Genomic DNA, 144,179 nt, shown 5'->3' on the forward strand with positions numbered 1-144,179 from the left:
CCATCCATTGGCTGCCTCCTGCACGCCCCCACTGGGGATCGAGCCCACAACCTGGGCATGAGTCCTGACCAGGAATCTAACCTTGATCTCCTGGATCATAGGTTGCTGCTTAACTGCTGAGCCATGGCGGCCAGGCTGCCCCCTTCTTTTAAACAGAGAAGCTGCTGCTTTTGCACCTCTACTCCTCTTCCCTCTCACTGGGAAAGGATGGCCACTGGAGCCAACACCTGACCTAGAAATGGGAGCATGGAGTGTTCCACCAGCGGGATCCTTGGCTGACTACAAAGTGCAGAGCCACCTACTCACTTCTATCTTATTTTGGAGAAACTGATTTTCTGCCACTTTTTCATATTCCAATTGCTGAGTTGTCCTCTCAACTGGACTCCAAATAAGAAATCTGCACTCTGCTGGTGTCATTCGGTTGGTTGAGCATTTGTCCTGTGCACTAAGAGGTTGCTGGTTTGATTCCCAGTCAGGGCACATGCTCAGGTTTTGGGCTTGATCCCCAGTAAAGGGCCTGTAGGAAGCAGCCGATCAATGTTTCTTTTACTGATGTTTCTCTCTTCCTCTCCCTTCCTCTCTCTCTAAAATCAATAAAACATATTTTAAAAATTGTTAAAAAGTGAAATGTGGTCTCAGTAAAAGAACAGTAGTGAGAGAAACTTGAATGTAGCAGAACTCCTTTTTAGGTATATTTGGGTCACGTACATATGTACACCCCACAAAAACAACAACTTGTATCTCCAAACTCAATACATTACAAATAGGCACAGTTCAGAGTAGTTAAAAAAGGGTGGGCGCAGGGGAGCTTTATTATAGCTATACAGTTAATATCAGCATGAGCAAGGTCAGCTCTATATTTTCATCTGTTTTTTCTTCTTCTGCAGATTGTACACAAGGGAAGGAAGCCTCTTGGTTTTATAGGTCACACTTCCCTTGATGCGTTTTCCTTTGATGTTAACGATATGCGGCAAGAGAGGGGGCCGGACCGTCAGCACTGTTCCTTGAGGTGTATAGCCTCGCAGATGCAGTCTGTCTGTAAACTGAGGAGTTACTGCAACCCAACCTATGCAGGCATGCAGCAGAACACAAAATGGTGTTAGCAACCATCTTTCCCTCCACCCCCCACTATCACAATTATTCATCCAGCTTCGCACATTTGGGGAAATCCCAGGGGTGAGTACACCCGAGTGCAACGGATAAGCCTCACCCTGGGAAGACCACCTTTGTGGTCATGGATCTCCCCTGCCAGGTAAGTATGCTAGCAACCATCTCATTGGAAACACTAAACCAAAGCTTAAGATGGAGCATAGAGGAGGCTACTGTTGTTCACTCTATTTCTTAAAAAAGTGTACCATGTATTTGTGAAAAGGTACACATTTATTTTCAGAGAAGTTTGCATTTTATGAATAAGCTAGTACGTATACCTTAAAATCCTCACCATATGTTAGTTAAGGTACACGTCTATGAAAATATAAGGCTACTTTATTCACCTTTAAAAAGGTGCCTGGTGTAAAATTACCTGCAGAGGAAAACTTGATGTCAGCTACTGCTTCAGGTTCCCCAAGTCCTTCTAACGTAATGTCTTCAGCAACAAGAGGAGGAAATCCTGCCATTCGCTCTTTTCCACCCATTGGAACCTTCCATTGAGATAAAATGAAAATGTTTGTAAATTCAAATTAAATTCTCCATAACTCCAGTATTAAGTAAAGCCCTGATAAGGTAATTCTGTACAGGGACCAAGAATAAAATCCTTTTAACCGTTAACGGTCGAAAAACACCCAAATCACTTCTAGTCAAATGAAAAGCACAGGAAGCCTACAGTTCCCAGTGCCAAGGCCCACATGTGGGTGGTAACCTCCTGATAGCAGAATCTTGCTTTATTAGTTTACACTCTTTTTACAGCCCTCCGTAAACCTTTACAAAGAGTAATGTTGGGCAGTTAGGGCAACATCTTTCCAAATACTTGAGCTCTTAGAGGCGTGGCTGCCCACAAAAATTAATCCCTGCCTCATGACAAGTCAAGGGTCCATATATAAGATTCAGCTTCTATGTTTACAGACATTTCCATAAATTGGAAGTGACTGGATAATAATTTATTCATCAGTAGATGTCTCTGTGTTTAGCACTAGGGGCAAAAAGAGATGTTACAGCATGATCCTGTCCCCCAAGGAGATCAGAAGGTGCAAATAACATGTAAACCGATTACAAGGTAAGAAATGTGATGAGAGGCATATATTAAGTACCATTGTCAGGGAGGAAGAAGTAAAGAATGGGTTTTGGTCAAGGAAAACCTTATTGAAGCAGTATCTGAGCAGTATCTTGAGAAATAGGTCAAAGTTACCCAGTGGAAAGTTATTCTGGGTTAGCATCAGGTATAGACATAAAAACTGGAAAAAGGGTGAGTTCAGGAGCTGTAGTGGAACAGTCCAGAGTATGTTGTGTGTGTATTAGTGATGAGGTCATCAGTTCAGACTTCCCAGTAATGTGGAACGACCAAGGGGTTATAAAGAGGAAAGAGAACACACAGATAAAGAATTATACTTCCCCCTGAACTACGCCAACACTATGACCTGATTTGTATTTGGGGGAGCTCTCTCTAGTGCAGGAGTCCTCAACCTCAGCACTACTGACTTTCTGGACTGAATAATTCTTTGTACAGTATAGGGCTTTTAAGCAGCATCCTTGATCTCTACTCGGGACCTACCAAGTTGTGAAAACCAAAAATGTCTCCAGGCATTGCCAAATGTCCTCTGGGGGCCAAAAGTCAATGCTGGTTAAGAACCACTGCTCTCGTGGCTAGAAAATATATTTGGGGTGGGTGGTGGGAGGAGGGCAATAAAAACTGGAAGCTGAGAAAATATTTAAGGATCTCAAAAACAGCCTAATGAAAGCAGATGGCAGCTTGAACTCCAAGGCTGGATTCAGAGAGAAACTGCTTGTGTCACACAGGGAGAGCACACTGGGATCACTGCTTTGGAAAGTATCAGTGATGTCCATTCTGAAAACACAGATGCATGGGAGTAGAGCAACACAGAGTTCATGTTTCTGAGAACCATGTCATACAAACCAAGAAAGTTTTCTTTCCTCCAAGTCTCAAGCTGTACTTAAACTCATTTCACCTAAAAAGTGAACAAATAGAACTAAAGCCTTCTGTTGCAGAAAAAGCAACAGATCCTATACTGCTAATTGCCTTATGTGCTCACCCACTCAGCATATCCTACAAAAGTCTCTGGAATATTAACTTTAGGGTAGTTATTTCAGTGGATTTTTTTTTTTAAACTGGCTTGAGAGGAAGGGGAAGAGAGATGGAAAATCCGTTTGTTTTTCCACTTATTTATGCATTCACTGGTTGTCTTGTATGTGCCCTAACTGGGGATCAAACCCACAACCTTGGCATACTGGAAGGCTGCTCAAACTTACTGAGATAGCCTGCCAGGGTTCAAAAGAGTTTTAATTTCAGTGTAGCTTTCTTAGGAAATCCAGAGAGAAGTATTTATATGTCAAGCCAGGTTTGTTTTTATCATCTTTGAAAGGCAGATGTATATTTTGTTTTGACTTATTTTTGGTTGTGTGAGCATTACTAAATGTTAAATTACCTTTGCATTGGATGCATCTGGTATTTTTGCAACAGTTAAGTTCTACCAATCACCACTACAAACACTTACATAGCACTTAGAATAGGGTCCTGGAACTTAATTCTCCCCAGACCTCGACGTCATAATGGAGGCTCAACACAGACAGGAAAGGAAACTTGCCTGAAGTCCCACAGCTTTGTTGAGCGGCGGAGAGGAGTGGAATCTGATTCCAGTCTGGCTTCAGTAATCTTAATCATTACACATTACTCGCTAGCTAACAGCATCTACAGCTTATCTTGTTAAGGGGCTGAAAACAGTCTTTGGAGAATTTGGCAAGAACAATTTCAGTGGCACAGTAAGGGCCGAGAACAGGGACTTCAGAGGGTGGGACATGAGGAGTAGGAGCAAACTTGATTATAAAGGGGAGGAATAAAGAGGAAACCGAGTGTTTTTATTTTTTAAAATCCTTACCAGAGGACATTTTTTCCATTGCTTTTCAGAGACAGTGGAAGGGAGAGAGACAGAGAGACACTGATGTGAGAGACACGTCAATTGGCTGTCTCCTGCACACGCCATGACTGGGGCTGGGGATCGAGCATGCAACTAGGTACCTGCCCTTCACCAGAATCGAACCACAGACAATTCAGTCCATGGGCTGACGTTCCAACCACTGAGCCAAACCAGCTAGGGTCTGAGTTTTGGTTTTTAAAGATGAGAGAAATCTTAACATATTTATAGGTTGAAGCAAGGAGTGAGTTAAGCAGGAGAAGAGGTGAGATACTCTATAAGTGTCTGGGATTAAGAAGCTGGGAGAATTCTGCCACCCAGACCAGGACTTCTCCACCTTGGCAGTACTAACATTTTGGACCAGATAATTCTGTGTTGTGAGGGGTTGTCTGTCCTGTGCACTGCAGAATGTTTAGCATCATCCTTGGCCTCCACCCACTAGATGCCAGTAGCATCCCCCAGTTGTGAGATAATCTGTAACTTCTCTTCACTCAGCATTATCCAGTACAACTTTCTGCAATGATGTGACTTCTGAGCAGTTGGAAAGTGGCTAGTACAACTGAAGAACTAAATTTTAAATTTTAATTAATTTAAATTTAAATAGCCACACATGGCTACCATTTTGGACAGTATATTCTAGAGAAAATACAGCTCTGTAGCTATCCTAGGATCAGTACAACATCCCTTTTCTTATAGGGCCCACTTTACTTCATAGCCCAAATCCTCAAGGAGAACGCGTGAGGGGAGAGCTAGCTGATGGTATAACAGAGATGATACTGCCTAACAAAGGCTTTCTTAGCAGGGCTGTGGGACTGTCATGGAGTAGCTAACCTGACTAGGCAATCATCAAAGGGTGTCACCTCACCTTGAGTAACGTATGACCTGCATGCTTCTCATATATAGCATCTGCCTTGTCCAAGGAGGTAATGTGCACAGGAAGGAAGTTGGAAGCCACAACTGTAAACCAAGCTGATTGACTTCCCTTAAAAAAGAAATAAGTTATTTTACACAATGAAAAACTTGCAAAATCAGCACAAGGCACAATTTTAAAAAAAATCAAGCTCCCTTATAAGTACTGGTATGGCAGCTGTAATCAAACTATATTAATGCCTAAAAATAAGGGCACAATATGGCAGAAACAGTGCATTTCAAAAATTTATGTAAAACTATGATTCCTTCCATAGGCTTGTTGATATCATTTAAAGAAATGACCCTTTTATTACTGACTGCTTCAACTGTCCCTGTGTAAAGTTAGGTTTAAAAATTAACTTTCTGTGAGCTTTAAAGAAATATATAAGGGTTTTAAGTATGTGATGCTAAATTTCCAACAAATTATGAACAAACACCAAACCCAAGAAATGTACTAAAGCAATGGGCCTTCAAGTTGCAAAAAGTGCTGTTGGACTTTCCTTTTTCTCCTCACTTTGGCAAGACGGGGCAATTCTATAGATACCCTAAAATCCCCAGAGTGATGCTATGTAAATGAACACCAACCAAAAACCACACATATAAAAGCATACATAATATGCGATATAAAGTGTGGAGTTTATTTAATGCATATTAACCCTGTACTTAAAAGGTTTGACCAATGATTTCCCTGTGAAACAATACCACAGGATAGGGGCAGTATCTTTTCTTAGTGCCAAGCTGTATGGGGCACTGAACATCTTAGTGAAGATATAGTTTTAAGCACTACTATTGTATTTCCTTCTCATTAATTTTTCCCAAGTTTTTATAATGGGCATTAGAATAGTATATCAATGCCCCACATAGTCATGACCTAGCTATCAGCATTTTGTCAGTCTTGTTTATAAATCTTCTTCCTTGAAATAAATCCAAAAACTATGTCATTTTTAAGTGGTACAGAGTTCCCTTACCTGCAGAAAATCTATTCGGCCTATGGCACCCAAAAATAGAACCATTCCAGGTTTAAGCACAAAAGTTCTTGGGACAATGGAGTGTGCTGGCAAGACAATATTGACTTCTTTTTCTGTTAGAAGATTTAAAATCTGTGAAGCAAAGGGCAGATTTTTGGGGAAAATTACTTTTACAGAAGATATGATTTTTACCTCTAAGATAAAAAGTGATGAAAAAATATTCCAGACGTCACAATAAACCAAAGTATGTCAGAATTTGCTGCACATAAAATTTATTCTGCCTGGCTAACATGGCTCAGCAGTTGAGCACTGACCTATGATCCAGGAGATAGCATTTTGATTCCTGGTCAGGGTACATGCCCCGGGGTTTCGGGCTCCATCCCCAGCAGGGGGCATGCAGGAGGCAGCCGATCAATGACTCTTATTACTGATGTTTCTATCTCTCTCCCTCTCCCTTCCTCTCTCTGAAATCAATAAAAATATATTTAAAAAAATTTACTCATCCTTTCTGTCTAAATGGAACAATTTATGAATGGCTCTACTCGTTTCACAACTTAATCTTGAGTAATATCAAAATAAATTTACGAGTAGATATTTTCTTTCTTATGTCAGTAGCATCCCTCTGTCAAAATTGGCATGAACTGAAAACACTGATGATTCAATTCCAAGAGAGAAAATAAGTTTTCACCATCAAGACTTCTGGGGAGCAGCAGTTTTCAGCTAAACGTAAGGCAATAAGCTATCTTATGTCCTAGTGGCAAGTACACATGCAATGAATGCAAAATGGTCACAGCATTCTAGGAGCAGGTAAAGAGCTTGAAGAACCCCTTTCTAAATTCTGGACTTTAGATTCCTTATTTCCCCCAAATACTCAGCAAAAAGTGAGAGGAAGTTATGAATCCTCTAGTTTCTAAGGATGAAGAGTTCCTTAATAGACTAGAGAAAATAGAAAAGGAAAACCAGGAAGTACAAGATTCTGGTAAGACTTAAGGAACGAAATCTGATTTTAAAAGAAAAAGAACAGCCCGGCCGGGCGTGGCACAGCGGTTGAGCCTTGACCTGGGATCCAGGCCATCAGGGTTCGATTCCTGGTCAGGGCACATGCCCGGGTTGCGGGCTTGATCAATGAATCTCTCATCATTGATGTTTCTATCTCTCTCTCTCCCTCTCCTTTCCTCTCTCTGAAATCAATAAATATTAAAAAAGAAAAAAAAAAGAAAAAAAAGAACAGAGGTTTAAAAAAAAAGGTGGGGGGGGAACCCTTTTGTGATCTTGGTTCTTAAGAAAAATAATAAGGAAATAGAAAATACTACCCTGGCCAGGTGGTTCAGTTGGTTGGAGTGTCATCCTACATACTAAAAGGTGGTGGGTTCAATCTCTGGTTGGGTGAGTGTGGGAGGCAACCGATGGATGTTTCTCCCTCTCGCCCTTCCTCTCTCCAAAATTAATTAAAGAAAAAAAGGGATACCTAGAGAGGCTCACAAGAAAATACATAAGGGGGCTGCAAGTAGTTTCCCCTATCATATGTGTTTGAAAAAGCATATTAAAAGCCACCTGCAGTAAAGAAACCTTTTAACACTTTTTAGACACTAATACTTCCATTTCACAACAGAATTTCTTGGTTTGGGAAACACTGATTTAAGGCATCAAGTAAATATATCAATAAACTGACACTAGATGCAAATTACCTTAAAGACCCTTTATATCTCAACACTCAAGGGTCTGATTCTGCTGGCTAGAATATTTAGCAAATTCTTGCCTGACTATTTGACAAGAGGTATATATAACTAAAGTAACTGCTATCCCTGACCTGAGACTAAAAGGGGAAAATGAGTTGAAGTTAAAGTGACAGAACATTATTAGAAAGCAGTCCAGTTACTCTGAAGTTTTTGATTGCTAAGAAAAGATTGGACACAAGCAATTATTCTAGAAGGGAAAAGAAAAGTTAAAAGACCCATATGATTCTATGATGTGGGTCACCAAATAGAATACAGTTTTGAGAATAAAATGCTAAGTAATCCTGATGAGGCCAAGAAAGGAAAAGTACCTAAGAAACCCATGTTTCACAGGGAGATACTGAGATAATTAGGCGAATTAGATACTGGTCAGTAACCAGATTCAAAGGAAGCTGATTAATAGATCTGCCATAAGGCTGTATCCTGGATGCACACCTGAGTCAATAAATGACTTGGATGATCAAAACTGCAAATAAATAAAAAGTTGTGAGATTTAAAAAGTATGTAGGATATAGGCTTAATTTAATAAGCTAGAATCAAAGCTTTCCAGGAGATACTGCAATTGAATTAAAAAGATGTAGAGGCAAGAGAGGTAGAGTTAATCCTGTTCTAAATTATGCTGAAATGAGGGCACTTTTACAAGAAATTCCATTCTTTTTTTTAAATCCTCACTGGAGGATAGGTTTATTGATTTTAGAGAGAAAGGAAGGGAGAGAGAGAGAACCATCGATGTGAGAAACATTGATCAGTTGCCTCCCATACACACCCTGACCAGGAATCAAACCTGCAACCTAGGTATGTGCCTTGACCTGGAATCAAACCCGCAGCCGTTTTGGTGTGTGGGACGATGCTCCAACCAACTGAGCCACCTGGCCAGGCGAGAGAAGTTCCTTTCTTACTGTCATACTCTGAGAACAAAAACAAATTAGAAAACATTCTGAAAGGGGCCTGGGTTGATGATAACCTATCTCTTGCAAAGATGATATATAGAAAACAAGGACAAACCATCTGGATTATGTCAGCATAGGAAATGCTAAATGTTTGTTGGATGAACTAATGAAAGAAAAGGGTAGAGTGAGGGAGAGGACATTATACTCTAAAATATTTCAAAGCTTTGAGAATAATGGGTACAAGTTATAGAGAGACTGTTCAATAGAAAGAACAGGTCAAAACCAAGCAGGTCACCGTGGGAGGCAAGGTGACCCTGCTGTACCTGATGAGGAGTCAGCCCTTACTTCAGTTCAAGCTGGATGCCCTTTGATGAATATGTTAAAGAGGGACTTCAAACGTGGGATAGGTGGCTGGACTGCAGTGATATTTATGATTTCTTCCAACCTCAAAATCTATGATTCTCCCTAACTAAGGTAAATGTCTCCGTAACTAAGGTAACAAGCACAATAATACAAGTAGGGTGTCAGCAATGAAGCCCAACAATGAAATATAAAACTTGATGGTATATAGATTTATCCCTGAACCACTTCTAATAGAGTCAGAACTGAGTCTATAATGAAAGTATACCTCCTTTCTTGTGTTCTACCAATTAAGACAGTACTCATGCAATTGAAAATTAATGTTTCTATAGCCCAAGTGCCCATAAGAAGGTGAGTGAAGAAAAAAGCTGTGGCACATTTTACACCATGGAGTACCATGTGGCTGTAAAAAAGGATCTTTTACCCTTTGGAACAGTATGGATGGACCTGGAGAGCATTATGCTAAGTGAAATAAGCCAGTCAGAGAAAGACAAGTACCATATGATCTCACCCATATGTGGAATCTAATGAACAAAATAGAACCAGAGACATAAATAAATGGAACAATGACAGATCTCAGAGGGGAGGATGGGAAGAGATCAACCAAAGAATATATATGCATATATGCATAACCCATGGACACATAATAGTGTGAAGGCCTGGGGTGGGGTGGGGTGGTGCAAGGGGCAGGGTGGAGGGAGACAAAGGGAGCAAAGGGGGCAAATGGGGGACATCTGTAATAGTCAACATTAAGAAAAAGGAAGTTAATGTTTTTAAAATACATACACAATTTTCCTTTGTAATTCCAGGGGTGTCATAAAACCAGTGGGCATCTTTCACGTCTTGTGGGGTCAGTTCTATTCGTTTGATGGGTTTATCTGCAACCTTAACAGGCTCATTTCCCATTTCAAAGGCAAGTGAATCGGCATCAAACGCAAAGGCAGCTTCATCCTTCTGCTCTGAATACAGGAATGTTCTTCCAACTCTTCCTAGAGCCAGTTATATTGAAATTGTTAGATACTGCTTTACAGCCTTTGACTCCAGACAGGTAATTCTTTTTCTCTTTTTAAATATATCTCTATTGATTTTGGAGAGAGGAAGGGAGAGGGAGATAGAAACATCAATGATGAGAGTCACTGATCGGCTGCCTCCTACACGCACCCTACTGGGGATGGAGCCCGCAATCGGGTGTGTGCCCTGACCTGGATTTGAACCGCAGTCTCCTGGATCCTAGGTCGATGCTCAACCGCTGAGCCACACCCAACCAGGCCAGACAGATCATTCTTATACTGGCATCAAAGAAGTTACTAAAACTATGAGCTATGAAAGTGAGACTACAATGATATATTGCTCTGATTTTTAAAAAAAGGCAGGAGTCAGACTCTTGCAATAATCAAATGTGTGGCTGGCTGTGTACACCAGGCATGGGGGAACAGTTGGAAATCAAACTTATTAGTAAAAGAAGGTTGAGAAGAGATACCAAGCAAAGGGGACCTTCTAACTTACAGCTGCTGCATGGAGTCAACAACTGTACTGGTCTGCAAGGAGGAGGGCTGTATCTAAGTGGAAATGCTTTTACTGCTGACAATGGCTGGGCGGACCATTACTATGATTCCTTGCCTGGATTTCTTCAAGCACCTCTGTCACAATGTTCTCAGCACAGTGAACTCTTGGTTTCCAAACAGTAGCCTTGCCTCTAAAGGGCCTTGATGTTCCAGAATGAGGAAAATCATCTCTTCCCACAAAAACTGGCTAGCCCCAGACAGCTTATTTCAGGTCGCTCAACAAAGAGTTTGAGCACAGACCCCCCCCCAAGAGTTTTCCTATAGAAGAGGCTTACCTACTACATAACCATGCTTTTTTAAAAGGTTAAGTTGATTTTGTTCTAGCTGACTAAGATCTTCTTCAGCTTCGGTTGCATATTTTTTCAGCCTTTTTTGCCTTTCAAACATTCTGTAAGGAGTTGGGTTGCAAATAGGAAACTTCAGAAGGTTTAATGTAGTACCTGAAATACCAAGGAATATATTTTAATAAAATTGCACAAGGGAATAAGGGGAGGAAAAGTAACATTTTTGAGGAGATACACAGTCTTGGGTACTGTGATTTATTTCATTTAACCCCCATGACAACCCTCTACAAAATTATTCTTACTTTACAAATGAGGAAATAGGTTCAGAGACTGGCTCACAGGCTCAATCAGAATGTGAATCCCAAATCTGCAGATCTGATTTCTTTTCATTTTCACCACACTACCATCCTATATCAAAGCACCTCTGTGTATAATTCAACCAAAGTTCAGGAGAGGGAAGAACAGTTTATGAAACAAAGTTAAACCCTGGTTTCAAAGGAACAAATGAGGGAGTTAGTTTTGTCAAACGTTAAATACAAACAGGGTGACGGACCCATTCTGCAATTACAAAATTTTTTTAAAGCCACAAAATTGACATTTCTTCTCAACAAAGCCACACATCATACTGTGTTAGTGAATTATTCAAAGGTTAAATGTGTACAGTATATTGATCACAGGAATAAACTCAAAATAGTGGAAGTAGGTTTAGAAAGTCAAAGGACTTTCCAGGGAAACATACAAAGTAAAGCTACAAGGGAAACCTCAAAGACAGCAGGAACTGTATTTTGCTGCCTGGTTTATCTCCAGTGCCTAGAACAGTGACTGGAACATAGAAATGCTCCATAAATATTTGAATTAGAAAATTACTACAACTACTAAATTTCCAAGCACTAAGCTGACACACAAGAGAGGTGTGACTATAAAATGGGGAGAGGATTGTTAAAGGGAAGGCTCCAGACAGTTCCTGGTGGACAATTAAGCACCTCGGAAAACGAAGGGGGCGGACCTACTAAGGCTCACCAGGCCAAGAAGAGATGGTGGCTCGGTCAATGGCCTCAGCGCCCTTCGCAATGCAGTAATCCGACTCCAGTAGCGTGTTGAAGAGAGTGGACTTGCCAGCGTTGGTGGCACCCACCAGGTAGACGTCGCCGCGGTACCGCCAGGAGCGCTGAAGCGCGGAGATCAACTCTTCCACTCCATAGCCAGTCTTGGCGCTAATGAGCCGCACGTCCCTGAGTACCGTGGACCTGGCCGAAGGTTTCGAATTCTCTTCCCCATCAGGTGACCCTTCTCCGCCGCGGTGCAGTGGCCCTCGGTGGCCAGGGGCCCGCAGGAGCCCGGCGCGGACACAGTCATCCCACAGACGCTCCCGGAGGCGCTGCAGGTAGCCGGGAGCGTCCTGGGGCAGCAGGTCCACCTTGTTCCCCAGCACGATCAGCTGCTTGGGGCCTACCAACGCGGGCAGGTCGGGCAGCAGGGCGTCGGGCAGATCGAGCAAGTCCACCATGTAGAGCACCAGGGCGGGCCCGGGCTGCCGCAGCGCGGCGCTCACCAGCTCCAGGTACTGCCCGCGGCTCACCTGCAGGCGCAGGGCGCGCCGGTGGTGCACCAGGAGCCAGCAGCGCTGGCACACGGTCCGCGCCAGCCGGCCGTCGCCCTGCGCCGCTGCGCTCAGGAACTTCTCGCTGGGCAGGTAGCCAGGCGCGCCAGGGTCCTGGCAGTGCAGCTCTGCCCCGCAGCCCGAGCAGCTCAGGCCGCTGGAAGGCACGGTGGGGTCCGGGTGCCCCACGGCCGGGTGCACCCGGAGGCGGGCCCGTAGCTTCTGCTGCCGCCGCTCCTCCCGCCGCTGTAGCTCCAGTCGTTCCTCCTCTTCCTGATGCTGCTGCAGCTCCCGCAGCTGCTTTTCGAGGGTCGGTGCGGGCTCCGGCTCCAGGACGTATTCGGGGAACAGAAAACGCTCCTCCATGTCATCCCTTCCTTCGTAACCCGCAGTCGCCGTCCGGCCCCGAGGAAGCCCACGTCCCAGGCCCGATGGGTCCCGGGAGGAGGTGGCGGCCGCGCATCTCCCCCCGAGGAGCGGCTCCTGGAGGCCATGGCGCGCAACCGTGGGAGGTGGTACCCGAAGTAAAGGCCAGAGGAGTCTACGGGTCAGGCGTGCAGGCAACATGGGGAACCTGTCCCCGGAACAAAGGGGGCGGAGCCGCGCGCGCGCGCGCGCGCGCGCACCGCGACCGGAGATGCGCGTCATTCTGACTGAGTCGCGGGACTACCTAACAGCTGTTATTTCTGAGCCGCCGCATTTCGGCTCCTCCTCCCCCGTGTAATCCCGCAAATTCTCGCGATGAGGGTACGGAGGCTCGAGAGCCCGCTTAAAGCCGCGGCCGAGGTACCAGAGACCTAGACTGTGCTGCTTGGGCCGAAGAGACTAGCGAGGGCATTGTCACTTTCAGGCTTCTTTAACGCGCCACTGCTGGCACACCAGCCCTTTGTCACGTTTTAAAAAGCATTGTTTTTTGGCTTTAAAACTGCAAAAACTAGAGCATTAACTGTAGCGGACTTGCAGCCGCAATTAAAACTTGTAAGTACTGGCTTTCTTTTTTTCAGATGTCATTATTTGTGTAACAACATTGAAAAACAAAAAAATATTTTCGTTGGCTGGATCCGATCCTCGGACTGCAGTAGGTCCTCACAGTCAGCCACCGAAAGTGTCGGCCCACAGTTTGCCCCTCGCAATTCTAACCGTTATCCCGCCCCCCCCCCCCCCGCGGCTACCATTTGCGCAGGCGCAAATCTTACCTTGGCTTCTTCGTGGGTGGTCTTAGGCGGAAGACGCAGAGTATTCTGGGAACACCGGAGGCGGAAATCACTTTGTCTCACGCTCTGGGTTCTGGTGGATGCGGTTTGCCTTTCTGCCTGTGATTTCAAGAGTTCGGAGCTCGGAAACCATTTGCCACCATGTATGACGCAGACGAGGGTAGGTGACCGCTCAGAAAACTCCGCGGAGACCCACCTGTGGAGGGAAACGTGGGGAGCTGGACGGATTGAGGGTTTGCGGCCTTCCTCCAAGCCGGTTACAAGTGTCCCCAGCCGTGCCCCCCACGTACCCCAGGCCGGGAACGAGGCCGGGATTGCAAGAGGTGGAGGGTGCAGGGAATGTAGCGTTAACGTCCCCGGCCAGGGTGACACTGGTTTTCTCCACGTCTTGCTCCTTGATGAATCATAACTACCTTCCAGTACTGAAATAAAGGGCTCTTTTAAAATATTTCCCTTAAGGCCAGAGTTAGTGGATTTATTGAATAGTATGATTTTTGAGCGTCACCCTGTGACAGGCATTGTGCTAGGCTCCGGAAATACACCGGGGACAAAGAACATTGTGTGTGTGTGTGTGTGTGGGTGTGTGTGTGTGTGTGTCTAATTTGGCATTCCTTCATGCTGTCATATGTCTAAATAAGTTTTAATCTTCTTCCCAAAAAATGACATAGTTAACTGGGGCAATGTCTTTGTTTTTTCTTTCCATGTATGTAATTAGTCATGTCTAGTGTATTTTCATTGTGTATTTTTAAAGCTCTCTCTTCCATTCTCCACAGCTACTATTTCAAACTTTATTTTCTTCTCCCTTCCAATCCCGTGGCCACCCCTCACATTTCTTCTTATTCCCTCAGCTACTTCATGGAGAAAACAGAAAAACAAAAGCTTAAACTCTGCTGCTTAAACTTCTCTGTCTCATTTATATCTGAGTCAAGAAATTTATTAGCATCATTACATTCTCCTTTCTTAACTCCTATCTCAATGGAAAAGAAATTCAGAGAAGTTTTTTTAGCTTTATTTTTCCAGTAGGTAACATATTCTTGTATCTCACAAGCCAGAAAATGTAAAAGTGTCAGGTCTCCAGTGGTAACTCCCTCCACAGCAGCTCCACGTTCTTCGATTTTTTTCTTTTTTACTTACTAGATCACCGGTTTATTGTGAAAAGGGGTTCCTTGATTCTTATCACTCCATAGATCTGTGTGCATATTCAAACAAACAAATGAGATTCTGTTTCCCCCCTTTACAGATAAGAAAGATTTACACTTTTCTGTATTTTTATATTTTACTTTATACATACGTAGATTTTCATATCAATAGAGAGCACCCTTTTTCTTTTTTTTTTCTTTTTCCCCACAGCTACCTAGTTTGTGTGGATATATACCGTAACTTAAGTAGTGCCTTAGGTAGTGGTTCAAACAGTGCTGGAATAAATCATCTTGTATGTGTAATTTTGTCCAGTACAAGTATGTCTGTAGGATAATTTCTAGGTGTAGAATTGTTGAGTCAAATGATATACGCATTTAACATTTTGCTAGATGATGCCAAGTGACCATGGTGATTGCTTTAATTTTCCTTCTCATTAATGATGTATAATAATACTGTGAAAAAGTAGTTATAAGTTATTCCTTTTATCAAGTCTGTTTCAGCATTGAATTTACGTTCTATTTCTGTGTCCTTTGATATCTTTGTTAGATATGCCCTCATCAGTTTTCATATACTCCTTTTCAGCTGGCCTCTATGTGAAATATTAGACTTCTCTTGTCTGCAAGAAAATAAGTTAAATTCTTTTTTTTTATTTAAAAAAACATATCTTTATTAATTTCAGAGAGAGGAAAGGAGGGGGAGAGAGAGATAGAAACATCAATGATGAGAGAGTCATTGATTGAGCCCACAACCCGGGCATGTGCCCTGACCGGGAATCGAACCCCGATTGCCTGGATCCTAGGTCGATGCTCAACCGCTGAGCCACGCCCGGCTGGGCAAGTTAAATTCTTTATTGTTTCCTCCTTCTTCCTATATTTTGCCTTTGGCCTTCCATCACAGCAAGTTTCTAAAAAAAATAGGCTGTCCTTGTTTCTAATTCCCTCTCCTTTTGCCTAGTTTACTTTTACTTATTAAAAAATGAGGTCTCTGCCTAGCTCAGCTTTTGGGAAGTCTTCCCTAACCTCCTCAGGTCCTGGTTAGGACTGTCCATATCACTTTGTTCTTATTCCCAATTGATTTCATCTTATCTATATCTCCTTGGTAGGTGATAATCTCCTTGAGGATGAAGCCATCTTTTATTGTGTAAAAGGTGGTGTCTCCAATCCCTGGGACATAGTAAACACTCACATTCAATAAATATTTGAAGAATGGATGAATGAATAAATTAGTAACCTTCATGGGTTCATTTTCTTTCACATGACTAACAGCAGTGTTCTCTAATAGTCTGCCTTCAGTCTTCCTTCTCTTTGTAAACTCTGTATTCTACCAACCCCATGTTAATGATTCTCAACTCTTTGTAATTTAGACCCCTTGTTTGAGTTCCATGTTTATGAATATTTAAAGGGATAAATGTTTTGTAAGTATACCTAAAGCTGACCTCATCATTTTTTTTCCTTTTCCCACCTTATTGCTTTTCCTATGTGGCTATGAAATTAACCTCTGATTAACCTCTAATAGCTAGAAATCTCTGAGCTATTTTAGATACCTTTTTCTTATTCCTCTCCCCATGAGTAGCGATCAGTAATTCCAGTCTATTCAAGAAGAATTTGTTAAATAATTTATTTTAGTTATGTATCCAATTTTGAATCCAGAGCTCAGAATATGAAAACAAAAATACAGCTTACTTTTTTTTTTTAAATGTTTCTATTGATTTCAGAGAGAGGAAGGGAGAGGGAGAGAGATATAGAAACATCAGTGATGAGAGAGAATCATTGATCAGCTGCCTCCTGCTCACCCCCTACTGAGGATCCAGCCTACACCCTGGGCATGTGCCCTGACCGGGAATTGAACTGTGACCTCCTGGTTCATGAGTCGATGCACAACCACTGAGCCGCACTGGCTGGGCCACACTGTTCTTTAAGAAAATGAGACTAACATTAGGGGATCAGTGCACACTGATTTTTCAAGTGCTCTATTCAAATTATTATTGCTGCATAACTCCCAGAATTTGGCGGTTGAAAAATTAATTTCATATGTTCATGGGTTTAAGTGGTCAGGAATTTGGATAGAGCATAGTGGGAATGACTTGTCTGTTCCATGTCAGTAGCTCACCTTGAAGACTTAAAGGATGGGTGTTGACAGCTAGGGGCTGGATGATCTGGAGTGTTTACTCACATGTCTGGCACCTAGCTTAGAAGGACTCAAGGACTAGGATTGCTGACCAGAGCATCTATAAGTAGCCTCTCCATATGACTTGGGCTTCTTCACAGTATACAAGTTTAGAGTACTAGGACTTCTTAATGGCAATTCAGGGCTCCAGAATTAAGTGTTTCAAGAAACAAGGTGGAACAACATTACCTTTCTTGACCTAGCTTCTAAAGTTGCATAATATCATTTTAGCTACATTGTCTTAGTTTTGGGAGAGTAAAAAACCTGCCCACATTCAAAGGAAGGAAACATAGACCCCTGTATCTTTTTAAAAAATATATGTTTTTAGTGATTTTTAGAGAGGGAGGAGAGAAACATTGATCAGCTGCCCCCTGCACGCCCCCTATTGGGGATCAAGCCCATAACTGGACATGTGCCCTGACCGGGAGTTGAACCACTGATCTCTTGGTTCCTGGGGTCCGCTGAGCCACACCAGACAGGCAGGCCGCTGTATCTTGGTGGCCATCTTTGGAAAATACAGTCTGTTAAACCTGTACATGTATGAAATGTTGCTGTAATGGACCACCTCACCTTAAGGTATTGCCCAAGTATTGGAACACTTTTCTGTCTCTACACTCTTACCTTAATTTCTGACTCCAGTCTCTGGGGAGCTTAATGACCAGAGGACTATGAGCTTGCTCCTAGTTACTTTCATAGTTAGCTATGAATGATAATTACATGGACATTCTGGAGAAGATGGAAAACTTACAGATTCACACACTTATGCTGAACTTTTGTAATGAGGCCTTTTTGTATATTGGGAGAATACCTATGTGATGTACAACTGTATATATATAGATGTATACCTATGTTCATTATTTCATTACAATTTAATTAATATAATTGACATTTTAGAAAAGAGGTAAAAGGATTGCTTTTTATTTAGCAGATACCATCTTTGGAGCAGATGTTAATTAGTAGCATTTTATTCCAAATGAGTACAATATTTTTGTTTTTTGCAGATATGCAATATGATGAGGATGATGATGAAATCACACCAGATTTGTGGCAAGAAGCATGCTGGATTGTAATCAGGTAACTTTTTAGACTAAACTGAATAAACTTTAAAAGGCACTGTAACTTATAAAGAGATTTCCTGCTTATTCTGTTCTTGAAAATTAGATGTTCTGTGTCATTGTGCTACATGAGAGCCAGTTTCTTATTTTACTGATTTATATGTATTTGACTTGAAGTATTTAGGACTTAAAGAAAGGTTACACAATGAATTCATGTATATACTTCACCTAAATGTTAGTTAACCTTATGTTTTCTGTCTTTTTTTGGTCTCCATATTTTTTTCTGAAACATTTGAGAATAAGTTGCAGACATAGGAACTTCCTTTTACATAAATCATCAAAATCAGGAAATTAATATTAATAATCTTATTTAATCTACAGACCTTACCCAAATTTTGCCAGTTTCGCACTAATGTTTACAGCAAAACAAAATTTTTTTTCTGATTCTGGATCTAACCTAGGATCACATAATACATTTGGTTTTAATGATTTATTCTTTTATCTCCTATAATCGAGAACAGTTCCTCAGTCTTCCTCTTTTTTTTTTTTTTTGACCTTGACATTTTTGAAGAATATAGGCCAGTTGCTTTTTAGAATGCCCTTAGTTTGGGATTTGTCTGATGTTTCCTTATAATTAGATTTAGATGATTACTTTTGGCAGCAGTGGTGCTCTGCTCTGGCTGCATTATATTAGGAGGCGCATGATTCCTGTTTGTTTAATTACTGGTGATATTACTTTGATTTCTCTTTTCTTTATTTTTTATTTATTTATTTTTAAAAAATAAATCTTTATTGATTTCATAGAGAGGAAAGGAGAGGGATAGAGAGAGAGAAACATCAGTGATGAGAGAGTCATTGATCGGCTGCCTCCTCCACTCCCCCGACTGGGGGTTGAGCCACAACCCGGGCATGCGCCCTGACCAGGAACTGAACCCCGATCACCTGGATCCTGGGTCGATGCTCAACCGCTGAGCCACGCCTGGCCGGGCTCTCTTTATTTTAAATGGATAAAGTTACAATAGGTTGTAGTTCAACCCAAATTCCTCTAAGTGTAATTAAAATGTAATGAAACTTAGGACGAAGCCTTACATATAGGTAAGAAAACTATTAAGTAATAAAGTAACATCCTGCTATGTTAGGATGTAAAATGCTGCAATTCTGCTCTCATCAAACTGTTAGTTGCTTTGTTTAAGTAACATGATGATGTCTCTTTGATCCCCACCTGTTCCAGATGCACATCCTCTTGGGTGACACTTTCTCCCTTTTCAGTGAACACATGCTTCTGACATTCTGCTAGTTGTATTTGTAATATAACTGAACCTTTCTTCAACATTTTTTGTTAAAAATGTATTATGTTTTTGGGATGTCAATATATATTTTTCCTATTAAACATGGGCTATAAATAATTTGTATTGAGACATTTGGATTTTCTATGATGTTTGAATATTAAACACCTAGAGGCTTTTTACTAGGAAGCAAAAACCAGGTAGATGTTCTGTGGGATATGCTAGGGCCATTTTAACTGACTATAGGTGCTGCGGTTATTGTGAGATGTTTTGTTCTTTTACTTTTTAACATCAAGTGATTTCTCCCAAGCAATGTGAATGTGATAATACTTACTATCACTAGTGACTTCAATAAGATGGCTTCTGGTAAAATAATCATAATGTTAGATATAAATATGAAGTATATAATTTAGGCATTTAAACACATTCTAATGAAGCACTCTTCTAATGATTTGGGGGAAAGTAGCTATGGCTCAACTTCCTGGGGGAATAAAAATTGTCCATAGTTTTGTAAAGATTTTTTTATCATTAATTGTCCATAAAAACCATTGCTATTTCTATTACAGACAGTGCTTTCCATGTATTTCTTACATATTAATGCTGACTCAAATGGTTGTTAGACATTTCTTTGCTGTTAGCTTAGTCTCTACTGAAGGAAATTGTCCCAGCCATTTTTTGATTTGACTTTTGTTAATCCTCACCCAAGGATATTTTTCCCATTGCTTTTTAGAGAGAGTGGGAGGGAGGGAGGCAGCAATGCGAGATGCTCTAACCAGTGAGCCACACCAGCCAGGGCTACTGCAGCTATTCTTAATGCAGTACCTTATACAAGCATTGTGTGCTGTGTTGCCTACATAGGATCAAACTTCTGAGATTGCTGGTCATAGTTGACTGAATCAGGGTGGGACCTTGGCACAAAGCAAATAAATGTTGTGGGCATGCCGGTGATCTGTGAGGCAACCTGATGATGTTAAATGGGAGACTGGTGATTAGTTGGGCTATGCACATTGTCTCAGAAAATTGATGTGAGGATGGGGAAGTCAGTAGGTACTAGGGAGAGAGGAGCAGAAGTTAAGGAGGTATCACAGATACAAGATGTAGGGGTCACAAGGTGGAAGAGTTGAGATACTGGAGCTGTGCTAGTGGAGTAGTTCTTGTGACTGAGGGCTGATGAGAGAGTCCAGTCCTTAGGATTGCATTGGATCTCAGAGCTCTTCTGTCTCACTAAAGCCCAGCTAGGCAGCTGTTTTAGGCGGTGGTGAGGAGATTCCTCTTACACTTATATCTACTTGTTTATTTTTGTATATCTCTTTCCCCATCCTTCACATGAAAAGGTGTCTATTCCTTACAACCAGTAATGTCTGTTCTTTTAGATTCTCCACCCTTCTTTAGGGCTTCACTGTGTGATTTCTGTATCTATACTAGCTCTGATCTCTTACCCATGCTCCATTTTTTAAAATCTTCATTCATTTGCTGAGTATTTTCACTTGAATGACTTACTGTCATCTCACCTTTAACATATTCAAAATAGAACTAATAATTTTAGTCTAAAATTGAAATTCTTAATATAGCCCATACTTTAGTCATTGATATCTTTTCTGTTATTCAAATTAAAGTTCTTATTTGTATCTTTGTCTGCATTATTTTAGTTTTCTCTCCTGACATTTTTTTCAGGAAATGTTTCCAAGAGTTTGGATGAAATTTATCTATAAAGGACATTTGTAAATTAGTGCTCCCTTATAGTTCTTATGTTGTACTTTAATTATTTTACCCATAAGTATGTCTCAATTCCAAAAACTTAACAGGTTTTACAAAGAAAGTTTTCATAGTGTCACCCCTTTTTTTGATATTTCATAGTATCTTCTGTAGTGATGGGTATATAGTAGTTGGTATTAAATGACTGTTTATTGAATTTAATTATAATGAAAACAGGGAAATATACTAGAAAACATCACTGAGTTGTAACTAATTATGAACTCAAATGTTTTCCCAGTTCCTATTTTGACGAGAAAGGCTTGGTCAGACAACAGCTGGATTCTTTTGATGAGTTTATTCAGATGTCTGTTCAAAGAATTGTGGAAGATGCTCCACCTATAGACCTACAAGCTGAAGCTCAGCATGCTAGTGGAGAAGTTGAAGAACCGGTAAGATGGTTATTCTAATAAAGTAACATAAGTAAAAGAAGAATATTGATTTGAAATTTCAGTTCTCTCACCTGGCTTGAAGGTTAAAAGTCATTTGGTGTTTTTAGCAGAGTACTTAAGCGTCTTCAGTCAACACCTGATTTATTCTTATAAATGGAGAGATGCATTTTTGCAAGTACAGTTGACCCTTGAACAACACGGATTTGAACTGCATGGGTCCACATATACATGGATATTTTTCATCTTGTACACAGACAGTGTAAACTTATGGTATTGCTAAATATAGTACAGTACTATAAATGTGTTTTCCTTAACATTTTCTTTTCTCTAGCTTACTTTATTGTAAGAATATTGTATATAATACATTTAACATGCAAAATGTGTTAATTGACTTTATGTTATTGGTAAGACTTCTGGTCAACAGTAGGCTATTAGTAAGTTTTGGGGGAGTCAAAAGTTACATGCAGATATTTTACTGCATGTGGTGGGGGTTGTTCTAAGTTAGGTGGGTAGGGGTTGGTATTCCAGACTCCAAGCTATTCAAGGGTCAGCTGTAATCCAAAACCCTAATCTTTATTCAGATAGTAGGTATTTGATAGTTGGGAAGAGGGAACTCAGAAATAAGATGAAGCAAGCCAGAAATAGTTATATTCCTTCAGAAAAACTCTCTTTTTTCTTTTTACAGTATAAGGAATCATAAAAGAAAAAAGTATTTGAAGGACTTTTTTCTCTTGATTATTTGTTGTATGATATATATATTATTATAGCAGTATGAGAATAAGGGAAAATCACCCAAACATAATCAACTATTTTAATTTTTCTAAGTTCTTTATAGTTTTTGTTTACACATGTGCATATTTTTAAAATCATAGAAAAGGTATAATTTTATAATCTGGTTTTACATGAATGATTGTAAAGAGGTATGTAGTCTAAAATAATGACTGTAGTTTTTCAGTGGTAGAGAGGCAGCATGATAGGCCTCGAGAGACCGGGAAAACTGAGAAACAAAGTGAGACCGGGAGAGCCTCAGATACAGAGTTAGACAAGGGGAGAGGTTATTATTTCTAGCCAGTCCCTCTTTTCTGTAGTTAGCTTCTAGGGACTGATATATTATTCTCATTCTAGTTGGAGATGCTGTACAGACTTGCTGTTAAGAACAAAAATAATTAGCCCTTCTAGCAATGTGCTGGGAATTTAGGCATAAAATGCCTTTTTATACTTAATGGCATTTTTCCTTCATTGTCTTTGCAAAACGGGAGATAACAATACAACAACATATTCAGAGTGCTACAACCATAAGTACTATTTGAGGAAGAGATCTCTGAAGCTGGGGTATCAGAGCTTAGTGCAAAAGATGGGAGGAACGTAAGCTGACCATGAAGGGCAAGGCTGAACTTATCTTAGTGGAGAAAAGGTACTTAGGCATTTCAGCAAGAAAATGTTTGATGTCTTTGGTTTGGGTATGAAATGGGGACCACAACAGTCAGTGTATGACTTTTTGGTTTGATCTGTTTTTGATAGGCGTTTGTGGAACCAGATGGTTCCAGGCTTTGGATGTTTGGATATCGTGGGGAATTGTTGAAAAATTGTCAAAAGAATTTATATTTAGCATCATTTTAGAAAGATTACTTTGGAAATGGTTGGAAGCAGATAAAAATCTTGGAATAGCCTAGGTTTAAAATAATAATGTTCTATACTAGGGTGATGGTGGAAATAAGGAGTAGATGGATGGCTTCCCTTTGGTTCATTATCATCACAGGTTCTCTTTGCCCTTTACCTACTGCATTTTGGGAAACCTGAGTGTCAATAATTTACCTTCAGTAGTCTGTGTAGTTCCATCTTCTTCTCTGAGATTTGATTTAGAGAAATTCACTATCCATTTATTTCTGGAAAGTTATCATGGATCTTGTTTTATTGGGCAGCAAATAGATACTAAATTGAAAACCTTTTTTTTCTGCTATGGGCTGAGCTATATTCAGTTAGGAGTGGTAGTTCTGTTCCTTCATATAGAATAATTAGAATTTTTGTATGTTTAAGAATTAGGTGCATTTCCCCCCCTGATGTTCTGTTGATTAGAGTACAGTTCTAATTGTATGAATTTACCTTTTCTTTGTATTCTGGTAACTCTCTACTTCTGACCCTAACTAAGGAGAGGGCACATGAAACTACATAGATCTTTAATACAAATACATTTTAGCTGTTTGATATAAACTTAGAGCACATGATATGTGCATAGTCTTTATTTACGTGTGATATATTAAGTCTCTGTTTTCTGCCTTAAGAAAGCAATTAAGTATAAAATGTGACATCTGTGGAATTTGGATGTTGACTTTGGAGAGTCCCTGTGTTAGTAAAGTGGATTAATTTCTCCAGTTTCTAGAGCTTTTTCTATTCAAAATGTTAATGTCAATTGGAATGGAATCATTAGAACTTTTATGGAAAAAATTATTTACCCTGTGTTTTTTTGGTTTTATTTCAGCCAAGATATTTGCTGAAGTTTGAACAGATTTATCTCTCCAAGCCTACCCACTGGGAAAGAGATGGTGCTCCTTCACCAATGATGCCAAATGAGGCCAGATTACGAAATCTCACGTAAGTGATTTTTTTCCAGCAGCTGGTGGTGAAATACAATTCAGAAAACGTAATTTTAACTAGTTGAGAGTTTTAGCAAATACCTACTGTTACTTAATTGTGCTCTACTTTTGTTTTCAAAGGTATTCTGCTCCACTTTATGTTGATATAACAAAAACAGTCATTAAAGAAGGTGAAGAACAACTTCAGACTCAGCATCAGAAAACTTTTATAGGAAAAATTCCAATTATGTTGCGTTCAACTTACTGCCTATTGAATGGCTTAACAGATCGTGATCTTTGTGAGTTAAATGAATGCCCCTTGGATCCTGGTGGCTATTTCATTATTAATGGATCAGAAAAGGTATAGTGGCATTAATTTTTTAAAAATTGATTTTAGAGAGAGGGAGAGAGATGCAGTGAGGGAGGGAAGGAAGAAGGGTGGGAGAGAGAAACATTGATTTGTTGTTGCACTTATTTATGCATTCACTGGTTGATTCTTGTATGTGCCCTGACCAAGGATTGAACCCGCAACCTTGGCATATTGGGATGATGCTTCAACCAACTGAGCTACCTGGCCAGGGCTAGTAGCATTATTTTAAAGTAATTTATAAAATGATTAAGATTTAAATTATGCAAATTGAAATTAAAAAGTAAGTTTTTATATAGAATGCCTAGAAGTGGAAGTTGAAATATTTAGGGGGTACAGTTGAATTGATATAAATCAGAATTTTATTTAGCTGTATTATATAATATGCACTTGAAATACAGTCTGTTGTTTGAGCTTAAATGTTTCTATGAAGCATTTATGCAGAATGGAATTTATAAGTTCAAGAATTGATGTTTCAGTGAGCCTATATGATCACATTCAATTAAGATACAAATTTCACTCTTCTCTTTTAAGGACCTTGTGGGTTTTAGGGTTGTAACTTTTTTTATTGTCCGTATAGGTTCTGATTGCTCAAGAGAAAATGGCAACAAACACAGTGTATGTGTTTGCCAAAAAGGATTCTAAATATGCCTACACAGGAGAGTGCAGATCATGTCTAGAGAATTCTTCCCGACCCACCAGTACTATTTGGGTTAGCATGCTGGCAAGAGGAGGACAGGTATGGCATGGGATATGATGCTGTTTGGGCTTATTCCTTTTTGTTATTTACCAGACTGCATTCTTGGTCAGAAAGCTTTTCTTGAATATATTATCAGTGTTATATGCTAGGCATTGTATTATTTATTGCTGTGTAACAGATTACTCCAATAGCAACATATATCATTTCACAGTGTCTTTAAGTCCAGACTCTGGGTGTGGCTTAGCTGGGTCCTCTAGCTGAACATCTCTCACAAGGCTGCAATCAACATATTTGCCTGGACTGCAGTCATCTTGAGGCTCATTCGTGTGGTTGTTGGTAGGATTCAGTTCACTGCGGGCTCTTGAACTGAGTCTCAGTTCCTTGCTGGCTTTTGGTTGGAAGCCTCAGTTCCTTTGCCACATGGGTTCCCTCTATACAGCAGCTGACAACATGGCAATTTGCTTCATCAGAGGGAGTAATGGTGAAGAGCCATAGAGTGTACAAGCAAGGTGGAAATCACAGTCTTTTATAACTTAATCTTGGAAGCAACAACCTATCATTTTTGCCATACTCTTTCTGTTAGATGCAAGTCAGTGCCCTCAGCCCCCTACTCAATATGAGGGAATTATACAGGCAATAATAGTAGTAGGCAGGGATCGTCAGGCACTGTCTTAGAAGCTGCCTACTATAGGCATGTTACTTAAAATAATGTGGTCTAATAAGAGCTAGCATTTCTTGAATATTTGCTGTGTATCAGTTATGTTATTCAGATTGCTTGATTTAATCTTTACAACTATCTTGGAAAGTAGTTGTAATTACCTCTTTTAATTTCATGTATTTTTTTATTAAAATTTTTTTTGAATAAGTCATACATGCATATTAAAATAGTTCAAAAGTACAAGAGAGGGTATACTATAAAAAGTAGTCTTTGACTCCCAGATCTCTTCTGCCTCTACCAGAGGCAACTGCTTTTGATAATTTCTTGTAAATCAGTCCAGAAAGTCTTAATGCAAAAAATACAAGTGGGAGCATACCACATACAGTTTGTTGGTATCCTTTAAAAACATGTTTTGATCAGCACTTAATTATTCTTTTTGAGCTGTGATATTCCATATACAGATGGAGCATGATTTAACTATTTCTCTTATGGTGGATATTTAGGTTCCCAGTCTTCTGCTCTTACAAATAGTTCTGCAGAGTCTAATTTCACTTTTTATAAGTCTTATAAAGATAAAAAAGATTAGAGAGTTTTGACTGCCTGAAGTTAAATAAACTAGGTATTAATTAAAAAGATTTTTACTTGTAAATGGGGGTGGAATGGGGCCCAAGTAGAGGTGTTTGGAAAAGATCGCCAGGTGGTCGTGATGTGCATTTATTTTTGAGAAACATTGGCCTGGGTTATGGAGGGCAAAGATGAACACAACATATTAGAGAGATTATCATGTCAGTTATGGGCAAATTGAGTTAGAGGCAGAGAAAGGAAAATCATCTGGATTTAGTGACAGGTTTGATATGAGGATGGATCACTTAAAATTCTGTGGTTTCTATCCTGAGGTTCTGGATAAAATAACTTTTTCAATAATTGACTTTTAGAGAGAACCTATTGAGTTCATTTTTAGACAAACTATTTTGGTGGGTGGGTGTGGGATGTAGGCATTTTTTAATATTTTTTTATTCTAAAACAGATCTATCATTAAACAAAGGACTAAATGGAATAACTGATAGAAACAAACAATGATAGTTGGCTATATGAGGGCTGAGGGCACAGGAAAAAGATCAAGATGAAGGTTTGGGTGTCACTTATGAAATGCTGTTACTGACTACTGAGGAGATGGGATACGGTTTCTAAGGAAGGAGGCCTGAAGGAGGAGGAAGGCAGTAGAGACTCTTATTAGAGGGCCATGATAGCATAGGGTTTTGAAGATAAGAGAAGGTGGAATTTTTTTTTAAAGCATTTACATGACATTTTGAGCTATTTTTTTTTCAATCCTCACCCAAGGATATATATTTTTTCCATTGCTTTTTCAGAGAGAGTGGAAGGGGGAGAGAGAGAAAGAAACATTGATGTGATAGAGAAACATCGATTGGCTTCCTCCCTTGCTTGCCTGACCAGGGCTGGGGAGCGAACCTGCAACCGATATATGTGCCCTTGGCTGGAATCGAACCTGGGACCCTTCCGTCCGCGGGCTGACACTCTGACCACTGAGCCACACTGGCTAGGGCAAGAAGGTGGAATTTGATGTAGAAGGAAAGAAATATGATTTAAAATTGAGAAGCCATATGTTTGTATGCCAGTGTAGGCTAGTAACTTGCTTTGTTACTGTATATGTGTACAAAGAGAAATGGAAAAAACGAAGCTTGTGCAAGAGGCTGTTTGTTCAAACAAGGAGGTGCCACACAGAGCAGTTATGAGCTAATACTTATTTTTTGCTCTGTGCTTAGCTGTTTTTCAGCATTCGTCTGTCCGTATTCTCTTGTTTTGACCCCTTATCTATTTCTTTCTTTCAGAGTTCTTTTTTTGTTTTTTGGGGTTTTTTTGGTTGATGGAGAAGTTGAGGGGTCAGTGTTCATATTCTTTTGCAGCCGACAGTCATTTTCAAATACAATATTGGGTAATGCTGAGAGGATTTTGGCAGGCAGATAGTAGAGAATAGAAGTTTCCTCAGGTCTAACTGACCAGCCTATCCATAAAATTAGTAAATCTGTTCCACTGGTTTTGAAAAGCAGCCATTCTGTAGAGTATGAGAGGCATGCTTCTTTTGAAATACGTATAACGATGAACATGTATATAAAATGGTTCTCATGATGTTTTCGTATGGCTGTGATTTCTGTGTACTCATATTCTAATGATATTTTATTTTCCTAGGGTGCAAAAAAGAGTGCTATTGGTCAGCGCATTGTGGCAACCCTACCTTATATCAAGCAAGAAGTTCCCATCATCATTGTGTTCAGAGCATTAGGTTTTGTGTCTGACAGAGATATTTTAGAGCATATTATTTATGATTTTGAAGATCCAGAGATGATGGAAATGGTAATGAGTAAGCAAAACATATTCATAGTGTTTTATAAGAGGTTTAAAGTTACAGACTGTTGGTAATTTTAAAACAAGTAGAAAGCCCCTCTGAAGAGCAATTTACTGGTCAAAAATCATATGCACATTTTTACTTTTTATTTTGAAGTAATTTCAAACTCATAGAAAGTTGCAAAGAACTTCTGTATACTCTTCACCCAGATTCACCAGTTGTTACTTTTGGCACGTTTGCTTTAGCGTTCTCTTTATATACACATTTTTTTCTGGAACATATGAGGGTGTTTCAGGGATCATGCCCCTTTACTCCTAAATACTTCAGTGTATATTTCCTAAGAACCAGAGTATTCACTTACATAATCACAGTACAGTTATCAAAATCAGAACATTTAACTTGGGTACAATTCTAGTAATCCACAGATTAACTTGTTCAGGTTTTTGCCAGTTGTCTTGATAATGTTCTTAATGGCATTTTTTTTTCTGGTTCAAAATCCAGTCCAGGATCATGTACTGCATGTTGTTTTTATGTTTCTTTTCCTGTTTTTTTTCCCCTCAGTGTTTCATAACATTGAAATTTTTGGAGAGGATAGGCCATTTATTTTGTAGAATTTCTCTCAATTTGGTTTTGTTTTTTGATATTTACTCATGATTCGATTCAATTTATGCATTTTTTTGGCAGGAAAAATACAGAAGTAACATTGTGCGCTTCCCAGGACATTGCATCAGAAGTCACATGATGTCATTTTGTCCCATTATTTGTAATGTTAACTGTACAGTGTGGTGTCTGTTAGGTTCCTCTACTGTAAAGTTACAATTTTTGTGGGAAGGTTCTTTGAATCTAGATAAATATTCATATCCTTATCAATCTTTTCTATTAATGATCCTTGTCTCAATAAATAGTAGTTGATAGTCTTAAAATTGTCCTGAATTGTCCAGAAATTTTAAGACTACATAGAAATAAGGTAGAATACAGGCTAAGTGTTGGTCACAAAATTAGAAAGTGGAGGAGGAATACATTTTAGTTATTAGAGTATTTATTGACACAGTTACGCAAGAAAAATAGGTTCTGGTTAGATTTTACTTTAAGCTTTCACCAGTAGTCGAATGCTTTTTTTTGTTTTTAATAAGTATTAAGAAGAAAAGACAGTACATGTTATCTTTTATTCAGAAGGCATCCAAATGATTGGAACTGGATTCAGACAGTATTCAAACTGGAGTTTTCTTAGTAAAGTCAAATACCTGACTTGCGTTACGTATATGGTCTTTTTTAAACATACTGTTCCTATAGCTCTTATGGGGCTTAAGTCAAATTTTACAAGTCTGTGAGTCAAGCATTCACTGTGCAAAAGTGCTTTAATTTCTTCTTCTGAAAATACATTATTATTTTCATTCCTTTCTCCAAATCTGTATTAATCTTAACAAAACAGTTTAATAACAACATTTTCCTTGAAAAAGATCGCTTTCGTTTACCATACTTGGCCTCACTTTGCTGGTTTACCTGACCTTTTTCTGATCTTTGGCTCTGATTGGAATTTGGATATTTAAACTTGTGAATCAGGGATAGACAGAGGGGTCAAAGGCGTGTCAGTATGTGTGATAGGATTTAAAGTGTATTTACAGGGGCCAAAGTTACTAAATGTTGTCCCTCATTTCTCATGCTCATTGGGTAAAATTGGAACTTTAGAATGTTAGAACTGGAGTGGAATTTAGAGATTATTTTATCTAGCTCCTTTGTAGACAAGGAAACTGATTACATGGCTGCTCAGATACCAATAGATAGTGGCAGGTATGTAATGCAGGTCTCCATCACAGTGTGCCTTTAAAATAGTCTCCTTTAAAAAATACTGAGTGGTTTTGTTTATAGGATGAAAACTTCTTAAACCAAGGTTTAAAACAATCTGGCGCATTTACTCATTTGTTAGTAAATTTTGATTTGACTGTAAATTGATTTTAGATGTTTGGAAGGAACTTTGTTTTGCCATATTTATTAAAATGTAAAAAAAACAAAAACTTTTTATAGTGGAATTATTTGTATTTTTATGGACAGTGCTGATCATTGGATTTTGTTTAGAAACCTCTCTAGATCTCTAAAGTATCTTCAAATTCTAAGATTTTTTTGAGTCCTTGATTTTCTAAAAATACTTGCATAATAGATTAGGTTTATCAGGATAGTTAATATGTTATAAATTAACAGTTGACTCATTTTTAAGGTGAAAATATGAATTTTAAAATAACTTGTATTTGTCTGATAGGTTAAACCTTCTCTCGATGAAGCTTTTGTCATCCAAGAACAGAATGTTGCACTAAATTTCATTGGCTCAAGAGGGGCAAAGCCTGGTGTCACTAAAGAGAAAAGAATTAAATATGCAAAAGAAGTCTTACAAAAAGAAATGCTCCCTCATGTTGGTGTCAGTGATTTTTGTGAGACCAAAAAAGCTTATTTCTTGGGGTATGCTAAATTTCATTGTTTTAAGTTCTTTGCACAATATGTATTTGAGATTAAGCTTTACTTAAAGCTCAAAATTCCAAACATATTTTTAATACATAAATTTTTAAAAAGTCAAAATGTGTCTCCCCCCCCTTTTTTTTTTTAAAGGTACATGGTTCATAGGTTACTTCTAGCAGCTTTGGGTAGAAGAGAATTAGATGACAGAGATCACTATGGAAACAAAAGATTGGATCTTGCTGGACCACTACTTGCATTCTTATTTAGAGGGTAAGGAATTATAAAATAACATCATTAAAAGTAGAGAGATTTCACTTTAGATTGGTCATCGTACATGGAGGTGCTAAACTGTCTTGGCATCCATGTTGGTGCATATGAAATTAACTACATTCTCTTTGCCACTTGCCCAGATTTAGTTCTGCTTCATGTCTAAGAATTTCAAGATTGTGAGGACAGTTCATTATAGTCCTTGCTTACATTTTGTTTGTTCCCCTGGTAGCTTTGCAAAGCATTTGGAAAACCAGAATTACTGCCTTGATTTTCTAAGAGTTGGTATTGGAATTTTTACTACTCTTGCTTTTGCATTTATAAAAACACAAAAGCTGCAGGGAACTGTAGCAAAATATTAGCCTTGGTTGTCTCATAATATTGGGATTGTATGTGATTTTTATTTTATTTTAAATATGTTTTTATATTTTCCATACTTTCTATAATTAATATACATTTATAATGAGAAAAGTTATTTTAAAAAATAAAACACAATTTAATAAAAATACGATAATATTAGCAGTGTTTTGTACATGTTTTGTTATTTAGTGTGTTGTAGATTAGTGTTTTTTCAGTTGTTTTTTGTTGTTACTCCACTAAAGAACCTCTTGACATTTCCCCCCCATAATTGCTCTCCCCATATATGTTTATGTACTGTATGCACATCTGTGCTTTATACTTAAAAAGATTAAGTATTCTCTCTCTTTCTCTATTCCAACCACTTTTTGTGGGCAGTATTTTCCCTTTGAGAATGTGTGCTGTAGACCTTTACTTGTTTAAAACAGTGTCATTTTATTTGGCAGCATGTTTAAGAATTTGCTTAAAGAAGTGCGGATCTATGCACAAAAGTTTATTGATCGAGGAAAGGATTTTAACTTGGAGTTGGCAATTAAAACAAGGATTATATCTGATGGCCTAAAATATTCTTTAGCTACTGGAAACTGGGGTGACCAAAAGAAAGCTCATCAAGCCAGAGCTGGAGTATCTCAGGTAAGGATGTCAACTATGACTACAGGCTTGATTGGAAAATGTTACGGGACTAATAGATTCTTTCATTCATTGAATGTAAATTATTTTGTGTCCCCCCCCCCTTGGTCAGCTGGAAGAGCACTGGAAACTCTTGAATTATGAAAATGATATTTTTCTTATATTAGCTACTACTATTATTAAGAGAGACTTAAGGTTTTGGCATGCATCAAGATAGTTAAATTAGAGTAGCTGCTTGGGAGGTGAGATAGTCCATGTTAGTGAAATTTTTATGTCTTAAAAGCTTCATATTAGAAGTTGAGAAAATATAGTACTTCTAACACTGATTTCTTTGTTCGCTGGTTGTATGTACAGTGACTACAACAGCTACTCTCAGATGGAATATGGGGAAATGTCTCACTAGGCATTTTAATTTTTACATTTTTTTCTATTTTTCATAGAAGATTAAAAATCTGTAATGTTTATGTCTAACTTTATGGATTTTATTTTATTTTTTTTGGATCTTGGCCTCTTTGCTTTTTTTTAAACTAGCCTGTACCAGTATCACCTAATTAATTTGGCATTCAGATACCAACTTCAAAAGCTTGATTCTTAGAAACCCAGAGGCTCTGAGAAATTATGGGAGGCGTTTTGATAGCAAAGTTAAATTTCTATTTCCTTTTAATTTAGTAAGGATTTATTGAGTATACTTCATGTTTATGATGCTGGATTCACAAACAGGAATGAGAGCTTGCCATCTATCAGAGGAAACAGATTCGTCCTTATACAGCTCACTAGGCTGTGAGCTGCATTATGATAAATGCCACATTGCCAGTTCAGTTCAGTGAATGGTTATTGGGACTTTTGATGAGCCAGGCACTGTGCCACACACTGTGGAGTTGCAAAGATGAATAAAACATGATCCCTGATCTGCAGTAATTTACCATCTGTACTCAGAGATAGATGTAAACAGATAGTTACAACACGGTACAGTATTATAATGAGATGTGCACAACTGCTCTGTGGGAGTGCTGGAGAAAAACATTTAACAGCCTAAGAGGGTGAAAAGTCTTGCTTTAGCAGGTAACACCTGAGCTGAATCTTGAAGGGTAATTGGGAAATAGTTCAAACCTGGGAGAAGTAGAGAACCAGTGGCTCACAGGAAAATTGGAGAAAATTTTTTGGTATCCTGAACAAAGGGATGGAGAGATGAAAGAGTGTGTATGTAGGAGGAGCTAGAGCAGTGCAGGATTTTCAAATCGAAGTGGGGGAGTTAGGAAGATGGGATTGGAGAGGGGAGCTGGGAATAGCTCATTGCGGGGAGTGACATGTTCATTTTTGTTTTTTTAGTTAGATTCACAGTAATTGGCAGTGTGGAGAAAAGATTTGAGAAGGGTAAAGTTGGTGGGAGGAAGATTGTTGCAACAAACTGAGTGAGCAGTAACTAGGGCCTGGACTAGAGCAGTCTTGTAGAGATGGAGAGTGGAGTCAAATGTGAGAAATATTTAGGAAGAATGTTTTGTAAGACTTGGTGATTGGTTAGTTGAGTGATGGAAAACTCCATAGAGTAAAGAAAGAGAACAGTTGTTCCTGGAGGTGGGTCAGATGGCTTTTATAGAGGTGGTAACATTTCAACAGGCAGAGCAGAATGGGGTGGTGTATTCCATTCTGTGGCAGTAGCATGGTCAAAGGTGTGGAGATGAGAGGCAGTGTTGATGGAGTTCAGGAGTTTGGGAAACTGGTAGGGGAAGGTGATTTGGAACTTCATTGAAGAGAACTTTAATGTCATGCTCCTCTGTAGTTGGTGGGGAGCTGTTTTAAATTTTTGTAAATGGGCAAGAGATGTGAACATACCTCTTTTAATCTGGTAACTGAGGAGGGTAGACTGGAGGGGACATTGCAGGGACTTATGAGGTATTGGCAGTAGTGTAGGTAAGAGGTAAGGGGCTGGTGTATTGCTGTGACATTGGGAACGGAGGGGTTGGACTTTTGAGAAAATTTGAAAGTAGAGTTGACAGGATATTTGATGTATGATAAGAGGAAGTCAGAGGCAAAATGATTTTGAGATTTCTGGATTAGAAGATTAAGGGAAAGGTGATGTCATTAACCATAAGGGGAGACTTAGGAAGAGGAAGGAAGTTTGGGTGGTTGTAGGGCTGGAGAAGATGGTGATTTGTTATTAGGTATATTGAGCTTATATTGCTTACTCTGTATGCCTCTAAATGTTACCTTACTTAAAAGTAACTCTGTTACCCTGCTTAATATCCTGTAAGTGTTGAATCTCCTTTTTGGATTCAGAGGCCTCAGTGTGAAAAAAGTACTGGGATGGATTAGTGATGTCTGCTATGGTCAAAGGAATGTGATTGGGTAGCATTTAACACTTACTGAGTGCCCGATGCGTGCCAAGTACTGTTCTAGGTACTGGGATATGACAGAGAATAAAACAAAAATCCTCACCCTTGTGGAATTCATGACCTACTGGTTGGACATGGACCATAAAGAAAACATCTGTGTGGTGTGGTGGTATGTTAGAACTGTACATTACGTATTTACCACTCCTGTTTAAAGGGTAGTTAAGTTATAGAAGTTATGCGAGTGAACAAGATCATCCAGGGAAAGATGGAGAAAGGAGGGATGGGGTCAGTTTGATGCTCAGCGGGTTATATGTAAAAATATGACTTTGCCTCATTCTAGTATTTGCCAAAAATGTGATAGTTTTACAGAAATGCCCAAACTTTACAGATTTGCCATTGTGTTGTAGGTATTAAACCGCCTGACTTTTGCATCTACTCTTTCTCACTTGCGTCGTTTAAATTCTCCAATTGGTAGAGATGGCAAGTTGGCAAAACCAAGACAGTTGCATAATACGCTGTGGGGAATGGTGTGTCCTGCTGAGACCCCAGAGGTAATGCATTAAAATTTATGTTTAGAACAAAAAGTCTGCCAGTAATTATGTAGGATATAATTACTTTCAAAGTGAGTTTTTATTTAATCATGTAATGTGGTTTAGAACTAAGATAATTTTTTTCTTAGAAAGTAAGAGTAAATCCTGAAATCAAATTGAAGGAAAAGTATTTATGGAAAAGACTTTTGATAGGTATGTTATATTAGTGTGACTAATACTTTGTTTATTATTCCAAGGGCCATGCTGTAGGACTTGTGAAGAATTTAGCACTGATGGCTTATATTTCAGTTGGATCTCAACCTTCTCCAATTCTGGAATTTTTAGAAGAATGGAGTATGGAAAATTTAGAAGAAATTTCTCCTGCAGCTATTGCTGAGTGTGTATAGATACAGTTTTTTAAAAAGCTATGTTAATCTTTGGTTATAGCTTAGTATACAATTACTAAGTGCAAAATGCTTTTGCTTTTGTATTTTAGTGCAACCAAGATTTTTGTTAATGGCTGCTGGGTTGGAATACATAAAGACCCTGAACAACTTATGAACACTCTAAGGAAATTGCGGCGTCAGATGGACATCATTGTGTCTGAAGTAAGAATCTTTAATTAGCTAAGAGGGCATGATCTGTGGGGATTTCTAAACAAGGCATAACACTAGAGAAAATTATCTTTGTATTGGCACCTCTCTTTAACTGGTTGCCTTTGAATTATAAAGTACATTGTTGAAAGTGTAGGTGATGTTTTGAGCTACATTCAGTTACTGTAAGGTATTGCTTGCTCTAATGCTTTAGATATATGCTTCTAAAAATTTGACATGTAATTTAAGTAATCAAGTTATGTTTTAGAACTCAAATTACTTTTTAAGGTAAAAGGAATTTTTTTGAGGATCTTTTTGTAAGGCTGACAACAATGCTTTTAAAAAGGAAATCGCCCTAGCCAGTTTCGCTCAGTGGTTAGAGCATCGGCCCACAGATTGAAGGGTCACCAGTTCGATTCCAGTCAAGGGAACGTACCTCGGCTGCAGGCTAGATCCCTGGCCCTGGTCAGCAGCCATTTGATGTGTCTCTCTCACACTGATGTTTTTCTCTGTGTCTCTCCCCTTCCACTCTCTAAGAAATCAATGGAAAAAATATCCTTGGTTGAGGATCAACAACAACAAAGTTAAAAACAAATTTAAAAAGGGAAAATCATCCCTGATTCTTTGTCTGAATCCAGAGAGTCATTCATGAAGAGTGATACGCCTCTAGTAGAGTCTCTTACATTTAGGTGGATATTGAAATGCTTTGGGTTTTTAAAAAAAAATCATTAAAATAGAGCATGTGCTTAATTGCTCTTCAAAATGGGACTCTTGCTTTTAGTGCGCTGTATTCAGGGATATGGCTCAAGCTTTTGACTCTCCCAGATCTAGCCTTGGGCCCTGTCTGGGTAAAAGTGCGTTTGGAGGGAAACCGTCGTACGCTTAAGCTAATAGCCGGCCTCCTCTCTACCTGGCAAAGCCGAGAAGAGTCTCGTTGCTCCAGGCCTTCCTCTAGCAGGCAGGCACCTAGGTTTTGATCCAGGAGTTTCCACAGCTTGAAGGCAGGAAGGCAGGAAGAACATGTTTCATTTGAGGGCAGGTAGGGCTAAGAGAAAGCCTAAGAACCAAAATTGGCTGTATTTATTATGATTGAGAACTTTGTTAATGCCATGTTTTCCTGCTAAGAGCCTTCTTCAGCTTTTCTGTATTCTCTGAGGTAAAATTAAATTCTTCCTGCTATTTTAGGCCTTTTAACCTTTCCATGGGCCCATTCCCTCAACCTGGAATATTTCTCTTCCCTGTCCCCCAATGCTTCCTCAAAAACAGTCAATAGGGAGAACGGTGTGTTTATTACTTTTTTCAGGTAAATCTCACTTATTCTGCAAAGGGTATATTAACACTCATCTCCTTCAGGATACCTTACCTGACCTTCCAGTTTGATTTAGGTCAGAGGTTAGCAGACATTTTCTATAAAGGGCCAGATATTAAATATTTCAGGCTTTGTTTACCATACACTGTCTGTTGCAATTCAACCCTGCTGTTGTAGTGAAAAGCAGCTACAGATAATATGTGAACCAATAAAACTTTATTTACAAAAACAGATGGCAGGTGAGGGCAGATTTGTAGGCTGTTTACCAACCCTCATATTTATATGTCTGACTCACTCCTCAGAGACAGGGAACATGTCTTACTGTTCTTACTGTGACTTTGTGTTTTCCTCCCTGAGTATGGTGCCTGACATATAGTAGACCTTGAATGTTTGTTGAACATTATAAATGGACCTGTGTCCTTGGACTAGGTACTCTAATCTCCTATTGAAGAGTAATGTTTGGAGCCTTTAAGTGGGAAAATTGTGTGTATATTTCACAAGTAGTCTAGTATTTTATCTTTTCCTTCATATTTTCTGAGAACCAGAAGTTCTTGTTTTACCCATTTCTAACTTGAGTCATCTATTGGGCTTGCTTGGCTTTCCTGTCAATAGTCCTCTAAACCTACTAAAGAACACCTGTTTCCCTTGGAACATAAGATACTGTTGGCCTTTGAGAGGACATAGCTCAATTTATGTCGAGTTGTATTCTCTTAGGAATTCTCTTAGGATTCAAGGCAGTGCATTTGAAAGCATTGTCTTTTCTGGGACTTGACAATGCCACGCATGATGTTTTTCCTCACAGACAGTGTTTCTCCTTGGATTGTTTTCTAAGGACAGGAAGTGGGCTAAGAACTTGGAACATTTTCTTTTAATTCGCTTTGCCTCTTTAGTTTTGGGGAACTTGATGTTTTTGATAAAGCTTTTGTGACTTACTATTGTTTTTAATCTGAGTATTCCAGATCTTTTCCTTTCTTAAATAGACTTAGTCTTTCCTTTAGTAAAAGTATCCAGATGTGATTTCACTTTTTGAAAGTACTTTTGTGGAGAAATAGCAATCTATTTTTCCATTTCCCAACTCATTGGCAGTTCATTTTGTAGTTGACTTCCAAGGTTATGTATTAGATCTAGACAGTTCACTTGAAATTCTTATTTGTTTCCTTTTTGATTTATTTTTTATATATATGTACTTCAAATTCTGCAGTGCTTTTAATAATTATTATGTTCTTTATTGTAAATTTTTGATATTTTTTAGGAATGTATTTTTTAGCACTATCCAGTAGAAATATAATGTGAGCTACATATTCAATTGAAATTTTCTAGTTGCCACATTATAAAAGTAAAAACCAAATGAAAATAATTTTAATAATATGTTTTATTTGACGTGATACATCTAAAATATTATAATTTCAACATACAATCAAAGTGAATATTATTAATGAAAAATTTTACATTTCTTTTTCTGGTACTTTGAAATCCAGTGTGTACTTTATACTTACAGCATATCTCAGTTTACACTGGCCACATTTCAGGTGCTCAGTAGTGACATGCGGCTAGTGACTACTGTATTGGACTGTAAGCCATTTGTCTATGATAGGTGAATGGGAAAAGTCAGTCTTATTACTGGGAAAGTATTATCAAGGCAAAGTGATATAGGGTTGGTTATTGAAGGGTACAGAGTGGAATATATGTGATTATCAAAGAGGCAAAGTAAGAAATTGTCATTTACTAGTGTTTATGATACCAGAAGTATTTTTTTATTTTATTTTATCTTGCATGACATTATTACCAGATGTTGTTTTTGAGCTCTATAATTAATTACCAAGGTTGGATATTTATCCTTTATAAAATTTTAAATTATACCTAGGTTTTTAGTATATTAAACAGTGATAAACAGTTAAGATTTGACCATTTTATTTGATAATTGGGTGCTCCAGAAATTCATTGGGAGTTTTATTGTATTTTTAGATAAGCCTTAATGATAGAAAATGAAAGTCCAATTAATTTTTTATTTTTTTATTTTATATCTAGGTTTCTATGATCAGAGATATTCGAGAGAGAGAAATTCGGATCTATACAGATGCAGGTCGTATTTGTAGACCACTTCTGATTGTGGAAAAACAAAAGCTACTGTTGAAGAAGAGACATATTGATCAATTGAAAGAGAGAGAATATAACAACTACAGGTAAGTACATACAGTGAGAAAAAAATGGAGATACAGTTCACATACCATAAAATTAATGATTTTAAAGTATACAGTTTAGTGGTTTTCAGTATATTTATAAGATTGTGCAACCATCACCACTATTTAATTCTAAAACATGTTCATCACCCTAAAATGAAACTCTGTACTCATTAGCAGTCACTTTTGTTTTTCTTAAATTTTTGTTATCAAGTAATGGACTTAGTGGGTTTTCTTGAGGTATAAAAGTCTTTGTGACATGTAAAAGTGTAGTAGTAATGATAGTAAGTAACAGATGTAATAAATAACGTATAATGAAATATAACAATATAATACATTTCATAAAAAGATGAACCTGCTTTAAAATTTATTTTTAGTAATATATGAGTGTATATATTTTTATTGTAAAAAAATGCAAACAATATGTGTAATAAAATCACCCAATTCATTCATACTCTCCTCTTCAGAAGTAAATACTGTTAATAACTGGGTAAATATTCCTCCAGATCTTAATCTGTGAATTTATATACTTACCCCCTACTCCCACAAATAGCTTCTTTAGAAAAGCAAAACAAACTAATAATAATAGTTATGTTCAGTAACTTGCTTTTTTTCACCCTTAACAATAATATGCCTGTTTTGGAACTCTTTCTATATCAGTAAATGTAGGTATAGTAATACTCTTTATTAGGTAGAACACCTAGTTAAAAGAGTTCAGGAAATAAGGAAATTAAGAAAATCCTTCTTTTTCAGTTGGCAGGATCTTGTGGCCAGTGGGGTAGTAGAATATATTGATACTCTAGAAGAAGAAACAGTGATGTTGGCAATGACTCCAGATGATTTACAGGAGAAAGAAGTAGCTTATTGTTCCACGTATACACACTGCGAGATTCACCCGTCAATGATTCTTGGTGTCTGTGCATCTATTATTCCATTTCCTGATCATAACCAGGTTGGTAGCCATTTTTAACTTCTCATTTGTGAGGAATTGGGGGAAGTAGAATAAAAGTTAGAGATTATTCTGTAGTTTTTCAAGAAGAGCCTTTTAATGAAAGGCAATAAACTCCTATAGAATCAGCATTTAACATGCTATTCTTGTGTTTCACTGGTAAGAGCAATAATTAACTATTCCAAAGGGTTATCACTTATCTTTCAGAAAAAAAAAACCACAGAAATTTTACCAATTATATTCTGGTTTATGTAGTAACCTGTAGAGTCTATTCCTTTAGAAAGAATTAAATTTTTATTGATTCTGCTTTGCATTTTTACCTTTAGTCCCCTAGAAATACATACCAGTCTGCTATGGGTAAGCAGGCTATGGGAGTTTATATCACCAACTTTCATGTGCGTATGGATACATTGGCCCATGTTCTCTATTATCCACAAAAACCGCTTGTGACTACACGGTCTATGGAATATCTACGATTTAGAGAGCTGCCAGCAGGTTTGTTCAGTTTTGTTCTATGTTTTTTAAAGATCCTGTCATGCTTAAGGCACTTTTATGGGTGCTTGGGAAGGTTAATAAAATGCATGTAACACAGTCTGTATTTTCATGGCATTTATAATGTGGTGAGAAACTTGAACATGTAAAAAGGTAGATATGTCGAAAGTGTTATGATTGAGGTGCAGGGTCCTTTGGTATATAGCACAGAGGAAGGAAATGATTGATTTCTATTGGAAGTCTAGAGCCAATTTCATGGGGGAGTAGCATTTTAGACCAAAGGTGATGAAAGGGTATTTGAATTTCAGAGGTTTCAGCAGGGCCTAGATCCAGGAACACATAAGATATGGAAAAAGCCAGTAGTCGCGTTAGTTTAATATGACTGGAGTATAAGTGCATGCGAGTAAAACTTGGTTTCACAGTGTGGAGGAGAGTGGGTTGAATTTCATTTTGACAATAAAGACCTTTTTTAAAAAAAAATATGTTTTTATTGATTTCAAAGAGAGGGAGAGGGAGAGGTAGATAGAAACATCAATGATGAGAGAGAAAGTCACCAATGGGCTGCCTCCTGCACGCCCCCCACTGGGCACGTTCCCGGTCCCAGAATCGAACCATGACCTCCTGGTTCATTGGTTAACGCTGAGCCACGCTGGCCAGGCAAGAATGAAGACCTTTTTTGAGAAAGGAAGTAATACAATTAGAAATTCATTTTAGGCCCGGCCAGGCATGGCTCAGCAGTTGAGCGTCGACCTAGGATCCAGGTGATTGGGGTTCAATTCCCGGTCAGGGCACATGCCCGGGTTGTGGGCTCAATCAGTGACTCTCTCATCATTGATGTTTCTGTCTCTCTCTCTCCCTCTCCTGTTCTCTCTCTGAAATCAATAAAGATATATTAAAAAAAGAAAAAGAAATTCATTTTAGGAATATCATTGTGGCTGTCGCCTGAGGAGTAGATTAGAGTCAGATACAGTGTTAGCACGGAGATAATTTAGAGGTTTTTGCAGTGGTCTAAATGAGAAATAGTAAGGTCCTAAAGAAATGAAAAAGAGTAAGGGGAGATATATGTTGGAATACACTTGATAGGACTTGATGACTGATTGGATGTGGAACGGTGAAGAGAGGGAAGAAAGGAATTGGAAATATTTATTGTGTTCCTGGCTTGGGTGATCAAGGAGAGAGAGGTACTATTTATAAGATGAGGAGCACATTAGAAGAAGGAAGAGGTTTTGGAGGTAAGATAAATTCAGTTTTTGACATGTTGATTTTGAGTTGCTGCCAGAACATCTAAGAAATGGTTTTCCAATAGTGAGTTGCAAATATTGTTTGAAAGAAGGTCAAATCTAGAGCTGTGAAGTTTTTGATATATTAATGGTAACTCTAGATTACTATGAAATTGCTGAGGTTAAATTCAGAGTTAGAATACAGTCAGAGACAGATAGACTTTAGGCACCAGGAAAAGAAAGAAGGAGAGGGGATTTGAGACCTAGTTGATAAGCAGGAGAATCAGGAGTTTGCAGGAGGAGAATCTCAAGGAGACTGGACAACAGGCAGAAGGGTCCAGAGAAGTCTGAGGGGTATGAGACTGTTGAATATCAAAGGAGACAGCATAGTTCTTTGGCACGATTGTCTTACTGTATTATTAACAGAATTTTGTCTTTGTGGGTAACATTATTTATTTAGTAAAGTGTGCCTTGTAAGTAGTGGCTGTAAATTATTACCTATAGTAAGGGACCTAACATTTTGATAGCAGATTCTCGTGGGTTAGAATGATTTATTTTTAAAGTCCTCCACAAGGGGTTACTCTTGTCTAGAAAAACAAAATGTTAGGTTTTCTACAGCATGCTCATATCTTTGGGCTATGCTTAATGTGCTATGTTTTTTCCAACATGTAGATACTAGTTTCTTTATAGCTAGAGAAGAAAAGAAATATAACTGACGGATTAGATTGGAAATAAAATGTTCCTTTGGTACTGATATGAAGTGGTGAGGGCATGGCTGGTAGGGACTGTAAGCCTTTCAGTTCTGTTATTATGTCATGCCTTAATCATGTTATCTCTTTTAAAAACTTTGAGATACTTTCAAACTTAAAAGTTGTAAGACTAGTACAGATGGCTCCTGTATACTCTCTATCCAGGTTCCTAGTTCATGTTTTATCATGTTTGCCTTACTCTTTCCCTCTTTCTGACCATTTGAGAGTAAGCCACAGACACGAAGCCACATCACTCTAATTCTTCCATGTATGTTTCTTAAAAACAAGGACGACTCCATGGTGCAGTCATCAAAATCAGGTGGTTAACATTGATGTCCATCTAGTGAGCAGTCCCCAATTCACATTTTCCCATTGTCCTCATATTGCCTGTTTGGGTCTAGGATTTGATTTAGGACTGACTGTGCATCGCATTTAGTTGCATGTCTCTTTAGTCACCTTAACCTGAACAGTTCCTTACTTAGTCTTTCCTTGTCTTTCATGACCTTGACGTTTTTGAAGAGTTCAGGATAATGTTTGTAGAATGGAGAATGTTGCCTCCTGGGCTGTAGTAGATGTAGCATGAGTGGGCAATCCAGGGATTGTCACGCAAGAGTAAGAAAAACCTCACAAGGGCCAAGATAGTTGAGTACCTATAGGTTGAGTACCTGGAAAAGAGTAGGGCCATAGCGGTGCTCCATGGAAACGTGAAGACATGCTGGGGAAGTCTTCTCATGCCATGTATCACAAAGGTCACCTGTCCTAGGATCACATCATGTCTCCCCAGACCCTGAGATTTGTGCAAATTCTCGATTCTTTTCAGGTCCCCCTGCCTTCTGAATCCTACGTTGTGCTGCTTAACTGTGTGAACTTAAAATTCTAGCTCTCCCAAAGAGTTCATACAAAAGGATGAAGACCAGTGTCGCTGTTACGAAAGAGTTCTTAGAGGACACCCTTTAGATTTCAAGAGGACTTTTTATTGCATACCCCAGGAGTGACTATTGGACTTTTCTCATCTCTTGACTGCCTGCTACTGGGGGCTTTGTCTCTCGTCCTTCCTAGGAAGGGCTCAGCTTCACTCACACTGACCTTCCCTTGGAGAATTTCACCCTCTCCTTCCTCCCTAAGCAGCGCATTCTACATTTTTCTGCTCCCAGTGTAAATACACCAACCCATCAAGGTGCTCAGAATGAATGCCCTCTTGTTTCTACGATTCTTCTTCCTTAGAGAGCAGTCAGGGTTATATTTAGCACAAGTATTTAGTGTTACCTGTTAAACGGGCTTGCAATTTAAAATTCATCAGTATAGGGTCAGGCTGGATTGGTGAGTAGTAGCTGGTGAGTGGAGAGATGTTTGCCTTTGTATTGGGTGTAGTACTACTCAGCGCCAGCGTGGTTTTGATGTGTATATGCAGACCAGTGATGTCAGGTTTGACTTTTTAAGAAAAGCTGGACATCTAAGCTTTTGTATGAATTTACTTTTTAAAATGTTAGGAATGAATTCAGGTTAAAAACAAGCTCTGGAATCAACTACCTTGGGCCAGTGTGTTTAAAACAGTTGGTGGGAAGCTTTCTGTGGCATAGCAGCCAGAGCTTTTAAGGAGCAAATGTAGTTTTCAGGGAGGAGGGCCTACCCTTTGCATATATCTCTTTCTCGAGTTTGTTTCTAGTTTGGGTTGGAAATCAGTGGGAGTTAGAGACTTGGAGGAGTGTGTCTAACGTGTCCCAGACCAGCAACGCTGCCACCCCTTACCTGCACTCCACTCGTTTAAACTGTTACATTCCTTCTGTACACATAAGAGTAAATGGATGGCGTGTCTTTTCATGAAGGGTGAGTTATTTTTTGAAAATTGAATTTAACTTGAAGGAAGCAAATATAAAAGATTTATTCAGAATTCAGATAACCAGAACATTCAATCATCCAGATTTTGGTTCCTTTAAATTCTGTAGTCATAGTTTTTTTCCTACATTTGAAATACAATTTTTGGAAAATCTGATGATTCCCAAAATGTGTTCATTGAAACTGCACTCACATTTAACAGTCATTTCTTATATTGTAATGTAGTGTGTTTTCAACCTTTTTTCCTTCTCGAATATTTGTTATTTTTACAGTCTCATCAAAAGTAGTTGTGGCAGTGGCAACTAAGAGTAAGATTGTGGTGGTAAATATATAATACCACTTTTTTGGTGGCATAGGGAGAGGATCTAGGAGCAAAAGCAGGGCTGGGAAGAGGTAGGGTAGTATCAGGTTCAAACCTAAAACCAGAAATCAGCCTATTGCTTTTTAACTTGAATCATACATAAATGACTTCATTAGTTCTTTCTGATAATGAGAACAATAGTAATACCTTGTATATGGCACAGGGTTACTGTGAGAATCATGAAACTTGGTTTGGGGAAGTACTTTATAAATTTGAGGCAACTTGTATGTATAATTACTAGTTATCAGAAAGGATACATTGGGAGTGACTGCTCTTAGGATTTGCTTGTATTAAGTGTTAAGCCATCAGAATGGTTGCCTCACAGACTGCTATTCTAGGAGTAGACTTTGACAATTACCATGGTGAAAACATCTGTGGCAAATATGGTGAAATAAAATTGATGTAAAAGAAAGGGGCAATTTTACTTTGTTTCCCAGATGATGCTTTAACTTATGATCTTATGTGCATCACAGGTATCAACTCAATTGTGGCCATTGCATCGTACACTGGATATAATCAAGAAGACTCTGTTATCATGAATCGTTCAGCCGTAGACCGAGGCTTTTTCAGGTCAGCTATTTATAAAAGTTGTTAAACATGGATACAGTGGAAATACTAATATTTTAATTTAAAAAGTTCTCTAAAAACAGGTTTGACTTACATGTTTGCAAACTTTTTGGTGGTTTTGGAGGTCAAGCTGGAAGAAATTTTGATCTGACAGCAGAGACATTTTTCTGTTAAGGTACTTTTGCCTCCATTCATGAAGCTTTGTGGCTATATGGCAGGCACATGCTGTTGTATGGACGCTTGTGTAGAGTTCAGTGTCGTGAAATCAGTGCCTTACTCGGCTTGGTTGATGGTCATGAACAGCTGAAGACACTGCTTCCTGTATCTCAGGATTTTCAGATGCTAATATGTTGAGGCTCCCCCCCCCCCTTTTTTTGTAAGCAAATACTTGTTTGCATTTAGATAATATAGAAACATCTAAGAAACAAAAATAAACCCGCAACCGTAGGACCGTAAAACACTGTTTTAAAATTATGTGTTTTCAGTCTTTTCTATTATGGTATTATTAACAAACAATTTCAAATCCATGGCATATGAAACTTGGTTAAAAAGCTAGGAATTTAGAAGAGGGTGGATTTTTTTTCAGTGTAGTTTTGGAGGGTAGCACTAGGACCACAGTGTGGAAATTACAGCTAAATATGTCACAAACTTCTCACTTGAACTGCTGGAACAGACCCTGGGTGACCATCTCTGAGGGTCCATATGGAAGGATTCTTATTTTGAGTAGGAGGTTGAACTCAGTGACATTAGGTCCTTCCTGTTCTCACATATAATTCCAACTCTGTTAAGGTAATGGGTCAAATGCTACGTGTATGGCCCATGTAGTAGCATTTAGGACTTAACTTTGTCTCTTAATACAGTTAACTCTTACCCTAGATTCATGATTTAAATTACTTCCCAAATATCAATTAAGTAAACATTATTGGTATGTTCTAAGCCCTGTTACTAGAAGAAAATAGAAGTTACCTTCAGAACCATGTGTTTTTTAGGTCTGTTTTCTATCGATCATACAAAGAACAGGAGTCTAAAAAAGGATTTGATCAAGAAGAAGTTTTTGAGAAGCCTACACGTGAAACATGCCAGGGTAAGTGATACATTTAAACTGTGGAATTCAAAGTTAATTTACCATGGTTTTCCTAATTAATTTTTCTGGGTTTTATCTTCCTGTTTATTTTTTTTGCCATGTGGGGAGTATGTTTTTATGTCATTCTTACAGAGTGTTTGCCAAAAATTTTGTACCTAGGAGTGGGCTTGGTATAAGTTCTTCTATCCTGATATAACCTGCTTTGAGGAGGGTATTTGGAAATCAGAGAGGTCGTATAATTTCATGGGACATACTTCAGCTTCATTTTCACTTGTACTGTGTGCGTCCTGTCCCTCAGTTTATGTATTTGCATGGGAACTCCCTCCCCTCTTCACATTGTGGTGTGACCATAATATTTGTCTAGTCGTAGTATTTGTATACATTTAACAAATAAATGAGAGGACACCTAGCATTTTTTTGTATCGTCTAAAAAACACAGACTTATTTTCTAGTTATTTTCACAGACACCTAAAAAATATGTATACAGAGTATGGATGGAATATCCCAGGGAAATGGGGTATCTCTGTTTCAATTTTGACTTCTAATAGTATTGCATGAAGTAAAATGGATTTTGTTTCCCCAGGTATCTTCCTATCACTCCATTTCCTGGGGTGGTTGGTTCTATGTAGTAGTAATTGATGTCCAGAGGAGTTAAGATTACATAAGATAAAATTCAAAATTTCTGTGGGAGGATGTGTATGTAGAGGGCATAGATATTTTCTAATGGAATATACAGATCAGAAGATGGCAACACTCTTATCCAAAATCACCCAGCAAATGGAGAATCTGATTTTCCAGTGCTCAGTGCTTTTTAGAGCTCAGAAAGTTTGTAATATTTGGAAAAAGGGCATTATATTATTACTACACACATGGTCATGGTGTGTTAGAGATTACGATCTTCTCTGACTTGGAATTGATATATGTATTTGGTTTTTAATCTTTGCAGGGGGGATTATGTGACATGTTAAATACTTTTCTATGTGGTAGTACCATTTCAGAAAATTCCATGTCATGTCTGTTTCCTTGTAGGTATGAGGCATGCCATTTATGACAAGCTGGATGATGATGGTCTGATAGCTCCTGGGGTTCGTGTATCAGGAGATGATGTTATTATAGGCAAAACAGTCACCTTGCCTGAAAATGAAGATGAACTGGAGAGCACTAATAGACGCTATACCAAGAGGGACTGTAGCACATTTCTCAGGACTAGTGAGACGGGCATTGTGGATCAGGTTATGGTAACTCTCAACCAGGAAGGATATAAATTTTGTAAAATAAGGGTGAGTATAGCTTTGTCATATCGCTATTTATAGAAAGTAAACCAGACTGACTCAACTAACCTGTTTTTATATGAATTCAGGTACGCTCTGTTAGAATTCCGCAGATTGGAGACAAATTTGCCAGTCGCCATGGTCAAAAGGGTACTTGTGGTATTCAGTATAGACAAGAGGTAGGTTTTTTAATATCCCTCATTCCTAACCCAGAGTTTTGTTGAATAGTTTATGAAATAAAAATTTGCTTTTAACTTAAGAGCCCAAAGGTGGTAAAGGCTTGCCTTTTAATTTTAGTGTTGAATAAGTGTATGAACATACTACATTGAACAGAATTTAGGATGCAGAAAAGTTCAGATGAGGGGGGAATCAGTTCTAGTTCTATAGCTAAGAGATTTAAGTTTCTTTTTAAAAACTCCTTTATAGGATATGCCTTTCACCTGTGAAGGTATCACCCCTGATATCATCATAAATCCCCATGCCATCCCCTCTCGTATGACTATTGGTCACTTGATTGAATGTCTTCAAGGGAAGGTAAGAGATTTTCTTCAATGATATGGGTTCCAACTGATGTTCCTTCCAAAATTGTGATAGGTGATTTCTTTCCTATTTGAGCCAGGGTACTTTGGGAAAAGCTAGTATGATACTTACTTTCTTGCATTTAAATTGGTTATGAGTATGCCTTTTTTAATTTTTTTGCAAAAATGTGTAGTTATGGCTAAGTCAAAATTTTTATAAAATTTACTACATCCAACCTGTACATATATATGTTGGTCATCCCTTTGACTGGTTCTTTTCTACAGATAACAGTTAATTCATTGGTCTTTAGTTCACTGAGAACTTAATTTTATAGCTGTATTATTAGCTGTGTGTGCATCTTTTAGTGGAGGTTTTCTATGTTTAAGTATCTTGTTAAGGTGGAGTGGCTGCAGCCTAACAAATGGATGACTTGGTTTTAAGGCATTAAAATGTTACTTTCCTTGAGCCATAGGAAGTATTCTGGAGTCTCTCTTTTTGAGACTGTTCCCACGAATAGCTTCCTATTTGAAGGGTTATAATTGAGTTTTTATTCTTTAGGTAAATTAGTTATAAGTAATAAAATAAACTTAGAGCATTATAGCTTTCCATAACATAGCTTTTTTAAGTTCAGTATCTTTCCTTTTCTAGAAAGGAGTTTTAAAAATTGAATATATTTTTGATAGATTTCTAAGGGGAGATAGAAGGAAGCAACCTTTTAAAGACTACTTTTTTTTTTAAAGGTTTCAGCTAACAAGGGTGAAATTGGTGATGCCACTCCATTTAATGATGCTGTTAATGTGCAGAAGATTTCTAACCTTTTGTCTGATTATGGCTACCATCTCAGAGGAAATGAGGTATGTTTGCTCTTACATTTACTAACATTGCTTACATTTCTTACATGCATTTTGTGTGTGTGTGTGTTTGTAGTTTCATTCATAGAAGTTAAACCTTTCATTGAAGTATAAATGTACTTCAAATATGTTTACAAATTATAAATATACAGCTTGGTGAATTTTCACAAAGTGAACATACCTGTGTGACTGTCCTCCAGATCCTGAAAATTAAATTACCAGAACTCTTTTATGTGAAGATTCCCCCTTTGTACCCCCTCCGGCAACTCCCTCCCTCCAGGGTAACCACTGACTTCTAACAGTGTAGATTAGTTTTGTCTGTTTTGATTTTTATATAAATGGAATCCTGTAGTATATGTACATATATTCTTTGAACTTGTTTAGTATTTTTAAGCCTGTGCTTCAAAATCTGTTTCAGGTCCTGTACAATGGGTTCACTGGTAGAAAAATCACATCACAAATTTTCATTGGTCCCACTTACTACCAGCGTTTGAAGCATATGGTGGATGACAAGATTCATTCTCGTGCTAGGGGGCCTATTCAGATCCTTAATAGACAACCCATGGAGGGTAGATCCCGGTAAGAGAGCTGTGTCATTATCATTAATTAGCCTTTTTTTTTTTTAAACGAAAAATGTCAAACACAAAAATAGAGATAATGGTATAATGAAACCCCCATGTCCTTGTCACCCCACTTCAGTAGTTATCAAGTCTTGGCACTATGACCAGCCCCTGGTTATTTTTAAGCAGAGCCCAAACATATAATTTCTTTTGTAAATATTTCATCAAATACTTATTTTTCAAAAATATATCTTTATTGATTTCAGAGAGAAGGGTGGGTAGAGAGAGAGAAACATCAGTGATGAGTAATTGATTGGCTGCCTCCTGCATGGCCCCTACTGAGGATCGGGTCCGCAGCCCAGGCATGTGCCCTGACCAGGAGTGAAACCTCAATCTCCTGGATCATAGGTCAGTGCTCAACCTCTGAGCCATGACAGCTCAGCCATTAAATATTTATACAAGAATGGTTCTCAAATTTCTTGATTCCAGGACCCAAAAGAGCTTCTGTTTATGAATTGTATTTATTGATATTTATCTTTTTAGATTTAAAACAAAGATTTAGCCTGGCCAGCGTGGCTCAGCGGTTGGGCATCGACCTATGATCCCGGAGATCAAGGTTTGATTCCCAGTCAGGGCTCTTGCCTAGGTTGTGGGTTCGATCCCCAGAATCAAGGGGTGTGCAGGCGGCGGTGGATCAATGACTTTCTCATCATTGATGTGTCTCTCTCTCTCTCTTCCTCTCCCTTTCTCTCTCTGAAATCAATAAAGACATATTTTAAAAAACCAAAAAACAAAACCAGAAAGATATTAATTTATTAAAGTAACAGTACTAAAGCTATAACACAATATAAATAACATTTTAAATGAAAAATGTTTTCCAAATAAATGTAGTGATAAGTGACTGACATTGGTTTACCTTTTTGCAAATCTTTTTTTTTCTTCTTGTTAATCCTCACCCAAGGATATTTTTTCTGTTGATCTTCGGAGAGAGTGGAAGCTGGGCTGGGGGTAGGGGGTGGGGTGTAGAGAGAAGAGGAGAGAGGAGGAGAAACATTGATTGGTTGCTTCCCAAATATGCCCAGACCGGGCGGGGGATCGAACCTGCTACCCAGGTATATGCCTAAGGGAATCAATCGATCCTGAGACCCTTCAGTGGCATGGGCTGACACTAACCACTGAGCACACCGGCCAGGGTACAAATCTTCTTAATGAGCTGATTTACTAGAAGACAACTTCTGCATTCATTCCATTGTAGTATTTTATTCTTCACATTTAAGTATATGAGGAAAATCTGACCACATGTAGATATGTGGTTGGAAAAGGGAGGAATATTTGTTTATTTAATTGTCACCCAAGGGCATGTTTTTTATTGATTTTAGAGAGGAAGGGGGGGAGAGGAGAGAAAAATTGATGTGAGAAACATCTATTTGTTGCCTTCCTGTGCACCCTGATGGGAATGAACCTGAAACCTAGGTGTGCGCCCTGACTGGGAATCAAATCCACAACCTTTTGGTGTATGGGATGACATTTCAGCCAACTAAGCCACTCGGCCAGAGCATGGAGGAATATTTTAATAAACTATTCAGGTGACTGTGGATATTTTTTTGAATGCTACACCAAAATGACAAGTTGTAGTTTCTTAGAAGTTTAGCTATAATGAAGAATCTGAAACCACCTCATCTGTGTAAATGAATTTTTATATTATGTTAAAATTCATTGGCCTATTTTGCACTTTGAGTGTATCTTTTTACACATGCGTGATTTTGTAGCATCATAATTGGTCATTTGGAAAATATTGGTTCACTGAGTTATGCAGATTTTTAAATGATGACATATTTCATTTTCCTCCCAAAAATTCACATTTGTGAATATCACCACTGATGTCATCAGAAAAGTCTAAGTATTGGGGAGCTATCAAGCCCATAGTGTTGGATAGAGGTTTTCTCAATTTCTAAGTTTTGATCAACAACTCAAATTTATAATAATTTTCAACAAATATTTAAAGTTGTTTTCTTTGAAGTGAAAGGCGCACTTTGTTCCTTTTTAGAAAAAGTCTGCCAAATATCTAAGTCTGAATTAACATAATTGGTGCTGATGTTGGTGGATTAACATGATTGAGGTCAGCTATTTGTTCAGGTAAAAAAGATATTCCATTGTCAAAGTGACTAGTTCAGAATCAGGCAAGTGCTTTTCTTCAAGCCCATCATACTCAGTATACAACAGAAGTACTTTATGAGAACTTCCCATTTTGTCATAGAATATTAAAAAGATGTGTATTCAAGGGTTAGGGTTTCATAAAATGAATCATTTTAACTGCTTCATTACCAACATTCTTTTTTTTTTTAAAGTATTACAGATGTCCCTTTTTCTCCCCAATGCCCCGTTCCCCCCCCCCCCGTTCCTTCCCCCTCCCCAGTCACTCTCCCCACCATTGTCCATGTCCTTGGGTTGTGCATATATGCACATAAATTCTTCATTACCAACATTCTTAAGTAAAACTGGCTTTTTTTCCTTCCTTCACTCATAGTAGAAATAAGACTGCTAATAAAGTTTGGTTCCACTGCCTTGATTTGTGTTCAGGTGTAAGCAGATATGTTGTATTATTATAAAAATAGTTTTTACCCTCATGGGGTCCACAGACCACACTTTGAAAACCTTTGCTTTAAAAGATTAGAACATTAAAAAACACACAACTAACCATGGTACCTCCTTAATAATATTAAATATGCGGTGTTCAAATTTCCCTATTCATTGCATAATTTTTAAAAAGGTTTGTTGGTTTTAATCAGGTCCATGCTTTGCAATTGATACGTCTCTTAAGTTTTTAAAATTTATAGGCTGCTCTCCACCTTTTTTTCCCTTGCAATTTATTTGTTGAAGAAACTGGTTTTTCCTGGAGGGTTTCTCACAGCCTGGAATTTGCTGTTTGAATTGCATTCCTTTGCAGTCAGGATCATTGCATTCCTGGGCTGTGTGTCGTGCTTTTCTTGTAATTAGCTGGTTAGATCTAGAGGCTTGATGAAGTGGTGGGGTTGTGTTCTTTCACAATAATACTTCATAGGTGATACTGTATACTTCCAATATCTGGTTGTCTCTCTTTATGTTAGCAGCTATTAATGATCATTACCTAAATGATCATTAATTAAATAGGGATTGCAAACTGATGAGATTCTAATTTTATTCCTTTTTCATTCATTAGCTGAAATACTTTTATAGAACAGAAACTTTGTTTCCTCTACTGGTTACTGCTGACATAGTTCATATAGTAAAGGCAGGATAAATGCTCGATTCTTCCCTTTATTTACCAGTTTATGAATTGGTTATCTAACATCCTTCAAAGTTGACCAGTGGTTTGTTTTTTGGTAATAACATTAGAAACTCAACTGATTTTATGTTTTTTTTTATATTAGGAATGTTAAGGAAGTCATCACCATCCACCTGTCTAGCCATCTGGACAATGCATTTTATTTTACTTCCATGCAGGGGGAACCTGTCATTCATTTGTTCCTTCCACCCCTTTTGTCAGCATGCATTTATCATTTCAGGCTTGATTGCCTGGGAGACTCACTCATGGAGAAGCTACTTTATTTAGATCAAATTTTGTTATTCATTTTTGAATATAAAGTTCAGTTCTAGTAAGTTAAATGATAGCATGATGAGACTTTACTCTGTATCTCATTGTATTTTTATGAGCAGAACTATATGTTATACATGAGAGTCTAATGTGCTTATTCTGTTTGGGGACCTTCTAATGCACGTAGACTTCTCCCCTTCCCCCATGCAGTGAGACTGCTAAGATATACAGGTTAGAGTCTAGTTCTCCTTTCTAACGTCATTCTTGACCTTTGCCATAGTCAAGGTGGTGCTGATATAGGAAATAATACAAAATAACCTGTTGACTTTGCCTTAACAGTGATGGTGGCCTGCGTTTTGGAGAAATGGAACGAGATTGTCAGATTGCCCATGGGGCAGCCCAGTTTTTAAGAGAAAGGTTGTTTGAGGCATCAGATCCCTATCAGGTTCATGTTTGCAATCTTTGTGGAATAATGGCAATTGCTAACACCAGGACCCATACGTATGAATGCAGGGGCTGTCGGAATAAAACCCAGGTGCGTATAGACCTTCTTGGCAGTTGATAGGTGTTTAGGATATAACTGTATTGGTCCAATCACCCAGGCAGATTGAGTGTGATGGAACAGATTGGCATTTTTATAATTTTGAATAGCACATCTCTATAAGATTCCTAGTTTTAAATGAGAAAAAATTTGGTTTTTCTAAAAATCACTTTAGATTTTACTGTGATAGTGTCTCTAAGCTGCTCATCTTTTCGAAAGAACCTTGTACAAGGAATTTTAAAAAGTGAGTTTTTAAAAAACCTTTTACTCAAGAAGGGTGAACATAAATTATGTCTGGCAGAAAGGGTGAAATACCAAAACCTATTAGGAGAAAGAGCCACCAAAGGCCAAGTTAGTAGGATGAGTGATATCAGCCTTCTCATATGTTCATCATTTCCAGTACCAAGTCTTTACCTTTTTCTTGGGGTAGGGAAGTAGGCTCATTTCAGTCAACTTTGCTAATTACTTTTTTTTTTTCCCTTTCAGATTTCTTTGGTGCGAATGCCTTATGCGTGCAAACTGTTGTTTCAGGAGCTTATGTCTATGAGTATTGCACCTCGAATGATGAGTGTTTAACTCTTTCAAAAGGTTCTTAAGATACTTATAAATATCTTTTGTGTATTGTTTTTATGATATGGCTTTAAAAAAAATAACAAATATGTGCCACATTGTGAGAAAAAGCATTTTATTTGTTTTGTTTGATGATATGCGTGCTTTTCTTCTGTAAATAGGTAATAAATTTTTGTAGATAGTCTTGATGTGTTATCTTTATTTTGTATTTCACTGTGTAAAATCAGTGAATATAACTAAGGTGTTAGTGGACTGGATGCAAAGAAACTGGTTATTAGACAAGAACAGGGTTGTAGTTACCCGTGACTATGTTTAGCTACACAGACTAATACATTCTTCAGGTTTATAGCTTGGCATCTTCACCTGTTTTAAAAAAAAGATTAAAAAAATTAGTTACTTTCTAATTTTAGGTAGTTTAGTGTTTCCAAATAAATGTTAAAATGTGGGGATAAAGGATTTTTAACTGTAAAAGTGACATATGGTAGAATGCTCTTTAGAATTTGAGCTATACAATTTTAGATGTGGAAGATGATTTTGTTGTATTGGTTTGTAAGAGATGAACCTCATTATAGACCTGGCAGAGCACATTTCACAAACGAGCAACTTCAGATCCAGAGGCTAAGGAACTTTCCTTTGTCATCCAGTTTTGATTGAAAATTTAAAGTGGAATAGTGAGTGGCAGAGCTGAGACTCAAATACATGACTCTTAGCTATTGCTCTGTTTGTTTCATCTCCTGGCTTTACACATCTTGGCTGGAGAATCTGCTAAAACATCTTCTCTTGATATTTCTTCCTTTCATACCACAGCTGAGTGATCCACACAGAGGAATGGTCTAACAAATGCTGATAATAAATTTTGTTCTTTTTGGCTTAAGGGAAAACCAATCCAGACATCTCTCTAATAGAACTATATAAAGGAAAGTAGCGTTATTCCGACACCACCAGGATGGGTGCTTAAGAGGAAGCTTTGACAGGGGAGTGGATAGAGGCAGAGCAGAGTTGGGTACCTGCCAATCTACTCTCCTTCCTGGCTTTTTCTTATAAAAGGTCAAAGGGAAGGACCCACAATCATTTCCTTTTAAATAGGAATTTAATTTAATAGAACACCAAGGAAAAATGCCATGTAGATAGATAGGAAGTTACGGGAAATAGAAGCCATCCCAGTCAAGTCTGAGTTTTTGTCTCTCATGTATAAGAGAAGGTGAAAGCATCTGAGTTGTAATAATAGCATCCCATCAACCATCCGAATGTACTTCTGGAGCCATGGGCTCTACATTTGATTACATACTTAATGCCCTGTGGTTTCCTAACTACAGAATTTCATTAAGAGCTGTTTGATACTTTCCTACTTGGTTCTGTTCTTTATTAAGCAGAAGCACTAGTCATTTGTAAGTGGTTGTGAGATTTAGTACCTACCTTTCTTCACTGGTATTTCATGTAAGCTTTCCACCACTGTAATTTTTGCTGATGCTGAAGCCTGTCCTTGGGAGTTGGATGCGTGGCACTCATATTCTCCAGCATCTTCCTTACTGAGAGGAGATAGCTGTGAAAGGAAAAGGGTCTTTAGTGCCCCTTTGCTGGTCCTGTCTTTGTCTAGTGGTTTCCTAAGATGACCAGGGGATTCACAGCAAAGATACTGCTAGAAATAGTGCAAGTCCTGTGCAAGGAGAATTACACAGCTCAGCGGTTGAGCATCAATGTAAGATCCAGGAGATTGAGGTTTGATTCCCGGTCAGGGCACATGCCCGGATTGCGGCTCGAGCACCAGTAGAGGACGTGCAGGAGGCAGTCGATCAGTGACTCATTGATGTTTCTATCTCTCTCTCCCTTCCTCTCTCTGAAATCAATAAAGACATATTTAAAACAAACAAACTGGAGAGGTGATATACCAGTTGGAGGAAGACCTTGATAGGATATATTATCTAAGTACTATCCATGAGTACCCACAGCTATGAAAGGTCAAGTAAAATAAAATAATCAGTAATAGACTAAAGTAATGCTTGGATCATCTCTGAGAACTTTGCTTTGAACTCTTAGAAAAAAAATTAGCTCTTGTACATTTGTTGGTCATTTCCAAGACATCCAGTCAACCTCGGCTGTTTTTCAGTTCCCTCTGAAAGAGGAGCAGCGGCTCCATGTGAGTGCCTCCAGCTTGGCAGTACCCCAGGCGTCTGCCAGGTCTGCGGTGTCTAATCCGAACAACGAAGCCTCGCCAGCTCCTGGTACTCACCAGCACCCAGCCAGTGACTTCATGCTTTTCTGGGCCACCTCGGGTCTGAATGGCCAGGTTGTCCCGATCACCAGGCAAGAGTTCTGTCCTGTGAAATCCATTATTGTCCTTTCTCACCTGCAAAAAAGAGGAAAATAGTCTCTGTTCTCCACCTGGAATCAACTTGGAAGTAGTCACATTTCTATAACTGCATAAGGGGTACACACAGACTTAACTGGATCAAACCCAGCAATTTTCACATTACCTTTTCCTGACTACTTAAGACATAAAATATAGATCCTCTTATTTCTCCCTGCCAATTTCCCTCTATATATTTTAAGTTATATAGCCTTATATTTTAAAAATTAATGTATTTTTCTAGATGCTTGGGGAATATACATCATACTATCCTGCCACTGGTTACCATCATTCACTCGGGCCTTGTAAATTCTGCTTCTCAGCGCTGGGCCTTCTCTTGCTTGCCAAGACATATTTGACTCTGACACAGTGTCACCCAGTGCTAGGTGGAGCCCAGGTCCAGTGGTTCTTCCTGCAACAGCCTCATCAATGAGAAATAGTAGGTTAAGCCCAGCCGGCATGGCTCAGGGGTTGAGCATCGAACTGATCCAAGAGACTGCAGTTCGATTCCCGGCAGGGCACATACCCGGATTTTGGGCTCGATCCCCAGCAGGGGTGTGCAGGAGGCAGTCAGTCAATGATTCTTTCATTGATGTTTCTATCTCTCCCTCTCCCTTCCTCTCTTTGAAATAGTTATTTAAAATGGTTTTCAATAATGATGTATTCATTTGATTCAACAGCTGAAGTAGTACATCTTTGGTCTTTATTTACTGAATTCAGGATTCTTTAAGGGCTCTGTGTGAACAAAGCAGAAAAACACTGCGGCACAGAAATAGTCTTAGCAACTGAGCTGTTGTTCCTCGAATCACGCAGCTCTTAGTAATGAGCATTCGGTGCCAGTTAACCGGATCCACCATGTACAGAGAAAATGTTCTCAAGTGTTTTGATTGGAAAATGAATACTTACATTTAACAGAACTCATATTTTAATATATCGTAAGAAGTTAATACAACATGTAAAAAATATAAAACTTGTCAAGAATTTTTACATGGCAAACATCCCCTTATGTAAGGAGAGGTCTTTGTTTTTTTTTAATAAATGTTTTCCAGGTGTTTTTTTTTGTTTGTTTGTTTTTTAACAAGATGAAGGCTGAGAAAAGTGGCTTCTAAGACAATTTTACATCTATGCAATGGGCTGGAAATGCCTCACAGTCTGAACTTGGGAAATCTGTAGTGCAGGAAAAAATGTGGCATAGTCACTGCTCACCATAGAGGGCCAAATAGGGAGAGAGCCAGAGGCAGACCCAGGAAGTCATTTCAGCCCCTTCTCTGTTATTTTAGCTGCAACAAAATCTCCCAGAATCTAGCTATTGCAGATAAGCAGTAAGAAAAAGAGGAGTGCCATAAACAGTGCTGGGAAAACTGGGCAGCCACATGCAAAAGAATGAAACTGGACTCCTATCTTACTATGCCAAACAGGAAACTACCTTAACACCACACACAAAAATTAACTCAATGGAATAAAGACTTGAATGTAAGACCTGAAACCAAAAGATTCCTAGAAGAAAACAGGCAGAAAGTTCCTTGACATCAGTCTTGGTGATGATTTTCTGGGTTTGAAAAACAAAAATAAACAAGTGGGACTACATCAAACTAAAAAGTTTCTACAGAGCAAAGAAAACCATCGACAAAATGAAAAGGCAATCTACTGAATGGGAGGGTTTGCAAATCCTATATCTGATGAGTTAGTATCCAAAATATATAAAGAACTCATACAACTCAATAGCCAAAAAACCCCAAAATGGATTAGAAAATGGGCAGAGGATGCACACTGTTGGTGGGAATGTAAATTGGTGCAGCCACTATGGAAAGCCCCTCAAACATGAAAGCCAATGAGCATGTAATCCAGCAGTCCCAGTTCTGCGTATGCACCTGAAGGAAAACGGCCACGATCTTGAAAAGATACCTGCATCCTTATATTCACTGCAGCATTATTTACACAGCCAAGACATGAAAGTGGCCTACATGTCAACTGGCAGACGAATGGGTGAAGAAAGCGTGGTATAAATATATGTGGGAGATTTAGCCATAGAAAGAAAGTCTTGCCATTTGCAACAGCATGGATGGACCTAGAGGGCATTACGCTAAGTGAAATAAATCAGACAGAAAGACAAATGCTGTATGATCTCAGTTATATGTAGAATCTAAAACACAAGAACAAAAACAAAAAAAGCCCCACGCTCAGATTGGTTGTTGCCAGAGGTGGGGGATAGGGGATGGAAAAGTAAATGAAGGGAGCCAAAAGGTACAAACTTCCAGTTATAAATAAGTAGTGGGGGTGTAATGTACAGCATGGTGATGGTAGTTAGTGCTGTATTGCATGTTTGAAAGTTACTAAGAAAGATCTTAAAAGTTCTCAAGAAAAAAATTTTCATAACTACATCAAGCGACAGATGTTAACTAGACTTAGTGTGGTGATTTCACAATGTGTACAAATATCAAATTGTTATGTTGTACACCTGAAACTAACAATATTGTATGTTAATTATGCCTTAAATTAAAAAAAAACTTAAAGTGCCAATAATTACAGAAGCAAGATAGATTCGTTTGATTCCTACAAGCTAATACATTTCAAGGGTTTACGAATTTCATGGAACTGTTAAAGGGCATTTATGCAGCTGGAACATGTGTTGTGCCTTTTTAATAAAGTTTCAGAAGAGTTTTATGCTGAAATAGAACATGTGTCTACTAAAACTTTCAGATCCCCAGCCACTGTAAACAAATAAAGATAAAATGATTGTCTAGGAAAAGAAATATTTATAATACAGGAGAAGGGTCCATATCTTTAATGTACAAAAAGCCACAGGCCAATAATAACAAGAAACAATCCAACAGAAAAATGGATAAAGGATATGAACAGGCAATGTATAGAAGAGAAAGTCCAAATATGAAAATATTCTCAATGTAGTCAAGGAAATAAAAGCAATAATGTGATGACACTTTCACCCATATTAACAAAATTAAAAACGGGGAATACTCAGTGCTGGAGAGGGTGCAGGGACATGACACCCATACCCTGCTGGAAAGTGTGAACTGCTACAGTCCACATGGAAAATAATCCCACAATGTCAAAACTAAAATCTTTTGACCTGTTCATGGAATTTTGGGGGAAATCTATCCTATTGCGGGGGTGGGGGGTGGGGCAGGCACACTTGTACATAAGATTTGTGTACTCGGATGTTTGGGGCAGCACTGTTTAATAATTATGGTTCACTCATATTTGGAATATTACATTATTATTGAGACCTGGAGGGACACCCATGGAGTATCAGGAAAAATAAGTTTCAGAGTTATATGGACACTATGTTGTCACCTCACTCCACATATGGGGGTTATATATTTGTATATGTTTGGGCATAAATAAGGGTATGAAAGACACAAACCAGGGTAGTTCACATGGATTATTTCAGGGAGCACAAGGAGGTAGGGGGTAGATTATGAACTCTTTCTTTACACATCTTTGGAGAGTTTCTCCTTAATATCACTACAACTTACCACTTGTAATAATAATAATAAAAAGAATATTCTTAGAAGTTGTGAAAGCCCAAATCTGAAGAAATGGTCAGGCAGAAAAAAAGAGACTAGATAGGGAGCCTCTCAGTCTCAGAAACATCCAAGTGTTTGGGAGGAAGGAATTCCGGGTGTGTTTACCTTCCCTGTAAGCATCATCTCTAACCTGCTAGAGGGAAGGTAAATATGGCAACTTCAGTTCATCCCCCATTTCAAATATTGCCTTTGGAATCTTTATAGGCTAGGAGTTTGCTGGAAAAGTGTGGGGCTTGTTAAAATCATGTGATAACTACTGGTCGGGAAAGCACAGACTGCTCAGCAGCCTGTCACCTGAGGTGTTTCGGAGAGAAGGCCTGTCCTGCTAGTTGTGTTGCTGAGACTCCTTGAGCATGACAGACATGCTACCTTCTTTGAACCTCAGTTTAACAAGTGAGGATTCTAATACTCATGTATATCCGAAAAGCAGCTCTATGCTTAAAGTGGAGTTGGACCACGTGTGAATGTATAAGTATGTCTGAATTCTTAAGTTGGGTTACAAGGACAGTGGGGGGAAAACACATATCCTGTTTAATTATTTAAGCCGGGCCTTTTAAAGTGTTTTGACATGGCCCATAGTAAGGCATACATTTTGCACTGTGATGTGTAATATACGAAAGCAAAGTTATAGGAGACGATACTCTTACTAAATGTAATGCCTTCAGATATTTTCTGTGCTATTTTTTATTTTTAAGAAAATGCTGGTTTTGATCCCTTCATTACATTCAGGACTTGCTGCTAGATCTTGATCTGCAGATGAAAAACCTGCTTTACATCTTGCATGGGGCAAATTACACTATAAAGGTAGAAGAAAATCAGTAGAGCCTAGCAGCTGGGTTTTTGCTTGTTTCTGGCAAGTCTGTAGAAAGTTATTTTCCCCCCTCTCCCCCCAACTCCTTTCCTTCACTCCCAACTTTGTTGACAAGCCCTAGGGAAGCCCATGGGATCTGGTCCATACAATCCCAGAAGCTTAAAGGAAAAGACTCCCCAGGCAGATGTTTCGCCCTGGCGTGTGTGTAGGTAGCTGGGGGGGGGGGGGGGAGTGGGGGGAGTGGGAACAGATAAAGGGCTGAAGAAGTTACTGGCTGCCAGATCTGTCAATAGGTCACATGCCCCGGACACTGGGGTCACCCTGGCTTCCACTGTGTAATCCCTAGAGCACAGCACAGAGCTTTGTAAGGATAGTCTCTGGAAATGCTGTTCCTCCGCCTCTCCCCTCCAAATAAGTAGCCCCCCCTCAACCAGCAGCCTTCAAATACGCAACAGGGGCGTCTGCATCTTTGGCTACGAAGGCCGGGAGGTACACGCCCACCGGCTGCATTTCTGCTCTTCGTTGCTCCCCGTCCCCCTTTAAAAAATAACTTACTGAGGTGAAATTTCACTGATTCCTTTAACAGAAGTTTCAGCTGTAAAGGGCAGTTGTAGTACAGCTGGTGCTCTGCCCACCTCACTCCGTTTGCATTTGCTGGAAAAACCCTGACTTCACTCCCACCAGGGGCCCCAAGGCGGCGATGCAGCCTCCGGCCACATGGGGGCGCCAGAGGATGGCCGGTGTCCCGAGGTGCAGCAAGGTGCTTCAGTGGGAATCCTAAATGCAGTAGAAGGCGGAAAGAAATTTCCTCTGGGGTCATTAAACCGTGGTAATAATGTGCACTTGGAGCTGTGAGTGACAAGTGTGGAGGAAGCTTTCTGAGGTGGAAGGAAAAAAAGACCAGGACATTGAGAGCAGTCGAGAGCAAGGAGCCTGGGCACACTGTGCCTGGATCCAGCTGCCCTTGAGGTTGGAATCACCCTCCTGGACCCCCACCCTCCAATATTTTTGACTAAACTAGTTTGAAGTGAGTTTCTACAACTTGCAACAAAATGAGTTCTGCCAAAATCCCAGAGTTCCAGCAGTTGCTCCTCTGGTTAGACACCAAGCATCAAAATAATCAAGAGACCATCATCCATCCTAGAGCTTGCGGGAGAGGTGAACCTGCTACCGAGAAGGCTCTGGTTATGCCTTTTTACTGAAATCGATTTCCTTCTTGTTAGCACGAGTCTGATGATATTTACTCAATAGGATTGTCGTGGGGGGCGCTTAAATGAGTCAAAATGTATAAACAGGGAAATAGAAAGTACTGGACAGGACAATTGGTAAGTAGTATTTGACCTGGCAAATGTTATCCCTTCTACAGACATGCTGAGAATATGTTGTCCTTCAAATCTGGAGATAGTTACACAAGATAATGCCACTTGAAGGGAAACATTTCCAGGAACAGTAGCTAACAATCTATGCTAACCACGAACCTGACAAGCCACGTGATTTTACCTGCCTTCCTTTGCGTAATCTTTGCAAGAATTATATGCCACGCCTGTCACACAGAGAAGGAAACTGAGGCTTAGAGCAGTGGTTCTCAATCTAGGTTCTTTTTCCCCCAGGGGACATTTGGCAATGTCTGCAGATACATTTGTCACAACTGAGGGGGTGGGTAGAGGCCAGGGATGCTGCTAAACATCTTACAAGGCACAGGGCAGCCCCCACAACACAGAATTGTCTGCCTCAAATTGTCAACAGTGCCGAGGCTAAGAAACCCTGGCTTAGAGTGAACTCAGCCAGCCTGGCTAAGAACTCACATTCTTCTTCCTCCAATGGGGACCCCCCCATGCACGCACATGCTCACATTCGCACTGAAGCACACGCATGCTCACACAGGCACACACGTGCACGCACTCAAGGGTGGGTATGGGTGTTCAGCATTATAGTTTCCCAGTTCCTAAGGCTCCCTGCTCCAGCACTGCTAACAAAAGCAGAGCAGGGGCTATTCTGGAGGTCAGTAAAAATGCCGGCTGGATCCCAGGGACAAATCTGGAAGACTACCATAAGGCTTCACGTTGGAGGAGCAACAGGCAGTGGAACCGGCAGAGGATTTTAGATTTGTATCATCTTTGTGCAGTGAGAGAGGAGCTTGTCAGTCTAGGATGTGTTCCTGAAATCTGTGTCACTGACCTTGTTCCAGATGAGGACAGGGGTTGGGATTCCGATGACCTCACAGCTCAGGTACACCTTGGCACCAGTGACATTCCAGATGTTCTTGGGGGGTGTCACAATAGAAGGACCTACAAGAGAGGGCACAAAATCAAACATGTTTTTTAAAACAGTCTTTAACATCAGTCAGCATGCCAGGAAATAAATACTTGATTATGTGTATGAGGCCGTCCCCTCTGTGAATTATCTGAAGCAAATTTCAAAGCCCAGACTGACATACCCCGGCCACCAGCATGATTCTAAGCTCTGCTTTGAGAATGCATAATAGACAAAACAAAAAATAATTAGGAAGAAAAATTTATTGTTTATAAGATTTTCTTCTCTCTCAAATCATGCTTAAATGAGTTTGAATTTGCCAGCTGTTTTGCATTATCTGGGCCTTTCTAATTAATATAGTGAAAATTTAGTTCCAAAATGTTTTGTGTTTTTCTTTTTTGTTTACCAGCATTTTTATTTTTGGGGAGTGGCAACATACAGCTACTCCTTGGGGAAGGAACAAAAGAAATCTAAGAAGATATCTGAAAATGTTCCGAGTACCCTGAAAAGATGGTAGTCCCTTCCTGAAGAAGCTTGGGATCTGAGGTGGACGAGTCAGTGGCGATAAGGCAGGGATGGAAACTTTCATCTAAGAGATCAACTTCAAGTGCTGTGTGACTGGAAGAGACACTGGAAGGAGACTGGAAGGAGACACTTTTGAACAGAAGTGGTCTGGGTGTCAAGGAAGAAGGCGGAAGGGTCTTTCTTCCCAGCACAGGTTGGGGGAGGCAGTGGGTAAAGAGAAGCAGTGGCAGGTCTACTGTGTGTCACCAGGGCCCCCAAGGAGAGAGCTCTTCCTAAGATTCTGTGTCTAGGTCCCTGGCACCGGCTGTTGGCAAGTGGGGACACCTGTGAAAGCACTGTCTGAATAGAGTCAGCGGTGTGGGACCACCTGGGGAAAGCCCAGAGTGACACCTCCTTACCCCCTCGATCCTGGAACACATCCCTCAGCCTTCTCTAGCATATCCCCTCCAGTAAAAAGGGCCTTAGCACCAACATCAGTGGTATACATCTTTTTTGTGAGAAAAGAGGTCCTGGAGTTGGTGAACTCTGGCCTGAGGGCCCAATCTGGCCTGCCCCTTGTTTCTGCATGGCTTGTGAATGGTTGGGGAAAAAAAGAAAAGAGTATTTCATAATGTGAACATTTTAAGAAATCCACATTTCAGTGTCCACAAAATAAAATTTTACTGGAACACAGCCATGCACAAGTGGAGCACTTGTGGCGAAGACTGTATGGCCTAAAATATTTACCATTTGGCTCTACATAGAAGAAGTACTGATCCCTGCTCTAATCAACTGAGAGGCAACTAATACCCAGGTAAGACACAATGGGAGAGTCTCAGGACTCCAGTGTGTTACACATTACCCGGAGCAGATGCAAATAAACCCCGTGGGCGATTCCTGGTCCAGCTCCGAAATGCAACACTTTGGAAGTCAACAGATACGGAAAGATCTGTGCTTGCTTACTGCTCTTTTCTGCTGGGGTGCCAGCTCCCCAACGTTGGCAGCAGAAGAGACATGCACACCTACTTTTTAACAGGTAGAAATTAGACTTTTACTTCTAATTCTGAATGTCAGGTTTCAGGCACCAGGGCCTTCAGAGAGACCAGGGACAGTCCACAGAGGAAGGAGTGGAGCTGGGAGCCTGGGCTCTCAGTGGGACAGAGCACTACTCCAGACCAAAGCCTGGCCTGTACTCAGGCTCAGTGCTGTTTCTGAATGAATGAAGAAGTCCCTCTGAATTTCAGCTCTGCTGTTCCAGTCTTCCAGCTGGATGTCTAACTGCAGGGTCAGCTTGCATCGGAGTCCTGGGAAAGGGACAACCTCCCCTTAGGCCTGGAAAGTTTTCTGGCAATAATCAGCATTCAAGGGACACAAAATCTCCCCTTTTGCAACAGGCTATTTCCAGCACACCATTAATTTCTCGAAACAGAAAGGAAATGATCCCAGCATGCAAGAACTTTTCCCACTCATCTGAAGAATTAGAAGCTGATTTTTTACAAAAACCCTGGGGCATTTTAATGTTTTTTTCCTTTGCAAAAATGTGCAGAACAATCGCAGTTTTTCATGCTTCCTTCCCTCTACACCATAGGCCTAAAGAGGAAGCCTCTATCTTGGCCAGGGGTCTTGGTTTTTCTGTTGCAAACGTGGATGCGGTGAGCATGCTCTGCTGTGTTTATGTGTTTCTGGCTCTGTCTCCGATGCTTCCTAGTCTGACTGTGCCAACCCCACCCCAGGCTTCCTCCGGGGCCCTGGGCCCACAGGGCTGGGACACCACAGGACCGGATCTGGCTGGACTTTGAACTACTTTCGCTCACCTCTCTGAGGGCCCCCATGGGGCTCGTCCTTCCCACACACGGACTTAGCAGATGACATCAAAGCTTAGGAGAGCTCAAGGGACTGTTCTGAGAAAAGTACGCCAGTGTTCAGAGGGTAGGAGGGGCTGGAACCAGCTGCCTTTCACTAGCGGAGCCAACAAGGGATGTAAGGCGATCCCACCGGGAGGCCTCCGCCCCGCACAAAGCACCCAGGCTCACCCGCACGCCTCTCCCTCTCGTCAGAGCAGGTACAGTCACCCAGCTCCGTGGGGGGCGGGTTCTGGCGCCCACGGGGTAGAATTCCTGCCCGATTTCCTGTCAGGACATGCTATGGATTCTTCCTATGACATATTTAAAAAACTAAGACACTCTTAGTTATAATGTAGTCCAATTTATCAAGTTTTTCTTGTATGATTAGTGCATTTTGTGTCCTGTAGATGAAATTGCTGCCTAGCCCAAGTCCATAAAGATCTCCTCTGTTTTCTTCTATAAGCTTTACGGTTTCACCTTTCACATTTAGGTCTGTGGTCCATCTTGAATTAATTTTTGTGTATGCTATGAAGTAGAGGTCAGAGTTCACCCACTTCCCCCAAAGGACATCCAATTGCCTTGGCATCACCTTTTGAAAAGACCATCCTTTCCCTACCTAACTGTAACAGTGCCTTTGTGGTAAATCCATTAACCATGCCTGTGGGAGTCTGCTTCTGGGTTCTGTTTTGTTCCACTGGTCTACGAGTCTATCCTTGCACCAAGAACCACAGCATAATTGAGAATTAACTGTATTAAAACTGAAGCACTGACTAGAGGGCAGAGCCATTATATCCATCTCCCTCCAATCCTCGCCTTATTTCAGGAAGCTGAACATTTAAGAACATTTAAGAATAAGAATTCTTTTAAAACATTTGAGCCCAGGAATACTTTTTTTAAAGAACAGTTTATTGATTTTTTAGAGAGAGGAAGGAAGAAGAGAGCAACATCGATCGGCTGCCTCCTGCACGCTCCCCACTGGGGACTGAGCCTGCAACCTGGGCATGGGCCCTGACTGGGAATCGAACCAGCAACGTCTCTGTGCACAGGTGGACGTTGTGGGCAGGTCCACGAGCCATCACCAGGGGTTCAAGATTAGGACAAATTATACTGTGGGTTCCTCCTTCTCTCTCCCAACCCTTGGAATACATATACTACTTTAGGTTAATGAGCTGATTCAGTATTTGGACCATTCTAAAAACAGTAAGTGATTCTGTCAATTCTGCTACCAGACTACCCTAGAATTCTACAAGATTTCCAAACAACAAAAATCTGTATTACTCACTGACTCCTGTTGAGTTGATGGGGTGGAGGGGCCATCAGACCGGTTTTCTGTACAACATTTACAAAAACCCTTGGCTATTTCCTATGTCCTTGAACAAATGCTGGCTTCAGCAACATAATGAAAAATTTAATAAACAATGTCTAAACTAGAAAGTGCTAACTTTTGGTATGTAGTCTCTTGCAAAGGAAAGTCAGATCAATGATTAGACTAATATTCAAGTGATAACCGACCTCCTGGAGTAGACAGAGGGGGGGCTGGCTTCAACCTGACATCCCGGGTTGGAAGAATCCATAGGTTTCAGATTCTTTTCACTTACTTTGTGCAGTGCTGATACCCACAGGGCCATCTACTCACTGAACTCTGCTGGTTCTTTGCCATTCACTGGTCTGAAAATTGGAAACTCCCTCAGACTGTGAAGAAGGAATGGCGAAATTCTTGATAAAGGCACGAAACAGCAGCGTTACAGAAAGACGAGTGATGATGTGTGATGGGAAAGACTAAGGAGGGAACTTAACGGCGACCCATGGAGATAGCAAGTGGGCATGACTTGTATGGAAGCTAAGGGATGGTAAAACTATGTTGGGCTAATAGGATGGCAGATCCAACAACACTTCACTCCCCTCCCCCACTCTAAAGACCCATCATCCCACGTATTCAACTGATGAGCAATTTCACTGCACTCAGTCATTACAAACTGCACATCTATCATGCAACTCAGTCCCCAAAGGTTCTGTTCTACCTCAGGAGAGTGCTCAGCAAAATGACTCTTACCAAATGATTTCTCTTTCCACTCTGCCTTCTTTCCGAGAATGCCAAAGCAGACCCAGAATTTATTTCTGTTTTTAAGAATAAAGGAACTTTTAGTTCACTCTGCACTTATTTTCAAGCAGAAAGTTCAAAATCAGTCCTGGAGGCCAGGCCAAGGAGAACAAATAAACACCACCATCTAAATGATGCTTGGTGATGAAAGCCAGTCTCAATACATGTACACGTACAGGAACAAACAGCAGAATAGGCTCAACTATTTATTTATTCTTGCCTTTGTTCCGGTAAGAACTTCGGGCTGCTCACACACATCTGTCTAGCAAACATCCTGTACATAGAATTAAACGACTGCCCACTACCTCTCTGCTCCCCTTCCCCACCCTGGGCAACTCCAGGCAGCAACCCAACTGTCCACAGTGTCGCCTGCTGGCTGGTGTGAGAATGTTTACCCCAAGGCTTTCTCCACCTCAAACCCACCCATATCTTTCTGTCTCAGATGACTGTACCCAAACCAGGCTACTCCACTTCTTACCTTTCACAACTCAGCTCTCACTCACTCTCTTTTGATTTTCTCAACTCTTTAAGTTCATTTCTTGATTCCTTAATTTTTATAATTCTTGCCTAGTAACCTTAAATGATGTCTTTTAAAAAATCATTCCTTGAGCCTGGCTGGTGTGGCTCAGTGGTTGAGCACTGACACATGAACCTGGAGCTCAAGGTTCAATTCCCTGTCAGGGCACATGCCCGAGTTTTGGGCTCGATCCCCAGTTGCGGCAGTGCAGGAGGCAGCCGATCAATGACTCATCATTGATGTTTCTACCTCTCTCTCCCCCCTCCCTTCCTCCCTCTGAAATAAAAACATATTTAAAAAAAAAAATTCCTTGAAAGGAAAGGGGAAGAAGGGAGGGAGGAGGTGGAAGAGAAAGAAGAGAAAGCCAGATCCTAAATGAAGTTGTAGCAAGGAAGAAGAAAGTTTTAAATTTGTTAAAAAAACTAAAATTTAATTTAATGAAGCAGTGTCACCTTAAAAGTACCTAGAAGGAGAGGCAGAGAAACAAGCTGGTGGCGTAGGTAACAGCTGCACCCGCCGCCTCCCGCAACCACATCAAAATCACAACTAAATACAGAACCACCGTCGCTCAGAGCCTCCTGAGATCTAGCTGAACAGAAGCCCCACAACCAGGGACCAGAAGAAGCACCGAGACCGGGAGGAGGGGCAGAGACGCGGGCGGGGCGGGGCTGGATCCGGGAGACTTGGCCGCCGGCCCACACCCGGTGCCTCGGGTTAAACCCGGGAGGGCATCTCGGTGGTGGGGGTTTCCCGGAGGAGTGAGGGGTCCCAGCCCCCCAGCAGGCCCCCAGCCCAGGGCCCCAGGGCCGGGAAGAGATGTCCCCACAATTCTGGGCTGTGAAACCGGCGGGGACTGTCCCTGAGGGTCGAGGAGGCTGCGGGAGCCCCAGCAGCTCCTCTAAAGGGCCCGGCACGGACTCACTCGGACGCTCCCTCTGAGCCCAGTGCCGGGAGCAGCCTGAAAGGACCCGGGACACTCGGGGAGGAACTAACCTGCCTGAGATCCGGGCGAGAGGCGGAGGGCGGCTTCCTCCAGGCAGAAGGGCTGGCGGAGGCCATGGCTCCTGTGGCGAGTCCTCCCCGCACAGCCGGCAGGCAGGCGCCATGTTTGAATCGCCAGCGCCTGACTCACACCTTTGGCCCCGCCCCGTGATTCCCGGAGGCCCCGCCCCTCCCCACCTGCAGCTCATCCAGGCCATTTCCAGGGGCTTTTCTGTGCAAGTGGCCTCTGCAGCCTCATGCTTAGGACTTTCCTAAAATCTCTCAAACAAGCAGCAGCGGGCCCCATACAGCTTGATAAGCGGCCCCAGGCCTGGCACTGGCGGCAGCTGCATTGGCTCATAGCTTGGCCTCCTGGACACCGCCAAGCCCAGCACAAGTAGCAGCCAACTACGGTTTGCTGTGTAGCTCATGCTGGGTGGCCCTGGGCAAGGCACTGGCACAGGCTGACTTTGCACCTCCCAGGAGGCCCCAGAGACAGTGCACCTGGTGGTCAGCTTCGACCATGCTGGATTACAACCCTACCACAGCCACGAGTGACACACTCAAGGGGCGCACTTGGTGAACACCAAAGCCCCACTGAAGTAAATCCTGCTCCATAGGGGTGTCTCCAGCACAGCAGTTCTTTGGCTGTAGTTGCATCTGGTCCTCACAGCTGAATGGCCTGGGGGTCAATTCCTCTCAGGGACGCCAACAGCAACCAAGGCTCAACTACAACAGGACAGTGCACACAGCCCACACAGGGGAGCACCTAGAAGGCCCAGCTCAGGTGCCTGGGGAGGCTGAGCCACTGGACCCTACAGGACACCTACTACACAAAGCCACTGTACAAATTCCAGGAGACATAGCAGCTCTACCTAATACATAGAAACAAACACTTGGAAGCAGCCAAAATGTGGAGGCAAAGAAACATGTCACAAAGGAAAGAACAGAGGAAATCTCTAGAAGAGGAACTAAATGAAAGAGATCCAAGCAAGCTAACAGATACAGAGTTCAGAATTTTGTTTATAAGGATGTTTAAGCAGACTATTAGGGAAATAACTGAGAAAATCGATAACATAATAAAGTACCAATTTGAAATGAAGGCTACAGGAACTGAAATGAAGAATAATTTACATGGAATCAACAGTAGAGGCCGCTGAGAATCAAATGAACCATTTGGAACATGAGGAAACAAAAAACACCCAACCAGAAGAGCAAAAAGAAAAAAGAATCCAGAAATATGAAAATAGTATAAGGAGCCTGTGGGACAACTTCAAGAGGCCCAACATTCGTATTATTGGGGTGCCAGAAGGGGAAGAAAGAGACTAAGGAATTGAAAACCTATTTGAAAAAATAACTACAGAAAACTTCCCCTACCTGGGGAAAGAAATAGACTTACAAGTCCAGGAAGCACAGAGGGTCCCAAACAAAAGGAACGCAAAGAGGCCCACAGCAAGACACATCATAATTAAAATGCCAAAGGTTAAAGACAAAGAGAGAATCTTAAAAGCAGCAAGAGAAAAGCAATTAGTTACCTACAATGGAGCACCCATACGACTGTCAGCTGATTTCTGAACACAAACTTTGCAGGCCAGAAGGGAGTGGCAAGAAATATTCAAAGTGATGAAAAACATGGAACTACAACCAAGATTGCTCTACCCAGCAAAGCTGTCATTCAGAATTGAAGGTCAAATAAAGAGCTTCACAGATAAGAAAAAGCTAAAGGAGTTCATCACCACCAGACCAGCACTACAGGAAAAGTTGAAGGGTCTTCTTTAAAAAGAAGCTAATGAACAAAAGAATCTGACTAACTAAATAGATCCAGAGACATTGATGCATGCAACAGACAATCATATTTCAGAGGAAAGAGGGAAAGGGGGTGGAGGGTGGGAAGAGATTAACCAAAGAAGTTATATGCATATATGCATAACCCATGGACACAGTTAATAATGGGGTGAAGGCCTAGGGAGGGGGTGGGAGCAAAGTGGAGGGGGTCAACTGGGGGGAGAAAATGGGACACCTGTAATACTCTCAACAATAAAGATAAATTAGAAAAAAAAAATACCTACAAGGAGTTAGAAGTCTCCTGCAGAATCTGCACTTGCCTGTAGCCTCCTTCTTTGAATTGAGTTCTAGATAAATTACCTACAGGCAACCAGGATACTTTAGGAATATTTGATTATGACCTAGAAATAACGATGTTCTGAGAAATCAGTACAGCTATAGAAAAGCCCAGTCAGAGTGGCTCAGTGGTTGAGCATCAACCTAAGATCCAGGAGATCGAGGTTCGATTTCCAGTCAGGGCACATGCCTGGGTTGTGGGCTCCATCCCCAGTGGGGGGCGTGTAGAAGGCAGCGGGTCAATGATTCTCTCATCATTGATGTTTCTGTCTCTCTCTCCCTCTCCCTTCCTCTCTCTGAAATCAATAAAGACATATTTTTTAAAAAAGTTATAGAAAAGGAAGAATTATGGATTTATTTATTTATATTTAATTTAATTTAATTTAATTTAATTTATTGGTGTAACATTGCTTAATATGGATGGGTTTAAATCTGGAACATTTTTACTTGGTTCTGAAGAAGCTAAGAAGGGCAGTTATTACAAAACACACAAATGTCATGAGGAGAAGACCTTGAAATAGAATTCATTTTCAACCTGACCAGCAATTCATGCAAGGTGATTTTACATAAAGTTCTAGTAAAGAAAACAGTTAAAACTTGTTATCATCCTATAAAAAGCATAGGGACAATGTAAAAGAAGTTTGTGAGCAATTTCCTAGTTTCCTACAGAGCACAAAATACTTCCCAGACATGACCTAAGATGTCCTTACCACGTTTCCATTAAAAAAACAAAAAACAAAGCACTCTCGGAGACAGAAAACTTGGCTCTGGAATCTTGTCTGCCGCATATAGCCCAGTGTCCTTGAACAAGCCTCTTACCTATTTTTATAGAAGAGGAAACCAGACCAGGTCTGAGAATCTTCTCTCCAAGCAAGGAAGTGAATGTCCCTATCATGTGTCTGAGAGCACAGTCACAGGGCACCTTCAACATCCATGAAGCTCTGAGGTTCTCAGATTGTACCACCTGGCTTTGGAGTGCTCATCCCCTATAAATCGATCCAATGCACTTCCTCATCTACCTAAATGTAATGCATGTGACTCATTACAAAGTTCATTCTCCCAGTGATAAAAACAAACAAACAGCTTATAATGGTATCAGCTGTTACCTAGTCAGTCAGTTATTTTTTATCTGAAAAAGCAGCATAGAAGATGTTAGGAGAGGTGATGTTTTGAAGTTGAATATACTCCAGGAAATAGTTAAAAGTTAAATTCTCTCTAACAGTCAGTTTTTGCCCAATTTTGTTATTGTAGTCAACCAAATAATGGTTTTTGCTTCATTGCCTTCTCCATTTCCCCCATCATCTCTTCCAATTTTTCCCTTACAAATCTACTTTCTTTGATTACTTCTTTCGTACTTCAACACAAACTCATGCCCTGCCCCTGGCAATCATGCTTACCCACCAGTACCTGCTCATGACCACTTCCAGAACCTTTGCTTATGTTGATGTACTTGTGTACTTGGAAAGTCCTCCTTCCTCTCATCTCTTGCCTGTGCCCTACTCTTTATTTGAAGCTGTAAGTCTTATCTCCTTTGGACGTTTTTTACAGCTCCCACTTATTTCTCCTCTGCAATCCCACTGGGCTCAGAGTTAGTGTCACACAACTTAGTGCATCATTGTTCTCTAATGTTTTCCCCAGCTGGGCTAACTGAAGATGCCAGTGTCCTGATGGAATCAGAACGGAGCCAGGAACTCTGGAATCAGATGTCCTTCATGTTCATTGGAAGGAGGGACAGCCACAATTGTATGCAGTGGGAAAGGGCAGAAGTAAATTAAGAACATAACATGATTAGCCAAACAGAAACTGAGAATATAGTCCCTGTCTTGAAAATACACCAGTGTTCACATTGCCCAGGTACCTAACCAAAGTGGTGTTATATCCACCCCCTTCATCGCTGGCAGATCATTCATTGTGATTTTCTTTAATACTCCATTTGACTTTCTCGTGCTATAAGAAATGATTCTTGGCCACTCATCAACCAATTAGTATATGATCAGGGGATGCAAATTAATTTGAATATATAGTAATCAAGCAAATCCCAATGAGAAGAGTAGATCTGCTGGGGAGAAAAGGTCATCTATCACCCTCACACATGCTGGCTTATGTTATCTGTGTTATAGCTCTCACTGAGGGTTTATTAATATGGCTAAGACACCTGAGTATAGAGACTTCTGCAAGTTATGTGGTAGGTTTGTAAACCACACTCATCTTGACTCTCAGTGATGCTGGGTCCTCGAACAGTTCATGCAGACGATGGGTATTCATAGGAAAGAATAGACACCACATATGGAGATAAAAGAGTCCACACAACTTGGCAGAAATCTGCAGATTGAGTTCCGATAACACATCGAAGGGAAAAGCACCAAACAACAGTATAAAATGGGAAAAGAATAGTAGGAAAGCACTATGGCCAAGACGGGGAAGACGATGAAACGTGTGCAAACTTCCTGATATTAAGTGAGGGGAAGCAGTCCTGGTATGGCTAATTAAGGAGCGGAGCCGCTTGACAAGGCAAGTCATTTTGGGAACTTCTGTGGGAGGGGGGGAGGTGATGTAGCAGCTGGACCTCGGTGTGGAAATCTAGCTCACGGTCTCAAGGATGTCAGCTGAGGACAGCAAGAGCAGGGGAAAAGGTACTAAACCTTAAGCAGCAGAGTTCAGATTTAATTTCAGGACAGCAGTTTAAGGAAAAGTTACCTAGTCACAGTAGCTACTGTTAGTTATTTACACTTTAGTGGGAATGAAAAACCAATAGTTTGTAACGGTGGGGCCCTGCCAAAGATTGCCAGGGAAAAGTGTGTAAGAATTGCTGCTTCTTTCCCAAATATAATCTACTGGGGTGGGATAGGGGATGTTGAACACATTTAGACTGAGAATGAAATGCTGGGGAGGTGATGGTCTGCAGTGCATTTGGAGCACAGGCTCTGGAAACTGGAAGTCTGCTCTATCACATCTGAGTTAGGTGACACTGTGCAGAACTTCTCAGTTTATTCATCTGTGGAATGGGATAGTAACACCTATGTCATTAGATCATCAGAAATTAGCACAGTCCCTGGCCTGGGGTAAATACTCAACAAGTATTAGCTATTGTTTTTATTTCAAAGTAAATTTCCTATGATTGCAGCAGATACAAATTACTTATTCAGGGAATGGAGGAAACACATCCCTTGAACCTGGGGTGGCTGGGAAAAGGAGATGGCATCTGAGCAGGCCCAGAAGTTCAGAAGCAGACCTCTGTCCAGGAAGGTTTTCACCCTCGGAGAGTGGAGGTGTGGAGGCAGGAAAACACCACCCTGCTGGAGGAACAGCGAGCGAGCCTGTCAATCTGGCTCGGGGAGAGCTCTGCGTAAAGGAGAGAAACTGAGATTCTGGGGCCTCTGAATGTTGACATGACTCAAGTGGCATTTCAGGAGACGATTTCAGAGGCCTTTGCAGCAAGATTGAGAGAGGGTGGGATTAGGGCCCTAGATCAAGTCTGTAGCAATGGAACAGAGAGGGAAGAAGCAGACATGAGGGGCTATACAGGAAGAACACCATCCAGTAACTGATTGGACGTAGGGGAGACAGGAATGAGTCAGAAGCTGTGGCCTGGGCGAGAGGAGGCTGCTACCCCTTGAACAGAAGCAGAGATGTCAGTCTGAGGAAGGCACTCGATTGCAGGAGGGGGAAAGGATGGATCTGTGCTTAGATTTGCTGCAGATGAGGTGTCACCTGGGCAACCCCATGAAGAAAGGAGAAAGGATACAGATGGGGGGGCACCAATGGTGCTAAGGAAAACACTAATTTACATTTTAGCCCTGGGTAGGTTAGGTGGGTTTCTTTGCATGGAAGGAAGACACGTCTGGCTCTCCTTCCCCAGGCAGCTTCTCTGGAAGGAATCCCATCAGCTCTCTGGTGACCCCTGGCCTGTCCTCACCCCACCTCTGATAAGGCAGAGAAGTAGACAGCTAAGGCATGCTTAGCCACCAGTCGCTTATTTACGGGGGCCCATGTGCAAGCAGACTTTCCAATACGATGCCAGCCCGGTGATGGCACACGCAGACCCTGTAAGTTACATGTCCGACTCCTAGCTGCCTCTGGGTTTTCAAGACACCCCATGTTGACTCCAATCTGACTTGGATGCTGAAACTCCTCCTGGAGTGTATCAGGCTATTTTTTTCTGTATATTAGGCACCACAGTATTTAGATGTCTTTCTATGATGACTGTGGTTCTTGCAGTGTCTCAAAATGATCACCCTAGGTTTGAACTTATAGAACATAAATAGACAATTGATTCTTAACCATTTCTTGCTTGCAGAAATCCCTTACTTGACTGTGTTTTCTTTCTCCTTTTGCCCTAACTTGAATGGGTCTAGCTCAAGAAAAGAGTAGGGTACTGACCAAGGGTCCGACTCCATGGCGTGCTCCTCCCCCCACCCTTGGGGAGCTCTGGTTGCCTGGGGCCATCCTTGGAGGAAGCCTGCATCAGGTAAGGTAAATCCATGGAGGGCACTAGGTTAAGTTCATATGTGTAAGATGGAAAGATCTCTCTGGTAGCCACGTGGGGGATGAGCGAAGCCGGCCGTGCCAGCGGCATTGCCAAGGGATGAGCTCATTTATTCAGCAGCGCTCCCGTGGAAGCCGAAACACCCAAACTGCATCATAATACCAGACAGACGGATGACCACACAGGTTAAATCTGCGCCTAGATTTTTATTTGGTTTGTGCATAATGGAAGAACTGACTTTATACGAAGTGCCTTTATGAGGGGAAACGCCCTCATTGTGCGGATGTATCTTGTTCACGTTACCATAGTCTTGGAAATGCTTTTTACCACATCTCATGGGCCTGTTCTGTCTGGACTATGACACACCTTAAATTCAATGAATTAAAACTTAGGGTCTAGCAAAGAGTCAGTACACAGTAAATCAATATTTGTTGACTATATCAGTTAATTTATAAAACAGTAAATAGGCTTGGTGAAGACTTGCTACATTTTACAATGAACGTTTTGGGGGAAAAATAGGCATAAGTAATATTTGATGGAGTAAATTCTGAGGACAAAAGTACTGTTGACTTATATTGACAATAAAATAGTGACTATACCTTAAAAATAATAGCAAGAACAACAAAAAACCTTAGGGTCATTCTTTCCTGTTCCACAAGCATTGAACTGGGTGGGACGTTTCCACAGGAGGGACTGGCTGCCACCTAGTTCTGGGATTCCTAGAAACCTGACAGTGAGTTCCCAGAACACTTAATCCTCGAGATCCTGTCCACCCTCTCCCCTAGGCCCCAGGAAGCGTTTCCTGAACTGAGCTGCAAGGGGAAGTCTTCCAGAGCCTGCAGGCTCACCTACCCTAGGGCTCAGTCTCGGCCCACAGGCCCTGTCCTGACTAGCCAGGGCTGCAGTCTGTGGGGCCCTAAAGAAACAGATATCCTTGAACCCTGCCTCTGGGGAAAGGAAGTGAGGGACTCGCGTACGGCCTTCAACTTCAGGAGGTTGGTCTTGCTAACCCCAGTGCCTGGAACATTTTGGAAAGCTGAAGAAGGCCAAGGCCTGAACTCCCAGGGGGCCTTGGGAAGATACTACTGTGGGGTCACTTCTGCTGTGCCTTGTCATGTGGCCAGTCCTGTACCAGGGAGCATCCCACCCTGGGTCTTTAGTAGATTAAAGTTCTTCAGCTCCCTAAGAACTAGGTAAGCCCATGGTTCCACGCTCTGACCAAAGTTGTAGGAGTCCCAGCAAATCCTCAGGCCAGGCCGATGGCTCCAGAAACAGCCAGTGGAAATGGGCAGTGCAGCACTGAGTACCCCTTTAGACTAGGAGTCACCAAAGAGAGCAGGTTTGTTCAGCCTCATGTTGGAAAAGACCTCGCAGAGGGGCGTCAGCAGAATTAAACAGGCTCTGGAAGCGCCGAGCCAGCAAGGCAAGCTCCCCGCCTGGAAAGCGGCTCTAAGAAGGAGTCTGTCTGGCAGCGGCTGCCAGTCCTGGCTGCACACTGGTCTCCTCCCAGAGCATTAACCGGTGCCCAGGCCAGGGCTGCACTCCCAGTTTCACATGGTCTGGGCTGGGGCCTGGCACTGGCATTGTTTAAAAATTCCCTGGGAGAAGCTGCTCAGCTGAAACACAGCTCGGGAGCAGAAGCTACTCAGATGATGAAAAAGACTGGGGTGGGGTGGGGGGTGGTGGGGTGGAGGGGGGTAAGAGGGGACAGGAAGGCAGGTTCCAAGACGCAGCGCTCCCAAGTCCTTTCAGAGGGAGGCCAAGGACACCTGGGAGATAAGAGAGAAAAGGCCCTGGAGCTGGAGCAAAGGGTGAAGGGTATAGAAACCCCAAGACAAGAACAGCTTGACCGTCATTACTATTATTGTTTTAATCCACATGGGGGAACGGTGGGCGGTCTGATTTCCCCTCCTTTGTCAGGGCTTTGAGTTGTCTGCTCTCAGAGTCGCAGTTCTCCTGTGTTATTTTTCCTTTTCCTAAAATAAAGCATTTGGTTCACATCCCCATCCCTGCCCCTGCCCCCTCCTGCCTTCCTAATTCCTACCCTTGATGGTAGTGCACAGAGATGGGCTGGGCGTCTGGGGTTTGTGGGTCTTGGTAAAAATCCCACTAAATTGGGACCCTTTCCCTTTGCTCATTTGGTGTTAGATCGCCTCTCTGTTAAGACCCACTGGACTTGGCTTTAAGAGGCCGGGAGCAGGAAGAAATACAAGGGATCTGTGTGTGAGGAAAGGGCCCCTGGAGGCTGGGAGCTGAGCGTGGAGCCACTGTGCTTGCTCCTGGCATTTCCACTTGGTGATGTTTTTGCCTTCGGCCCAGGCCTCCTTTTCACTTCTCTCTTGGTTACAGTTGCCTCCTTGGCCGACAACCCCAGACGTTAATCAGCCAGCATAACAGCTCCCCCTGTTCTTTCTCAGTGTTTTCCCCCTCTCTCACTTGTGCCCTCTGGTTATTTTCTGTACGCCTTTGTGATGTCCACAGACTGGAAAGCTCTCAGCTGTTTACCCCAAGTCTCGTCCTTTGTTTATCTGTTTTGCTGAGTTTTCTCAGATTTCCTCCCAGCTTCCTAGTAGGACTGAGCGTTTCTTTCCCCCTGTTCTGTATTTTCTAGTGCTGTCCCTCAGGCTCAAACTGGAACAGAACACTCCTCTTGCTCTGTGGGTATGTGTGTCCTGGGTAGTTATTATGCACCTGAGACTGTGGACTTGCTTTGTACACCACTGTGAACACACTGTGTGTTCCAGCACCACTACAAGACCTTTCTTCTGTGTGCTGACAGGAAACTCACATCGGACAAGACACTAGTTGTGGGTGTAGGGAAGCATCTGGGCTTGGAAGAGCTAGACGGTGCAACGCTGCTCAGAAGTGCCAAACCATACTGGGGGGCTCTGAATAAGGATTTTGTATTTTGCATTAGTGAGTCAAGTTACACTTGCTCTTATCCAGTGGGGGGAAGGCCTGGAGTCCAACCTGTTGGGTGTGAGCTCTGAAAAATGAGAAGCAGATAAGGGAACGCTATGCCCTTGTACAGGGGAGTAGCTAGCTCCCCTAGAAGAGGGACCCTGGGGCATGGGTTTGTTCTGTGCTGCTCTAGTGGTATCTATAGGACCAGAGATCTTTACTTTGGAGCTTTATTTTCAGGCAGTGATTATTTTTCTGTAATTTGTGGTGTTTTGTTTTTGTTTTCCTTGAGTTGCTAATTCCTTTTACAATGCAAGAAGAAACCAGGAAAGGGGTTTCCATGGTAGATTGGGTTTGTAAGGTGAGGATGTTGCATCTTCACTAGAACTGGGAGCAAATATATGCAAAGTATCCAACAGGTGAGGTGAGCCTCAGGGAGAAAGTCTGGGCCCTTTGGAGAACCCCCCTTTCCCTCGGCAGGTCCTCCTTCTAGAGCAGCCATCAGCTCCAGCCCTGGAGATTTTATTCTTTTGTTTAAGCCAAGGAAAATAATTTCCTCATAGAGCAGCTGGAATTTCAGATTTGGCACCTCTTCAGAGCAGCCATACATAAAAGTAGGAAACTTGTTCTTTACATACTTGGGGAGAAAAAGTCCTCGATCTTCCTGAAACTGACAGGAAAGCTGCAGTGTATGCCTCCTCAGCCCTTTTGGGGACATTTTCAGGGAATCTCTTCAGCAAATGTGTGACTCCTTTAGGAAGCTGGGGGGTGGGGGAGGTGTTTCGAAGATGGTACTTTTGAGGGAAGATGCTGTTCTGCTTGTGAACGAGGGAGGAGGGGTGAAAAGATCCAGGTTCATCTGTCCATGGGAAAGGATTATGCTTTCTAGGACGGTAATCAGTTAAACTGACACTTGAAGAGAAGAAAACTCCGAGTAGACTCAAGTAGGAAAAACAAGAACAAGACCTTTGGGGCAAGTATGACGTTGGCTAAACATGCAACCTGTCTCCAGTTCCGCCCACATATCCATGGGAGCTTGGCTTGTATGAAAGCTGAGGGGTCATGATCTCTGGAGCTGAGAGATAAATCCCAGTCACAGACAATTTTAAGAAATTATTTTATTATTTTCATTTTTAAAAACATATCTTTATTGGTTTCAGAGAGATGAAGGGAGAGGGAGAGAAACATCACTGATGAGAGAGTCACTGATCAACTGCCCCCTGCAACCCCCCCCACCAGGGATAGAGCCCAGGACCCAAGCAGGAGCCCTGACCTGACCAGGAATTGAACCTTGATCTCCTGGATCATAGGTCAATGCTCAACTGCTGAACCACGCTGGCCAGGCAAGAAAAATTTTTTTTTAAAATGAGAAAGCAGCATTTTTACCCACACAATAATAACAAGGAATAACAATTCCACAAATAGTCCATCATGTCAGTATTAGCTAGCTTTCCCAATGTCATGTAACATGCTCAGAAGATGATTAAAAAACGGTCTGGAACATATTGATCACCAGGTGTAAAACTGGGCTGGCCAGATGTTTAGTTCCTAATAATTAGGGGATATCAAAAGAAAAATGTCATCCATTCATCATTTACTTTAATATCCACCCCTTAAACAGAGCACTAACTTCCACTATTGCCCAGCTGAATTTATTCTTTAAGGAAAATCCCTATTGGAAATGGTATAAAAGTTGAGAAAGATCCACAAGGATACTAAACTTCAGCATTGCATGGCCTTACGCAGATAAAAGCATGAGCAGGTGAATTCACTCAGGTCCTCCCTGAAATAAGTGCTGTGCTGGGCGATGTAAGGGATGGAAAGCTGATGTGGTCGGATTTCTTCTTACCTGATATAGGTTTACAATCCAGGAATTGTAGACAAATATACAAGTACATAAACAATTATAATATGGATGAAGTATGATTGATATGATATAGATATAAACATAAAAATATTCTGAGTGGGTCAGAACTGAATTCATGGAAGAGAAAAAGTGTTTTCAAAGTTAAAGATGGTAAGTGAGGGGGGTAAGGACATTCCAGGCAAGGGGATCAGAATCCTTAAAGAGGTGAGATGTCACCTGGGGTGTCCTTTGCAGGAAAAATAAGAATACTTAACATTGGTATTGGGTGTTACACCCCACAAAGAGTTTCATTATACCCATTACTTCATTTTGATTTTCCCAACTATCTTGTGAGCTAAGCTAGTCATTTCACAGATAAAGAAACTGAGTGAGGTTCAGTAAGGTTAAGTGTCTTGTGCAAAGTCGCCTAGATTGGGAGTGGTGTGGTCAGGACACTGATCTAGGTTCTGAGTTCAAACTCAGAGCTTTCTCTAGGCTACCGTGGTGCCTCTCTACATAGTCAGCTGAGGTATTCTGTCTTGTTTTGTTTAGTTGGGGCATGAGGCTATTTCAAAGGAAAGAAAAGAAATCTTGAGAACAGGAGACCAGTCTAGACTGCAGAGGGTTTCAATGTCAAGCCAAGGAGATTAGTTATGTCTACAAGTTATCATGATGAAAGGAAAACCAAGAGAATGAAAACATTAGCATATTTTGGAGAACATGTCACACAGTTGCTAGAAACAAAACAGAGGTCATGGCTCACCACTCACACTCTGGCCTGAAAAGCTTCAGGGGTGTTATCTTACTGGTTCTGGGTAATTTGGACTCGTAACTCCAAATAGGTGAGAATTACCCTCCTTATGTATAATGCTGGGCGATGTCAGCCCTACTATCACCATATGGCTAGAGTCCTACCCACATCTTAGAATAAAATAATCTGGGAACTCCAGCCCCTTTCACTGGATTTGATGGTTCCAATGAATGTTTAATATGAAAATCAGTATTTGAAAACATGCTTCATGCTTTTTCTTGCAAATGACTAAGATGTTGCCATATTCTTAGAAAGTGCCTTATATAGGCAGGAATTCTGTGAGAACTTTAGAAGTCAATGTTAACATTGAGTAAACATTCCTGGGCAAAGCCAAGCACTCTTTGTATCAGTGAAAATGGTTCCTAAGATTAGACATGTTTTATATTTGTATCTTCATCTTGAGAAAAAAATTCATAATTTCCAGAAAGGAAATAAGAGTCCTGAATGAACACATTTACTAAACTAAAATCCAGAATAAATAAGATCTGGCCCTGAGCATCTTCCTAGCCTCCTTTCTTGCCCCATCCCTCCTGAACTCTGAGCTCCAGCCATAATGAGTCTTGTGTTCCTCAAATGTTCCTGCTCTTTCTAGACTCTAGCCTTTGCACGTGCCATTCTTCTTTCTGGACCATACCTCCCATTTCCCATTCCTCCCCACCTCTGCCTGGCTAACTCCTAGATATCCTTTAAGTTTGGTTGTTATCTTTTTGTTTGGCAAATCTCCTTTGACAAAACCTTCCTTCTTCATCTTTCTATTCTTCATCCCTTTGTTGTCACCCCCCCCCCCCCATTTAGAATGGGGGCCTCCTTCCTGCTTCTGTGGGTCTCTGTACTTAGCCTGATTATAGCATTTTCACAACGCATCATAATTGTGTCTGCACATCCCACTACACTGTGGGTTCGATGCTGGTAAGGACCCATCAATTTATTCTCTCTGCTTCTCTGTGTGCCAATGGCTAGCGCTGAGTGGATGGTCAGCAAACTGCTGAGCAGCTGAGAGAACCATGCCACTACCAACACTCACACCAGGTTTAGGATTTTCACATAAAGGCTCAAACAGCAAGGGTTAGGAACCATTCCAAGAAACTGTCTTTCTTTGCTATTGATTATTAAAAAAGACTTTGGGGTCTAGCTAGCTGTAACTACAGTTAATCCTTGAACAACGTAAGGCTTAGGGGCACTGACCTCTGTACAGTTGAAAATCCGCATATAACTACAGTCAGCACTTCATATATGCGGAGTTGACCCTTGAACAAAATGGGTTTGAACTGCATGGGTCAATTGAGCTACACAGGTCAACTGAAAAAAACAATAAACCACGTACAGTGGACCCACACAGTTCAAACCCATGTTGTTCAAGGTCAACTATACATTTATTCCAGAGTTTGTACAGGGCGTGTTTTAGCATTTAGGAAAGGTTGAAGTGTAGAGATTTTGATTAACTGTGGCCTATTTAAAAATTGGTCCTCAGCTGTTCCTAGGTATAAACAGGTCAATGTTTAGGCATGCCCTTCTTATGTTCCTGACTCAGCTATTTGACCAGAGCAGTAAAAGAGCCAAAGGTGCTGATTCTGTACTTTTACACTTATACTAACATAGATCATATGTTAAAAATCTATAAAGAAATACCTATCCCATTAAACAATATAGATAAGACCCAGGAGACAAAAGACAAAGATGGACTCTATAGCAAAATGCCCCTTATTGGTCAATTTATAAGATTTTAGAATTGGGGGTTAATGGTCACACTTCTGGTGGAAGAAATTACAGTGAAGTTTGGGGCAACTACTTGTGCCAAGTGCAATTCTGTGTTGCCAAGCAATAATGTTATGCTGGAAAAGATGGATTTAAAAGAACCAGCTAAGCATCAGCTTATTATACAAAGATGTTCAAAACATTTATATGAGGGTTTATGGAAAAGGGTCAACTTAAAATCTGTTTGCAGACATGAAAGAACTGCTGATTCCACACACAGAAGAAAAGCTCCTGCTAAGGGACAGGTCCTTTCTAGTGGGATGGGTGACAGAAGTAGTATGTAAATCTCTCCCTGTTAATACTTCCATACTCCTAAATTATCACATAACCAAAGAACTTTTTTATTTTTCATTTTTATTGATTTCAGAGAGAGGAAGGGAGAGAGAGAGAGACAGAAACATCGATGATGAGAGTCATTGATTGGCTGCCTCCTGCACACCCCATACTAGGGATCAAGCCTGAAACCCAGGCATGTGCCCTGACCTAGAATTGAACCGTGACCTCTTGGTTCATCCGTTGATGCTCAACCACTAAGCCAGCCGGCCGGGTGTCCAATGAACTTTTTAAAAAGAACCCGAAGATCTATCTTGTCCAAATTCTCATTTTACAGATGAGGCTTGTGGGAATTAAACATTTGCCTAAGCTCAGTCCTGGATGCTGGCAGAAAAATAACTAGAACTATATGAATTCATCTCATTGTGCTTTATAAATAACACAGAAAAAAACCATTATCTGTTCTTAATCGGCTGGCCACCATTTAAACAGTGTGCAACTGAGAGATTAGAAAGGCGCTGAGCAAAGCCATCAAGCATCCACAGCTATGCTTCCCAGGCAGAGGGGCAGCAGGCAGCTTAGTTTTGGGAGTGTTTCCAATTTGCATGAGTGGAACATGAACAAATAAGATAAAGTTGGCTCCAGGAAAGTAATTTCCCCAGTTCCCCTGAGCCTTGGATTTGGAAAACTGTAGCCTGCTCTGAAATTCGGGACCATCACTGGGTAGAACGCCCCATGTGATCTCAGCCCACGCATGGAGGCTTGTCAAGGTCCTAGGTGCTGGCTCGCCCACAGGCTGTGGCTGAGACAGAAAAACAAAGAAAAAATCCTCCCCAAATACACACATAAGCAAAAAACATCTTCCTGAGAGCTGGAGCCAAAGAAATGAGTTCAAGACTCCGATTCATCTATCAAGACAAATAAACTCGTCTATGGAGGTTAGGAGGCCAACTTAGGAAGTAAACACAAGTTCATCTTTGGGAAAAACACAGAAGCCATCCCTAGAATTTATCTCCACAGTGAGAAAAGGGCTCACTCTTAAGGAGTGGTGTTCTGAAAATGCCAACAGGTGAACTGGTTCAAAGAAGCAACTCTAGAGGCAAACAGAACCAAGATGTTAGCCTTCCTCTCACTGCACAGAAATGTAGAATCTGAGCTGAAGGAGCACCCCCAGTGGAGAAGAGAGCCCAATGGTGCCGCAACAGCAGCAAATGGAAGTCTGATGGGTGAACGGTACTTCCTCCCTCCAGGAGTGCCAAGCTCCTGCGCTGGAGCACCCACTTTTGTTCCCTGGCCAACACTGCCCTTACCTGTATCACTTCTCTGGTTTGGCTGGCTAGTGGTTCTCCTGGTCCCCGCCCCCGCTCCTACCCCAGCCCCCAACCAACCACAGGTGTGAGCCTGAGTCCACATTCCTTTCGTCTCTCTTTGTCTCCCAGCATCACTAGAGTATCTGGTCCAGGTCCTGTTCATCCCTTCTGCTGCATGGATCTCTCATCCCCTTATCAAGTCCTCCCTTTTTAGGTAGAGCTTAATTCTGCACTCCGTTGAGTGTGGGCTGGACTTAGTAACTCACTTCTAATATGACAGAGGGGACAATGTGTGACTTCTGGGACTAGGTCATGAAAGGCATTGCAGCTCCCTTCTTGCTTTTTCCTGGATCACTTGTTCTGGGAGATGGCAGCTGCCACGTTGTTAGGATGCTCCGGCAGTGCGATGCAGAGGCCCAAGTGATGAGGAACTAAATCTTCATGATTGTAGTTATATGAGTGAGCCGATGCAGAGACAGAGCCTGCAGTCCAGTGAAGCTTGCAGATGGTTGCAGTCCCCACTGACATCTTTTTTTTTAAAAAATATGTCTTTTTTTTTTTTTAATATATCTTTATTGATTTCAGAGAGGGGAAAGGAGAGGGAGGGAGAGAGATAGAAACATCAATGATGACAGAATCATTGATCAAGCCCGCAACCGGGCATGTGCTCTGACCGGGAATCGAACCCCTATCGCCTGGATCCCAGGTCGACGCTCAACCGCTGAGCCACGCCCGGCCGGGCTTAAATATGTCTTTATCGATTTCAGAGAGAAGAAAGGAGAGGGAGAGAGAGAGACAGAAACATCAATGATGAGAGTCACCGATCTGCTGCCTCTTGCACGCCCCCTGCTGGGGATCGAGTCTGCAACCCGGGCATGTGCCCTGACCAGGAATCGAACCATGATCTCCTGGATCCTAGGTCGATGCTCAACCGCTGAGCCACGCCAGCCGGGCCCCACTGACTGCAGCCTTATGCGAGACCTCAAGCCAGGACTACCTCCGTAAGTCTGTCCCAAATTTCTGATCCACAAAAACTTTGTAAGATAATAAATGTTCAGTGTTGTTTTAGGCGTCTAATTTTCAGGCTAATTTATTATGCAGCAATAAATAACTAAAACAACATCTCTGAACTTTCTCTACCATTAACTGAGTTTTCCCTTAATTAAATTATCTCTTTTTGGAGAATGTGAGTGTTTTTTTGTGTGTGTGTGTTTTGTCATAATGGTCTCTTCCCAAGGGTTAGGGTAAAAAAACCCCATATTCATAAAGAGTCCTCAAGGACGGGCATTTATTGATTTGGGGCCACTGTGGCTCAACCCCAAGGAGATGTCTGCCATGATGATAATATATATTTTCAAGGATTACTGTTAACATGCTCTTTGTGCTTCTAACCTAGAATCTTTTATGCTACTTCATCATCGCATAAAAAAGGATGGCCCTTATATTTCCCAGAATCCCCAAAACAGAAGCCTTGACTATGAGCATCTGTAACCTTAAATAGACAGAGATGGTACAAGGGATTTTTTTTTTTAGTCTTGTATTTAAGAAATAGTGACTGTGATTTACCTGCTATATAGACATAGATAAACCTTGAGGACATTATGCTAAGTGAAATAAGCCAGTCACAGAAGGGCAAATGCTCCATGATTCCACAGGTATCTAAAGCAGTCAGGCTCATAGAGCAGAAAGTAGAGTGGTGGCTCCCAGGGATTAGGGGGAGAGAGGAATGGGAGTGGCTGTTCAACGTGTAATTTCAATCACGCAAGATGACAACGTTCTAGAGATCTGCTGTACAGCAGTGTGCATATGGGTAGCAATACTGTACTTACTATACACTTACAAATCTAAGAGGAGATATTTCATGTTATGGTTTTTAACCACAATAAAAAGGAACAGTGAGATTAAAATGAACTTCCAAGAATTCCAAGGTTCACAGCAATGATTACTTTTTTTGGCAATACTCTAGAACAGAATGTAATACTGTCTCAAAAACACCTCAAAAGTAAAAAAAAAAAAAAAAATTACTTACTTTTACATTAAAACACAAATGTTGTTCCCTTCCTCCTGGAAGACTGGCAGGGTGGGAAGGGAGGTAGGATGTCATAGAAACATAGGATAGTATGTTGTAATCCCAAGAAGTCTTAGAATCACTGATGTATATTTGAGGTTTCAAAATAAATAGGCTTAAGGGAAAATACCTGGGCATTTGAAAAGATAAATTCCAATCAAAGGACTGACATCACCAGTTTACTATCTGATTGTCCCTACAGCAAAGGCCACTAGATACAATACCCACGGAAAAGGGCAGAGGGCAAAACAGAAACCCGTGAAAACGCAGATAAGCAATGAGCTCATGCACAGATAAGAGGGGTATGCATTACATCAGTAAAGGCAGAGAAAAATAAAGAATACTGAAATACTTTCTATTCAATAATCCACGACTGGATCAAAAATGAAGAACATATAGATGGTAAGTTTCTGTTATATCATTTCCCACAAAAATTAGAAAAGAAATTATCAAAAGAGGGGAAAGGGCACACAAAGGGTTGAATTTTCATGGTGCAGAGACCTAATTCTCATTGTCATATAGTAAACCAGGGGTGGAATAGTGGGAGGCATGGAGGGATGTGAAAGGAACTTTGGATATTACATGGACAAGGGGAATGGGGCAAGTTCTGATTGAATTCAGAATATACACGAATGCTCTCAAAGTTGACTGACAGTTGAAGTATGCTTTCTCTTTAGTTATTCCTCAGCTTGCTACTTTTTTTTTTAAGCTAATTCTTTGAAGCTTTTCAATGACCACTCTCAGGTGGGGGCCCCATCTGAAGGACATGAGAGAAAAGCCAAAGCTCTAAGGAAGCCTTTCTGGCCAAGACCAGAACAATGCTCCGAGCTCCTTCCTCGCCCAGACATTAGCGGGGTGGGGGTGGGGGTGGTGTCCAAGGTGTGTGACTCAATTCTGGCCTGGCTCCCACCAGGCCTACGGCTCTCAGGCCTTCCTCTAAGAGTGCTTCCAGGAATCAGGATGAAGGAAAACAATGCCCTCCCCTTGCATTGTCTCAAGAGAGAATATTGCCCGGCCAGATGTGGCTCAGTGGTTGAGCATCGACCTAGGATCCAGGAGATCGGGGTTCGATTCCCGGTCAGGGCACATGCCCGGGTTGCGGGCTAGGCGGCCGATCAATGACTCTCTCATCATTGATGTTTCTATCTCTCTCTCCCCCTCCTTTCCTCTCTCTGAGATCAATAAAGATATGTTTAAAAAAAAAAAAGAGAGAGATTACCATCAATACACACTGACTTGCCCAGTAAGGAAACAAATTGGTGTGGAAGCGGGGATGCCACCAGGTTCTCCTGAGCCATCTATGGGGCTGGAGGGGCAGAAGGGAAGGAGAGAGGCAGCAAACAAGCAGAGAAGTTGGGCAGGAACCACTGTCTTCCAATCACTGAGATTTCTCTCTCTCTGATTGCTTATGGTCCCTCACAACAAAACACAAACAGAAGCTTCTCCAGGAGGAGCAACCTTGGCACCAGAAATTCTCTTTAGATTTCCTACGGGAGCCTTCATGCGAGTGTTGCTCCTGGAAGTCCTCCCAGAGCGAGACAGTTCTCCCTGAAAAGTGTTGATCAGGCTCACTGTATAATGTTTTCTTGTTAAGAAATTAATTTTAAAAAGAGGAGGCTGGTCTAAATAAAAATGAACCAAAGAAATACCCATTTCATGTTCGACAGAGCTTTTTCTATCTTTGTTTCTTTCCTCCATCAGGCCAGGCCCGCCTCCTCCCCTAAAGTCTGATTGACTTATTATATTAACACAAGTTCTGTTTATCTATGCATTTTCATTACCAAGAACAAATTTGAAAAAAGCACACTCTCCACTGAAAAATCACATTTAACAAATCCCTTTAGGGACAGGGGAAAGTGCAAACCATTGAAAAGATCAATTTGTGGGAGGAGAAAGTCAGTCCCAAATCACTCCCCTGCACTACGCTCTAGTGCACATCTAATGTAGATGCCCCGGCCATATCTACAACCAAGGAAGGCTCTCGGTCTCTCACTGCAGCCCTGAACCGCTGAGACCTTCATCGCTCTCAAACCAAAGCATGCAAAATGTAAAACCAAAAGCGTGAATAAGAACACCTTTGTTTTCTCTTCCAGATGCCTAAGACAACTCAAGGCAGCTCCCAAATTGGGGAGAGGAGTAATGGGCAATGAACCCGGGGGGGGTGGGTGTATGCCTCGGTGCATTTTTCTATTTGATTAAGATGGATTTATCTTGAAAAACAGATACAATCAATCCTGTAGATCAGTGTTGAATGGTATAATGCACACATTTCAATGCACTAAATAATTTACTGAAATAAAATTGCCAATTAAAAAAAGGCTAATTTATCTGTATATGGGCTCTCCCCACGTGTTCATTTTACACGATGTCCTATTTCTTCTGCTCTGACACACCTGGCCCACCAGGTTAACGAAGCCCTTCTGGTCCATGTGCATATGGCGGTGGTGAAACCTGGCCGGAGGAATCGCGTACATTTGTACAAGGTGCAGCATGAGTATATTTTAGCCAAAAGTGATGCCCACCAATGCGCAACTCTAGGTCCTGCTGAAGGCACTGTTTTTGACGTATCTGGGTATGAAACACTAGCTTGGAATTTACAAAGAATCCTCCCCCTGCCCCAGCCTTTGAAATACCTCTTCTAGTCAAGCACTACATTCCACACAGTCACTGAGTACATGTCCCAACAAATCAGGGGACTTCTGTGCGCCTGAGGGGAGAGGGCCAGTCAGCGAGGCCCATGTGGGGCTTTCACATCTACCATGCCTATTTCCTTTCTCCATCTGTGCTGACAAAAAAAGGAAAAAAAGCTTGCTTTCGGTCTGGCACTGTACCCGGTTCTTGATCACTCAGTTTAGGCTAAGCAATCCCAGGTCCCCAGAACTGGCAAGTTCCAGCACACACGAGGTGAGATGGCCTCTTTGCTTTTGCCTGGATGGTCACTGAACAGACGGGGTTCTCTAATAGCATATGCTGGGCCCTCAGGCCCCACGCACAGTCCCAGGGCTCAGCCCAGCAGAGGGATCAGGCCTCCGTCAGTACCTAACACATCTAAGGGAGCCACATTGGTATTATGCCATATTTGGTGTAGAGAATATCAGGGTACTTAGGAAGGGAGGTCCACACTGGCTTTCAAAATTCTGGGTCTGCCTAGGAGGGCTTGAGCAGTTTTTCTCTGAGTACCAGGAATGTTGGCTAGAGGAAGGGAAGTGGTTATAAAGAACGTCCTAGAACTGCCTGGGGGACCAAATCTGCAACCTAGGTATGTGCCCTGACTGGGAATCAAACCCACCATCTTTTGGTGCACAGGACGATGCTGCAGCTGAGTCACGCCGGCCAGGGCCTGAACTCTCTTTTTATAGATGTCTTTTCAGACAGCTTGCTTCTTTTAAGTCCTTCAATTAAAAAAGATACAGGCCGTAAATTCAAAAAAAGTCACCAGCACCCAAGCACTGTCATGCTTTAGGGACTTAAATGTGCCTTCATCTGCTATAATTTGTGTTAAAACATACAGTATAATCTACTTTGAATGCACTAGAAGCCCACAGGGCAGCGTTTTTCATACAAGATATTAAACCTGGTTGGAACTCAGCAAGAAACAGAGCCATGTGGGGAAATCCGTCCGTGCCTATTGGACCCTTGACTGATCACGTTTCAAAGCCTAGTGCTTCGCTAAAGGATCTTTCTCATAAAATAAGCAATCCTATTACTCAGAGCATTCTGTGCACACCATAGCTTTGAAGGAATTTGAGAGTTCGCAAATTCAAAGTTGAAAATTAAAAACTGACAACTAAGACTGAAATCCATTTATTCATGGTAAAATGAATATAGCTTTGAAAAGTCTATCCTCATTAGGATCATTACAGTGTAACCTGTAAACTGGTGCAAAGCTAACTAGCCTCTTGCCCACAAAAAGGGACCTGTTTTCTAAAATGAGCAAAAGACTGAGGAGACACCACAGAATAACAGTAACTTTAATATATTTCTTTATTCAAGAATGTTTCACTAGTGTCTTAACTGGTGCTATTTTTATTTTGCCAGATTTAGAGGATCTCTTCCCCTGCTCCCAAAATGCATTCAAATAAATCCTGGCCCTTGCAGGAGTGATCAAAGCTTCCCAATTCACAGAGGAATGTCCATTCCTCCAAGCTGGGGGAGGTTTCCTGGCTAATGAACTAGAACGCTGTCAGATGTCTGGTTGCCAAGTAATACATTAAAGTGCTTCTCTAATGAGATTTCTGCAAGGTAACTATAAAACCATAAGAAGTACACAGCTTCAGTGAAGCAAAAACATTAAAAAAACCCAACTAAATGCCTTTAAGGGAAAGAAGAGTCCAACACAGCGGTTAAAAAGCTAAAGAGAATTTGACAAATGGAAAAATGAAGTCCAGTAATTTCACATCTGAGGAAAGGGGTGGACACAAGGCAGAGCCGTGGAGTAGTCAGATTCTAAAGGAGCCGCCCGAGGAGCTCAGGGTCTGACTTTAGTATCTCCCTTCCAAGCACCCTTGTCTGTCTGTAACATGGCCCTGTGGTAAACCTGGCTACGAATGCCCCCTACCATGCAAAGAAGGGACAGCTCTTCATTCTCAGAACTGGCACCCGAGAATTTAGGAACAGTCTGTAAAAACCCTGAGCACCAAGGCTCTTTGTTAGAACCAATGTAACGGAAATTCTCACCTGGAACACAAACGGCAGCAGCGCCGTGAACTCTGCTGCGGGCCACTCCGAGCAGGTTCTGGAAGCTCTTGCCTGGGCTGCACTTGTCACTCGGCCTTCAGTGTTTAACCCCAGAGCCCCCGTGACACCAGCGAGGCTGAGAGCTGGGGACAGCCCTCGGGTCTGGATTCGAGCGCGCCTACGGCTCCATGGGCGCTGTGCTGGGCCCACCAGGAGACTGAGTGCGAGCCACCCGTCAAAGGACGGGGTAGGGTCTGAAAACCAACAGAGGTGGATGCGGGTGTTTAAGCAAAGAAGAGAAGCCTGAGGTGGGGAAGGAAGTACCTGTTAAGTACCTTCTAACATCTGAAGGGGCCTGTCGGGGAATGGGAAGGCTGGGTTTCAGCTACTCCAGGGGAAGCACCAAGATCAAAGTCGCACTACCTGCTTAAGGTCAAGGGAACAAAGGGCCTGTCGGCAGATGAAGCTGTCCGGCAATAAACCAGACTTCCTGAGATGCAGTCGTGTGTCTGTGAGCAATAGCTTAGCATGGTCAGGGATGAAGTCCTCATTTTATTTAATCAAACTCACTCAGTTGATTCCAAAGAAAATTTTGTATTACTTAATATTATCAAAGCTTTTAAATAGCTAACCTCACTAGCACTGGGAAATGCTTTATTCAAGGTTAAAAGAATTCTTTTTCAAAAGATGGTGCCCTAATTTATACGCAAGAAACAAAGCATGGATATTAAATAATTGCTTCTATGAGGCCACAGAACACAATAAATCAGTCCTCCCTTCGCAGAGGGTTTTTAAGGTAAGCACATTTTAAAAAGCCAAATAATTGACAGAACAGTTACCCTAAGACTCCAAGTCCAATGCAAATGCTGGGATGTGGTAGCCTTCAGGTGAATTTTGTACCAAAGCTTTAGTATTTAGGAGTATAACAGAAAATGGGAAGCAAAGGGAAGGGAATTACGGTGTTAACATAATCTCTGGATTCAGACAGATCTAGGTTCTAATCTAGGGGACTCTGGGTAAGTTAATTAACATTTTGAACTTCAGCTTTCTGATCTATAAAATGGGGTAATAACAGTATCCAGGCCTTGTAAGACTGTTATGATATATGCACAGGACTTCCCATGCTGTCTGGCACACAGTGAGCACTCAATAAATGGTCACTGTTATTTGGGATTTCAAGTTAATTATTTTAAAATGGGATAGAATTTGCTTTCTTGGTCAAGGAGGAGGCTGAACTAAATGACTTCTGTAGCTCCTTCCAACCACTACACTCTAAGGTCCTATTCCACATTACTTCTCCCCCTCAACTCACTCCTGCCTACAACCTCCCACCCCCCTCCACCAGGGGCCATTAGCAAAAACAACAGCAACAGCTATTCATTGGTTGATAAGAACATTCAGATGTGCAGCTAATTTAACCCTCTCAATAACCTTTTGAGGTTGGGGCTATCTCCCTTTTTACAATGGTGAAAACTGAGGCACAGAAAGGTTGAATAATTTGTCTAAAGTCACAAGGCTCAAAAAATGGGAGGGCTAGGATTCAAAACTAGGCAGTCTGGTTCTAGAACCCAAGCTCCTAACCACTATCCCATTTTACCTTATCTGTAACCAAAAATCCTGCCTTGACAAATCAATTAACAAACATACAAGTAAACTCCTTGTTGCAGTTGATGGAAAAATGGTAATAGATCCAGTGTTTGCTTTCAATCTCCTCTGTCCTCAACACAGTTCTTCTAGCTCAAAATTCCAAAGCTTCGTTCCTAATTATCAATTTTTCTCTCTCTTCCCTCAAAACACCCTTACCCTTGATGGGCCAGTGATATAAATATGCATTTCCTATTACCTGTGGGTTTAGAGTTAAAAAAAAAAAGGCTCTACCATGTTCCTCTGTAATGCAGACTGGATGCATGGAGGGCTGGCTAATCCAGAGCTTACTGAACCCTGAGCAGTCAGGCATTTCAGAAATGCACTTGTATGATGACCAGGAGGTTCCCCTAACAATGGAAAGTTACCGACAGAGCAGTTAGGACTCTAGGCAACCGGCTTCACCACCACCCCCGCCATCCTGGGAGCTGCCACCTGGGCAGAGCTGCTCCTGCCCGCAGGGTCCTCGGTCCTCCTGGCTCAACTCAATGCCTCCTGCTGCAGTTGCTCATTTCTTCTTGTCCTCGACGTTGTGCTCCAGCCCCAGTGATTAATGCCTTCTATTTCAGGGGAGAAAATGACCTTGCCGTCCAGGCAAGTGGGAATCGTTCATTCCATCTATGAGAGAAGCACAGAGCTACGTGGCTCAACCAACCCAGAGTACTCCTCTTTGCTGTCTCCTTGCTGAATACATCACTTCTTCAGGCAAGCACTACACTGTCTTGTAATTTACTTTTCTTTTTAAAACAAAAACAAACTGCAGGTGATGCCCTGCATCTTGTTTCTAAAATTCACATCCCACTGTACTCCGTCAGTAAAGGCCCCTCCGCCTCCACCTTCCAACACTGCTCAATGAGATGCAAATAGAAACCATTTCAGCTTTCCAGTTGAACAGCCATGAAAAAGAAAGAAAAGAGCAGCGCCTTGCTTATCGCTGTGTTACACATTAACACGGTCCTCCTCTGCAGAGGTTCTCCATGGTAAGCACACTTTAAAAAGTCAAATAACTGACAGAATAATTACTCTGGCACTCCAAGGTCAATGCAAACGCTGGGAGGGAGCCTTCGGTTGAATGCAATACCAAAGCTGCAGTCCTCAGGAACGTAACTGAAAATGTAATGCAAAGGGAAAGAAATTTCCCAACTTCTTCACTAAGATGTGATAGAAAACATAGAGCTCAAAGGAAAGAAAGCTAGGAAGTTTTAACTGAAATCTTCCCAAGTGCCTCCTGTCCAGCAATCTCTCCCCCACTGACATTTAACAGTGCTTTAACACTATCACTCTTATGCTGTTGGTCTCAATAATGGTTGTAAATAATAAAAAGTACTATTGCCCTTACATCACCACTAACACTGCCGTTACTGAGCTTATTACATGCCCGGCACAGTGCACGCACTTCCATATGCTATTTCAGGTAATTCTTGTAAGAATCCAATGAGGTGGTTATGCTTATATTAGCCCCATTTTACAGATGAGAAGTCAGAGGTTCTGAGAGGTTTAATGACTTGCACAGAGTCACAGAGCTTATCAGTAGCAGAGCCAGGATTCTATGGTAGGTTTAACTCCAGAGCTTTCATCCTGACTATGATTCCCAGGTTTCTGAGTAATGGCTCACTGACATGGCTCTTTCCATCCCCATGAATGAATGAATGAATGAATGACTACATGAATGAACAAACGAACAAACAAGTGAATGTGTTTCTGAACACTAGCTTTTTGAAATAAAGTATTCTCTCCTGGCCGGCGTAGCTCAGCAGTTGAGCATCGACCTAGGACGCAGGAGATCGAGGTTCGATTCCCAGCCAGGGCACATGCCCGGGTGGCGGGCTCGATCCTCAGTTGGGGGCGTGCGGGAGGCAGCCCATCAATGACTCTCTCACCATTGATGTTTCTCTCTCTGTCTCTCTCTCCCTTCCTCTCTCTGAAATCAATAAAGACATATTTCAAAAATAAATAAAGTGCTCTCTCTCAGAATAGTGAGAAATATCTAAAACTGAGTATTGAAATATTTAGATTTCAAAATGCGATCATTTCTCCACCTGCTTAAAATGCAAAGGGGGAGGGGTGGCAGAACTGCGTTCTGTCTTGAGTGCTCCGGGCCACAGGGGTTAGTCATAATGGCTGAAAGAACAGATATTTAAAAGAATCTTGATTTCCGATACACGAAGGGGTTTACTAAAGTTAACATCAATGTCTTTTCTTCCAAGACATTTATTTTTCTTACCTTTTATTAGAATTGATTAGAGAGAAGGCCAGTCTTACCCACCCCCACCCCACACCCCCATTCCCCACAACACACACCCGTCCAGGAAATACGAGGAGACAAACCAAACAGCCAACAGGAAGGAAAGTGCCCCAAGACATTAGCTGGGTGAGTCCTACCCATGGAAGCCCTTTGGGTCTCAAAAAGAGCTTTCCTTTTCCCCGCCCAAGGGGACATCTACGTTGGCTCTCTGCTCTTCACTCTCTCCGCCCTGTCCTGGCCCCACGTTCCTGGAATTCCTGGGGTGCGGGTGCGAGGAGCATGCTGAGAGGTGCCATCGGCCCCACCTCCCCTCTCCTCCCCTGGGAGTCAACATCCAGCCTCTACAGAGCTCCCCCTTTTGGCAGCTCAGGAAGTGAGGACCCCAACCCGGGTTCTCCAAGGGTGCCTGCGTGGACACCTTCGGAAGCCCTCCCAGCCTTGGCGTGGGAACCAGGGGACCTGGCCCCCGCCACCAGCCTCCTTCTAAACGCACTTGGCGACCACTCTGGCATTTCCCGTCCTTCACACATCCCTCTTCTTGGCGGCTCGCACCCGGGCGGGCGGCACAAGTAGGGAAGCCTGCCTGTCAGGGGATTAAAAATGGTTGCTGCTAAAATGCTTAAGAATTATGAAAGGAGGAAGCTGATGTTTAGATTTACTCTCCTCCCCCTCACACCATAGACCATGGAGCTTCCCCTCAGAAAGGAAAACATTCTTAGCCTCTGTTTAAACATTTATCAGAAGTTGTATGGACTTGCAGATTCTCCGAAGTCACATTTTTATTAGTCACATCCTTCTTGGTGTGTGGTGTGACCTTCGTATCAGACAAGGAGGAATGCTTGGACCCCAGGCAGAAATCATTTGGTGCTGGAAGCATCCATTGCCAACAGGGGTTTTCACTCAGCTCAGACACAAGCAGAAGCTGAGCAAAGAACCTGAGCCTCTTGATGGCGGCAGGGCTTCAGGTATGAACAGGTATGAAAAAAATCCCCTTGGTTCTTGGTCTGTGAGGCCTTGATTTTAAAATGAAGCCCCAGGATGGAGCCTGGAACCAGAGAGGGGAAAGCGAGGTTCTAGGTCCTCCCAAAAGGAGGAGTTTTATCCTGGCTCTGAAACACTCCTACTTTGCCTTCTGGGGCCTTCAACACTGACAAATTAGTTTATACTTCAGATATTATGGAAGCAGTGTGCACCTAACACGCCTTGTATCAATGAAAAAAAGACACTGTATGCAGAACCAACTAGGTGCTGCTGGTGTGTACCCAAGAAAGGAAGGCTAGAGCGACAGAAAGCAACCTGCTGCGGCAGGGAGAACGTGGGTTTTGACCCCGGTTCTCACCACAGGTATGTTCCACATTCTACTTGGTTCTGTTTTTTTCCTCTCTAAAAGAAGAAGGTTGAAGCAATCACCTAGGATGTCCTTTGAGGCCATGAATAATTTCTGACTCTTTGTCTCTAATGTCTGAAGAGGAGGAAATGGGTGTAAGCTTCAGCCCAAAGGATATGTCACAATGAGAAAGACTTTCCTGAGAATAAACCTGAGTTTCCAAAGGATACTTTGGAATTTTTCATTCTAGGCCAGTGTGGGTCCCCAGTTGTGGTCTGAGAGAGCTCTTCTGGTACTAGTGTCTTTGGGGTTGTCATGTTTGAAATCTCTTAGGCTGGAATGAAATAGGAATGCGGGTAGAGGAAGGTTAATGGAAAACAGTATGGAGGTTCTTTAAAAAATTAATAATATAACCACCAAATGATCTAGCAATTCCACTTCTGTGTATTTATCTGAAGGAAATAAAAACACTAACTAGAAAAGCTATCTGCATCCCCATGTTTATTGCAACATTATTGACAATAACCAAAACATGAAAACAACCTAAGTGTCCATCGGGATGAATGAATAAAGAAAATGTGGTACATATTATTCAGCCATAAAAAAGAAGGAAACCTTGCCTTTTGCAAATGGATCGACCCTGAAGGTACTGCGTTAAGCGAAGTAAGTGAGAAAGGCAAATATTGTAGATTCCACTTACATGTGGAATCTAAAACAAACAAACAAAAAACCGAACTCATGGATCCAGAGAACAGACTGGTGGTTGCCAGAGGTGGGGGGTAGGGGTGGGGGCAAAATGGGTGAAGGGTGTCAAATGGTAAAAAATTCCAGTTATAAATAAGTAAGTCATGGGGATGTCATGTACAGCATGGTGGCTGAGTTAATAACACTGGATTGTCTATCTGAAAGTTGCGAAGAGAGTAGGTTTTAAAAGTTTTCATCACAAGAAAAAAAATTTGTAACTGTGTGGTGAAAGATGTTAAAACTTATTGTTGTGGTTATTTCGCAATATATACAAATATCAAATCATTATACTGTACATCTGAAACTAATGTAATGTTATATGCCAATTATATCTCAATAAAAGTTTAATAAAAAATGATTACCTGTCTTGCTATGTAAGATGATTAAGCTACTATAAAAACTGTTGGGGTTGGAAGGAATCTTTGAGTCATGTAGTCCAGCCTTCAAACTAGATTACAAAAGTCTTCTCCCCTGCAGATATGGGTCTCTGCCTGAATATTTCCAGAAACCCTCACCCAAGGTTCCCAAATCCATTGTTGAACCACTGTTATTGTTATAAAGTTTTTCCTTAGATGAACTAAAAATCAGCCTTCCTGAAACTTCTACCATTAATTACAGTTCCATCCTCCACAACATCATGAAATAAATTAAATTGTTTTTCCATATGATGTTAAAAAAAGTATATGCTCATTGTAATGATTCAAACAACATACAAGTGTATAAAGAGGCAGTAAATTGTCCTCTTGAATCTCACGATAATCCTAACCCCCCGAATTGCCTATATTAACAGTTTATACATACATATACTTTTTTCATTGTACTTTTAATTAAAAATTTTACATCAATTTTCCTACAAATTGCCTTTTTAGTGAACACTCAATATACCATATATTGATCTTATTAGGTCAACATACACACATCAAGTTCATTCTTTCAAAAACTGTACAGTGTTCCATAGCATGGGCATACCTCTTTAAGAACATTCAGGATGTTTTCATTTTTTCTATATACAAACTATGATATAATAAATATTCTTATACATATGTCCTTATGTATTAGTGCTTTTATTTCTGTAGGGTAGGTTCCCAGAAATGTGATATCTGGGTCAAAGGGTGTGAGGATGTTTAATTTTAATAGACACTCCTAGGATCTATTAGATACTCCAACTATCAAAAAGGTTGTTAGGAATTCTTGGACTTGCCAATAGTGTATGAGGGTGCTCATTTCCTCACACATTTCCCAGCAGCAGGATTTAGAAATTTTTAAAAAGAGGTCATGCTGAAGGAGGAAACACTGTATGTCACTGTTGTTCTAGTTGCACTTTTGGGACTACTTGTGAGGTTGAGCAACTCTTCACATGCTTACTGGCCATTTGCAGCTGCTCTTCTTTTAATTTATTATTTGTAACTTCTGCTCATTTTCTCTTGGTTTAGTTATCAATATACACAAGCTCTTGTTTTTTACAGATATTTACTCTTTATCATATATTTTGCAAATAATTCTCTAGGCATCACTATCTTTCAGCTTTGTCTATGGCATTTGTTGATGGTATTGGTTGACATATGGCATGTCAGCTCTACGAAAGCAGTGATGATGGCTATTTTGTACATTGCTGTATCGTATCCTGGGTATCAAGAATAGTGCCTGGCACATAGCAGGTTCTCAATAAAAAGAATGAATGAATGAATGAATGAATGAATGAATAAATACATATGCTTAAAATTTCCATGTAGCTAAGCGTGTCAATCTTTTCCTTTGTGGTTTCTGGGTTATCAGAACAGCTCTATTTTATTAGCTTTTCTGCAATTAGTTCTTTAATCCATCTTGAATTTATCTATTTTAATCCTCAGATGAGGATATGTTTTTTCAGGGACTCTAGAGAGAGAGGAAGGGAGCAGGGTGGGGGTGGGGGTGAGGAGAAACATTGATATGAGAGAGACACATTGATTGGTTGTCTCGCGCACATGCCCCAAAAGAGCCTGGGCATTGAACCTGCAACCCAGGCATGTGCCCTTGACCTGGAATAGAATCCACGACCCTTCAGTGTGCAGGCTGACACTCTAACCATTGAGCAACACCAACCAGGGCAGGCTTAAACTATTTTTAAGTATACAGTTCAGCAGTGTTAAGTACATTCAGTTGTTGTGCAAACCAATCTCCAGAACACTTTTCATCTTGCAAAAGTGAAACTCTATACTCATTAAACAATTCCCCATTCCTCCCTTCCCCAGCCCCTGACAACTACCCTGCCAGTGGCTGTTTTCATGAAGGGGTTGAATTCAGGTAGATTATCAACCTCTGCTGCTGCCAAGGCCCCAGAATGAAACTGTATGTCCTGGAGACGAGTCTGTGTTCCATGGCACCGGTACAGCACCTGACACACAGAAACATGCACATACTATACATAACCAATGAATGAGTCATTCTTCATTCTTGTCTCTTCTGGCAGGGTGATAGGATGCTTTCTTGTACTCATTAAAGTGATTGATGGTTAACATAAAAGTTGCCATCGTTACCTGGACTAATGCCTTTCCAGGTCAATGTGCAACATGAGCTTCTAGATGGGAGGACGTTGCCAACTCTTGATCACCCAACTAGAGGGCAGGAGAGGAACAGTCTATCTCAAATGGATGCTGATTTTAAAGTACTTTGTATTTTGCCATGTATGAATTGGTTGTGGCAGATATCCTTACTAATTCTGCTTGGGTCAGGCTCACATCATAGCATAAGTAGTCTCAGGGCACTACTTGCTGGTAGTGATTTGAAGAGAGGGAAGTGGGTGGCCAGGGCGTACATGGGGTGGCCTATTAAAAAGTAAACATCTGACACAGATTTACACAATGTAGTTAACTAACTGGGCATATTTGAGAGTTGTTATAATAATCAGTGAAATCAAAGGGGAAAAAATTTTGCATTCATATAGTGCTCACAGTTACAAAGGGCTTTCAAACCCATGACCTCATTTACTTCCCATGACCCTACGCTCACCCTTTAATGCCAGGTCCTGCCAGCTCCATTTTGCAGGTGAGGAAATGGAGGGGCCCGAGAGACAAAGTGATGTGCTCAACAACTACACATTTAGTCAGTGCACAGTCAGGACTCTGGCTCTTTTCTTCTAAGTTTAGTGTTTATTACGCTATCGTTATACCCACAGAGTGTGGTTATATAAACTACCTCATATTCCATGTTGGAAGAAGGCAGGGCATAAATTATAAATATATAAAAACAAAGAGGTTCTGGACTAGCTTGGGCAAGAACAGCCTTCATTTTTTTTCATTACAACCCCCCAAACAACTGCTACCACTCAGTTTCTGCCTCCATCCTTGCTCAGCACATCTCTAGGTATCCTTGCAGGAAAAAGACAAAAAAAGAGGGAAGAACAAAGGCCAAAGTGCCATGGTATAACAGTTCTAGAAGCATTAGAAGTACTACTTCTGATGAGGGCAGTGACCAGACTGAGCCCTTACTGTGCGACAGACAGGCACCACGCTTGAAGTCTCAGAGAGAGTCAGTACTATCACCAACCCTGCAGAGTAGGCATTACGGTACCTACTTCACAGACGACAAAACTGAGGTTCAGAGAAGTTAAGTAACTTGCCCAAGATTGTGCACTTAGTAGGTGGTAGAGTGGGGATTTGAACTCCATGCTATCCTAAACATTAATCTCTGTAATATGTGACTTAAATAAGCATAAAAACGTAACAATTAGAAATTTCTTCATACTCAGACCTGAGGATGAATTGAAGCTTATCGTTACACAAGTAATGAAAACCAAAGTATGTCTGTTTTCTAAGCATTTTTACAGCACTTATCTGCATACAAACAATTAAAAATTTTTTTCTTCTTGTTTGGGTTAATTTCAAATGATCCCTTTCACATAGTAAAGCAACTCAGGCGGGAACCCTCAAATGTGTTGGCATTGTTTCTGATAAGGAAATTGTTAAGGAGTGAAATATCATTTCTTTCTAAATGGTCTCTGTGAAGATCTTTGGTATCTTCCCACTAAATTTTGAGAATGCCATATTTTGCTAAAAAGCTTGTCTCAATTTTCCCTCCCAGCCATGATCTATTTTATCATCTGGTTTTCAAAACTGATTGATTACTATCCTGATGGGGTCTGTGGACTCTATGATACTAAACTCCCAGCCGTCCTTTAAAACAGCCTGCAGCAACGATTTCTAAAATGTAACTAAAAGCAGAGTCTGCGGCCCAGCTATGGCAGGCACTGTGGGGAGGCTGACTCTGCACTCACCTCCACCCTCCTTCTCAGTCCTCCTTGCTGCTAGGGGGAGCTATTTCTGGCCAGTGAGGTTAGACAGACATTTGCCGAGAGGAGAGCTCCTGAGAAACTTTCACCCACCTGATAAAGTGGGACATATGACCGGCACGACCCTTTTCCCTGGTCCTTCTAACTGCTTACAATTAGGACTCAATAATAGGAGGTGCAGCCCCCTTTTTTTGGCCATTAAGCTTGGGTTCCTGACGGCACTGCTGAGTGGTTAGACCCACACCAGCAGCAGTCCACACCTGGACTCCTGGTCCTGCAAATACAGCGGGCCCTCCATACCTGTGGGTTCCGCACCTGCAGATGGGAGTATTTTTTATAAAAATGTTAATGTTGTTGCTGATGTGTATCCTGTAGTTAGGCTTACGATGGTTGTGTCTGCACAGAACATGTACAGATTTCTTTTTCTTGTCATTATTCCCTGAACAATATAGTACAACAACTATTTACATAGCATTTATATGTAATAGATACTTTAAGAAATCTAGAAATGATTTAAAGTATTTGGAGGATGTGCATAAGTTATATGCAAATACTACACCATTTTATATAAGGGGGTCCTGGCCTCAACCCTCTCAGACGCCGAGGGATGACTGTTAACCTCTCTGACCTCTTTGGGTGAAGCACTGTAGCCAGGTGTCCTATTACTTGCAGCTGAACACATTCCTTATGGAGAGAACAGATGTCAACATCTGGGTAATCATTCTTGTTTTTCCCTTCCCCCAAATCGACCATCCCCTTATATGCTGAAGCAACTAGTACAGAACAGCACTTTCACATCAGGGACAACTGTATCTAAAACTCTTTACAAACTACCTACAAACTAAATTACATGACTGACTGAGAATACTGCTGAGAAAGTAAAGTTCCTTTACCTCTTTGCCCAAGAATTTCCTGAGTCTGAGACAAATGTCATACTTTCATGAGAAATTTACTATTTCCTGCTTTCTTTGGCAGTGTCCAAAGTTAGGCTTTCTAGTCCTTAACACTGACCCTGTTGGTTTCAAGGACTTTTCAGTGAGTCACATTAGCATTCCAAAGAAATGAAACACACACACACGAGTGCACGTACACACGAAAAGAAAAAATCCCCCAAACTCAATTTTATTCAAATTGATTAAAATTAATGTTTTTCATAAAGTTCTTTTTATACTCTTGTTATTTTTTACTTTTAGAAAAAATATATGAAAGCAGCAATTTATCTTATTTACCTTTTCTAACTTATTTCGCATTTTACTCAGACAATTTATGTCACATTGGTTATTTTACTGAGTAAAGCTAACAGATCCAGTCTGTGTGTGCACCTTGGGATCTGGACCACCTATAATTAACCAAGTTAATCACAGGCACTTAGAGAATAATTTTATCATGTTATATTAAACAACTGCCATTACCCAAACCTTGAAATTAAGTTATGTTAATTTACTAAAACAACATCTTTAGATTCTCTGGATACTTTTCTTCAAACACACCTACATGGTTTAACAAAACAAGCACAAGCATGTGCATGTCCATACAGTTGCTATACTCAGAGTAACTGGAGACTGTGGAAATGTAGCATATTTATAATATAGGACATCTGACGAAGGAGACACAGGTTTAGGAAAGAAGATTAAAATCCACTGACTAAGAATTGGAATGAGGCATCTCATGTTTAACCGGCTCTGAAACTCAATTTTAGCTTCCTGCGGCTTTACATGTCAGCACATGTGTGTGGGCCCCTGTACACGGCAGCTCACCCCAAATCCTTGCTCCAGCTTCCCCCGGTTCCCATAAATGAGGGCTCTGCTTGGGCACTCCGGCGCCCCGAATCCTGGTTGCTGATTGCACAAGGCAGGGATAATGCTTACGACACAGCATTCTTGCGAGGATTAGAAAGGTGACGTACATGGGAAAGTATGTGAAGGTTTCTATAAACTTTACCGAGCTGGGTTACTTTCGGCCTGCTGCATTCCTCGCTCCTGGGCAAGCACGGGAGAGACTCCGCCGGAGGAACCCGCGCGGCTTCTCCGCGCTATGCGCACATGTCCACGGCGCGTCCGGCTGCCGTGCCAGTGGGAATCCCTGCCTGACCAAGGACCGGTGCTGCTGAAGGTGCTGGAGACGGCGGGGTCTGAGGAAGAGAGAAACAGGGCGCTGCCAGTCTCCCTAAGGGCCCAAGGACACGCGGGAAAAAGCTGGAGCAGCTTCCCCCAGTTTGAATAAGTGGAGCAGGCCAGGGGCGCCCCGAGAGCTGGGGGCAACGTGCGTCTCGCACGGGGAGGTGAGCCGAGCGGTGCGGCCACGGTCTCAGTGCAACGCACGGAGATGCTGAGGACAGATGGCATGGGCATGGGGCTGGGGGCAAGTAGGGCTGGGAAAGCCATTTTTTCCCTTCTGTGAAAAAATGCTGAAGACAAACCCTCCAAATTCCACATTTTTACTGTTTACATCTCACGTAGGTGGCTGCCGTTACAACGGACGTCTGCAAGCTACTCTAGCTGGGATGCACATGCTTTTTATGAGTCCCACTGCAATGATGTACAAAGGCATATTCTTTCCATCTCCCTATTATTTTGAAATATTTTATTGGCCAAATGGACTCTAACAAAAGAAAAGCATGAGAGCAAACATACAGCCCTTTTGTTCTCGCTGGAAGAGTTGTAGCTGAGCTAGACAACTCCCGATGCCTGGCAGTCTTGGATGCAAACTAGAAGTTTGAATCCAATTGGCCGGGCTCTTTTGTTCTTGGCCAGTCAATGCAAATTTCATAAATAGGAACTGGGGTGAAAATACTACTCTCAATGGTCTCTGTGCCATTAGGGAGGGACAGCCACAAATATAATCCAAGTCTGAAGATAATTAAAAAGTAATTTCGACTACATATTGGGATGCTTTGCTTTGGCTTTTTGTTTTTTGGAGAAAATGTGTCTAAATTATTTAGAAGAGGCTAATTTTTAAAATGGAATATCTACATATGTAAAATTTTAAGAAAATGTTCATACCTTTGAATCAGTAATTCCACTTTGGGAATTACAAAGAAATAATGCAGAAGAAATAAGATCTTTATGTCTAAAGATCTGAAATCAAAGGTTATTTGCGACAGAGAAAAACTGGAGTAAATCATGGTTCATTCAGATGATTATGGAGCTTTATACATAATATTTATAAAATATTTTAAACACACAGAAAATATTTATAAATTAAAAACAAGACATCTAAAAAGATATGAATAGCACCATCAATTATATGTGCCTAGAAAAACACTAGAATAAAATACAATAAAATATGGAGGGGGGTACAATGAAAATATTAATTAATGATTGTCTTTGATTTTACTGAGTTCTACAAATTTCAATGTTTATGTTTTTCTCCAATAACAAAAAAGGTCTATTGAAAATTAAATTAGTTCACATTCCCACAACACACAGAAACTGGACAGCAGCTGAAATTAATTAGCAAGGATACGTAAGTCTAGAATTAAAAACCCATTGTGGTTTGTCCAAACAGCTAAACATCTGACAATGGATCACTAATTGCAAAATAGTATCCTCATGTTCTCAACAGGTCATTTCGACTACTTAAAATGTGCTTTTACCCATTTCCCAGGGAACTAGGAAAAACAAAGTGAATTTGAAGTGGATTTACTGCATATTTTTCCTTTAGTGTTTACCAGGTTACTTAAACACCTTTAAGATTCTTTTGGATCAATATCCTAAGCTCAATTCTGAGCAAACAAAAACAAAATTCACTCATCTCCACTCCAGAATGTCACTTTGGGCAAAGTAATAACCAATTCATCTGTATATTACATATCTAGCCATAGTTACATGATTTATAAGCTCATACAGTCTATAATTAAATTGTAATGTATTCATAGGGCACAAATGTGAATGCTTCTTTGTTTATTTTTCCCTTCCAGTAGCAACTGCACAGAAAATATATGCTTCCAATGATTAAAAATAGTTGAGGAATGTACATATGTGTGCATTCTTTGCTTGTATGCATTTGTATTCACTTGACTTTCACGGGGCTCTTTTATTTTAGTCTAATTGCCTTCCCACACTTCAGAAACCACCAGGTAGACCACAGGGTTGCAGGCTCCTTAGAGAAGGGGCTTATCTGTCTCATCACTGCAGATTTCCCTATGGCACCTAGCATAGCGTTTACAAAAAGCGAGCACTTGGCATGAGTGACAGGGAATCATTATAATTTTCCACTTCTAATGATAGTGAGAATTCAGGTAACCTTTGTTTCCTGAGCTACGTGATGGGTGAACTTGGAGGGCCTGGACAGAGCCTAATTGCTGAGCTAAACCTGGAGAGGGATGAGAGGCCTGGTAGCCGGCAGATGAAAGACAGGCTGGCTCTGTGCAAGGAGAAGGGCCATGCAGAAGACTGTAGCTGGTGGGAAGACTAGAGGGAGAAATGGGAGGGATCTTCTTGCTGCCCCTATGAAAACTTAGAAAAATCTATTCTTCTCACTAACGCCTGTGGAATGGGAGTCCTGCTAGCAGGGGGTACAGGGCAAAAACAGAGGCTCCTCATGGAGACAGTCAACACAGGGATAATACATGTGTTTATTAAATTGGATCCAGAGTCCCAAAAGTTATCTACTAAGCATCCACTCTGTGCCCAGAACTATGCTAAATGTTTTGGGGCACTGAAAGGAAGCATAACTCATACATGCTCTCCACCCTCAGAAATCCTGGTAGTTCCCTGGTGCTCGTCACTGATCTGACCATTTCCAACACAATTGATCCTTATTATTCACGGATTCCATATTTGCGAATCCACTTACTTGCTAAAATTTATTTGCAACCCCCAAATAAAACCATTCTTGGACATGCACAGAGTGGCAAAAATCTGAGGTTCCAGCTGAAGGACAAGACAACGCTCTGCCTTTTGGTTTTAGCTTTCCTACTGTAAACAATTGTCCCTTTCACAGTCTACTTACTACCACCTTACTTTTGCATTTATGTGCTTTCTGTTGGTGATCTTGCTGTTTAAAATGGTCCCCAACTGTAGTGCAGAAGTGCTGTCTAGGGTTCTTAAGCAAAAAAAAGAAAGAAAAAAAAGAAAAAAAGGTTATAATGTGTCCTAGAGAACATATGTGCATTAGATAACCTTTGTTTGGGTATGAGTTAGAGGCTGTTGGCCTGATTTTCCTCTGTATTGGCTAATTGCTCTGCATTCGCTAATCCAGTGTTTGCAAGACTATAGGACATAACTACCATAAATAATGAGAATGGACTGTGTTTGTGCCTTCCTCTATTGCTATTTAACTAAGGGGGAAAGTTGGCTAGCAGTAACCTTTATTAAAGGCCAATTGTGGGTCAAACACTGTGCTAAGTATTTAAAATACATTAACTCATTTTACAGATGGGAAAACTGATGCTCAGAGAAGTTAAGTAAATTTCTTAAGGTCACCCAGCCAGTGGTAGTATACCATTCTCATTGCCTGGGAAATGATTAAGGGGGAGGTGATAAATTTGAACTGAAGACTTTTCTCAGTCTCAGAGTTTTTATGATAGTAGAAAGTAAGTATAAGGGTCAATTTGAGAAGATGCCAAGTGACAGGAAATTCTCCTCTAGGGTGGGGGGCCTATAAGCTGGACAGAGCCACCTCTCCTTATTAGAGATCCCAGAGTGGGTGATGGAGAGCGAGAGGAGGGCTTCCACCAAGTTCCTCTTTCCAACAGGGCACAGTGTGATCCACTTTTAATTATTCATTCACTTACTCAACAAATAGGTACTGAGTTCCTACTACACCCCAAGGACTGTTTAGACACTGAGGTTGACAGTGAGCACAACAGATAAAAAGCACTGGGCTCAAGGAACTTACATTCTAGTAACATCACTGAAAGATTCGACTATTGTGGCTTTAGGTGAATACTTCCTTTAAAGTACTGTGGTAACTCCAACTTTTATTAATACCAACAATACTGATAGATGTAGAAATATCATGTCTGATTCAGATAAGAGCACTGAAATAGCCAAGACGATAAGCAGCAGCCAAACCACAAGGCTGCTTGCACTGTACCAAGTGATCATATTTTCTAAAGTTTCCACTGCCTATGGTGCACTAGATACATATTCTGAAAACTCATCTTGCTGTAAAACACTAGATACTGGATAAACTGAGCAGAAATTGGCCCATGATTATGATAATCATCCCAAGGAAGTGATGTACCCCCCAAATCACTTGAAGTCTTTTTAGAACAATGGTTCTGAACCTGGCCTGGGCATTAAATCATCTGGGAAGTTTATAAAAGTCCTGCTGCCCAGGTCATAAGCAACCCCATGAAATCAGAATCTTTGGAACTCAGAATCAATGGAACTCAGGCATCAGACCTTTGTAAAACTCCCCAGGTGATACTGATGTCTGGCCAAGGTCAAGAACTTCTGCTTTGGAAGGTGATAGAATACATAGCTCACGGAGAGTTGGTAGTCCCAGTATTCTGTCAATTTCACTCAAAATTACTGATCCTGGTGGATCTGAAAAGTTATCCAGATACTTTTTTTTTTTAAGTTATCCAGATTCTTAAATCTCCTCTGCACAGCCTCATTCTTTCTGCTCTCCACTGTATGCTCGGGGTGGATATTGTCACTTTTCTGATAGATGCTGAGAACCAACCTAAGTGGGCACCTTCCTGAGTCTAAATATGCCCACTTACAGTTAAATGTTTTGATTTTTTAAACGAGTTCCTGCTAAGCTGAGGATATATGTGAAAGCCAAAGAAGAGACACATAAATTGCAAGCAAAGGGCTTTATTATTTGCACCAGTAAGTCTTTAAAAGTCACGGATAACATCTAATATGTACCTAATGGACACTAATCATACTTTTTCTCTGCCAAACTCTGTGATTTTGGTTCAGATTCCTCTTTGAAGCCAAAAAATAAAAAATTAAAAAAAAATGAACCAATCAACAAAATCCAAAAATATTTATTATGTATGTAGGGAAGAAACAGACCAATAATTACTGAATGTGAATGTCCTTTGAATCCAAAATGTCCTATATACCTAAAAGATGCCATTAGAAAACCATGTGTATGACTTGGAACTTGAAGATGGAAATATCCATGCTGTGAAGCAAAGCGAACCCTCTGGCAGCATCCAGCATCCAGAGTGATTCCCATGTGACTGTCTGCATTTGGACTCTGGGATCTCTCAGAGATGGAACAGGACTCTTTGTCCTAGGATCCTTGAAGAGCAAGAACAAGAGCTAGATGGGAGTTTCCAGGGATTTGTTTTAAGAACATTATCCTGCCATTTTGTTTGCATAGATCTAAATAGTTTTCAGGCCTAACCTGGAGATATATAAGGCAGTATTATGTTTGGATTGGTCAAAGTAAGACATCTACATATCACAATCAAGGCTCTTATAAATGAGCTCATACCAAGGCTATAATGCTAATAACAATAAAAATTGAAATGAAACACAGCATTCATTGAGACATTACTATGTGCTAGATAACAATATTTTTCATGCTATGGGGTGTGGTTGTCTCCCCCAATCCCTGGACTGGACCTGGGAGGGGCCATAGGATTTTGGGCTGATGCACAGAGTGAATTAGGATCCTAAGAAATCTGTAAAAACTTCATCCCAAAGTAGCGTCAAGGAAAGAAGGGACAACAATCTACCAGATGACGTGGATAGTGTTGGCTATCTCTCAGGGGTGGCATGCCAAGTTTGGGGGGAATGCCAGGGGTGGCTCATGAGTGTAGGGGTGGAGTTGGGGTAGCCGACTGAGTAGAGCTCACTATTTATAAAGTTGCTGGCCTGTGACTGAGAAAGGGTTACGGGGTGGAAAAAGAAAATCACATTTGTGCTCAGTTAGAGAGGAAATAGGGGCAGCATGCAAGGAGAGGCCAGGCAGAGCCAGTGAAGAGCAAGAGGCCTCAGATGAAGCCGAAACAAGGTAGGGGGCACTAACTTTTCCACATCATGACTGGGTCCTGAACAGCCTGCTCCTGCCCTGACAGTTATCGTCTAGTGAACCAAAGGCTCCGTGACGCAGAAAGAGCCTGGCTAGGCCAGCTTCTCCCTCCTGCCCTACAGCTCTGGTCTGAAACACATCTGAGCGGAGAGGGGCCTCTGGCTCTGCAGCCCTGGCCATCAAAACACGGGAGCACCTCGATCTCCGCCCAGCCCGCCCTCCCCAGCAGGGCTGCACCGGACCCCTCAACAGCCTTCTCTAACTCCGAGCGGCCCTGTTGCCTAAGCAGTTGATTTTCTATCACAGGCTCCATGGCCTCCTGAGGTTGTGGGGGGACGGGGGGGGGGTGTTGCACCATAATTGCTGCAGCTGCTATGGAAATTCATGTTTGGATTTCTGTTCTCTGAGCAGAAAGTTCTGAGAGCTCCCATGGAAAGGGGGCAGGCTCTGCAGCCTGCAAGCTGGGACTACCCCTGACAAATTCCTAAAGCCTGGTTTCTGTGTGGTCTCTTTCAAAACCTCCTGGATGTTCCAGGAGATCTATTTCTTGATAAAATTTTCTCCCTTGCTTGGGGTCCGGCCAGAAGAGAGCAGAACAGATGTCAGATCTAAAGCTTTTCCAGTTCAACCACTTGACCGCTGGCCCACTCGTCTGCCCTGATGTAAATGAAATGCCTCTGAGCCTTTCTCACTCAGGGAAAGGGAGAAGCCTCCCTGAAAGCTGGAGACTCCGTTCTTCAAGAAAAACAACATGAAAGAACAGGATGATTGGAGTCAGCTGCATTTCTGCCTGAGATAGTAAAGTGCTCTTTTTCCCTCTCTCAGAAAGTAAAAATGGATTACACTTGAATTTGCAAACCCCTACAAGGATTTTTCTTCTTCTGGAAGTTGTCACCTGACAAAACATATGCTTCAGTCCCTAAAAATGCAAATTCCCTCAAAAGAGTAGCCCTGCAGTGACCCACAGCTTAGGTGTGGAGTAAATACTACTATCCCAGCTGGGAAAATTGATGGTGGAGTGGTGGAGGGCTCAGTGAGCAAGCAGGGCTAAAACCTCTGGTGAAAATGAACACTTGAGCCTGTTGAGGGTTATCTTAGTGATTTCTCTCCTCTACCCTGCTCGGAGTTACCAGAATGGCCTGACAAAGGATCAAACACCGCAAACAAATGCTATGCCCCAAGAAGTCCTGCTTGGGAAAATATTCAGGTCTGCTGCCCCAACGCACTGGTCCTTCAAGAGCCCGTTGGTTGCCGATGAGGAGACTGGCTCTCAGGTTTCCAATCTGGCCCTGGAGGGACTGATGCTAAATGGGCTCAGGGATCTGTACAAAGGGCCCCTCAGAGACATTCATTCATTTAAGAACTACCACCTTTCCCAGAATGTCATATGACATTTCTTATAAGGTGTACCACAAAAGCCAATTCAACTATGACATAAACTCTGTTGTCATATAGAATTTCTACTTTGTGTTCATTGAAACAGCTCTTTTAGAGCTATTTGGACAGGAATGTATCATACATCCCCCTTGTTAATTCAACAAAAAGAAAATATAAGCAGGATAAATTCATTAAGGTCTTCCTAAAACTTTTCCCATCCAAGGGTTTGACTCTTGTGAATCACTTTTGTTTTATACTGTTTATTTTGAAACAGCTTTAGGATTACAGAAGAGAAAGACAGTGCAGAGAGGGGGCTGCTGATCTAGGGGCCATACTTTGAAGAGCAAGGCTGTAGTGGAATGCCTAGGTTTACATACCAGCACTACTCTTTCCAGGGCTGGGTGATGGCTGGCCTTCAGTTTCCTTATTTGGAAGCTGGGACAGTAATTCCCCTTACTTCCCCAAAGTGTTGTAACAAACAAGGAAACATCCACAGAAGCCCCCAGCAAACTGTAAAGTACTATAACTCTCAGTTATCATGATTACCACCTATAAGGCACTACATGGAATTCTTGCCCCAAAGGAGTTTCCAGTCCAGTCAATAAGATTCTTTAGCCCAGCGAGTTGTGGGGTCAATCCCCAGTGTGGGGCGTGCAGGAGGCAGTGGACTGATGTTTCTCTCTCATCGATGTTTTCTCTCTCTCCCTCTCCCTTCCTCTCTGTCTAAAAAAATCAATAAAAACATATTTTTAAAAAATGTCTCTTTACATTTATTTGGTGCTGCACCTTTTACACCGTGATTTCATATCTGTTCTATAATGTGACTTTCACAATAATCCTGTGAAGCAGACTAAACTACCTTCACTTATAATATATATTATCCCTAAGTTTTGAGGGTGTTGCCTTTTCATTGTGGTAAACTCTACTCTGAACATGTCAGCTTGTCTTCAGCCTTGTCAACACTCTTACTGTGAGAAACCTCATACCAAATGAATGGGGCTTTGTTAAAACAGGGTTACTAGATCTGTTTGACCTGGTCTGAACCTTTCTTACTTTTCAGACACAAAACTTCTCTGCAACCCCGGCCTGCTTTTGGGCCCAGCCGATTTCACGGATGGTACCTCTCTCTGGTAACCCACTGCTTGGTAGAGTCATTGAAAGGGCGGGTTATTACTAGCTTCAGCTATTTCTAATGAACCCCACCAGATCATTTACCACTAATTCAACTATTAAACACATCAATTTTAGGTAAAAAATAACATGTTTCTCCCACATTATCAACCACAGCTTTCTTCTGACCTCCTTACTTTCTCTCCAAGGCTTCATAGGGGTGGTGGGGTAATGTTGGGGTGATGGTCTTGATTGACCTGGAAAATCCACAAAGAACAGGCTTGGGAAAGCTTTCCTTGGACATTTCTTGTCCTTCCCACCTTCCTATCCCCTCATAAAAGGATTCACTGAGAAATCTTGAAAATTGCCTAAAATGAGCAGACTCATTAATTTACATACTTCTAAGTCTTCCATCTCAAAGCTGTTTAAAGGTGCCACTCCTGGGTCTAAATTACAAAAGAGGTTATACTCATATATTCTCTGGCCTAAAAGACCCTTTGACACGAATTCAGGGTTCCCTTTTTAACTCTTGCTAAGAATAAGATGTTATTTTTCTTACAATTAAAAATCCAGATGAGGTCAGGTCATTTGTAGAGTTCTTTTGAGGTTAAAGGAAGCACCATAATCTTATCCACTGTGGGGGAGGAATGTAGCTTGAGGGAAGGCCGGCTGGCCTTGGACTCTACCCAAGAGAGTTTTGTCACTAAACTATCCAAAAAAGACTTATAAGGCAGTTTCTTCTAGAAGGCAAGTCTACAGTAAACCCTCAGGGCAGCCTCTAGGGACAGGATGCAAATCATATTTAAGGATGATAAAAAATGCCTGCTCAGCTTAATCACCCATGTCATATCTAGAATGTAAAAGATCTTAAAACTTGGAACATCCTCTCCCAGCTTCCCCTCCTTATTTAGGTTACCTCTCAGCTCTCCAACAGAGAATCTTGGGAACCGAATTCTCCTGACTCCCACGTGAGCATGTAAGACTATTCAACAGTTTTTACCTGCAAGTTCCTCCTGGTGTGTAATCTAACTGTGCTTTGTGATGTGGACCCTGAGAAAGAAGATACCTACCAAGAAGGGCTTTCAGTGGCTTCACTGGGCTCAAATTTCAAAAACCGCCTCGCAGTGGACCAGGGCTGGGGACTTCTGTCTATATAAGCCAGTTCTTCAAGCGCACTTTGCCCCTTTTCACCCAAGACTGAAGACTGCATTTCCCCAGCTGGAGCTGAAACACCAAAGACATCTCACCAGACCAAAGGAGCAGAGTGAGGCAGACTGGCACAGAGTGGACAGGACTAGGACTGGACCAGGTGGAGCAGACCAGAGCTGCCTAGCTGAAGAGGGCCTTACTCCAGGGCCACCTTGCTCCAGGGCTTCCTCCGTCCAGGCCCTTTTTACAGCTGTGCTGCTTCATAATTGAGCTATAACACTATTGAGCTGTTCCACAGCTGTGTGTATCACAATTGAGCTGTTTGCACTGAATAAAATTTCCTTTTTCACCACACCCCAAATTGAGGGTCCCTATTTTTGTTGAATTAGTGCCAATGACTATTGGTTGAGAGTGGCTATTTAATTCCAGGCCTTTTAATTCTGTCTCCTGAAGAACTGTAGAAAAGTAGGTCAGGTACCTTCCATTTAATAACTAATTCCCAAACCATGGAGAAACATTAACTTGTTCCTTGGATGACTTTCCTCAAAAAGAATCTTAAGTCCTTAGGACTCGTCTTCAAGGCTGCCTATTTTCTTTTCCAGAGAAAATATAAATATTTGACAAAAATGTTAATATCCCTAAAAATTCAAAAACTTCTACAAATAAATATGAAAAATACAAATAACACACGCACAGAAAAAAAATGGCAAGTCTTACATAGGCAATTCACAGAAGAAATACAAGCTGTTCAACCTCACTAGAGAGCAGGAAATTGCAAACTAAACAGGGAGATACTGCTTTACAGCTTGGCAAGAATTAAACAGATTGATAATACCCATGTTGGCAAGGGTGTGGGAAAAAGGATACTTACATACACAGTTGGAGGGAGTATAAACCTTTTAAGTAGGCAACTTGCCCGTAGTATTTAAAATGTGAATAATTTTATTCCATCAATTCTACTGCTAGTAAATTATCAATCAGAAATACTATTATAGATTCATAAAAATACATGTGTAGGATATAGAGTAAAAGAACTAAATTAATTATGAGTAAATGCATGCCCGTATATGAATATGTTACACTGTTGCCATATATGTTATATATACACACAAGAATATGTTTATACGTGAATAGGAAAAGGCCTGGGAGTTTACACAGCTGTTAATGGTATCAGTTGCTGGTAAGTAGGATCAGAGAACAAGGCTGCCTATTTTACTTTCTAAAGCTCCTTTCAAATCTTTCCTAAGATGCGGTGATTAAAACTGGGTAAAGTGGTAAGAAAGAACCAGCGATTCACTCAGCTTTCTAGACGTTTCTGTGTTCAAGAGGGGCACCTGAGGCCAGAAAAAAACTTTAAGGCATTTCTTGGGGATGTAACTTTTTCTGTTTCTGATCGAGAGCAGAGAGAACGAGGAATGGGGATTACAGGGGGAAAAGCCTCCTGAAATGAAATGAGAAGTGGCTGTCATTTGGGAGCAGGGTGGCTAATGAGAAAGCCATGGCAGGGCATTTTGTGAGGGGTCATTTAGTGAGGAAAAGGCACAGCACAGACTTTTCACTTCCAAGGAACAAACAGCCTGCCGTGGCAGGTTGGGACCCAGTACTCAACAATGCTTCTAAGATCTGAAAGAGAAACTGAAAGTCCTGCGTAGCGGGAGTTGGGCATCTCTTGCCGGGATTATTGTAATAGCTTCCTAATGGGAGTCCCTCACAACAGCCTTGCCCCTTCCAACCCATCCTCCTAAGGGCAGCCAACAGAGATTTTATTTAAAAGCACAAATCCAGTTATATCACTCAATGGCCCACTGCTCTCGTGATAGTGTCTAAACTCCCTAATGGGCCACGAGGCCCTGGGTCGCTGAGCTCTGCTAAGTGTCCAGCTGCCCCTTGGCTCCCCCTCTCCGGGAGGCAGCCTCATGGAACCGCGTGCTATGCCTTCTGCTTGGCACACTCCTCTCACTTCCTTCTAACCCACTGCAAGCTTCGCGCTAGCTCCCCTCCAGCCAATTCCTTCTCACCCCTGTCGCAGTAAGGACATCACTCTTCTAGGAAGTCATTCATGGCTTTTCGTAAATCTGGGTTAAGGATCCCCCTCCAGAGGGGCCTCTGTCCATCTTTGTGGTATGACAGTGGCACTTTAACAAAGTATTGCACCGACTTGCATTGTCCCACCCCCCAACCCTTTGCTACAAGGTAAGCCAGACCATTAACATTTCATTTAAAATTGGAACACTCTATATCAACGTTCAGTGATGTTCTACCATTCTGACACCAGTTGCGTGGGTGTTTTCATACCACCAAGCAATTCACCACCAGGTGGGTATCCTACAAGTCAACTCAATTCTAACACTATCTACCCTGGGATAGCATCAGGTCACACAGGTTAAGGGCTCAGTCCAACAAGACTGCCCCCCCCCCCTTCATATGTCAACCACAAGTCCAGCTTGTCACCTGTGCTTCTGACTGACTGCCTATCGATTGGAGGCTCCAACAACCCCCTCCCTGGGTTCCATTAATTTGCTCGAGTGGCTCACAGGACTCAGAAATGTTTTACATACTTACTAGATTACCAGCTTATTATAAAAGGTTATAGCTCAGGAAGAGCCAGATGGAAGAGATGCATAGGGCAAGGTATGAAGGAAGGACACAGAGCTTCTGTGTTCACTCTGAGCCACTCTCCCAGCACCTCCATGTGTTCACCAACCCAGAAGCTCTCCAAACCCATCCTTTTGGGTTTTTATGGAAAGTTCATTACACAGACATGATTGATTAAATCATCCAATCATTCAATCATTGGTGACAGAACTCAATCTCCAGCCCCTCTTCCTCCCAGGAAGTTGGAGGGGTGAGACTGAAAGTTCCAGCCCACTAATCACATGGTTGGCTCCACTGGCAATCAGTCCCTATCCTTAGGTGATTGAGGGACTTTCTGAAAGTCAACTCGCTGATTTAACAAAAGACACCTTGTTGCTCTCAACACTTGGAAAATTCCAAAGGTATGAAGAGCTATATGGTTGAAGATCAAACATATGTATTTCTTATAAATCACAATATCATAAGTTCATACATTCATTGAAAAATAGTAATAGAACACGGGCATTTAAATACTATGTCATCAACATAAAAATGAGCATAAAATGAGCTTCTCAAAGAACAAATGTTTAAAATCCATGAAATGAGCCTGGCTGGTGTGGCTCAGCGGTTGACCCAGGAGATCACAGTTTGATTCCCAGTCAGGGCACATGCCCACATGTCTGGGCTGTAGGCTTGATCCCCGGGGGGGGGGGGTTCAGGAGGCAGCTGATCAATGACTCTCTTATCATTGATGGTTCTCTCTCTCTCCCCCTCACACCCCCTCTGAAATCAATAAAGACATATATTTAAAAAAAAAAAATCCATCAAATGAATTTCTGAAAATAAAAATCTTCACTGAAGCTTTTTCCATTTATAGAACAGTCTATGTTGTTCTGAACCTAATTCTAACCAGCAAGGAGATGGGGAAATGTTGAGATTTGGGGCGAGGGGTGGCCACCTAATGCTAGAGTTTATGATAGCAGAGGGTGGGAAGGCGAGTCAGTGTTAAGTGTATTCCCTGACCTGGGTTCAAGAAGGAAGACAATACAAGGAGAGAGCAGACAGGCAGGAGAGTCCACTGCCTGCATTTTCCAAAAGGAAGGCACTTTCTTAAGGGATTCCTTTGTTTAATCAACAAATATTTACGAAGTGTCCAACTATTAACTGGCACTATTTACAAAGAATTAGAAGATGGAGCGCCTCTTTCAGGATGCTCCGAGTCCAGGGGGGAAGACAGACATGCACAGAGTGCTTTGGAGGCTGTGGGGAGCTGGATGCTAACCAGCAGAGCTTGTTTTACCACTGGGAGCTCTGCTCCCCTTGCTGAGATCCTCACATGCGTTGTCTGCATGGCTCAGCCCACCCCTCTTAATACCGCTCACCCATCTCTAGTTTCTATGCCATCTCCCTGCTGTACATCCTTCACAGCACACAGGACTACAGGAAAATATCTGTTTACTTATTTCTGTGTAAAGCCTACAGTAAATGCCATCAGAGAGGGATCTATCTTGCCTATCTTATTTTAAGCTGAGACTAGAATGGTACCTGGAAAATTCATATATTCATTCAGTCATTCAACATATGTTTAAAGCATCTGTTAGTACCAGGTGCTGATGGAGCCCTTGGGGATAGATCAGGGAGTAAAAATTCCCTCCCCTCATGGAGTTTACTTGAAGGTTGAATGATGACAACAATGAATATTCATTGAGTGCTTTCTATGAATAATCTTCACAACATTGACTCTTCACAACTCTATGAGCTAGGTATGATTTTAGTGCTTACATTATAGGAGAGGAAACCCAGGCCCAGAGAGGTAAAAAAAACTTGCTCAAGGCTAAGGAAGTGACAGAGGTAAGATTCATTCTCCAGGAATCTGGTTCTAGAGCTAAGCACCTTGACTATTCTGCTAGAACACCTCTTGCTTACATGTATACAAATATGTGTGCAATAAATATTGTTTAGAAAATGGCTGGAAGAGCCAAAGACAAGGATATCATCGGAGGGTCGTGGGGGTGGGAGAGTCAAGGAGCTCCACAGACAAAGTGATACCTGCTGATCCTTGCAAGCTAAGAGGTCAAAGCGTGGAAAGCCAGCTGAGGGTGAGAGTGCAGATGACTGCAAACAGCAGCAAAGAGCAAACACTGTGGCTGGGCTATAAAGGAGTTGGAGAGAGGAGGCCAGAGTCAATGTGAAGAGCCTCTTACGCCCTGCTAGGTAATTTGAACCTGGTCCTAAAGGTAAAGACCCTTAAGAATGAATTCTGATTCCACATGTAAAAATTAATTCTGAGGGGGTAAAAAAGAGAAGATGGGACCCAAAGGGACCGGGGTGGCAGAAATGGGATTACCAAGGAGCTCAGATTTAAAGGACCATGAAAACCAAGAACTGGAATAAAGGAGCGCCATTGTTCTGTTCCAACTGAGATTTTATTATCTGTCTCAACTTCTCTACATTAACTTTTTATTAAACTGAATTGTCAAATCCCCGCTTCCAGTTACTCAATTTCAGGGACCTCAATAAGATCTAATGGCAGTAAATTCTTGATGACAGTTCTAAGATGTAAGATTATTAGCTCACTACCTTTCAAACAAATTTTCAAGAAGATGGCTTTGCCTCTTATTACAGAGGAACAGAAAACAAGCAGACCAAGATCTCTCCCCAGGAGGTGGGTAAGTGGTGATCTCATAAAATAAGGGGAAGATTTGGGAGTGTCTCCAGGGCTCCAGTGAAAGCACTCAGGGAGGTGAATTTGAAACTTGTAAGGATACTTCCTTTTTTTGAAAAAATATGTTTTTATTGATTTTTAGAGAAAGAGGAAGGGAGAAAGGGGGAAAGAGAGAGAGAAACATCTGTCAGTTGCCTCCTGTACCCATGCTCACCCGACCAGGGATCGAGCCCGCAACCTGGGCATGTGCTCTGACCAGGAAGCGAACCGGCAACCTTTCGGTGCATGGAATGATGCTAAACCAACTGGGCCACACGGGCCAGGGCTGTGTGCATACCTTCTTAATCAGCAAGACCAGTTCTGTTTTGTGCATCCCTTGCCCCTCAGAAACTTAGTGCATTGCTGACATACTTTAGATGATCAGTAAGTGTAGGTTATATGAGATTAACACAAAAGAACACAGAATGAACCACATCCTTGTGGCTGAGTCCTACAATGTCTCCTCCCTTTCAACACTTGAGGAAGCATAACTCCAGTTCCTCCTGAGGGTATAAATGGCTGTAGGAACCTAGAAAATACATTTCTTATTCTTTGCAAAACCCCAATACTAAACGGCACAGAAGTAAATGGCACTATATTGGCTTTACTTCTGTAATTATCAAAACACATTCAGGAGTCAGAGCAATATATTAGAAAACCTGGTTTAGGCCTAATTGTCTCTGCTGTGGAAAAGTACTCTGGTGGACCTCACATTCTTTTCTGAGCTCTCTGGAATTCTCCTATCAATGGTCCCAGGCAGTAGACTCCATCTTTAAATTTAGGTTGGGAAGAAAAGGCTAATTTATGTCTAGGTTTCCAGTTTTAGATGCTATTTCTCTTTTTTATATATATACATATACATATATATATATATTTAATATATCTTTATTGATTTCAAAGAGAGGAGAGGAGAGGGAGAGAGAAAGATAGAAACATCAATGATGAGAGTCATTGATAGGGTGCAGCCCACAACCGGGGCATGTGCCCTGATGGGGAATCAAACCCTGATCGCCTGGATCCTAGGTCGATGCTTAACCACTGAGCCACGCCCGGCCAGGCTAGATGCTATTTCTCTTAACATTTTCCCAAACATAAAGAAAAACCAGGTCTGTACCCTCATGGGGTTTGTAGTCTGGAGAGATGCTGGGGAGCTGGGCGTACATGGTAATGAGGTTATATGACCACAGGTATACCTCAGTTTATTGCACTGCTCTTTATTGCATTTCATAGATGTTGCTTTTTTTTTTTTTTTTTTTTTAACAAATGGAAGCAAGGCCCTTCACCTAAGAAAAGATCATGACATTCTGTTTTGGTGATCTGGAACCTAACTGCATTATCTCTGAGATATGCCTATAGTCTATATGACTATTAGTCTCAGCTACAGGCTAGAGTGGATACTACTTAAACAATCATGAAGCTAACCTCTTCCGATAAGGCAAGTACCTTTGGATAGACTGTGGGGGAAAATTCCCCTTGAAATGTTTAAGAAAACCTCAATATTTGGAATGAATTTTAAGGTATGCATATTTCTCTTTCATGATATGACTTAGATCCAAAGGAACAAATGACTGTTTCTGTTGGAAAAGTATGTGGATTACTTTGGGTTGGGACTTTCTAAGTTTCAGGTGATAATAATATAGTTACCAGTAAGTTACACAATTTAAGTCTTTCAATAGTGAACTCTGAAATTAGTGACATATAACCTGTTAGCATATGGACTTCTGGAAGAAGCTCTAAAAGTGAATTATTTGGAAAGTTTGGTGAAAGTCTGAGCGGAGAAGCAGCTGCTTCTGTCCCTTCAGGAGAACTGCCTTGCTACCTTTTCTGCTTTGGCTGGGACCAGGGAAGGGCTGCCAAGCTTGGATTTCTAACCTTCCAGCCAACCTACTGCCTATGGAAAATGTTATTTCAGGCATTAAAGTCTGTTTTTTTTTTTTCCAAGTTTGGACTCTACTCATTTTCCATTTTCATTGATGGCAAGATTGGACTTGTTTGGAATAAAATAAACCATTAAACATAACCTCAAAGCCATTCCTGTGGAACAGTGGATACTGGGGACAAATGACACAAAAGAGGAACAAGAAAGAAAAACAAAATGGTCATAAGGTTCACAACATAAACTACATCATAAAGACATTCTGCAAAGAGGCTGTTTTTCGTGTTTGTTTTTTTTTGCCCACAAGTAATACGGTAGATTACTGTTTAAGAACCTGTAATTTCCAGTAAGTGAATTATTTTTCTCAGTATTAAGAAACCATGAAATCCGGGTTTTAGAATCCTGACCATCTAGCCAATTAAAGCCAACAACCTCTCTCTGAAAGTCCTTCCTTCGCATTTCACCGTCAAACTCCTTTCCCCTATTTCTTGACTTCACCTGGATCAAGCCAAGAAAAAATGATGATAACATGACATCTCTGGTTTCCCAGAAGAGCGGGGGCCGCTTCTGCGAATGGACTTGCCAGCTGTTAGCATCAGGTGGGTGAGCTTTGGGGATGCGGGAGCCTGAGATACCGCAACATCTTTTCCACAGACGCGCACTGGCCCCGCAAGTCCTCACTTTCTCGGTGCACGCAGCAAACCCTACAACTAAACCCACCAAAAAAAGAGCAGGGGCGGCTTGGCCCGTCTCCGCCCGCACTCCAGTTCCCGCGAGGCCCAGATCCTGCCCCCGCCCGCTCCCCGCGAGGCCCGAGGGCGGAGTCGCGGGAAGCCGCGCGGGGCGCGCGGGCCGCCGTCGCCCCGCCAGGCCTGCCCCGCAGGGGGCGGGTCGCCGAGGAAAGCGCTCGTGCCCACCTTGCTCGCAGGTGCCCTTGCTGACCTGGGTGATGGCCTTCTCCCCGCGGCTCTCGGCCCGCAGGCTGGCGGCGCGCAGCTGGCAGGCGCTGGGGTAGGTGCTGCCGTCGCTGCCGCACACCGGGTAGCGGTTCTTGCACATGCACACGCCGCTCACCGCGGGGCCGCCGGCTGCTGCCCCGGCTTTACCCTTCCGCCTCTTGCGGCTCTTCACGCACTCCATGCCCGGCGCGCAGTACCCCCTGCCGACGCCGCCGCCCCCGCAGGGCTCGCCCTCGCCGCGGGCGCACATCGGGCAGCAGCCGCACGCGTCGCGGGTCTCGCCCAGGCGACAGCCCCGCGGGGGCAGGGGCGGGCAGGAGGCCGGCTCGCAGGGGCCGCAGGCGTCCGAAGAGGAGGAAGAGGAGAGGGGCAGGAGCAGGAGCAGCAGCCCGGCGGCGCCAAAGAGCAGAGCGCGCAGCGGCGGCCGCTCCATGGTGGGGCGCGGTGGCGGCGGCGGGAGCGCGAGTGAGACGGGCCCGCTGGCTGGCGCCTTAAACGGGGCGCCCCACCCGGCGGGGCCGCGGGAACCACACCCCGGGGCGGCGAGAGCGCGGCCCCCCCGCCCGGGACTAAGGGGCTCCAGCGCGCTCCTGCAGGCGGGGCGGGGCGGGGCGAGGCGTCCGCGCGGGCCCAGCGCGCTCGGCCCGGCCCCGGCCCGCGGCTCCTGCTCGGTGGCCGGCCCCTGGCCCCGCGGGCTGCGCCCCAGTTCCTCGTAGGTCGCCTCCCTCACCCTCTGGCCCCTCGCTTTCCCAGGCCAGAGATTTGTGCTTCTTAACAAGGGCTTTGAACGGACCCGGTGTTGAATGTATTAGCTCCTAAGGGGGCCCGGGAGACCTGAGGACTGACTACCCTGCGCTTCGGAATGCGTTTCACAACTCCACTTGGGGATTTGCGCCCCCGTGGGCCACAGGCTCCACGTGGTCTTGGGTGCCAGGTTAAAAGGGACAAGTCGTTGCCAACTACTCCTCTGGAACCTCACACTGCCTCCCCCCTTCTGCTGGCTTGTGCCAGGTCAAGTGTGGAGTGTGAGTGCTGGAATCCATCCGCGTGCGAGCTGTGCCATGGTTTTAAGTTCGCACTAAATTGCATTGGACCTCATCAGACCTCTTCAGAAAACTGAGCTGGGGCGGGGGCTGCCACTGAGGACCTAAAGCACCCCCAGTTTTCACCAGCAAGCCTGAGAGGTTTTTGATGTAAACGACAGACAATTCCTCCTTAACCTTTCTGTAAAGAACCCTACAAACTCAGCTTCAAAGCCTCTTTTCCCCCAAGATTATTGTGTGGTTCACAATGTCATCAGCAATATACACATGCCACTCTCACCAGAGTCTTCCTAGAATTATTATTGTAAACTTTTTTGAAAATTAATCACAATATTGAGGGAATAAAACCAAGCACCCTCCTGTTCAGAAGACCTGGTACTGCATTTTTGCCCCCCCCTTAACATGTTCTAGGAAAGTGGTACTTTAATTTTTTTAAAGGTCATATGTTGACATGACAGTTCCTTAAAAAACAATGAAAAGTCTTTGGAGCAGAATTTTTCTAAATATTTTTACACTTTTCCCACAGTAAGAGATACAGTTTGCAGTATCAACTTGAAACAATTGCAGAGTGTACTCTGGTATTTCCTATTCTATTTTATTTCATTTTTATTAATTTGCTGGTCAAAGTCCACTGGGTTGATTTCAGGACCTACTATGACTGTCATAGTTTTAGGTTCCCCAGAAGCCAACTGTTAGACAAAGATCCAAGTGCAAGTAGTTTACCTGAGATGCCAGGTCCGGACACACCACTGGGGGGGGGGGTTGGGGCGGGGAGTGAACAGGAAGGGAAGACAGCAATAAAGATGCTTATCAGTGGGCTCTGCTGCCAGATATGACCGCAAGCCCTGCAAATTGTGTGTGTGTGTGTGGGGGGGGGCATTGGGACACTGACAGCAGCTGCTCCACTAATAGCTGCTCTCCACAGTGTTTTTATATTTATTTATTTATTTATTTATTTATTTATTTATTTATTTATTTATTTATTTTTGCTGTATGATAACTTCCTTTTCCTTTTTTTTTTTTAAATTTTCCACAGTGGTTTTAAATGCTGCATGTGAGCCAGCAGGAAGGACACAAGCAGGTACAACAGTAGAGTCCCTTTGGGGGCCCCTCACTGCCCAGCGAGCCGAAGGGGCGCCTAGGGTGTGATACTGGAGGACCTGAGAGTAGGGAGAGAACTCCTTCCTTCCAAGAAAGAGGACATTGTCACCCATTCAGCTTCAGGTTAGTGAGATGAAGAGCCTGGATGTGGAGACAGGATTATGTCATCTACGGATTGAATTTTACTTTTTCCTACTCAATCTGGATGGCATTTATTTCATTTTCTTGTCTAATTGCAAGAAAAAGGTTAGAACCTCCAGTATAATGTGGAATAGAAGTGGCAGGAGTGCACACCCTTATCTTGTCCCTGACCTTAGAGGGAGAGCTGCTAGTTTTGCACCGTTAGGTATGATGTTACCTGTGGGTTCTTTATAGACGGTTTTACGAGGTTGAGGAAATGCCTTTCTATCCCCAGTTAAGTGCTCTTATCATGAAGAGGTGTTGAATTTTGTCAAATGCCTTTTTTGCATCTACTGAGATGATGCACTTTATTCTATTGATACGCCGTATAACATTGATTGACTTTTGAATGTTAAGCTAAACTTGTATTCCTGGGATAAACCACACTTGATCATGATGTATAATCTTTTTAAAATATGTTTCTGGATTTGATTTGCTAATATTTTGTTGAAGACTTTTGCACCTATATCCAAAGGAGATATTGGGCTGTAGTTTTCCTGTGATGTCTTTGGTTTTGATACCAGCGTAATAGTGGCCTGATAGAATGAGTCAGGAAATTTCCCTTATTTTCTGTGTTGGTTTTTTTCTCCGAGTTTGTGAAGAATTGGTATTAATTCTTCTTTAAATGTTTAGTAGACTTAACTGGTGAAGCCATCTGGGCCTGAGCTTTTCTTCATGGGAAGTGTTTTGGTTACTATTTCAATCTTTTTATTTGTTATAGGTCTGTATTAGTTTGCTAGGAGTGCAAAAAATACCAAAAACCAAAATATCCAAATAGCAAAATACCACATACTGCGCATCCTACATTCTAGCAAACAGAAAAGGTCCAGCACAGGTGAAGAAGGGCATGTATGGGGAGAAATGAGTCTGGAGAGAGGGAAGATGCCGGATGATCAAGGACTTTGCACACCGTGCCCAGGACTTTGGACTGGAGATTATATGTAACAGTGAGCTAGTGAAGGGTGCAGGAGAGAGGCAATACCAGGCTTGCAATGTAGGAAGGTCATACAGAAGAGGGGAATGACCCTGGCCAGAGTGGCTCAGTGGTTAGAGTGTCAGCCTGTGCACCCCAGGGTCTCAAGTTCAATTCCTGGTCAAGGGCATGTACCTGGGTTTGCAGGTTCAGTCCCCACCCCTGGTTGGCGCTCGTGTGGGAGGCAACCAACAGATGTGTATCTCTCACATCGATGTTTCTCTCTGTGTGTGTGTCTCTCTCCTTTCCTCACTCCCTTCCACTCTCTCTGGAACTCAATGGAAAAAATATCCTCACTCTTTGGGTCAGGATTAAAAAAAACAAAAAAAAAAAGAAGAAGAGGGTATGGATTCCAGTAGGGACAGACTTGACAAAGGAATGTAATTCCCACAATGCAGGGGCTACCCTTAGCCTATGTAGTGTCTTTACGTGAGTTAGAAAAAGGCACACCCACTGGGAAGATTCAGCGGAGAGCGCAACACTCAGCAAGCAGATGGTGTTCAGCCGCACTCGCTCCCTGGACTGGGTGCTCTGGTGCAGTGTGCAAATGGCACAGGCTTACGGGGAAGCCCAATCTGGTGCCAGCATTGTGTCTGGTACAGAATTAGCACTCAATTAAAATTTTGAAAAACTAAATAGATGAAAGGGAAGATCAGTTGGGTAGCTACTTCCACCCATTATTGACAACTATTGCTACCATCCAGGTGGAAATCAATGAGTTTGACGTAAGTTGTGGCGATGGGAATGGAGGAAATGGACCATATTATTTCTTGTCCGTTGTAGATACTTTTGTTCATAATTATGCTGGGACAGCAGGCAGGAATCAAGATTGTCCTGGACAACAGGGACGTATGATTACACTAAATAGAAGGGGAGGGATGGATGAGAGATCTTTAAGAAATAAAATATACGGGCCTTGGAAAGTATCTGGGAGGAAGTCAAGAGAAACCTTGACAGTTTTTGCATGGGAGACTGGGGAAAAGCTGCAGTTAATGCAGGTTTGTGTTGGGAGAAGGTAACAAGCTGGATTTTGGACTTGCTAATTTCTTTTACAAAATCAGGTCTGTCCCTTTTGGACACTTCTAGAAAGGGAAGAGGGCTCTTTAGTGATCATAGCATATTGTTGTAGAGACATTGCTGGCCATTCGACTTAGAGTAAGCCCTTGATGTTTGTTCTGTCTGTACATGTAAAGTCCCTCAATGATAAAACGTCACTGTCTAATATAGGACAGAAACTGATTTCTTATCAGCATTCTGTATCTGATCTTTTAAAAGAGTTACAGCCGTGCAGGGAAATAGCTAATGATATAATTGAAATGGCATTAATGGCCTATAAAATTCAGTATTTAGAGACACAGAACCTGAAGGACTGTCTAGGGGTCATTTAAAGCTAGGTGACACTGGAGTGTGCTATTAGCCTGATCATTAGTCATCAGGGCACAGAGATACCTGAAGAACTCTTAGAGATCATCAGGGAAGGTGGCCTCTCTTGTATTCTGCTCTACTATTTGACAGCCTTTCAAGATTTCAGAAGGTCACTGAATAATAAGCCAGCTTCCAAATATTCACAGTTGCAATTTAAATTTAGATTTAAACTCTAATCCTCACTATGCCACATATATCATGTGAGGCTGTTAAACCTCTAGGAGCTTCCTTTCCTGGCTTAAAAATCATTATTTTACACTTTAACTTTGAATTAACACAGACTTTTACACTTACATTCCCCTATAAAATAGAGAGCATTACTTTTTGTGACAACAAGTAGAAAAAAAATCTCTTTGGCCTCTTCCATAATTAGGCCCCATCCGTTTTTGTTATGGGGGAAATGATATGATCATTTGGTGGTAAATGATGCAGTGCCCCCGTATTAATCTTCCAGTTGCCTGATTGCATAATTCACCTTGGCAAAGGAGAAGAAAAAATACAACATTTCTCCTCATTGTGATGAGAGGCCTGGGAGAATGAACTAGGATGACGAAGATATTTTCAGGGAATAAGCTGTTGGCATAAACTTAACTGAGTGTAAAACTCTGTGCTCAGGAAGGAGTTACGCGGCGTCTGAAACTTTGTGTTTATCCTGAGAACATTGATTCCTTCCCTTCTGAGCAGATCAGCAGCTAGGATGTTAGGTGTTGAGTAACAAACTGACGCTTTTTATTTAAAAAGTTTGTTAAGGGATTAGAATAACAATGATTCCTTTCACTGATGCTAAAGGTTTACTTTTTAAAAAGCTGATAACTAAATGACATGATTGTTGCTTTATTTACTCCTGAGATGGATTTATTTAGTCCTGGCTGGTGTGGCAGCCCCTTAGGTGAGTGACAAGCCAATTCCAGTAGTGACACAATCTATAGCTATCTGCCTCAAATCCAAACTCCTTAATGCCAAGCCACGTCCCTCATTAGTGCCTTCTCATAGCATTAATGTTTAACAGAAATTTAAGTCCCTCTTCTTTTTTTGATTCTTGTTGAGTGGAATTCTCTCAGGTCACTTGAGTATATTCTTATGCCTTATTGAGAAGCAACATTTTTATGTTTTCTCTAAGGTTCAAAGTTGAAAACTCTGTCCTCATGTTACTTGACCTGTGTTCTTTGGAAGCCCATGAACTGCACTGGTGGTTGGCTTGAAAGTCAGGCCCTTAGGGGCAGGGGAGGTTCCCCAGTGATAATCCTCATGCAGAACATGTGATTTGGGGATGAGATAGTCAAGAGAGGGGACAGAGGTACAATGGTAAGAGAAGAAACTAGTGTTTCCTTGCCCACAGTGAAATCTCTTGTAGTTCTGTGTGGTCCCAGGTGTCAGGAATGCGTGGGGCAGGCTGGCACATGGCTGGGGAGCCCAGTGGAGGCTTGAACAGCCTCCAGGGTGGGAAGCTGACCCCGCCGAGGTGAGCTGTTAGGTGTGCAGTGGGAGTGTTAGGAGGGCTTTGTGGTGGCAATGACGCCTGTGTGGGAAACTGTCCACCTCTTTAGCCATGGCAGTGAGGTGATAGACATTTATAAGCCCAGGAACTTGGCTTAATGGGGAAAGGGACGCTATCCAGCTTCTTGTTCCTCTCAGAAACCAACTTGCTAAATCTTTATTTACTGTATTCTCAATGTAATTCTATTCTAAGAGCATTTGCAAGGGGCTCATTGGGGACCGAATAAAAGTTATTTCCAAGTATAATAGCATCAAACCAATTAGAACATAGAGAATTCTTTTTTAACTTTTTTTTAACTTTTTTTTTTTTTTTTAATATATATTGATTTCAGAGAGAGGAAAGGAGAGGGGGAGAGAGAGATAGAAACATCAATGATGAGAGAGTCATTGATCAGCTGCAGCCTGCAACGCGAGCGTGTGCCCTGACCGGGAATCGAAGCTCGATCGCCTGGATCCTAGGTCGATGCTCAACCGCTGAGCTACGCCCGGCCGGGCAAGAATTCTTTTTTTTAATTGAATTTGTTGGGGTGACATTGGTTAATAAAATTATATAGGTTTCAGGTATACAATTCTACAACACATCATCTGTATATTGTGATGTGTGTTCACCACCCCAAGTGAAGTCTCCTTCCATCACCATTAATTTCCCCTTTACCGTCTTCCACCTCCCCCCACCTCTCTTTACTTCTGGTAGTTGCCATACTGGTGTCTGTGTCCATGAATCTTTCTTTTTTTTCCTTTGCTTCATTCCTTCACCCTTCTCACCCAGCCCCAACCCCTCCACTCTGACGGCTGTCAGTCTGTTCTCTGTATCCATGAGTCTGTCTCCACTTTGTTCGTTTATTTTGTTCATTAGATTCCGCATGTAAGTGAAATCATATGGTACTTGCCTTTCTCTGAGTGGCTTATTTCACTTAGCATAATACTCTCTAGGTCCATCCATGCTGTGACAAAAGGTAAGATTTCCTTACGTTTTATGGCTGAGTAATATTTGTTGTGTGAATGTCCCACAGCTTTTTTATCCACTCATCTACTGATGGGCACTTGGGCTGCTTCCAGATCTTAGCTATTGTAAATTGTGCTGCTATGAACATAGGGGTGGATATATTTTTTCTGATTGGTGTTTTGAGATTCTTAGGATATATTCCCAGGAGTGGGATCACTGGGTCAAGAGGAAGTTCCATTTTTAAATTTTTGAGGAACCTCCATACTGCTTCCCACAGTGGCTGCACCAGTCTGCATTCCCACCAGCGGAGCATGAGGGTTCCCTTTTCTCCACATTTTTGCCAACACTTGTTTGTTGATTTGTTGATGGCAGCCATTCTGACAGGAGTGAGGTGATACCTCATTGTGGTTTTAATTTGCATTTTTCTGATGATTATGACATTAAGCATTTCTTTATATTTCTATTGGCCACCTGTATGTCCTCTTTGGAGAAGTGTCTACTCAGGTCCTTTGCCCATTTTTTAATTGGATTGTTTGTTTGTTTTTTGCTGTTGGGTTTTATAAGTTCCTTATAAATGTTAGATATTAGGCCTTTATCTGATGTATCGAGAACATAGAGAATTCTTAATCTGGGCCTCTTGAGGCAGCTCTGGTCAATTGAGGGTTTGTGCCTAAATAAGTACTATTGATTTACCACCCTAGGTTTTAGAAGAAGAACGACGGTCTTTTTACAGTTTTCTTTATAAAGCTTTTTAAAACCTGGACTCCAACTGCATCCTTGACTTTTCCCCTGTGACCTCCCTGAACTGCCAAATCAAAATACTGGTTCCCTGGATGTGCCCTCCTCTCTAGACTTCTTACGTGTTACTTATTATTTTTGGAATTCTCTGGAGAAATTGGGCATTTACCTCATTCCTAAGACCCTGTTTTCTCCCTCTGGGGTGGACCCTTGCCTCCTTTGCCCGTTTTCTTTCTGGGAGTTGTCTTCCTTCTGAACCCCAGCCAAGTCTGGACTCCGCAGTTTGTTGCCAGGCGTGGACAAAAAAGAAGCCATGTCCTAAACCTGATAAGCTCAGGGGAGGCCTGCATGGCAGGCCCTACAAACTCAAAGACCTAAAGTGACCACATAGGGTGGTCTGATCATAAATATTCCTAACTAAAAGCGGGTCATGGTGGGTAGTATGTCCTAGACCTGTAGCTTCCTTGCAAAGGTCAGTGTTTCTCCTAAAGAGCCTGTATATTGTCTCTTTGCATCTAAGATAACATACCTTTGAAATGTCAGAATAATCTTTTCCATCCCGCTCATGACACACCCACCACACCGGAGCACAAGATCACAGAACCCCTCATGGTTGTCTTGTCCCCAGAACACCATCTCCATGTATTGTGTTAATTGTTATCTATCATGGACCCACCAATGTAAAAGAAGTGTCTCTTCATTTTACTCTTATCCCGTCTTAGAGATTTCCCTGCTTTGCTTTCTTCCACCCCCTTAATCCACCACCAATGGATTTCATGTAACCCTCCCTCATGTTTCCTCCTTTGATTCTAATATATAAAATAAGCTGTAAAACTACCATTCTCTGCATCATTTTCTCAATCCGTTGAGATTTTGCTTCCTGGCAATTGTCAGTTTGGCTCAGATAAACTCATAAAAATTCTCTACAGGTTTAGATGTTTCCTGTGTCAGCACAGGTCTATCTGGTACCCGCCTACCCATGTAGATCTCTGTGCGTTGTCTGCTCCAGCAGTTCAGTTCCTTCTTGCTGGACCTCTCTGGGTTGGCTGTTCATGTGGCCTACTCTCATTGGTTTGTGTCCTATTCTCATGTGCTGTCCACACCCCAGGCATGTTCTTCCACAGGCTCTGTAGCTGGATTTGCCCACAAGAGCTTCCTTTCTCCCAGACTTTCCCAATTTGTCTATCCTGCCCTGCTCTGCCAAACCCCTTTTCTTTCCCTGGGGGTTTCTAGGGTAGGAGGAAAAATAAACTATGACGGGGCTCATTTGGAATTTGGCTGTCAGAGTCTTGTTCTTCTCTTCTTTTTTGGTCTATTTTTAAAACATTGAGGGCTCAGAGGAAGCAAAAACCCTTCTCAAAGGGCTAAGGCACTCATCTCTGACCCGCAGAGCAGTCCTGCTCACCCTTCAGCGCAGACATTGCTGCCTGTGGGAAGAGCCTTCTCTAACCCTCAGGTCTGGTGGAAGAGCCCCTCCTGGGTGCATTTTTTACCTTAGATTTATTGCATTGTATCTAACTAATCACTGGGCTGTGCAATCTCAGGATGATGACTAGCTTTAAAAAGTGACTTGCGGTTGCTGTATCTCTAGCACTCAGCCCAATAGTTGCGTACATGCATGCATGAATGAATGAGTTCTCTATCTCCCACGGTTAGGTCTCTGTTGCCTAAAACATCTTAGTTGCTGTATAATCTTCATATTTTTTGGTGAGTGTGTGGGGTCAAGGGGGATCCCTCTCTTCTCTTATTCCAGCTTCCAGCCTAACTGTATGGCCTTGATTAAGTAACTTAACCTCTCTGTGCCTCAATTTTCTCATCTATAATATGAGGAGAAGAAGCCCAGCCAAGCCTGGACTTCGCAGTATCTACCTAACAAGGCTGCAGGGGCGTTAAATGAGCTAATGCACATGGAGTACTTGGGACAGTGCTTGGGACATAACCCTCAATAAATGCTATTATTTAATAATCGCCTGTGCGATTGGTGTTTTCTCAGGATTCCTAAACCAATGATATTCGACAAAATGAATAGAGTAGAATAGACCACTTGTTGGACCTTCCCCTCTCACTAAGTCAGAGGGAATTATGTAAACACAGCTTTATTTTCCTTTCTCTCTGCTCCTCCGTTTGATTCCTTGCATGTCTTTTGGAGGGACTCAGGGTATTGAGGAGGGTGGGTGGGTAGCTCTGCTGGTGGCCTTTAGGGTTAACTGGCTTTGCAGCCCACACTTAGAGATACCCAATGTTTACTGTAAGTTTGAAAATCTTCCAATAATTTTATAAGGCCAAAATTTTTTTTAAAAAACCTTTACGTGAACATATAAACTTGAAATGGTGACTGGGACAAAAGGGAAACTCGCTTGTGCAGGGCTGGTATTTCTAGCCCAACTTGCAGACTTCCAGGCCAGATCTCTGAGCCCTGCTGGTGGGAGGGGCTCTGGGAGAGCAGTACTTCTTGAAAAGCACTGCCTCCTTTCGCCCAAGGAGTTCCTCAGTTTCACAGTTGCTGCTTTAGGGCCTACCGAGATTTGGGAATTCTCTCTTCTCGTTCTTTTAAAATAATCAATAAGGCAGAGGTTCCATGGCATCAAAGTGTTTTTCTATTGGCCTTTAATTCTCTGTCTCAAAAAATAGTAACTGACATATGAATATACCCCACACTGGTTTCAGCCCCCCTGCTGGTGAGATACATTTTTCCCCCCAAAAGGCTGAGTAGTTCTAGTCCTTCACTTTTAAGGGCAAATTAGACATAGAAGGTCCTGCTTTCTAATGGGCTGATTCAAAGGGGCTGGGGCTGTTTTATCCCCTTTTTAAAATCTCCCATGTTGCAGAAGTGATAGTCAGTGCTAATATCCAATCTGAATTTAATCACGCCACTTGAGGCAGGTTCATGGTTAAGTCTGCCTCTGCTCCATAGTAGCAACAATGAACAGCAAACTGGCCCAACTTTTGTGGAGAGAGGTATCTCCCAGGAATCTCACAAGCATTACATGTCCCACTAGTTGCAGTATTTGTTTTTTTTGGAAAAGGTGCTTACAGATCTCAATGTAACTTGCTTAATATTCATAGGTTCTCAATTCCATCATTTCTTCCCAAGAAAAGAAGTATTATTAATTTCATGGTAGGGGGTGGTCTTAGGAATTTGATCTAGCAGAGCATCCATAGGAAGAGCCAATAGATGCTTTGGAAATGTCCCGTCATTCTGGCCTTAATAATGGGGGAATTGGTTAGATTAGTTTTCTATTGCTGCTTAACAAATTAACACAGGTTTATCAGATTGCAGGACTGACTGCATTCTCTGCTTGGGCTGAAATGAAAGTGTGGGTTGGATTGGATTCTCATCTGGACGGTCTGGGGGAAGAACCCTCTTCCAAGATCATTCATATTGTTGGCAGAATTTTTCCTGTGGTTGTAGGACTGGAGTCCCCACTTTCTTGATGGCTGTTGGCTGGACAGCTCTCTGGTCTTTGCATGTGGCCCTTTCCATTTTCAAAGCCAGCAAGAACACTGCCAAATCCTTTCATCGTTTCAAATCTCCCTGACCACCTCTTCTGCCACCAACCAGAGAATACCCGCTGCCTTTAAAGGGTTCATGCTGTTAGACTAGGCTCACCTGGATAATCTCCCTTTAACTAACTCAAAGTCAGTTGATCAGTAATAATTGAATTACATCGGAAAATCTTTTTGCCACCTAGTATAGCATAATCACGGTCAAGATATTTACAGTCCAGGAAATTAGGGTAGGAAATCTTGGGTGGTCAGTTTAGAATTCTGCTTATTACAATTGTCAAATATTGTCTTCTGAAATTAATTCTTCACTGAAGCCAAGCTCTATGACTCCTTTTCTTGCTTTGTGTGCCTGTTCACCTCATAGTGTGTTGCCCAGGTTCTGTATCTTAATTGATGGATTTTTTCCTGTGATTCAAAGAAGAGGGTGCCAGTCTTCCAGGGCACTGATCCCTGGTTTCATCTATAGGTTTTGGACTTTGAGTTTTGGTGTTGTTCTGAGCACCCATCTTTGCTTGGACTACACAAGGAGAGAACGGAGAAGCAGAGAGCAGCCGACAGGACTCTAGCCAGACTCCAGACTTGTGTGTTTTAATGTTACAAGCAAATAAGAAATTGCTGCTGTATTCACAGAACAATGATTATCTCATTAAATAACTTCTCAGACCTTGATTTAGCCATTATGAAAGATGTTTTGATAAAGAGCATCTGGTGTTGTTTTTAATGAATATTATACCACTAAACTCTGATTAAAAACTGACTTAAAAATTTAATAGCCTCTTTCTTTAGAAGATGGCTAAATGCAAAAAGAAAAATGTCATTTATTTAAATTGTTTTCTTTTCCCCTCCCTTGTTGCTCTATTTTAACTGAATTCCCATTAATGACTGTTTAAAACCCACACAGTTTTGGATACAGTAAATCTAGATGCATAAATAAGATTACCATACCAATACTGCTCTCCTCGCTCTTTTACTATCGATACCTCATTTTATTTTTATGCTTTAATTAAATTGAGTATATTTTATGTTTCACTTTGCTTAAAACAACTGCAGTGCATATAATTGACACTATTTCATCCTTGTTAGGAAGTGCTGAGTTGAATTAAACACACCAGTTCCATTTCCTTTTATGCTTAATCTGTGTAAAAGACAGGAATAATATGAACTGTATTTCTTTTCCAAGTTACCCTGATAGGGGAAAATAACCACCTAGTAATTACTAATAAAGACTGAAATGAAATCTTTACCATTAGCATAACTCATATCTATATAAGAATAGATATTTAGTGGTATAAAGTAATTTTACTTAGTAATTTTTAAAAAGAATATGTTTTTATTGATTATACAGAGAGAGTAAGGGAGAGGGAGAGAGAGATAGAAACATCAATGATGAGAGAGTCGTTGATCAGCTGCCACCTTCATGCCCCCTACTGAGGATCAAGCCTGCAACCCTGGCATGTGCCCTGACCTGGAATCCAACCGTGACCTCCTGGTTCACAGGTTGACACTCAACCACTGAGCCACTCTGGCCAGGCTACTTAGTAATTTTTCCCAAGCAGTATGTGACAAATAATAAAGACATTATTGCTATTCCATGTAATCCATATAAAGCATAAATCTTCAAGCACATATTTTAATGTATTTTTATTTAAACTGTCATTTTTAGTCTAAGTATTTTGGGTGGGGAAATACTATTATGCCATATTTCTATGGAGCAGAGCTCGGCAAACTTTTTGGTAAAGGGCCACATAGGAACTATTTTCCACTTTATAGGCTATATGATCTTGAAACTACAATTCTGCTGTTGCAGCATAAAAGCAGCCATAAATGATATGTAAACAAATGAATGTGGCTGTGTTCCAATAAAACTTTATTTACAAAAACAGGTAGTGAGCCTGGTTTGACCCATGGGCCATAGTTTGATGACCCCTACTATCAAGGATAGTGACCAAACACTGGCTAATGTTGACAGCTGAGAGCAAATCAACAGGTCAGTTCATGAATTAGGGTCCTTATTAGGATACTTTTGCTATCATAGATTTTTTTTGGTTTGTCTTGCAAGAGTTTGTCTAAATTTAATCTGTTGATTCCCACGTTGGAATGTCTTCCCACATCCTGTATTTTCAAGTAGGAACCCAGACTCATTAATATTTTCACAAGCATAAACTAAGTAAACAAATAATTATCCTGAAGAAAGTGTGCTATTTTCTCTTCGCTAGTGGTTCAGACTATAACTACATACAACATGTTTGTCTTACACACAAACTTGGCTTCAGTCAGGCCAGACTTCGCAGGCTGTCAGCTGCATACCATTGTATTTTAGATTTCATACCAGTTTTGGGTGGGAAGAGGGTCAAGCACAGTGAAAAAGCTAGGAAGTGTTTCTTTAATGGAATTTGGGAAATGGATACTATGATTTTGCTAATAAAAAACAGGAAAGATATTTCTCTTTTCTTTTGTTCATGGTGATATTTCTTCCTCATATACAAATGTGCCTGGAAAATGTGATAAATGCCTGGCCAGAACCTGTGATGTTCCCACAGTGCCTTTTTACCCGTTGCTTTCTGTAGGCACAGCATTCTTATTCAAGAGCAGTTACTGAGCTCTCTGCCAGCTGCTTTGTGGCAGAATAGCTGCCTCCTGGTTTGTAGTTGCTGACACAAATGTTCCTTATTAAGGACCTTTTGCCTCAATGAAAAGTCAGAGTCTGGGCAATGTTAATTTTCAGAGAGGTATACATCCAACCTGCCATGCAACTTGCTTATATGACTGGGCTCAGGTGGCCCATGCAGAAACAAATCAATCCTTTTCCTTAAAGCACGATTATTTTGTTGTGTAGGCAACATTGCGTAATATGTTTAAACCATAGAGGAGATCCAAGATGGCAGCAGATTGAGTGGAAGCTATACTGACACTCTCCAAGGACCAAACCAGAATTACAACTAAAATATAGAAAAACCACCCTGAATAATCAACTGCAACTGAAGACGAGCTGGAGAGCACCTTCATAACCAAGGAGGAAAAGTGGAGACCGCATAGAGCCTGGTAGGAAGTGTGAAGGTGTGAGAGGTCTGGCTGGGCTCCCACAGGCAGCCACTAAAGATCTGGAGGGATATCTCAGCTATATGGGGTTCCTACTGAGGACTCTGGGGTCTAAACCCCAAACTGAGCTCCCCAGCCCAGAGCACAAGAACTGAGAAAGGCGCCCACATAACATCTGGCTGTGAAAAGCAGCAGGCTTTCTGTCTGTTAAGGAGAGGTGGCTGGAAATGCAGGCACCCTCTTAAAGAACCAACACACAAAGTTTTGTGTGCAGCCACTCACTTTGGGCTCTGGCTGAGGCAGAGTGGACTAGAGCAGTGTGAGGAGCATCCAAGGATGCTGGCTGGGGGAATGGCTATCATAGGGCACCCATCTGGACCCTCGTGCTGAGTTATTCCCTCATAAGGCAGAGGACATCTTTCTCAGTCAGACATTTACCTTCCAAGCAGTTTTTGCCTGGGGGTGGGGGGTGGGGGAGAGAAGCAATTGTCTTGCTCTGCTGGAAAACCTCTGGCCACACTCTGTGGAGTTTCTACAGCCCGAGGCTCCTTAAGAAACTGAATAACAGCCCCTGGATGCTTTGAGTCTTTGCCTGACTTGCTTCTGACCCAGAGTTTGGAAAAGCAGACCGTGGTGCACATCTTGGTTCTGTCTAGACACACCCAGCCCCAGCAGAGGAAACCAAAAGCTGTGGAGTGTGGAAAACTTCAAACAGGGTATTCAAGGCCAGTCACAAACAGTGTCTGACATTGGCCTGTGCCAGAGACCACTCAAAAGACTGGGAGTCCTAGCAGATCTACCTAATACATAGAAACTAATCCAAACAGGCAGCCAAAATGGGGAGACAAAAAAACAATCCCCAAATGAACAAGAAAATTCTGCAGGAGAAGAGCTAAATGAAATGGAGATAAGCAAATAATGATAATAAAGATGCTTAACGGCATGAAAAAAGATATAGAAAAACTATGAAGGAAATTAAAAATGACATAGTAGAAATAAAAAAAACATTGGAAGGAGTGAACAGCAGATTAGGGGAAGCTGAGGATTGGATCAACAAATTAGAAGACAGGGTAGAAAAAAATCAGAGAACCAAAAAGAAAAAACAATTAAAAAACCGGACAGTTTAAGGGAGCTGTGGGACAACATGAAACATAGCAATATTCGCATGATAGGAGTGCCAGAAGAGGTCAAAAGTAAGCAAGGATTAGAAAACCTGTTTGAAGAAATAATGGCAGAAAACTTCCCTAACCTGGTGAAGGAAAAAGTCACACAAGTTCAGGAGGCACAGAGAGTCCCAAGCAAGAAGAACCCAAAGAGGCCCATGCCCGGAAACATCATAATTAAAATGCCAAAAATTCAAGACAAAGAATCTTAAAGGCAGCAAAAGAAAGGAAGCTGTTACCTACAAAGGAGCTCCAATAAGGCTGTCAGATGACTTCTTATCAGAAACTCTATAGGGCATGAAGTATTCAAGGTAATGCAAAACAAGGATCTGAAACCAAGACTATTCTATCCAGCAAGGCTATCATTCAAAATAGATGGTGAAATAAAGAGCTTTCCAGACAAAAAAAAAAAAAGAAGAAAAAAAGGCTAGTTTATCACCACCAAACCAGCATTGCAAGAAATTTAAAGGGACTGCTGAAATAAGAAGTTGAAATAGAGAAAATGAGAATCAGGCATAAAGAAATAAAATGGCAATAGATAAGTAGCTATCAATAACCTTAAATATAAATGGATAAAATATCCCAGTCAAAAGACATACGGTAACTGAATGGATAGGAAAACAATACCCAAATATATGCTGTCTACAAGAGACCCACCTCAGAACAAAATCACACAGGCTGGAAAAAATAAGAAAAACAAAAAACAGACAAACTTCTGGAAGACTTTAAAGGAGAGATTGAGAGCAATATGGTTATTGTAGGGACTTTAACATCCCACTGACTTTACTGGATAGATTTTCTAGACAAAAAAATTAACAAAGGAAACAGTGGCTCTAAATGATGCACTAGATCAGATGGGTTTAATTGACATTTACAGAACATTCCACTCCAAAGCTGCAGAATAGGCATTCTCCTCAAGTGCACATGGGACATTCTCAAAGACAGACCACATGTTAGGACACAAAACAAGTCTCTACAAGTTCAAGAAGATTGAAATCATAACAAGCATCTTCTTGGACATTTACACAATGGAATACTATGCAGCTGTAAAAAAGAAGGATCCCTTACCCTTTGGGACAGCATGGTGGGACCTGGAGAGTATTATGCTAAGCAAAATAAGCCAGTCAGAGAAAGACAAATGTCGCATGATCTTACTCATATGTGGAATCTAATGAACAAAATAAACTGATGAACAAAATACATCTAGAAGCATGGAACAGACTGATGAATCCCAGAGGGAAGGCAGGGGTGGGTGGATAGGGAGAGATTTACTTAAGAATTTATATGCATATATGCATAACCCATGGACACAGATAATAGTGAGTGAAGGCCTGGGGGGAAGGGTACAGGGTAGAGGGGATCAATGGGGGAAAAAGGGAGACATTTGCAATACTTTCAACAATAAAGATAAATTTAAAAAAACCACCAAAAACCAAAAAAACCCCATGGAGTATTAAATATCACTCTGCAACAGCTTGTGGGGGAGGCATTAATAATACTTATACCCACCATTTCAGTGAGGGTCTGTTAGTTCTAGGAATTTCTAACATGTTTAATCCTTAAAATAATCATATGAGGTAGGAGTTGTTAGCTCCATTTTACTTGCATGGAAAGGGAGGCTCAGAGAGTTTAAGCGACTTGTAGAAGACGGTGGAGCTGGTAATGGGTGGGGTTAGGACTCGTGCTCAGCCCACTTTAGAACTAAAGCCCTTGTCTTTCTCTTAGGATATGTGTTTTGACATAGCTGGAGGCCAGTGGTTCTCAGTGGCCATGTTCCACCTCAGAGCAATTAAGTCACAATCTCTAGAGTGGGTTCTGGACATGGATCTGTATTTTTGGGGGGACATGGACATTTTTCAAAAGCACTCCAGGTGACATGAACATACAGCCAAAGTTGATAACCATTGACCTAAGGGTAAAAATCTAGAGACAGCCTATATTTGGGTATAGACTGGGCTTACCCTAGTTATTAAATGGGCAGAATTTATCCTTATGACCCTTGTTGCCTCTTTTCATGTCATTTTGTGTTGCCACGCCACTCTCCAGTGGCCACCTTCAGGACCCTGTGCCCTCTGTGTGAACACACTCATAGTATCTGGCATGGACATCACCCGTCAGCTCCATCCTACTGTGGGCGACTGTGAGGGATGTTTGTGTGGCATTTTATTATCTGATTTTTAACCTTTCTCTTGGAAAGAAGCCTGGACTATGTCCCTAATAAAAGTTGCAACAAGGTGATTCCTGGGTTTGGGGAAAGGAGTTACTAATTCCGAATAGCAGAATCTGGGCGGGGTGAAGTCTGAGAATTCCGAAATGAGGCTATAATATCTATGGTCTGATAGAGGGCATTGGGCTTAGTTGGGGTGAGCCTTTCTGGCAGAGAGGGAACAGCTGGAGGCAAGATCTAGAAGCAGGGAAAACAGGTAACCTAAAATGTTTGAGTGGCTAAGCTGAGCCAGGTGTCTTCAGAGCGAGTGGCCCACGTGAATGGGGTGAAGAATGGGTTGTGCACACACTTGTGTACACACATTTGTAGTGGGAGGTGACTCTGCAAAGGTGGTGAGTCCCCTCTGAGACAGGTTGCAGTATCTTAGTTACTCATATGTAACTAGAGGCCCAGCACTTCCCATCCCTATGGAAAGGGCAGTCTGTGACCCCTCCCCTTCCCCCTGACCTGGCTGATTGGGCCAAGGATGGTTTCCAGAACTCACTGCACAAGTACACCTGCTGGCTAGAGAACCAATGAGGTGATCTCTCTTGAGAATTTAAACTAATAATCACAGAACTGTCATTTCAGAGGGCCCCAGGTGTGAGTGCTGACTGTCTGCCTCACGCTGTATCAAGGCCTACGGCTATGGTGATATATGAGGCAAAGTCCTGTTCTCATGGACAAGCAAATGAGAAAATTTCTGTGGTAATTATCATAGACTGGGTGGCATATAAACAACAGAAATTTGTTTCTGACAGGTCTGGAGACTGGAGGTCTAAGGTCATAGTGCCAGCAGGGTTGGGTTCTGGTGAGGGCCTGCTTGCTGGTTTGCAGACTGCCATCTTTTCATTGTATCTTTGCATGGCAGAAGGAGGGCTAGGCAGTCTGGAGGGCACTAATCCCATTTATGAAGGCTCCACCCCATGACCTAATTACATTCCAAAGGCCTCACCTCCAAATAACATCACAGTGGGGATTTGGTTTCAACATATGAATGTTGGGAGGGACACAAATATACGGTCCGGTCCGGCGATAAAGGCAATGGAATAATAAACAGGGTCATCTGATATAGTGTAATTGGGAGAGACAAATATCATCAAATAGGAGGGTCAGGGAAGGTTTTTCCAAGAAGATGACAAAGCCTGGTGGGCATGGGGGTCATGGCAAACAAGTAAGAAAATAGTTGCCAGGGGAGGAGCAGTGAAGAAACTACAGGTGGGAGGGGCTATGTGGTCTCAGATTTAGGGAACCATGGGTGATTCCTGGTGGGTTTCAGGTTCCTTTGAGCCCTGGAGTTATTTCCTCCCTTGCATTTCTTCAATCTCTCTCTCACACACACACACACACACACACACACACACGCCCCTGTTTGGAGCTAGTTTGGGTGGGTCTGACGTTTTGCAGGTCAAAGGGCTTCAAGTAAAAACAGGGATACACTGAGGTCTCTTCTGAATGGCAGGCTGCAGGTCTGGACTTGGTTCTGTCTCAGGAAGGGCTTTTGAGCAGTGTAAGCGTGTTCATGTTCTGGTGTCAGGGAAACCATTTCTTTTTCAAGGATGGAAAGCTACTGATAGCTCTGAAGCATGCATCCCTCTGCCAACTGCTGGAGCGAGGAAAACAACCACCACTCCCCTGACTGCCAGTGATCTGGCCAGCTACCACCTGTTCCAATGCTGTGCGTCGTGTTTAGCTTAGCTAGGCAGCTCCCACTGCACCTGGGATGCAGAAACATCCTGAATTTCTCCAAAACCGCAGCAGGGCTCTTTAAACAGCACGATATTCAGGAAATAGTCATTATCTCCACACCTCCTGCATCCAGTGGGGTGGAATATTGGATGAGCTTCAGAGGGCAGCTCCAGTGAGTGCCAAGTCCTACCCGCCCAGATCTCCCATCCACGTGGATACACTACCAGCGGGGCAGGAGAGCCAGGCCGCTCCTCAGTTTGCTGGAGGGGAATTTGGGCTTGATTTTCTCTCCCTGTGTGGGGTCCTCTCTGCACATCAAAGGAACCTTCTGCATCAGCACAAAAAATAGGTGCAAATTTGCAGGGGGGTAGGGCGAGGGGAAGTGACCGCGGTTGTTGCACATATTTTCCACAGGGGGCTTTGGTCAATTACAGGCGAAAAGGTGGAGTTAGGCAGAGAGACTCATCTCTCTTCACTTTCAGGGAAACACTCAGCCATCAACTGGCGTCTCCTTCCCCTCATTTCCCCTTTCCTTCCCACATCTGTCAGCAATCCAAGCTGACCTTCAGAGGTAAAGCAGCTGTTATCAGCTTGGGCTGGGTGAGGGAAACAGAGGTTAGTAGTCAGTAACTAATGAAACTTTAAAAATATTCTTTACTTTCAACTATATATTGTAACCTCCTGGTGTACCCGGATGTGCACACCTATTCTTTTGTGGGTTTTAAACTTTACTTAAAAGTCAAACCCTTTCAAGTGAATTTTGTAGAGCTGCATTAAGAAGCAGGTCAGCTGAGCTACCTCCTAGGGAGGCAACCCTAAGGGATTCTGCAATACATCAGAACTATGATGCTTTCAAACTCATCTTTCCACCTGTTATTATTTTCAAAAGTGTCAAAATGTATATTGTTCCTAATACTAATGAGGCAGAGGCCCTCATGTGGAAATGAAAACAAAAACAAACAGAGAACACTCTTTGATGGCGGTGGCCCATTCTGTTGGACTGTGTTTATGACTCCAGTCTGTGTGGAGTTCATTGGCCCCAAGCAGCCCTAGCCAGCAGGCCTGGAGTGGCCAGAGGTTGGCAGCCGCAGTCAGCCAAAATTCTGAAAACCAACAATACGTCACTTAGTCCTGCTTACTGAGAACAAATGATTTATTTTGTCTTATAAATTTTAGGCCCTTTAGTGTCTCCTAAATGTATCTGGTTTGAATACATCCAGATTTATGTCCTAAGTAAGAAAACACATTTCAGAAAAGAGAAAGACAAAACAAAACAGGATAAAAGCACATTGAAAAAGTCACATCAGCTTCCTCTATCCCAGTGAGCCGAGGGTCTGGGTGTGAGTGAATAGTGCTTTTAGGGGTAATGGAAATTCACTGACCTGAAAGACAAATAAGTTAAAATATATGTTAATGATAAGTATATGTAGTTGTCCCTTGTTCTGAACATAAAAGGGTATACAGTTTTATCAACAGAAGTCAATTTCTTCCTACTGTCTCTATTTGCTATTCAGTATTTAAAGAATTGGCCCAAACCATTAGCTGGCTGAGAGAGCTCTTGCTCCCAGACTAACCTGAGGGAGTGGACTCCCGGGCCCACAGCCTTTGATTTTCTCTCCCTTCCCTGCAGCTGCTCTACTGAATCATTGTCTGATGGTTCCTAATCTTCATTTTTCCTCTGCATCCACAAGTCTACCCTGGCTACACTCTTGTCTTTTCTACCACCCTTATGCTGGTAGTTCTCAAACGCTAGTGCTCAGAGTCGCTCTGGCCCCTGGAAAAGTTCACACTGCATATTGAGTGGTGAAAGAAAACATAAGCACAGCTTAGTTGAGTTTCTGAAAAGCCAAAACATTCGATTTAAAACATTTTCTTTCATTATGAGATAATGTCTACCCTACTTGTATGGTTGTTAAAATACTCTTAAAAATTTTTTAAAAAATTGATTGATTTATTTTTAGAGGGAGAGGAAAGGAGAGAGAGAAAAACATCAATTTGTTGTTCTACTTATTTTAGCATTCATTTCATTGGTTGATTCTTGTATGTGCCCTGACGGGATCGAACCCGCCACCTTGGTGTATCATGATGATGCTCCAACCAACTGAGCTACCTGGGCCAAATACTCCTTTTTTTCTTTTCTTTTTAAAAAATGAAATGACAAGGATAGCAGATTTAAAAAGTAATCCTGTTTTGGGGAAATATATGAAGTTATTAGCCCCATGTTAGTTCTCAGGATTTTTAAAAAAATAGTATATGTTTATAAAATTTTAAAATCTGGACACCATTGTTTTTAAGGTACATTTTAAAGATGCTCTATGTTTTATTGAAAAAAAAAAAAAGGAAACGTCTTTTTTCTGATTACAAAGTTACACATGTTCACATCTGATAAGGGGTTAATATCCAAAATTTATAAAGAACTCATACTACTCAACACCAAAAAAACCAAACAATCCAATTAAAAAATGGGCAGAGGACCTGAATAGACACTTCTCCAAAGAGTACATTACATACAGACGGCCAAGAGGCATGAAAAGATGCTGAATGTCACTAATTGTCAGAGAGAAATGCAAATAAAAACCATAAAGAGGTATCACCTCACACCTGTCAGAATGGCTGCCATCAATAAAGCTACAAATGACAAGTGCTGATGAGGGTGCAGAGAAAGGGAACCTGTGTGCACTCCTGATGGGAATGCAGACTGGTGCAGCCACTGTGGAAAACAGTATGGAGTTTCCTCAAAAAATTAAAAATGGAGCTGCCTTATGACCCAACAATTCCACTTCTGGGGATTTACACAAAGAAACGCAAAACACTAAACACACCCCTATGTTCACTGCAGCATTATTTACAATAAGCCAAGATCTGGAAGCAGCCCAAGGGCCCATCAACAGATGAATGAATAAAAAAGCTGTGGGACATTTACACAATGGAATAATAGCCATAAAAAGAAGGAAATTTTACCATTTGCATTGTCATGAATAGATCTAGAGGGTATTATACTCAGTGAAATAAGTCAGACAGAGAAAGACAAATACCCTATACTTTCACTTATATGTGGAATCTAAAGAACAAAATAAACAAACACACAAAATTGAAGTAGACTCATAGACACAGAGATTGGACTGGTGGTTGCCAGGGGTGGGGAGGGTTCGGGGACTGGGAGAAAGAGGTGAAGGAATGGAGCAGGATGAATTGGTAGTTACAAAATAGTCATGGGAATGTAAAGTAAAGCACAGGGAATATAGTCACTAATACTGCATAACTATGTATGGTGACAGGCGGGCACTGGAAATATCGGGGGAACACACTGGAAAGTATCTGATTGGCTAACCACTAAGCTGTATACCTGAAACCAACACAAAATAAAATGGAAAGAAAAAAATTTCACACAATTAAAAAAAGTTACACATGTTCCATTAAAATATTATAAAATACAGATATGATAGAATTGGTGACATTAAAGAGTATTAATGTGTAAGTAATCACAGCTTTCCCCACAAAAGAATGGGTGTGCACTAGAGGGTTACAATATGTAGTTGAAAATAAAGAGTATTTTTAAAGTTTCATGTAGTTACTGACTACCAACCTTTGTTTCCTTCACCCAGCCCAAGCTGATAACAATTGCTTTACCTCTGAGGCTCAGCTAGGATCTAGTGTTTTCTGTGCAAATTGAGGAAATATGAGGCTGTAGAACTGGAAAAAAGAAAGAGAGTAGACCGTTTTTTTAGTGGAAAGAGTGCAGACCTAT

At 41.6% G+C, this 144,179-nt stretch overlaps 3 protein-coding genes across 5 annotated transcripts; 1 reads left to right on the forward strand and 2 right to left on the reverse strand.

The window, feature by feature from the left end:
* Positions 1–668: 668 nt before the first annotated feature.
* NOA1 (nitric oxide associated 1) lies at positions 669–13,120 on the reverse strand. 3 transcript variants are annotated; one of them, XM_081118432.1, is made up of 8 exons: positions 12,461–13,118; positions 11,818–12,376; positions 10,789–10,953; positions 9,735–9,937; positions 5,963–6,094; positions 4,951–5,067; positions 1,523–1,640; positions 669–1,066 (listed from the first exon to the last, which is right to left on the reverse strand). In XM_081118432.1, the coding sequence occupies exons 1-8, from the start codon at positions 13,043–13,045 to the stop codon at positions 855–857; spliced, it is 2,091 nt and encodes a 696-aa protein (XP_080974558.1). In that variant the 5' UTR covers positions 13,046–13,118; the 3' UTR covers positions 669–854. The 3 variants fall into 3 exon arrangements, with proteins under 3 accessions (XP_080974558.1, XP_080974557.1, XP_080974559.1); XM_081118431.1 differs by having other exon boundaries at positions 11,818–13,118; XM_081118433.1 differs by lacking the exons at positions 4,951–5,067; positions 5,963–6,094 and having other exon boundaries at positions 11,818–13,120.
* Positions 13,121–13,132: 12 nt separating this feature from the next.
* On the forward strand, positions 13,133–54,043 carry POLR2B (RNA polymerase II subunit B). The gene is made up of 26 exons (XM_081118423.1): positions 13,133–13,375; positions 13,620–13,771; positions 17,919–17,991; positions 21,252–21,402; positions 23,882–23,994; positions 24,117–24,336; positions 24,923–25,081; positions 27,909–28,073; positions 30,323–30,519; positions 30,667–30,786; positions 31,587–31,773; positions 34,511–34,654; positions 34,891–35,030; positions 35,130–35,241; positions 38,564–38,718; positions 39,469–39,667; positions 39,991–40,159; positions 44,796–44,892; positions 45,879–45,973; positions 47,003–47,253; positions 47,334–47,423; positions 47,671–47,778; positions 48,504–48,617; positions 49,033–49,193; positions 53,088–53,283; positions 53,776–54,043. Exons 2-26 carry the CDS (start codon positions 13,753–13,755, stop codon positions 53,863–53,865), a joined length of 3,525 nt encoding a protein of 1,174 aa, XP_080974549.1. The 5' UTR covers positions 13,133–13,375; positions 13,620–13,752; the 3' UTR covers positions 53,866–54,043.
* IGFBP7 (insulin like growth factor binding protein 7) lies at positions 53,958–121,516 on the reverse strand. Its single transcript, XM_081118463.1, has 5 exons — positions 120,883–121,516; positions 62,741–62,850; positions 56,090–56,206; positions 55,276–55,402; positions 53,958–54,222 (listed from the first exon to the last, which is right to left on the reverse strand). The coding sequence occupies exons 1-5, from the start codon at positions 121,355–121,357 to the stop codon at positions 54,203–54,205; spliced, it is 849 nt and encodes a 282-aa protein (XP_080974589.1). The 5' UTR covers positions 121,358–121,516; the 3' UTR covers positions 53,958–54,202.
* Between the last annotated feature and the right edge of the window lie 22,663 nt (positions 121,517–144,179).

The sequence above is a fragment of the Miniopterus schreibersii genome, assembly GCF_964146895.1.
Source record: "Miniopterus schreibersii genome assembly, chromosome: 1".
Classification (NCBI taxonomy): Eukaryota; Metazoa; Chordata; class Mammalia; order Chiroptera; family Miniopteridae; genus Miniopterus; species Miniopterus schreibersii.

Bases quoted from the DNA above. Each gene is read 5' to 3' on its own strand.
- POLR2B (XM_081118423.1), top strand. The intron at 23,995-24,116 runs GTAAGTGATTTT...TTGTTTTCAAAG, and splicing joins GCCAGATTACGAAATCTCAC to GTATTCTGCTCCACTTTATG. The intron at 30,520-30,666 runs GTATGCTAAATT...TTTTTTTTAAAG, and splicing joins AAAAAAGCTTATTTCTTGGG to GTACATGGTTCATAGGTTAC.
- NOA1 (XM_081118431.1), bottom strand. From the start codon at position 13,045: ATGACGCGCATCTCCGGTCGCGGTGCGCGCGCGCGCGCGCGCGCGCGG. The intron at 9,938-10,788 runs GTAAGCCTCTTC...AACTGGCTCTAG, and splicing joins AAAGCATGGTTATGTAGTAG to GAAGAGTTGGAAGAACATTC. The intron at 1,067-1,522 runs GTAATTTTACAC...ATGCCTGCATAG, and splicing joins CATCAAGTTTTCCTCTGCAG to GTTGGGTTGCAGTAACTCCT.
- IGFBP7 (XM_081118463.1), bottom strand. From the start codon at position 121,357: ATGGAGCGGCCGCCGCTGCGCGCTCTGCTCTTTGGCGCCGCCGGGCTG. The intron at 62,851-120,882 runs GTGGGCACGAGC...CCTCTCTTGTAG, and splicing joins CAAGGGCACCTGCGAGCAAG to GTCCTTCTATTGTGACACCC. The intron at 56,207-62,740 runs GTCAGTGACACA...TCTTTTTTGCAG, and splicing joins CTGTCCTCATCTGGAACAAG to GTGAGAAAGGACAATAATGG.